The 130,273-nt window shown below is 40.8% G+C and overlaps 1 protein-coding gene across 6 annotated transcripts; it reads left to right on the forward strand.

Annotated features, from left to right (window-relative positions):
- The first annotated feature begins 43,628 nt into the window (after window positions 1-43,628).
- BDNF (brain derived neurotrophic factor) lies at window positions 43,629-100,123 on the forward strand. 6 transcript variants are annotated; one of them, XM_053562001.1, is made up of 3 exons: window positions 66,310-66,372; window positions 73,259-73,262; window positions 96,352-100,123. In XM_053562001.1, exon 3 carries the CDS (start codon window positions 96,373-96,375, stop codon window positions 97,117-97,119), a length of 747 nt encoding a protein of 248 aa, XP_053417976.1. In that variant the 5' UTR covers window positions 66,310-66,372; window positions 73,259-73,262; window positions 96,352-96,372; the 3' UTR covers window positions 97,120-100,123. The 6 variants fall into 6 exon arrangements, with proteins under 6 accessions (XP_053417972.1, XP_053417973.1, XP_053417975.1 ...); XM_053561997.1 differs by lacking the exons at window positions 66,310-66,372; window positions 73,259-73,262 and adding an exon at window positions 43,629-44,273; XM_053561998.1 differs by lacking the exons at window positions 66,310-66,372; window positions 73,259-73,262 and adding an exon at window positions 44,978-45,034.
- The last annotated feature ends 30,150 nt before the right edge of the window (window positions 100,124-130,273 follow it).

Genomic DNA, 130,273 nt, shown 5'->3' on the forward strand with positions numbered 1-130,273 from the left:
AGGTACCTCTATGGGCAAGTCACCATTCCTCTAAGCTGCTGCTTTTTAACCAGTGAGATAATGAGATCCATGTTTCCCAGCTTAGAGTGGATTAAAATCACCTGAGTGGAGGAGTTCACTAAATTTAAATGTACAGGATCTAACATAAACCATCCGAATAAAAATCTCCTAGAATCGGTAGAGGTTTTCCATTTTGTTTCATTTTTCTGTTTTATTTTAAGCTCGCCATGTTTTTCTGGTAATAAGCTAGATTTGTGACCCCTGCACTAAAACATTTCTTGATCTCCTAGCTTGAGATAGCAGTGATGAAGTCACAGTGTCCTGCAGTTAGACATTCCATCTCCAGGGTCAGAAATCACCTGGCTCTGACTATGGCTCTGTCCCTCTCTGTTCCTGACACCACTGAACATCTCTAAGCCTCAGTTTCCTCATTGCAAAAATGGGCATCATAAATGTACCCACCCTGTGTGGGCTTTTGCAAGGATGCAGTGAGATAAAGCATTTGTTGTTCTGAGCCCGTGCTGAGCTGGGGAAGAGCACTCGGTGATTCTGGGTGGATTATTATGAGGACAGAGGGAGGAGAGTTAAGGCATGCGCTGGTGAGCCCGTGTTGGGGGAGGCTCGAGGAAAGCTGGTGGAAACATGACTTTCTTTTTTCTGTTTTTGTACTTGATTTAACTGTATAAAAATATAACTGATGAACTTAAAATGTTCAGGATGTTGGCGTTTTTCCCCCCTTTTTTTGGCTGCAGCTTCTCAGAAGATGCGTTCCTAATGAGGAACATTTCAGCGGCCCTAACCAGTAACTGCTGTGTGGCCTAAATGTGGTCCATAGTAAGCTGCTTTGCCTTAGTGACTCAGCATAGTAGGCCCTTTTTAATTTTTCTCTCTCATTCCTCAGCCAAGAAACGCTCCCACTTCTCTCTGCCGTATGCTACTGAGATTGCATTTTGTATCATCTACTAGGAGATAACACAGTTAAATTGATGCTGGGAACCTTATAAGGGGATAAACACTTCTTTGCAGGATGGACGTCATAATGGCAAATCAGGGGCGAGTGCCAATAATAGATTTCCTCGGGTTTCTTTTTTCCTCCGCACATTCTTCAGGGCTCTTTGAGGGGGACTGAAATGACATGGCAGCCCCGAAATAGTCCAGGGAGTCAGACTGAGGAAGGTGTCTTCTGAACAGGCAGGCAAATCAAATACAGCCCACACCTTCTCGGCCCAAACTTGTCTCCTGGGCCTTTTTTGTGCCCCTTTGTGGCAGCAGCAAAAAGATGGCTTTGGTGCTGGCTAGTTCATCACAACCTTGGGCAAGTTGCCTACACAAGCCTCCCGTTCCTTGTCTTCCTAACGAGCAAGAGTGTAATGATAAAATGGGGGAGCATTACAAGCCTTCTGGGCACTTAGTAGGGGCTCAGAATATGTCAGCTGCTCTTGTGTATCTTCATTCCTAAAATTGGCTCCAAGTTGGCAGAATCAATCCATTTCAAATGCTCATCTTCCACAAAGGTGTGATTCTAGATTGTTCCAACAGGAAAGAATTCACTTTCCCAAAAGAGTTTTGGGACATGCTGTATGAGGTAGTAAAAAAACGACTTGGCTCAGACTCCAACGCTAGTCCTTTGCTTTAACGTACCATCTTTTTGTCCTTGAATGTGTAATGTAGAGTTTCTGCATTTGCTGAAGACTTCCTATGTGCCAAGCCCTGTACTGAATGCCTAATGTGGCTTATTGCACTTAATCTTATAATAATCCTGATAGAGTAGAAATTACTATTCTGGCTTTATAGAAAAGGGGACTGAGAAACAGACAAATTCAATAATGCGGTGAAGGTCACATAGATAATAAATGGCGAAGCTTGGATTTGAACCCAGTTCTCCCTAACCCAGAAGTCCATGTTACTAATCACCATGGGACCGTAGCAACCCTATATTCTGTCACTGAGCTCATTTTCCTCATCTGCAGCAATGAGGGTAATAATCCATGCTTACCTTCCAGGATTTCTAGAGAAACATGTAAAATCATGAATTAAAGGGGCTTTATACACTAAAAGAACAATCTCATGTGAAAAAAATGTACTTATCGTCAGAAAGAGCAAAACAATCTCTTTGGTCCTCTTGAGACAATCCCTGTCTCAAGAGAAAAATCCAAACTGTTAGGCTGACCATTTCCCTCTGCATCAGTAAAGTGAGACTAAGAACAAGGTGGCTTTGCAGATATACAATCGTATATTGAGTAGGGTAGAGTACACACCAAATCTGTATTTATACTCAGGAAACCACGCTGTGCTTAAATTAGCACTTGAAGAATAAAAGCTTCCCTAAGATAGGCTGCCCTTCTAAGCAACACAGACTAACATTTCTATCACTACAGACAACAGTGTTTTGAAAGCAAGATGCCTTGAATTCATGCTAAATCCTTACCCACCCCTCTCCAACTGCACCTCCCAGCCTCACACCCCTGGCAACCAACATCCATCTTAAAGGGACGCTATTTTCTAACATTTGTGGCCCAAACAAATATGAATAATAGGAACCATCAGATTTTTTTTCCAGCATATTTTAGTTTACACAGTGGTGTGTTTCACAGAAGTCACAACATTTGTTCCAGAAGAGACCCAGAGGCATTTAATTAATCAGAGACACCCAAGGCATCATTACACTGGCAAAAGAATCAATTTTCCAAATTCACGAAAACCACAGAAATAGCATCTAAGCTTTACCCTGAGCTTTGTCCTAATTTATTAGGATCACTTCTCCTACAGCCTAGTGACCCCAAAATTCCACCTGGCTGCTTCTTCGGGCTTTGCACAGATCAGCATTTGCCCTGGGGAATTCATCCTTGCCTGCCCCTTTTTTCCCCTGATAGACACTGATGCATACTACACACACACACACACACACACACACACACCCTCCACTCCACCAATTCCCATGGAAACCAAACAAGAGGGAAAAATCGAAAAGCAATTCAGAGTCTACAGAGGAGCTCTCCGACCCTGATCTCTGACTCTTCCCAGACCTACAGCTCCAAGACCCCCCTTAGATTTCTGTAGGTCTGTGAACATCCTATACCATCTAATTGACAGAGAACAGTGATTTCTTTAAGTTGAAAAGAAATAACCAAATAATTGAGCCTCACAGTGAGTAGAGCAATGCTAATTTTAAAGCAACCGTGCAGCCGCCAGAGGGAACAAAGCCACTTCTGACTTTTGATCCCAAAATCACCTTCACCCAATAAAATATTACAGATACAAGAAGCAAGAAAGAGAGAATGAGGGAAAATATGAATATTAAATATTTTTCTAATTTTTGGAATAGCTGTACATAGAAACTGGATAAAGTCCATGTACGCAAGGGAAAATTGTGCAGCCTATAAAAAAATGACAGGGAAAAATGTCTAAGATATATTGTTGGGAAAAAAGAAAATTCAGAGCTTCATGATTGTACAGGTCCACTTAGGTAAAAATAATTGTAAGTACAAAAAATGTGCTTTTACCTTATTAGCATACATGTATAGAAAAAAAATTGAAGAATTATAAACCAAAGACTTCCAGTGGTTGTACCTGTGGAGTATGATTATGGAGAGGCCTTTCATTTCTGTACATTGAGATTTGGGAGACCCTTGCAGAGACATCTACCATACCATGTTTTGGGGGCTTTCATCTCCTTATATAAGAAGATATATCTAGAAACCCATACATGTCACATTCTAGCCACTTCTCTTTTCTCCTATTTTTGAAAAACCAAAAACCAAAGTGACTTATGTTCATCATTTCTGGTCCAGTAGTGGCCAAGTGTGTAGATGGCAGAGTTCCAGGTCCTAATGGATGATAAGACTTCAGTGGCCAAAATGTTAAAGACCTTTCCTCTGTCTTCTCCTTCTGTGGTATTTGTTTTCCCCTTTTGTGCTGGCAAAACACATCTAGAGAGTTGTAATAGTGGGTCATCCATCATCAGTCTGTGATATGGCCAAAGCCCAGTCTTCCTGTCCAGTGCAGACTTCTCAAAAGATAATGACACCTGGAACATACAAAATAGTTCAATTGAGAAGGAACATGAAGGGGAACACTGGGTCTAAGGTTTCCTTTAGCCCAATTTCTTGGCTGAACTTCTGATAAAAGAATGGGAGACAATCCCTCTGCCCTTTGGATAGCCAAGAAGCAATTTAAATGTTTAAAGAAATGATCTAAATCGGTTTACTATGTGACTAAAAACACCACACTGAGTGTTAGATTGCTTTGTTGTGAATGTCTGTTGTTGGATCTACAAAAACACAGAAATTCCCTCTCTCCAAGGCCTCCACGAAACCCCCCACCTCCAGCCACTCTGGCAGCCAAGTTTTTTCTACCTGAACTTCACACAGTCTACCTGTCCCAGTATCACAGGGGATGAGCACTTGACCCACTGAGGCCAATCGGATTTCCCTGGGAACTTGTGATTGGAATTCAGATTCAGCAATAGCTTTTGTGACAAGAGCTGACAGGCAAAAAACCCAGGAGCTGTGGGCACATCATGTATAGCAACCGGCAAAGGAAGCCAATCTTCAGAAAGGATGAGAGCAGAGCAGATGCCCAGAGAAAAGCAGCACGGAGCTATCACAGGGCACCAGACACAAATAGACACACACTGCCTGGCTATATCTTACTGTGGGGTTCTTGAAGACCACCCCCTCATATTCCTAAAATAAATTTTCCATTTTCCCTTCTCCCATTTGAGCTGGCTTCTCTTAGTAGTAACCAAAAGAATCTAAGCTGAGGGAACGTGTGACAAAACTGTGATATCCAAATGAATTCTGTGCATCGAGGTAGATACCTTCAGGGGCTAAACACTCATTCGGGGTCACCAATGATCCAGCTAGTTTGAAATTTCCCTCTGAGGTTAGTTTTCAAAATCAGTATGTGAGCCCATCCCGTCAGTATTGTTATCATGTATTGATATGATATTGATTACTCTGTCAGGCTCTGCAGTGAGAACTTCACCTGCACTATCCTATTAATTCTCACAGTATTCAAAGAGGTGCAGTCAGTTGTTACCTCCACCTTACAGATGAAAAAATTAAGGCTTAGTGATGTTTGGCAATTTACTCAAGGCCACACAATTAGTGCTCTGCATGGCTCAGACCATGAACTTGGAATCTGCCCACCCCTCTTTCATCTCCCCTTTGTCTGAAACCTGTCATCGTAGGCTTGAGGAATTATAAAAGACAAGAACTGACATGACATCTGGCTGGTGTTAAAAAAAATCACATCCATTCTCTAAGGTCTGAGATTTGCTACCACTGGTCCAAGTTAGAAGGAAGTGTCAATGGTGTAGCCACTGTGGAAAATGGGAGGGTGTTTCCTAAAAAAACAAACAACAAACATAGACTTATCATATGACCCAGCAATTCCACTTGTGGGCATGATACAAAAGGACTGAAAGGAGGGATCTGAACACCACAGATATTTGGTATTTGTACACCAAAGTTCACAGCAGCATTACTTTCAATAGTCAAAAGGTGAAAACAACCCAAATAATGCCCATCAGTAGATGAATGGACAAGCAAAATGTGGCATATGCATAAATGGAATAGGACCCTGAAAAAGAAATAAAATTCTGAGACATCTACAATAGCAATGAACCCTGTGGACCCAGTGCCAAGTGAAACAAACTGGAAATTAAAAGACAAATATTACAGCATTCTAGTTTTATGCGTTATGTAACGTAGTCAAGTTCATAGAGATAGAAACTAGAATGGTGGTTTCCAAGGGCTGGGGGGAGGGAATAATGGAGAGTTGTTGCTCAGAATTTCACTTTGGGAAAATTGAAAAGTTCTAGGGATATAAGACAGCAATGTTTGTACAATAATGGGAATGAACTTAATGCACTAAATTGTATACCTAAAAATGGCTAAGATGGTAAATTTTATGCTATGTCTATTTTACCACATTTGAAAAGAATATGCCACAAGCTCTGGCCAATACTGAAGTTTCAAGGCAGCAGCTTTGAACAAAATGCCCTTCGTTCGATTCTACAGCCATTTCTGGGTACCTGTTATGTGCTGGGCCTGCTAGAGGGGTAGTCAGAGAATTTAGGAATTCATAAGACCTGTTTTAACCCTTGAGGAACCCACACTCTAGAGCAGTGTTTTTCCACCTTTTAAAAAATCTCATAGCACATTTGAACCTATAGTTGAATGTCAATGAGACACTTAAATTATGTTGAAGAAAAAGAATATAATTACTGCACTTTGTACTTCCTTTGAAAATAATTTAATTGATTGTCTTTTTAAAATTTTGCAGCACACCTAAGATCCTCTCACGGCACACCAGGTGAAAATCACTGCTCAGGAGAGCTCTCTAGTACACAAATACAAGACACAGTGCGATAAAACTGTAAATAAGGGTTGAAAAGTCAAGGAAGACTTTATGGGAGATTTGGCATTTGAGACGAGCCTTTGGGTATTGGTAGTGTTGCCATAGGGATATTCTAAGCAGAGAGGATATGGGTTAAAGCTGTGAGCCAATTTGAAAAATAGCAAGTGGGGGGAGGGATACAAATTAGGGTGGAGAATATGACATGTATCATTTATATGCCAGAAACCAGGCATGGTATTTTATACATATCTCATTAAATCTTCACAGCAGGCTTATGTAGGGTATGTATTAGGTAATAGCGTGGAAGAACCTCCTGATCACTTACCCAACAGCCTTCCTTTTCTCCTCCCTCCTTGCCAGCAAGTCTTGAATTAGTGTTGTCTATTCCCCCGGACGGACCTGACCTGGTGGAAGAGCCCCTCTCTAGCTCCAGGGACTGAGTCTTCATTGGTGTAAACTGGTGATAGCAATTCTAATCCTGTTGGCACAGACAGAGCCAAGACCAAGATGAAATTTGACCAAAAAAGAAATCCTCCTCTCCCTCCCAGAGGACTTGTGAAAAGACTTTATTCTTTGATTAAAAAGATCAAAAACCTCCCCAGGAGAAAGACCCCTCTTTCTGCCATTAGGGGGTATCTGTTTATGGCTGTGAAGCTTGTGGCCATGGTAGCTTTCTTGGGACCATAATCTTATGAATCTAAAGATAAAACTGACCCTCCTAGATGACAGAGAAAGGGGGGCTGCTGACTTTAAGCCTCTGAGTTAATCAACCCTCCCTACTTCTTATTTAAGATTTTTTTTTTTTTTTTAACATTTAAGCCACTTCAACTTGGGTCTTCTGTTAATGACAGGTGAAATTTTACATGAGTCTCCACGTAGGTAAGAAATATGTTGCCTACAATTAAAAAGATCAAGGTGTCTGATTCCAGGCCAGGAGAATACTGGTGGGGAGAAGGAGAGATTAGAACAGTGGTTTGGAACCTTGAAGGCCAGGGTGAAGAGCATGTAGGGAACTTGCCGGGTGAAAGGGGCCATCCTCCTCTAGCTGCGGGAGCAGCTCAGGAATGCAAAGCATCAGTCACGTTGCTGTAGAGTCACACCTCAGTTGTCTACATCCTGGGGGAGGGAAAGTGATGGTGTTTCCGTGATGACTCAGCCCTTCCCCTCAAAGACCCAAGGAAATGTCAAGTGTGTCCTTGTGGGCAACCTTCTCTCTGCCTCGGCTGTGTTTATATAGGGCAGTGCTTGCGAAGTCTCATCCTTCCTTTACGCTTGACTTGTCCCAATGTCTCCCACCTCCTCAACTCTCACAGTGTGGGGGGCCGAATGTCATTCCACCCCTCTCCCTCTGCCTCCTACACATTGCCAAGCCTTCCAAGCAGCCGCCAAGATGGAGTGACCTCCCTCACCAGTATTTTTACCACCCGTTGAGAGGAGACTAAAATTGTCTTCTATAAAAATACAGCTCACCATGCTAGGAGAGGTTAGAAGAAGGTCTCAACAGGAGGCGGCCACAGAAGTGAAATAAACCTGGATTTGCATTTCTTCTCCTGAGCTACTTGAGCTACATGACCTTGGGCAACTCACTCCCTGAAACTCAGTCTTATTATCTGAAGAATGGGAGTAATATTAGCCTCCCCTGCTTACCTCATTGGGCGGGTCCAGAAAGGGACAATCAGAGCCACTGTGCTGACCAGGGAATCCGGCCTTGAGGAACTAAGACTCAAAGAGGAATTTTCATTTTAGCCAGGAGGAAAAGTCCAGAAGCAAGAACTTAGTGCATTCAAACTGGCTGGGTGGATTCCTAAAAGGAATTGGCTTACTCGACTCTTTCATCAACCTTGTGTGATGGGCATTGTCATCTTCATCTCATTAATGAAAACAGCCACACCAAGAAATCAAAGGTGCTGGCCTTTTATAGATTCTGGCCTCATCGCCACTCAAGTTATGAGATTCGCCCCCCTCAAATTCGCCCCAGGCTTAAATTTGCAGGGGTGTCCAACCTGCACCTCCCCCAGGCTGCATGCTGATTTTGTGAGGACTTTGCTTGTTTGTGGTTCAGATATCACAAAAAGTAATGCATGGATCTTTGTTTTCACTAATCAGCTTTCCTTAATGTTTGTGTATTTGACATGTGACCCCAAACAACTCTTATTCTTCCAATGTGTGGCAGAGAATAGGAAGGTGGGACACCCTTGGTTCTTAAGTTCTTTTCAGATCCTTGAGAGAAACGAGAAGGAAAAAAATCCTTGGAAAGTAATCTTGTAGCATTGTGGGAATTCTCCTGCCTTGTGGTTTTAGCTCTGTGCTGAGCAGAAGGTCCTAGAGTGTGCATAGAGATAGTAGTATTGGATGTGACTGAAATATAGCAGGTGCTCTATAAATTGTGTTGAATAATGAGTAAAACATTTATAGTCTAAGCAACTTTCTAACTAAAACATTAGACAAATTATTAAAAGATAAGGGCTTTATTTGCAAATGGAAAAGGAGAGTTGACTTTTGTCCCTCTTGTGTCTACCCAGTGAGGTCTGGGTTGTAGACATTGGGTGAGAACAATAAGTTTTAAGAGCTTTGACTGGAATAAGTCTGGAGAATGCAGCAGTCACTGGTGTGGGCACCAGGACACCCTCAGTTCTCGGTCTTCTCATTTGTAAAATGGAAGATAGTCAATGGTTTTCATTTTTTGTCGTTATTCTTAGGCAGAAGCTAAAAGGTTTTAGTTCTGAAATCTGACATGGAGAAGGGGTGCAGAGCTCTTCCAGTGGGGTCTACCTCTCACTGCCCTTTTTTCTTTCCTACCAACACCACTTTGTAAGATAAGAGACCCCAAGATCTCTATGGGGTCTCCTAGGCTTGACTTTTGTAAAGGAAAGAAGTTTCCTGGGTGCTTCCGATGAACTGTTTCAAGTGCTTTCTGTACTATAACTTTTTATCTTCACAGCAATCCTATACAATAGGTCCTATTATTCACCTCTTTTTTATAGAAGAAGAAACTGAGGCACGAAGAGCTTAATCAATATGCCCCAGAATTAAAACTTCTAACCGGGAGTGCCTCCTTCCAGAATGAGAAGAGATTTCAGATCCTTAGTGGAATCTGGTCTCTTGATCCAAAGAAAACTAAAACCAAGCAGAGTTGTGTCTTGGTTTTAAGGAAATGCCAGTCGGGGGGAAACATTATTGTTTTTTAGGAAAGCTTTTCCACAAGAGCCCTTTTGGGGAGCTGAACAGAGTTGGTTATGTGGCCTTGGTACCTGGGTAGTGAAAGGAGATGTCTCGAAAAATTCATGATGTCACAGTCCCAGGACACCGAATGTGTCAGAGCCCCACCATGTAGGCTGGCACAGAGGCTCTGTGTGTGCAGACAGAGCCACTCTTTAGGCATTTGGGGGGAAATTACTTTTCTCATGACAGAAGAAAACCAAGCCACTTCTGTACAAATGAACAGCCCAAGTTCCCGTTAAAGCTACAGAATACACAGAGACTGACGTCACAAGATGTGTTTCAAGCATAAGGAGGCTGCTCTAGGAAGTATCCCAGTGTCTGTGCGTTATCCTCTGTGGACAGCGTTTATGTGGCAGGAAATATGACTGACTGTTCCAGTGTTGTTCTTTGACTTCCTACTATGTGTCAAGTATTTGTTCAAACCTTCACTGGACTTTCGTGGAGACTCTTCATCAAGGAATGTTGAAAGCCGATGGTATGACAGATACAGAGGGAGCCCTTCCTTTCTTCCTCCTTCTATCTAACCAAAAAAAAATTTTAAGTTCTTATTCTGTATCCACCACCTAAATAATTACTGCATACAAATTTTTCAGTTGTCTATTATGTCCTAGTTGTTGAGTTAGGGTTTGGGACACACCTGATTCAGACAGGGTCCCTTTTTTCTGATAACTCAAAGCCTATTGGCTTTGCTTTCTCTAGGTCCAGCTGCCTCATGACTGTTTAACCCGTGGAATCTAGGCCATCTGAAAGCAAAACTTCAACAGCAGTATCTTGGATTTTTAGGAAATCCTCCAAGTATAAATGCAAATCTGTAAAGATATCAACTTTAAGCAGAAATTAATGCAACACTGGTTGTGTTTACACTGGAGAGTTAAAAGCATAATCATCCCATGAATGCTTGCCTCCATATTATAAAAGAACTAAAAATAAAAAAGGAGGGGAACGTCTTAATGTTGCTGTAAAAGACAAAATAGAGACAGGACTAAGGAGGAAGTGGAAAAGCCAGTTGATGCAATCTCCCCATCACGATATATGGTTAAATTGACCAGATTGCCTTGGCATAATTTTAGCACTTTGCTGTTTGGGGTTTTGTCTGTATGTGTTCAGAGTGTGCAGTTCCAAGAACAACTGTGACTCGACTTCAGAAGTATATGTATTTATATATTTCCATCATCATCTTCTCCATTACCATCAAATGTCGTTTTTCTTCCATGAAGGCAGTGGGATCCATGTCATTTACTAAGCACACAATTATTCATGCTTCCTGATGCCCAAGCCAGGCTTTTTCCAGCTCACGTTCAAAGTCCATGTAGCTCCAGTTTAGAAGTCCCAGAAGCTCACCAGGGTCAGCGTCAGCCAGTATCTCTGAGATGAAGCCACCAGGCTGAAAGAGCATTTACTTCCATTTTCAAGGATTCCCTTGAGGTCAAGACCCACCATTCATCATTTCCAAATGTGGAAACTTGGCATCTGTTTCAGAAAATGCCAAATGTGTTTTCCTTGTATATCTTCTGCCACATCAGTGATCTGTCCTTAGTTAGATCCTTCAAGAAAAGGAAAAGAAGCAAGCAGATCTTTTTGCCTTTTGCTTGGTAGATGATCTTGGATAAATTACTTAACTTTATGAGCCTCAGTAAATTTACATAAGCAATAGAAGCATTAATGCCTACTGAACAGAATGATTGTAAAGATTATATACAGCCTCTGGAATGTAGTAGGTAACAATACAAGTATTGAGGGCTTACAGAATGATAGATGGCAATAAACATTAGTTTTTTCTTAAGTTATCTGAACTGTGTAACTTTCTAAAATTTAACTTTCATATTGGTACAACAAGCCTAATAACATTTGATGTGTTTGTTTTAAAGCAATAGTTCTCAAACTTGAGCATATATCAGAATACTCTGGAGAGCTTCTTAAAACATTGATTGTGGGGCCCAACTCCTGGTGTTTTTAAGTAGGTCCATCCAAGTCAGAAACCAAGAAATGGAGCTTTGATCAATTTCTCAGTTGCTTCTAATGCTGATGGTCCAGGGTCACACTTTAAGAACCCCTACACTAAGGATTAAATTTATTGAGCACTTATTCAGCAAATATTTATTGAGTGCCACTGTGTACTAGGAGTTTTTGTAAGTATAGAAGAAAAAGCTCTGAACGAGACAAAGCCACTGCCTCCATGAAGCTTACATTTTAGCAGACAATAAGTAAACTCATACAGAAATAAGAACATTTCAGATCATGGTAAGTACTTTGAAGAAAGTAAAACAGGTTAAAGGCTGGTGAGTGAATTTCATTGACAAAGACATTTCGGATAAAGCAGTCAGGGAAGGCATCTCTGAGGAGGTGATATCTGGTCAAAAATGATTTTAAAAAGGAGAAAGACATCTGGTGTAGGGGAAGACCATTTCCAAGGAAGAAACAGATTTGGAGCTTTTTAGGGACAGCCAGGTAGTTAGCTTGGCCAGAGCATAGCGAGCAAAGAGGGAGAATGAGAAGACGGAATCAGAGACACAGGCAGGGGGCTAGATCATGGAGAGCCTTGTAGGCTGTCATAAACAGGTTGCATCTTATCTGAAGGAGGATGGGAAGCCCTCACAGGGTTTTAAGAGAGCAAGTGACATAATCTGACTTATATATTTCAGAGAGCACACTGGCAGCTAGGTAGGTATCAGAATTAGAAGACAGCTGCGATCCTGCAGAAGGGGGAAGACAGGGGTGTGACCTAAGGTGGCAGCAGAGAAGGAGCTCAGCAGTGACCAGATTGACATTATACTTTAAAAGTCAAGCTGAGTAGACTGGCTACCATGCTGGGGGTAAAGTGAGAGAAAGGGGGATCAAGAATAAGTCCTGGGACTTTTGGCCTACTTTAGTAAACTAAGATCGTCTGTAAGGTGGTACAAAAGAGGGGCTCAATTCCCTCTTATGTATTTTGGAATTGGAAGGTTTTCAGTTTGAAAATTTCAAAGCTGCCAAAAATGGTCACACAGCCCATGTACTGCCCAACTCTAAGGGCCGCTATTCCAGGGGCTGTGATAGGAATGGAGTCAGGTAAAGAGGTTCCTTCAGGGAAAGTTCTGACTTTCAGGACTCTCTGACTCTTTGTCAATGTTATCTTCAGATTTTTCCATCCTTCCGCACTCAAATATAACTCCAACAAAAGGTGTGTATAGAAATCCATTCCGATGTCAGGCAAAGAAAAAACAAACAGAAAAACCCGAGTTGAGTGTTTATGGTAGAAGCCACTGTATCAGGGGCTGAGTGTGTGTCACATATTTGGGAATATTCTAGAATGCAAGGCTTGCCTTGAGAGTATGAGCTTACACCCAAAAAGGAGTCACCAGAATCAAAATTATTGTTAGAGCCTTCTTTACTGGCATTGCCCCAAGACTTGAAAATTTGGGGCTGGTTGCACCCCTTGATTCTGGGGGTAGCATTAGAGTGTTTATGATGCTAATCATAACATCAAGTGCGGCTGGCCTGTGTGCCCACCCCCTCCCTGGGTGGAGCTGGCAAGCTTGCCACTCCACCAGCAGAGATAGAGACGCAAGCATTCTGTGGGAGCAATCACGTCTGGACCCTGGATCTCTCCAAATACCATCAAGAAGAAATATGACTCATTGAAATTCAGTTGTATTTTTAAAGAAGTTTATTCTTGTTTATAGCTTGGGAGATTGGGTTTGTGTTGTTCACACACCAAAATTATGAAAAGGGCAAAGTTTGTCACCATCAGCTTCCTGAGCCCACTCTGTGTTCCGTGCCTTCTTATTGAATTTACTCTTGGAGGCCCACGTGGGCGGGCATGTGATCCCGCCCCCTCTCTCCATGCCTGTACTTGCCCAGTTGCCCATGCTCCAGACCTGAGTTTACCAATCCCCACCAGCAGCTATTCATTCAGAAAGTACTATGTGCTTCATCAAGCAGTCACTTTGGGTACTGCTCTGGTTTATAATAGCCAATATTCATGAAGTGGTTATTATTTGAAAGTATTGTACCAAGTACTTTCTGTAAAAAGTACATCATTTAACCTCATAGCTATCCTATTGTTTTAGGATTATTATTATCTCCGTGTATAAATTAGGTACCTGGGGCGAGGTGAAATACTGCCTAAAATCATGCATGAAGTTTCTAGCAGGGTGGGATGCAAACGCAAACCTTTCCTATTCACAGCCCATGCTCTTAAACACTATCATATTGCCTTTCAAGGCAGAAGACAACTAACATTTATGAAGCATCTATCATATGCCATGCCCTTTACAAATGCCGTTGCATTTGATCCTCACAGCATCTCTTCAAAATGGATGTTATCATCACCTATAAGGAAACAAGAGTCTCGGAAAGCGCAAAACCCACTGGGATTTTAATAGTGACTGAGCCAGGATCCAAAACCAGATTTTCTGGATGCCAATGCCCAGACATTGCACAAGACAGCCCAAATGTACAGCTTTATCTAGGAGTTATTGTACCTAAGGGGTTCACTGAAGGTTGGGTAGGATTTCATCAGGTGGAGATGGAAGACCTGCCTCCGAGCATCAAGAACAGTCTGAGTAGACATAGTAGCCAAAACAGCCAGGAGTACACTCAGGAACCACCAGTGGTCTGTTCCTCTGGAGTGCCAATCCAAGCAAAGTACGTCCTTACTTTCTACACTTATGTACTAGGGTCTTTCCCCTGACCCTTCCTTTGAAATCCTTCAATGACTTAATTGTATAATATTTGCATAATCTGTCTCCTGCCTGCTTCACTTTCTCCATGGAATTTGATTATTCATTCTACTCTAGTCATTGATCCCCTTTCTGGCCTTCAAATTTACCAGCTGTCCTGCATGTTAGGGCCTCTTGTATTTGTTCTTTGCATTTCGCCAGTAACTTTCTTTTACCTCATCTTCGCATGACAGGGCTCAGCTCAAACATCATCTCCTCAGAGAAGCCTCTTCTCACCACATGTCATCATGACATGTCACCATGACATTCTGCTAAAGTGTTGCTTGAATAAGTCCATGCATTCTTGCCCATGTTTGCAACTTAAGAGAAAAAAATAAAGCACAGTGTCTGTTATAGGTCCTTTCTCAAAATCGGTTCATCTGCAGATACATCTGTCCTGCCCAAGTACCAAAATCAGTATTCACTTGAATCTTCAGACACTTTCAAAGCAGCTTCTTGACATGTGAAATTCGAAACTGAGAGCAATTTGATGAAAGTCAAAAACCAAGTGACAAACCTCATTAGAGCAAAGTGATTTTAAGAGTTCAGACTATAAAATCTTGTCTTGATGGGTTAGAAAAACAAAAGAACTACTGCCTCTTAACCTAAAACATTCGTCTTACTGGTCCAAAATCAGAGCCAACAATCCCAATGGTTTGGAACATCCTCCAGTAAGCCTGTAAGGACAGGTTCCTTTTTTTTTGTTTTTGTTAAATTTCAGATTAATATGAGGGTACAGATGATTAAGTTACACAGTTTGCATTTGTTAGGTAAGGTCCCTATTGTAGTTGTGGCCCGCACCCAGGAGGTGTGCTGTATGCCCTGACATTGTGCCCATTAGGTGCGAACACACCAATTCCCTTGCCTCCTCTCCTCTCCCCTGTTCTGCCTTCCCCAACCCCCAACTTAAATTAAATTGAAGTTTTCTTTTGTGTGGGCATGTATTAGTTCATCTACTGGCTTCTTATTAATATTGAGTACATTGGATACTTGCTTTTCCATTATTGTGATACTCTACTCAAGAAAATATTCTCCAACTCTATCCAGGTTAATACAAAAGATGTAAAGTATCTTTTTATGGCTGAATAGTATTCCATGGTATACAGATACCATAGTTTATTAATCCATTCTATGGGTTGATGAGCACTTCGTTTTTTTCCGCATCTTGGCAATTGTTTAAATTGAGCTGCAATAAGCAATCTAGTGCAAATGTTCTTTTGATAAAGTGATCTTTTTTCTTCTGGGTAGATGCCCAGTAATGGGATTGCAGGATCAAATGAGAAGTCTATTTTGAGTTCTTTGAGGATTCTCCATACTTCTTTCCAAAGAGGCTGTATTAGTTTGCAGTCCCACCAGCAGTGTAAGGGTATTCCCTTCTCTTCATATCCACTCTGCAGCTTTGGGAAGGACAGGTTTCATACATCCTGTGCCAGGATACAGAAGGGCATTTTTCCTGTATGTAGTTCACACTGCAACACACTCTAATGCTTTCTCGATTCTTTGACTTATTATAAGCCTTTAAAGATAATATTATTTTTCTATGAAATGCAATGCAATATCGAGACTCTTTCATTTAGTAGGGACAGAGACTCAACTAAAAATGACCTCAGCATAAAAAATAGAATTTATTAGTTTATGCAATTCAAAGATGCACAAATATTTTGGCTCCAGAATTCCCTTACATTCCTAAAAATTATGGCCTGACTCCCACAAAGAGCTTTTGCTTATACAGATAATATATATTGATATTTATCATATTACAAATTCATACTGACAATTGTTTAAATATTTATTCATTCATTTATAATAACAATCATAAACCCATGATATAATTTATATAATGACGTTTTTATTTTAAAAATAACTATGCATTCCCAGACAAAACAAAAATAGTCAGAAGAATACTATTATTTTGCATTTTTGTGACTCTTTTTAATGTTTGGTTAGTTGCATTCTTACATTTGCTTCTACATCCAAAAAATCTGCATTATTACAGACAATTGCACCTCTCAAGTTCCACTGTCCACTCCTAAGGGAATGGCAGTGAAAAAGACGAAGAACAGATTATTGTGAAAAGGTTTTAACCTTGCAGACACCTGAAAGGATCTCAGGGATTCCCCAGGGTTTCCAAGACCACAGTTTTTAGTTATGCACAAATGTGAAAGGTTTAGGGGTAGATCTGAATTCAGACAGAGCTGAATGCAAAGGCTCAGGAAATATCACTGAGCTTCTGCCTGTAGCTTTTGGCTCTGCTCTGCTTCGTGTTGGCTTTGTTCTCCGACAGATTCTCTCCCATTAGCAAGGAAAGATGGCTACCAGCAGCTCCAGAATGTACATCTGGGTAAATTAGCAACCTGAGGGCAATATCACCTCTTTTCTAGGAGTGCTAAGAAAAGTCCCAAACCTGACTCTCATTAGACCAACTGGAGTCATGTGCTCCATGCACAATACGACAACAGACAAGGACTAGGATATGCTCAGGGACCACATCTGGATTGCTGCTCACCCTGGAGCTGAGGAAATGGGTTTAGTACCCTCTGAACTATGTGCATGGGGAAAGATGGCTTCCCAAAAGAAAACAGAGGTGTTGTCACCATAAAAAGGGAGATGAAAATATAGTAGTCAAGTGCACTGAAATTTATTTGTAAGATGCTAAACTAACATAATGATATGGAAAGTGTGTATATCTTTTTCATTCATGCAACCCATATTGAATTCTTGCTCTATATTAGCTGCTGTGGACACTGATAATAATCATAAAAATAGTAATAGAGCTAACACTGATGGAGCATTTTCTATGTGCTAGGTCCTCTTTTAGGAACTCTGTAAGTATTTGCTCACTTAATCCCCACAACCACCTCTGAGGTCAGTACTACTTTTATCCCTAGGGACACAGTAATGAATAAGGCAGTGCCTCTCCTCTGGAGGGGCTCACAGCACTTGGGGCAAGTTAACGATTTCCAACATAAAGGAGGAAGTATTATGAGCATAGTAAGAATAAAGGTGCTGTGGGCTCAGCACCTGTAGCATAGTGGTCATATTGCCAGCCACATACACCAAGGGTGGCGGGCTTGAACCCAGCCTAGGCCAGCTAAACAACAATGACAGCTGCAAAGAAAAATAGCTGGGCATTGTGGCAGGCACCTGTAGTCCCAGTACTCGGGAGGCTGAGGCAAGAGAATTGCTCAAGCCCAAGAGTTTAAGGTTGCTGTGAACTGGAATGCCATAGCACGCTACCAAGGGTGACAAAGTGAGACTCTGTCTCAAAAAAATAAAATAAAATAAAACAAAGGGGCTGTGAATACCCAGAGACAAGAGGAAATAACTCTGACAGAGTTTGGGAAGGCTTCATGGTGGAAAGAAGAAGATGTGCAAAAACATGGGGCAGGGGGGTGGGGTGAGGAGATTTGTTTCATAAATTGAGAATTCAGTGTGGCTGAAGGGAAATCAAAACAAACTCTCATCTTTTTCTTCTTGATCTGTGTCAGGAGTCAGGTTGAACATGGGTGGTTGGACAATTAAGCTCAGGAACTCATCCTAGAAATAGTGCTACTTACCTCATTGCTGAATATCACCATAGTCACCTTAAAAGTCCTCCCCTTGGGAAGCTATGCACCAATGCCATTGCCTAGTCCACCCTTCAGAGCAAATTTTGAACTATTTTTCTGGATTGGCCATAGCTGTCACTGTCCAGGTTCTAGAAATTAAGTTTGAGAACTCATCCTAGAAAAAGTGTTTTGAAGGGTGAACGGGGCACTGGCATTGGTGCATACCTTCCCGAAGGGAGTACTTCAAAGGAGACTGTAGTCATACTCAGCAATGAAGTATGTAGCGCTTTGTCTAGGATGAGTTCACAAACTTAATTCTCAGACCTTGTATTTTAAGTGTATAATCCCAGTTAATTTTTCCCATTGCATATAACTAGCCCTTAGAGCAAGACACTAAAAGTTCAAATAACAGAGCTTTTTAAGACAGTGAGCCAAAATTGGATCCAGGTCTTTCTGAAAAGTGGGGTATATGCAAAGAGAATATGAGAACCCAGGATGGGAAGAAAGATTGCAGAAAGGTTGGGGAAACATTGTTCCCTTTATATGACTACTGGAGAAAGATAAAGCTTCTATATATACAGCAACGAAATTTGCCAAACCAGAGAGATTCAGTTAAATATAGTCATATAGCTTAACAAAGGATTATTTGAAAAGTTTGTGAATTTATTTATACCTTTAAGGGTTCTAAAAACGAAATCCCATTTAGGGAAACATTTAACACAAAGCCAATATAGAAAAATTAAAAAATGCATGAAATCCTAACTCTACCAAAAAATTTGAGATCTGTTCAAACACATTGATAAACTAGCTTCCTCCCATTTAAGCCTGTGAAATGTGATTGACTGGGACCTTATGCTTACAAAAGGGTTTTCTCCCCCTTATTCAATTTCATAAAGACATTAGGAAGCACAGCACTCTGAGTAACAGCAAGAGCAATTGTCTTTAGAAATGAAGCTTAGAAGCAGTAAAGAAAGAGAATGTCTTAAAAGTTTTGAACTAGATGCACCTTGAAAATATCCCACCTCTCTACTTTTGCCTATAGACACTAGGAAAGAACAGATGTTTAATTCTGATCACAATATGAATCAGAGATAAAAGGCCGAGATGTGTCAGGTGGATAAAGGCCATTACGGATGGCTAAGAAGTCACCTACAATGAATGGAATCAAAAGACCTCGAGAAAGAGTAGTCCAGGGGATAGAGGAATAAGACTACCAGAGGTGGGCTAATTGATTAAATACTAAGCTCAATTTGGACTTTATCTAAAAGCAATGGCAAGTCACTGAGCAATTTTTAAAAACACAACAATGAGTTATGACCGTGGAAATCAAGGGCATCACAAAAGGTCATGGTTAATAACCCTAAACCAAGACAGGAGATCAGAGAAGGCCTCACAAAAGACATGACATTGAGGCATGGAATCATACTGAGAGAGAGGATAATGGGTGAGTAAGAGCTTGAAAAAGAGCATGGTAAGTGTCCTTGGCAGAGAAAATGTAAGAGATACACATATTCAAGGAAGTGAACAAAGTGCAGAAACAGCGTGAAGCATCACTGTGGCGTGAGAGACGAGAGAAGTGAGTGATGTACGGATCACGCTGCCTGCTGCCTGGGAAGCAAGTTTCAGGGTTTAGACTTAAGTACAAGAACTACAGGAATTCATTGAAGAGGACTGGCATGATCAAATTGATGTTTCAAGAAAAATCATTCCGGCTACAATCTGGGGAAAGGGTTGAAAGCCTCTTGATATGGTTCTTATGACAACAAATACACATGTTTGCAGAATATCTTATTTCTACATAAACCCATGTGACTGGGGGGAGAAAACCTTCCTTTCCCCACTAATTTGGTTTTGTTTGTTTGTTTTTTGAGACAGAGTCTCTCTTTGTCACCCTCAGTAGAGTGCCATGGCAGCATAGCTCACAGCAATCTCAAACTCTTGGACTCAAGCAATTCTCTTATCTCAGCCTCCCAAGTAGCTACAACTACAGGTGCTGGCCATGATGCCTAGCTGTTTTTAGAGACTAGGTCTTGCTCTGGCTCAGGCTGGTCTCGAACCTGTGAGCTCAAGCAATCCACCCGCTTCGGCCCCCCATAGTGCTGGAATTATAGGCGTAAGCCACAGCACCCAGCTCCAAATTTGGATTTTTTGGTTACAAAAGCAGAACACCAGGTTAAAATAAAAGGGTCTTTTAAAACTTGCAGAGAAAAAACAAACAAACAAAAAAACCCCAAGGTGGTGCTTGTCTGGAAGATTTCAGTGTATGATCAGTACAAGATGAACAAGAGGAGGGATGGGCAAAGTTATCCAAAATTGAAAGGACTCTGGTCAAAGCATGCATTTTTCTAGATGCAAAAGCCTGTCTAAAAAGAGAATTGATTGTCCCTGTTACCCCAGACGAATGGAAATAACCAAAACAGATCTTGGTATGATTTAATGACTATTCAGGGCTTGGCTTCTATAGCTCAAGTGGCTAAGGCACCAGCCACATACACTGAGCTGGCGGGTTGGAATCCAGCCTGGGCCCACCAAACAACAATGAGGGCTGCAACCAAGAAATAGCCGGGCGTTGTGGCGGGTACCTGTGGTCCCAGCTACTTGGGAGGCGAAGGCAAGAGAATCGCTTGAGCCCAGGAGTTGGAGGTTGCTGTGAGCTGTGATGCCACGGTATTCTATCCAGGGTGACAGCTTGAGGCTCTGTCTCCAAAAAATAAAATAAAATAAAATAAACAATGATTTAAGGACCATTCAGGAGAGAGGGAATTTAAGTAGTATGGTACCACCACAAAACCATTCCTAGGTGGGAGACAAACTTTTCAGACCAATATTCTCAATCCTGACTTACCAAGATAATCACATATAGAATTTTTAAGGGAAAAAAATACAAATACCAGGCTCTAATTTTAGATCTAAAATGGGTCTCAAGCTTCTAAAATTTTTGTAAACTCCAGTAGTCCCAGAGATAAAGCCACTACATCATGTAATTTTAGACTGACACTAGAAATAATTCAATCCTCTTTCTACAGATTCCATGATCATCAGGCAATCTTTAGTTATAGTTGGGTTCACATGGAAGTCTTTGTACAGAGAAAGAATAATACTGATTTTTACTATACAAGTATTCAGGGGCAAAGGATAATTACATTTCTTTTTATGAATTGATCAACCGACATTAGGCAATTTATATAATAATGTTAATATACCCAGTTAATATAAGTCTGTCTTTGAGAGAATAATGCTTTTCTCTGTGAAATAACAAATCTGGTTTCAGAGGCTATAAGCCTTAAAAGACAGATCTTAAGCTATCTGAGGTCCCCAAGATAATGTCATCATTTGAAGCTTTGTAGAGATTGGCTAGTAGATGTTACTGAGTTTTCGCTAACCTTACACAAATGTTTTATTCCCGCACCTCCAAAATGATCAAATAACAATATTTTTAACTCAAGCACACATACTAGAGGTTTAGAAATGAGAATCCAGGTACTAGTACATTAAATACATTCCTTAAAGGGTCCCCTGGTTACACTTAAACTAAAAGCCCACTTACCTTAAAAATACTGTTTTCATCATCAAGGGAAAGTGTTCCCTGCAGTGTATTAACCTGCTCTGGGGCGAAACGGCAAATATTAGAATTTAAACGTTGAAATGAATGTAAAAGACGATCATACACTTCACAGACCCAGCAGTAGGTATGAAAAGAGGTCTTTATTTTATTAAAATATTAAATGACTATTCAATTGAGTAAGTGGGACTGAAACTGAGCTTCAGAGGGTATTGTTCTGGGTTGGTAACAGCAGTCGCTACTCTTTTTCAAATGTAAATGGGGGATATCTTTTGTCATCAATAAAAGTTACAAGGAACAATGGAGAATGGAAGAAATGTCATAAAAGCAAATGGAAGAAAGCGCAGAGGTGGATCATTCAGCTACAACATCCTTGAAAATGTGCCAAAAAATCTTTATCTACTGAGGGAGTTACAGTGCGGAATGAGAAATCGCTTATCCTAGAAAGGCAGATTTCTTGTTTTCCTGTGGAGATGGCATTGGGCCAGAGTAGCCATCCAGAGGTAAATGGAAGAATAGAGTTTACTAGAAGGAGGCCCAGGTGAAAGCTAAGAGATTTGTGAGTGAAAGAAAGGAAAACAATTGCTTGCTGTTTTCCACAACCTCTTAAGGAGGGACAGGGCAGGATGCAGGCTGGGCGCCTGTGGGTCTCCAGGGCTTCCTGCTGGAGACACCCCTGGTAGATAAAAGAAGAGCTGACACCTCTGCGCTGGCTCAGACAGCAGCAAGAAGCCCCACTCCTTAACATTCCAGCAATTCACGTGTCCTTACCACAAAGCCCAGTTCTAAGGCAAAAGTAATGTTCACCCCATGGTACCAATTTGTGCCCTCCATTTAATTTGGTGTTAGAAATATGGAAATGACACAAGGGAGGGGCTGCAGCAATATTTGCTCAAAATGCCTCTCTGTGGAGTGGCACTAGAGGTAGTGAATGAGAGAGCTTAAGCAAATGGTTTTGGAAATTAGAAAGTCCTGACTTTGTATGAAAGCGCTGTCACCTACCAGTTGTGTGATCTTGTACACATTGCTTAACCTCTCTGGGCTTTTGGGGGCCTCATTAATTAAATCAGAAAATAATACCTTCCCCATGGGGTTGTTATGCAAGTTAAGAAGCTGCCTGAGACAGGGTTCAGTAGGGTTTAGAGTTTGGCACGGTGCATCTTAACCAGCAAATAAAATGGTAATAGGGCAAGAGAACATGTGTGAGAACATTTTGAGCTGTGAGGCACTGTCTTCTTACTCCGCCTGCTCTTCCGTTTCTCATTCCTTCACTCTGGGACCCTTTGCTCAGCTCTGGCAGTTACATAAAAGTCATCCTTTGCCTTAAAGAAGGGAGTCATTGTAAAACTAGGGAGGAAAAGCGAAGATGTGTTTGGCTCTTGAGTTTCAAGCGTGATCTAAGCAAGTGTTATTCAAGAAAGATTTATAAGACTAAATGATTACATCTTATTTTCTTTCTCCAGACCAATAAAGATTGCAATACAGAGAAGAGAGTGAGACTGTTGGAGACAGGGTGAGAACAAAGTAGAGAAAAGTGACTGAACTTGGCCAAAGTACCATCGGTTGTCAGCCCAGAAGAGCCCCAGCAGAGAACCGGCTCAGGACCCACATAGAGTTAGTTCCGTTTTCCTTTCCTGTGATCCCTGAGCATCTCCTGACTTGAGCAGCTATGTTAGCTTTCTTTCCATCACCTAATGAGGATAACCCAATGACAGCCACCCACATGTTGCCCAATGGCCACCCAATGATTGTTTGAAAATCATTCCCATTTTTTCCTAGGACTTTGTTCAGACCCATTCAACCTATTCTGTAATTTCCTTTCAGTGAATAGAACACTCATTGGCTTAGGCAGATTAGATGGGTAATGGCAGTTCAAGTTGAAGTCTTCCATATCTGCCAAAGATGTTTGGTAGAAAAAGGTGGGAAACTCCCCCTGAGTCAGGATAGTGTGGTACACCTGTATTTCTTATGTTATAATACCTATTGTTATTTTAATTAGTACCTGTAAAATCCCCAAATTCTGACCATCCTATACTACTAATGTAATCTCAATAAGCAAAATTAATCTACTCAGTATTCTGTGATTATAGGGAACAACAACTAGCTAAAAAAAAAATGTAGTTCTAAAAAAAAAAAAAAAATGTAGTTCTATCTTCCGACCCCTTGAACCAAACAGCTGAAGTAAAACATGCATTTCTACAGGAGCAAAGTAACCAACTAAGATTCCTAAAATATCAATGAGCCTTAAAGGAATCTTAAATGTTGCCTCTGTCCCTGTATTTAGCAAGGCTCCTACAATGGCCCATCATAGCTCAAAGTGGCTGGGGAACCATCCATAGAGTAAGAAAGGAGACTCCATTATCACTAAATAAACCAGCTTTTAAAAAATTAGGTAGGAAAGGAGCAGAAGAGGGCCCATGGATCTTTCTATAGGGAGAGGAAAAATAATTTCCAAAATTTTCAACTTGCCCCTGAGAATTCAGGTAGCATTGATGTTCCTAAGTTTACTACACATGAAACATTAGAAATAGGGACAAGCAAGAAAAAGGAGGTGGAAACAAAGCAAATAGTAAGGTGTGAGTTTTCCACGTAGAATATGCTCTAAGAAAAATACTGGGTAAAAAAGCATTTGTACCTGCTTGGCAATGAACAGCCTTCTATCTTCCTTCCCTTGAGGGGGTGTTAAATGAGGGACCGTTTTGGAACAGGCTGTATGTGAAGTCCTTCTAATAGAACTCCAGTATTTACAACAGCAGTGTAGCACAATATTGAAACTCTTATAACACAAAAGATATTAAAATCTTTAACCTCCATTTGCTAAGTCATGGAAAAAGCCCAAGTGCCCATCAACTCACGAATGGATTAATAAATTGTGGTATATGTACACCATGGAATATTATACAGCCTTAAAGAAAGATGGAGACTTTACCTCTTTCATGTTTACATGGATGGAGCTGGAACATATTCTTCTTAGTAAAGTATCTCAAGGATGGAAGAAAAAGTATCCAATGTACTCAGCCCTACTATGGAATTAATTTATGGCTTTCATATGAAAGCTATAACCCAATCTCAGCACAAGAAAATGGGGAAAGGGGCAAGGAGTGGGGGAGAGGGGAAGATGGGTGTAGGGAGGATAATTAGTGGGTCCACATCTACGGTGCATCTTAGAAGGGTACAGATGAAACTAACTAAATGTAGAATATAAATGTCTGAACACAATAACTAAGAAAATGCCATGAAGGCTATGTTAACCAGTTTGATGAAAATATTTCAAACTGTATATAAAACCAGCACATTGTACCTCATGATTGCATTATTGTACACAGCTATGATTTAATTAAAAAAAAAAAAATCTTTACCCTCCCCTTTCCCTAACCATTATCATGCTATACCACTGTATCTTTCCCCATTTTTTCCTCATTTTCTGTTTTCAATTGACCATGAAACAATTTGAGCTACATTTTGGAGAAAATAACAATGCCAACAACCAACAGTGTAAACATGATAAAGGGAATAACCAGATTCACTGCCTTTGTTCCCTGCCAAGCTTAGTGTCTGATTCATAGTCAGTCTCCATTCATTCATTCACTCATTCATTCAATCAGTCGGGCCACAAGGCTTTCTGGAGTACCAGCTACATGCAGGACATCACTCCAAGAGGTCAGTATACAGCAGAGAACAAAATAGGACAGGTTTCTGCCCTCACTGAGCTTAAATTCTGACGGGGTGATTCAGACATTCAACAAATAAAGATATAAAATGTCAATCTTAGATAAATACTTTAGAGGAAAATAAAGCAGAATAACATTATAGGAAATGTTAAGGGGTGGGGGGGAGAGAACAGGCATGAGGATAGGGTACACATCATGTGAAGGGGTCAAAGACAACCTCCCTGACAAAGGGAATCTAACCAAGGAACAGAAGGAGTAAGGGAATGAGGTATGTAGTTGTCTGAGGCAAGAGTGTCCAGCAGACAGGGCAACGGCAAGTCCAAAAGTATTGAAATGGGACTGCATCTGAAACGTTTGAAGAACAGTAAGGAGGCCAGTGCAGCTGGAACAAAATGAGTGAGGGTGGAGGGAAAGTGGAAGGAGATACAGTGAGTCAAGTAGTGGGAGGCTTGAGCAGGGAAATGAAGTAGTGTCTCACAGGTCCTATAAGGAGACAGTCATAATAAGTCCTGTAAGATGCTGGCTTTTGTACCAAATGAGGTTGGAAGCCCATGGAGGGCTTTGAACAGAGAACCCACTTGACCTGACTTCTATCTAAAACAATCTCTGTGAGTGCTGTGCTTAGGGATACTGTAGACACACTACTGAAAATGGGCCAGGGTGGGAGCAGGTAGAGCAATTAAGAGGCTGATGAAATAACTCAGGTGAGAGGTAATGATAGTATGAACCAGGGGAATATAGGAGAGTGGCAGAAAGTTGTTGGGTCCTGGTTAGATTTCAAGATAGAGAGCTGACAGAATTTACTGTTGGCTTAGAAATGGAGTACGAGAGACAGAGAGACAGATAGGAGGCAGGGATGACATCAAGGTTTTTGTCCTGAGTAGAAAAATAGAATTGCCATTGACCTGCGTGGAAAGACCATGGCACAAACAAGCTTTGGAGGCAGGGACAGGAATCTGTAGTTCAGGTTGGGGCATGTTAAATTTGAGTTGCTTACTAGACATCTAAGTGTCTATCAAGTGAGCAGTAGCATAAATAAGTCTGTTATTAAAGGGAGGAATTAGGGATAAAAGTATAAATTTTGGGTGCAACATCACACGAATAGTATTTAAAGGCATGAGGCTTAAGAACTCAACTGGAAAATGGTTATAAATAGAGAAAAACACCAACCAAGATCTAAAACTAAGAACCGACCACCATGATTTAGAAGTCTGGGGATGCAGAAACATTCAGCAAGCTGAGGCAAAGAAGGAGTGGTCAATGAGATAAGAAAAACAACAAAGAAGATGCCAACAAATATTTTTTATTGAAAATGAATGAATGGGATATTGTTTCTGGAGCAAAAGTCTTGGTCATCTTTACATTCCTACTAATATATACTCTCAAAAGGATAAATAGAGTGGCAAATACTGTAGTTCTAAAGAGTAATGTTTCAAAGTGGAGCTATCCTAGGAAAACCAGAGTACCTGTTCCGGGCCTCAATTTCCCATCTAAAACTGAAAAATATTATCAGTTAAAAGTGCAGGCACTGGAACCAGACCATGAGAATTCTCATTCCAACACTATTGCTAACTACATGACTTTCACCAAGTTATTTGGCTGTCTCTGCCTCAGTTTCATCATCATTAAAATAAGAATAATAGAAATATCTATTATTAGATCCTAGAAGAATCTAATACAGATTCTAGAAGATTAAATGTTAAGACACATAAACTCTCAGAATAGTTCCTGGCACTCAGAAAAAGTTATTAATTATTATTATTAGGTGGCTCATGATAGATGATCGACAACTAATCCAATTTTTTGGTAAGTCCAAAATGTCCTCAAAACAAAGATTGAGCTAGGAAACCAAGTTATTTTTAAGCATTCCAGTGAGGCTCAAAATTGCCTGCTTAGTGATATGCATGTTTTATTTTTTAGCAAATGCTATACTTAGGGCTCTTTGTTGATGCAGTATTTCCCTTGCCTTGTGTGCATGCCCTTCACCTTTTTAAAATTGTTATGGTTTCTAAGAAAAGTCCTTGTTAAATTGAAATGCCTCACTTTAAAAATATTCTTCTATGATTTGTTAACATATTAAGAATTCGGCATTCTTTTAAAAAGGTGACCTAACAGGTATCAGATAAGTTTTTTTTGTTTTTTTTTTTTTCCCATTAGGGAAGAAGAGGAAAATGAATATTCCTTTTTTTTCTATGTAAAGTGAGACATAGAGGGGAGAAGAGATTCATATACCAATTTTAGTTTCTATATTTTTTTCCCTTTATCCCCAGTGGATGCTTTTTGTTTTTTACTTTGCATTGTTTTTCTTTGAGAAACCACCTTTTTCTACTTGTTTCGCTTCATCTCATACTCGAGTAAAGACATCAATATTGACCTGTTTTCCTTCTTAGGTGTGTGGTACACAAAGAAAATTTAATACACCATTGATTTCATCAAACAGATCAATCAGAGGATGATGATTTGCTTTCAAAAGAATTCTTTGCTTTCCAAAAGGAGGTCCCAATAGGATTTCTTTAAATAGTTTTCATCTGCTGGATATTATTACTACAATATACTGTTGAGACTTTGATTCAGCATATCGTAAATACTCAAGGAATATCTATTTTTGTTGATGATTATGATCTTCCTGATACCATAGGTATTTGCTCATAAACCTGCCCTTTCTTCCCCCAGAACCAAGATGGCAAATAGATTCTCTTGCTCATTCCAACTCAGATTGATTGGAAACTGCTGCCCAGAACATTGAGTTCAAAACGATTTTGAGACTGAATCCAGGTTCAGACAGAAAGGGCACTGTGGTCGATTGGAAATGTCTGATATGGAGAAAAAAGGGAGAGTGCCTACACACATGCTTTCCAATTGAGGTAGCATAAAATAAATGCCTTCAGGAAAAGAGGGTAATCATCTTTGAGTCACTCCGAAAGCATAGCATAATTTATGGTGTGTGTTGACACAGTGAACAATCACTGAATTCAATAAAACAAAACGAAAGTAACTTCTAAAACTATATGTAATAAACCAAGTGGCATATCAGGTACTTTTGTCACCCAACCAACACATTTATTGAACCTCCACCAAATAGAAGTCTCTTTATAAATAAATTGTCAAATTTTCTTTCTCCCTCCTTAAAGGGACTTAAGGGCTCACACACACACACCCCTCATTCATAAATCCATGATAACAGAAATTATGGTTTTGCTTTGGTTTGCCTATGAGAACTATATGCCTCTAAGACTCTGCCTACCATTATCCACTCTAAGTTCATGTTCATCCTTGAGCATGTCTGCTTGTCTCTCTGCTACAGTGATAGCAGCAGGCAAATAATAGGTCAAGTTGGGCCTAGAAGTTGTACGAATATCATGTGACAGTTCTGCCTGCAGTCTCCAAACTAAGGGGTAAGTTTTGAAAGTTTTTACTAAACTGATAAACTAGATCATAAAAAAAGCATATAATCCAAAGCCTTCCTAGCCATCCATAGTGTAGTCCCACAATTAGGAGAATTTTACTAACTATATAGAGACAGTAAACTTAACATCACAAAGACACTTTGGCCTCTTAATAGGAAGCTCATTGTCTTGGGTACAGATTGAGCAATACGTACAACTCCAGAGCAAGGTCAACCATCCCAGGGGAAATCTTACAAGTAGTACAGCACATGCTTTGTATAACTTAAACGCTCTCTCAATTTCACCCAAATACACTATTATGGAGCCGGGTTTCTTGGAGGGGCTCTGTGAGTTTGTTAAGTACTCTAAAATTCTAAGTGAAATTTTGAAAGTGGGCACATTTTTCTGAGAAGGGACTCCAGAAAAAAGCCAAAAATAATTAAAAAGTCCTTCTACATGGCCTTTGCTTTGTAATTCATGACAACCTCACCACCCCTTTTCTTTCTTCCATGCCCCATCATCATGTATCTTAACTTTATTGTTTAGATACAACTTATAAAATGGTTAGTTTTTTTTTCCAGGACAATTTTTCAGACAATTAAGTTCACAAACTCATCCTCAAAAAAGTTCTATGTACATCATTGCTGAATATCACTACGGTTACTTTGGAAGTACTCCTCTCAGGAAGTTATGCACCAACACAAGAGCTTAGTCCATCCTTTAAAGACTTTTTCATGAGTTCATGAACTTAATCATCAGACCACACATATACTATTCATGTCAATTCCTTAGGCAAAGGAATTGGTCAGTAAACATTCGGTGATGGAAAGAATGAACCATCTATTAATATTTAAAACACCAGAGAGTCATTGAGCTCATAAGCCAGATTATTACAGATTCAAGTTTGGGTTTGACTCAGTGTCACTGTGTTCACAACCTGGCTTTTTAAGAGCTACAGATGAAGGAAGGAACTGATTCTAATTCAGAATTTAAATATTATAATAGATAGCAATTAGCACAGACATCAAAGGAGTACAGAAAATTTCATCATTACGAGGATAAGGATGTTATTATTACAACCCCAGAAAGATGATTAGATGCAAACCTATTATAGCAGCTTCTAATAAAATTAAGCCTCGTAAAATGGGTTAAATTACTTCTTTAATATTAAATGATTTTACAGTGCTGTCTTGCTGGAACTGGGTATGAGGGTAAGTCAGGGCACATTAGCACTCTTATCACTGCATTCCATGACAAAGACAGAAAATAAACAGGGTGGAGCCTGTGGCTCAGTGAGTAGGGTGCTGGCCCCATATACCGAGGGTGATGGGTTCGAAGTCGGCCCCGGCCAAACTGCAAAAAAATAGCCGGGCATTGGGGCAGGCGCCTGTAGTCCCGGCTACTTGGGAGGCTGAGCAAGAGAATTGCCTAAGCCCAAGAGCTGGAGGTTGCTGTGAACTGTGACATCACAGCACTCTACTGAGGGCAATAAAGTGAGACTCTGTCTCAAAAAAAAAAAAAAAAAAAAGACAGAAAATAAACAAATAAATGTCACCCTGATCACACCAGTATTTGGACATGTTTGAGTCTCAAATGTACACCCCACGGATATCTATATTTATTTTACTGACTAGGCAACATATTTGGCCCCTGGCAAATTGTAGAGCCAGAACCATGCATCTATAAAGGGAAGTTTGAATTCTCATCTCATTTCATCCCCCTCTCATAAACGCAGGGTGCAATCACTGTGACGAAATTTTCACGTCATTCAAAGTGACTGTCTTTGGCACTGAGGGCAAATTATAAGGTTCTAAAATAGTTCCAAGTTCATATGCAGGAATAGCCTTTCCTCTGTGAGAATTGCCTGAAATCATACATTGTCTTAACTGGTCAAAATTATTATTAAACCTGAGCAAAAGTACAAAGGTCTTTAACAGAAAGAACAAAATGGTGTACAAATGAAGTACATCTCTGTTTAAGGGCTGAGGACAGTGGTGCAAAATAATTTGGACAGGAAGTAAGGCTTACCTTATCCTGCTGAAGAGTTTAGGGAAACTCGAAGTTGTCAGAATGCAATTATCCCTGCTGGAATTTGGTCAGGTCAGCATCTGACACTTCCAAGGAATGCCGTGGGCCTTTTTAATGAACATAAGGCCTCCAGATTGGATTTCACCTCAATTCAAGGTACAAAAACTGCACTGTGAGAGTGCAGAGTGCAGAGATGTTAATTAGTTTGCTACTGTCAGGTTCAGAATTGCCCTCCCAGAGATCAATAGATCTAACACTTTTCATTTCCCAGAAGAAAACTGAGGCCTGCAAAACATCACGCAATTAAAAAAAAATGCATTAGCAACTTAGCTTTTTTGTGCTCCTTTTTAGATTTCTGAGTCCGCAGGTTCCTCAATTCAACTTAATTCAACAACTACTTACTAGCTCTGTTCTGTGCCAAGAAGTTTGCTTGAGTCCTGGGAATGTGCAGGGAAGAGTGATACCTGGTTTCTGCTTTCTAATGGTGGCTACTCTGGGTGGGGGAATGATAGGGACACAAGTAATTCTGTCAGAAGGTAGAATGTGCCGTGGGTTAAAGAAGACACAGGGGTGTGGGAGTGTGTCAGGAGGAAAGAGACCCCTCTCTGGAGGAATCTGAGAGGAATCTACCCTCCTGGTCAGGGTCTCTGCTCTGCCATTTCTCAGATCTAAACTTTCATTTAAAATTTCTCTCAACTTCAAGTTTGTGGACTTTGCTCAATTTTGGCATGGGGACGGGGGTGGATCCAGGCTTATAGCTGGCTAAAGTACATACAATCTGTGGGAACCTCTTAGCTCAGCAGCTAAGGTGCCAGCCACATACACCAGAGCTGGCGGGTTCAAATCCAGCTTGGGCCTGCCAAACAACAATGACAACTACAACCAAAAAATAGCCAGGTGTTATGGCGGGCGCCTGTAGCTCCAGCTACTTGGGAGGCTGAGGCAAGAGAATCACTTCAGCCCAAGAGTTGGAGGTTGCTGTGAACTGTGACGCCACGGCCCTCTACCCAGGGCGACAGCTAGAGACTGTCTCAAAAAAATTAATTAATTAATTAAAAAAATTAAAAAAGAAGAGGATACAGTGTTACAAATACAACCTTAGGTCCCAAAGCAAATATTTATTTAAATAAAAAAAGAAATCACAATAAATTATTGTAGCCTTAGAGGTTGCACCCATTTCTTCTTGGGTTTGTCAATTCCAAGTGGCTTCCCCCTGCAGACCCCACTCCAGCACCCTGCAGCTCCGGGAAACTCCTTACTCCAGGGGTCTGTGCAAGTGAGGCAGTAAATCTACCTTTGCTTGCAGAGATGACTGGCTCGACAGTGAGTAAATAGGCCAACCCAAAACTGGACCCAAAGTTTCTTCAGTGAAATGAGCACAAATTCTGGATCACATAGCCCTGGGTTCAGTCCGGGCCCAGGCATTAACCAGCTGTGTGACTTTATGCAAGTCACTTCTCAGTTTACTTTCCCTTTTGCTTATATAGAGGTAATAATAATAAGTGCATAGGGTATATGTGACACTTGGTAAATGTGGAATGTAAGTGTCTTGGCACAGTAACTGAGAGAATGCCAGGAAGGCTATGTTAACCAGTGTGATGAAAGTGTGTCAAACGGTCTGTGAAGCTAGTGAATGATGGCCCATGATCATATCAATGTACACAGCTATGATTTAATAAAAATAAATAAATAAATAAAAAATAAGTGTATAGGGATAATAACAACAAGTGGATAGGGCTGGCAGACAGTGCAAACACCATGACAGTGCCCAGCACTGTTCCTGACTTGAGAGAGTGCTCAAGAAATTGTAACTCTTACAAAGACAACTTCTTTTCCCCAGTAAGCCTCTCTTCTTCCTCAGTAATGGAATTCTTCAAATTTAGTGAGGCATGGGGGTACCCTGAATCAAGTCCACATTTCGCAGCCTGTGTATCAGCTAGATTTGGCCACTGTGGTATAAGCAAAAGCAGAGTGTCCAACTTCTGGGAAGGGTCCTTAAAGTGAGAGGGTATGCCCTTCTCCAACCATTTCCAAAGCAGCAGCCACCATGTTATCATGATGTGCCATGGAGGATGAGACTACCCAAGGAAGGAGGAAGTCAGGAGCTAGGAAGAGCCTGGGTTCCTGTCACCAGAGAACATCAGATGGCTCAGGACCACCTACTTGTACTTTGACAACACATTCAATATACTGTTATTTTGGATCTTGAGCCCCTTGCAGCCAAAAAAATTCTAAAATTAATTAAATCCTATGCTTTTCAAAAAAATTTCAGATTAAATGAGGGCACAAATGATTTTTGCCCTCATTTTGAGGTTACATTGTTTTGCATTTGTTAGGTAAAGTTCAAGTTATAGTTGAGCCCTTTACCCAGAGGGTATGCTATGTACTCTAACATTGTGCCCATTAGATGAGAACTTATCAATCCTCCTCCCCCTTCTGCTCCCCCTTCCCCCATTTTAATTTAATTTTTTTCTCATGTGGGGTGTAGTTGTTTTTCTATTGGTTTTATATTAGTGTTGGATACTTGCTTTTCCATTCTTGTGATACTTTAGAAAGAAGAATGTTCTTCAACTCCATTCAGGTAAATACAAAGGATATAAAGTCTCCCTCTTTGTTATGGCTGAATAGTACTCCATGGTATCCATATACTACAGCTTATTAATCCATTTGTGAGGTGATAGGCACTTGGGTTGATTGCACATCTTAGGACTGTGAATTGAGCTGCAATGAACATTCTAGTGCAAATGTCCTTATGGTAAAATTATTTTTTTCTTCTGGGTAGACACCTAGTATTGGGATTGCAGGATCAAATGGAAGGTTTACTTTTAGCTCTTTGAGGATTTTCCATACTTCTTTCCATAGAGGCTATGTTCTTTTCACTCTGCTGCCCTGTCTTTGCATACATTAATCTTACCAGGTGCGACTGCAAATGTAAAGGGCATTTAAATCCTTAAATGGAAATATTGGCACTCTGAGGAGCCAATGGTAAGATGTGGGCCCTCTGGCAGACCAGCGAGAGCTGCTTGTCTGGAAGGACCATCTCACTCAAGCCCACTGGCAGCCATAGGCAAGATGACCTGATCTCAGCATCATAACCAGCAGCTGCAGTTGTACTCATTGTGGCTATCATTTATAGGATGTTCATTATCTGCCTACAACATGATAGCTAATTAACACATTAACTACTCACAAAACTCCATACAGCAGGTATGATTATCCCTATTTTACAGATGTGAAAGGTGAGACTCAGAGATGCCAAGTGACTTGTCTTAAGCAAATCAAGTAACTTACAGTGGTAGCACTTGCCAGAATCCAAATCTCAGTCCCAAGCCCAATCCCTTAGTAATAGCACCTTACTTCCTCCCTGGGCACAAAACAAGGTCTGGTAAGAATGGGCCTGTATAGAATTGTTATAACCATAAACATTTAGTAAATCAGTTCAGAAATGTTTGTTACATCATTATAACAAGATACTCTAAAACTTAGTGGCTCATGTCAACAGGCACATTATATCTGATGATTTTGTGGGTTAAAAATTCAAGCAGATCTTAGCTTGACAGTTCTTTCATTCCATGTGGCACTGGCTAACGTCACTTAATGACCTTTGGCTGGTGGCTGGTGCGGTCTGGAGCGTCCAAGACACTTTTGCTTACATACCCAACATCTCAGCAGGGCAAACTGGGAGGCTGGACTCAGCTGGGCCCTTCTTCCTCTTGATGTGGTCTCTTGGCTTCTTCACATTTCCAGCAGGTTAGTTGCACTTTTTAACACGGGGGGCCTGGGCTCCAAGTGTTCCACAAAACAGAAAGAGGAAGTGAAGAGTCTCTTAAGGTTTGGAACCCCAAAACTGACACACTGTCATTTTTGTTGTGTTCTGTTGGTCAAAATAGTCCCAGAGCTTACCCAATGCAGGGGGTCCCATGTTTTTTATTTTTATTTTATAGATTTGAAGATAAAAGAGCAGTTTTGTTACACAGACATATTGCATAGTGATCAAGTCTGGACTTCTAGTACACCCATCATCCAAGTACTGTGCATTTTTAGCAATAGGTAATTTTTCATCAATGGATGTTGGCGGGGATACAGAGAAAAAATAATGCTTGTACAATATTGCTAGGCATATAAATAAGTACAACCTCTATGGAAAACAGTATGGAGATTTCTCAGAGAACTAAAAATGTAACCACCATCCAATCTAGCAATCCCACTCTGGGGTATCTACCAAAAGGAAAATAAATTATTATTTCAAAGAGACACCTGCACTCGTGTTTTTCACTGCATAATTCATTATAGCCAGGTTATAAAATTAACTGGGTGTCCATCAATGGATAATTGGATAAAGAAAATGTGGTGTGTGTGTGTGTGTGTGTGTATGTATATATGGGCATATGTAGACATACACACACATACATACATGCTAGGGAATACTACTCAGGCATAAAAGGAGTGAAATCATCTTTTGCAGCAATGTGGATGGAACTGGAAACCATTATCTTAAATGAAACAACTCAGAAACAGAAAGTTGAACATTGCACGTTGTCACTAATAAGTGGGAATGAAACAATGGGTACACGTGGAAATGCAGAGTGAAATGACAGGCAGTGGAGACTCCAAAATGTGGAAAGATCCTCCTCCTTGTTGGGAGGACTGTCAAAGAATGTTCAGTAACTTCAGTTCATCCCAATACTAAGCCTATTGAAGGAAGTCCCACAGAAATAGGAAGGCAGATAATTTGGCTGTTGGAAACCTGTATTCGTTTTCTAGAGTTGCCAAAAACAAAAGACCACACACTGGGTGGCTTCAATAACGGAAACTTACTTTCTCACAGTTCTGAGGGCTTCAAGTCCAAGATGCAGGGGCTGGCCTCTGGAGGCCCCTCTCCCTGACCTGCAGATAAAGACCCTTTTGCTGCGTCTTCACATGCTCTTTCCTCTGTGCATGTGCATCCCTGGTATCTCTCTCTTCTTAGAAAAAAACAGGCATTTTGGGTTAGGATCCTGCCCTGATGTCCTCATTTTAAATTAACCACATCTTAAAGACCCAGCTGTTAATACGGTTACATTCTGAGGTATTACAGGCGTAGACATAAACATATGGATTTGGGGGGAACACAATTCAGTCCCAAGAAATGTCGAATCTAACATTGTTATATAAGTGGAAAAACTGTGGCCCCGATAGAGAATATGATTTGCTGAGGTCAGACATTCCCACTTGCAGCATAGTCAGACTGAGAGTTCTTTCCATTGCAGCCCCTCCTAACATACCAGATGATTCCAGACATATCCTGTTTTATAGGAATCAGGAAACCAAAGCAGAGAACATCTCGAAAGCCCCAGTGTGAAGGCCAGAGCTTCTCACTTTTCTTTTGAAATTTCAGACTTTTCACAATTGTCTTTACTCCAAATCACTGGGTACATGGGCCTCTCAATAGACCTAGATCTCTGGCCTGCTCATTCCTTTTCCCATTTCTTGGCTGACATTTCTAGTGGTCAGGTCACTATTTAGATTCTGAATCACAGTAATATTGGAGAATATGATGTCCTTGTTTCTACCGTAACATAGATCTGTCGAGACTGTGGGAACAACTCCACAGTGATTTGCAAACTCAGCCCCATTCTGCTATTCTGAGTCATCGTATTAATGCCCCCTGATTTGCAGTGCATACCCCTCCTTTGATTTGCAACTCTTAGATTTCAAGAATAACATGAATATTAAAAAGGGATTGGCTAATGTTCTGTCTAGACCTCTTCTCGGATGCATCTGCTACCTTCTAGGTGGAGACGGAGGAAGGGAAGACTTCAGAAGTGGTTTAATAAGCCTCCCAGAACACAGGAGAATTGGTGTTCATTATTTTTCTTCCAGTCCTTCCTTAGATTCTAATCTGTGTTTCTGATTTGTATGAGGTTAAAAAACAAGTCTTCCTAGAAGTAAAAGGAGAGGTTTAATTTCAAGTCACACAGCAAAATTATATTCAGCTTCTATTATACAGCAGTGACAGTGCTGGGGGGAGGGGAAGCAGTATAGTTAAGCGAAAGTGACTTGTCCCAATACTCTAATACAAAAGAAACAAAAGCAAAGATACGTGTACTAAGGGAAGGAGAAGGCAAGACAGAGTAAATGTAGCCTAGTGCTTAAAAGCATAAACTAGAATCTGAAAATCCTGAATTTCAATTCCTACTTCACCACTTACAAGTTAACCTTTCCACACCTTAATATTAACTGAGAGGATTAAACAGAAGAATGTAGGTAATGTTCTGAACACGGCGCCTGGCATAGAGTTAGTACCCAAGCAATGGTAGCTATCATTTTAACCAGTTTCCCACTATGGCTGTAAGAATTTAATGACCTAGACTCTTGATTTCTCCCACCCTCACCTATTCTGAAATGTGCTCTTCCTCCGATCTTCTCCAAACCTGCAATTGCTCATGCCAGAACCTTCCCTCCCCTTTATTTCCCATGACCCAATCAATAACCAAGTCCTTCTGATTTATCTCTAAAATATATCTCACATTCATTTATTTTTCTAACTATAGGCCTCTGTCATCTCTCATCTGTCACCTGTAGAGACCAAACTCTTACCTGGACTCCAAATCTAGACTGTTCTAACACAGTCAAGTCTTCAGATGATCCCTGGCTAAATCTTGACTATCCTTTCCCCTTCCCAAGCCAGAACTGCCCAGCTAAGCTGATCTAGAATTCCTGGCTCAGAAAATATGAGTATAGTAAATGTGTATTTTTATTTAAGCAACTAAATTTTGGTGTGATTTGTTATACGGCTGCAGCTAACAAAATGCCACCACTGGAGCATCACAGAGGCTATTTTCTCTTCTTGGAACCCTCTTTCCTCCTTTCTTTGTCAAGCTAACCCTTATTCAGAAAGCAAGGCAGGGAAGGACAATATGAAAGTGGGAATGCACAATGCCATGTTGTCTTGCTGGAGTGAGAGGCAGTTAGAGGCAATAACCAGCATCCATGTGGGCATCATCTCCAAGCAGAAACTAGAGAAAACTGCCTCCTTCTCCCACCTGCTTTCTCAAGTTGTCAACCAATCACAGCAGCCTGAGAGCAGCCACCTAAAGCAGTAGACCGAGAACAATTCCCTCCCAGGGGTCGCCGTATTGGAAATAGAGCTGAAAATAAATTTTGACAGAGACCCAGGGTACTGAGTTATCTCACTGTATAATTGATATTTCCCGGATAGCTCATTGGGGAATTTTTTCAGTTTCTGGAAAGCTTATATATTCTCGTATCATATAGACTAGAATGATTATCAACTCTATGAGCTCTATCTTGCCCAGCTGTCAAATGATGGGGTTGCCCAGTCTTTTCATCTCTGAGCTTCAGGGATAACATGAAGAGGGTGGAACCTCGTATGCTAAGCCACGCACAATGCTTTTCTGCCAACTAAACAAGAGAATGTTTTCCAAGATGGAAGCAGAGGAAAAAGTAACTCGGAGGAAGAACCCTGCATATTATAATTGACTATTTACATTTCCTTGCTGAACTGATGAAAAAAAATGCCATTTTGGGATGAAGAGTAAGCAGAAACATGATGTGTTACAGATGCAGAGTCCCTGAGCCTGGAGAATGTTGGTAAAGTTCACCATATGCTGGAAGTGCAGGGCCTCTATAGGATTAATAAGTTAATAATGAAAATGTTGTCAATGAACGGAGAGATAAGTTCTCTCTTACCTCCTCACTTGCTATCTCTCACTTATTTCCTGATCTCAATCCAGTGTTTACCCCTCCTTTTGTGAGCAGTGGAGTTTTGCCAAAAGGAACACTGCTAGCTGAGGGCCTTTAGAAAAGCTGCAGCCATTCTCTGGCCTTCGTTTCTTGCCAGAATCCTTCTCGTCTTGTTTCCATAAGGCGCTCTTGTCGCATCCTGTTACTTCCACCAGTTTCAGAATGATATCACCTCAGTGAGGTACCGTCTTTTCTCTCCTTACAAAAGAAAACAGACCTAGTTTCTTTAACCTTTCAGCAGAAGCAAATTCCCCAAATCCCTCTGTCATTCTGGTTGCCTTCTGCTATGCCTTCTCTAGTTCCAAAATATCCTATTTATAGAAAGAAACCCAGAATGAGCTCAGGACTCATAATATGACCTAACCAATCCTCTTTACATGACTAGAATAATTTTCCCTGACTTCTTTTCCGTTTTGCAGTGTGCCCAATGTATTCCAAACCGATTCTCTTTCCTTTTATTCCAAGACATAGGAAATGACAGATACTCAAATGATAGCCAATGTTATTGATCCTAGGAGGTTGATGTCCCCTGTGCTCAGGAACTCTCTAGAACTAACAGGCTCAGGTGCAGGTTTGAGTTTGTGGTTTGTGTAACACTAGGGTTAAAAGAACAGGACTTTTCCTTGAATTAATGTTTGTTATACGGCATTCACTTCAGTTACTAAAGAGATTAGCTTGTCTTCAGTAAAGCCATAATGTAAATGGAAACTTAGGCTGGAGGAGTGTGCTTTAGCACTTTGCTGTGCAAAATGTAGCACAGCTTCATATCACCTGGGAATTTGTTGAAAATACCAAATCTTGGTGCTCACTTCGGACTCAGAATCTGTTTTCTAACATGTTGCCCAGGGAATTCATGCATACATTAACTTATAGGGAGCTTGGTTTAGAATTTGTGAAAGTTTCCTTCCAGACGTTCTAGGCAGATGAAATCTCGAGCATACCTTTCTAGGACCCACCATGATATAGACCCTCTACTACCTTTACATTTTTTTAGGTGCCTTTCCATAATCTAAGTTTTATGACTCTTTGGGGATTTGATTTCTCATCTTATCCAATTCCTAATATGATCTTATATTAAGTATGCCTTGCAAATCCTGTCCTGTCATGTTCTTGACCTGCCTTACTCTCCCATCAACTTTGCAATAATGTCACTTTCTTTTACTTATCACCCATACTCCCTCTCATTCATCTCTTGTCTGGAAGGTGGTTTAAAAAGAGTCATTCAGTTCTTCCTCAGGATTCCATGTGATCTTGCTTCAGCCTCATTATGAGGTGGTCTGGCTTTCTGAAATTGAGTTAAGTCATGTCCAGATCTTCTGTCTCATGTTCGCTTGTCAGGTTCAGGAATGCACAGAGGTTATTGCAAACTAAATCATGACTTTCCTGAGGATTTTTCTTGCTTGTTTCCTTTTTATGCTCTGATTGTTTCCCTTTTAACTAAACTAAGTTTGGTAGATGGAAGATTCCTTGAGTTCTTTTTGAATATGAGCTCAACACCAGGTTCTTGGCAATCATTGACTATTTCTTATTTTCAGAAAGCTTTCCAAATATGTGCATCGTGATTCTTTGCCTCTCCTATTGCCTGTGGAGAACATTAAAGACCAGGAAGTGACTAAGAGAGCCAGTTTTTCTTCCTACCTGTTAGGAATCACTTCTTATATCACAAGCACAAATCTTTTGCTACTTGTTTTGTTTTTTATTTTTAGAGTCCAAGATAGCAATTGTGCCACCATCTGATGCCTCTCTGTGAACACTCTTCTTCACTAATTGTAACAGATGATACCAAGGTAGTAACTAAGGGAAGAGAAATTGAAGGAGGGGGAGGATGTACTGTTGACATCTTAGCAATAATTAACCAAACATACTTCAACTCTGAAACTCTAAGATGCTTTAAGGTAGGGAATTATTAATAAATGGATTGCCAATCCTTTTCAACCTGCCTGGAATAGAATGAGTACCAATGGGGAAAGAGAAGTGGGAGCAGGAGGGAAGGAAGGAAATGATCTACCCAACACCAGGTGAAATGAAGAACTTGGAAGTTAAATACAACCAGTTAGATTTAGAAAGACTAGTTAGGTGGAGAGAATGGAAGTAATGTCTCATCTGCTTTGATACATAGGTAAGAGCACACAAACCATCTTTTTGAAAGTGACTTGCTGAATTTCCTTTTAGAAATCAATAGAGTAGGCTTGGTCTCAAGAGGTATTTCAAGCATCTCTTAATTCTCTAAGACAAATGAGTTTTCTTTCATTTTTGATTTTATAGATTCTGTTTTTTACATCCTCCCTCTAATTTTGAGATTCTTTGTGAGATTCTTTTTGAGATTCTATTTAATGATGTTATGGCACCTCCTAGTTTTAATAAGCCCCTTCTTATTAATTTTGGAACCCATCTACATAAAGATACGGGCAGAGAATTGTAGCTTTGGCAGAAAACCGTGACCACTGCACAGCTCACCTATAGGAACACAATACTTAGAGTTTGAAAGCAAAAACCTTTCCTCCAATACTTAGAGTTTGAAAGCAAAAACCTTTCCTCCAAAATGTGTTAATACATTTTGCTTTAAATTTGGCTACCTTGTTAAGTAGCAATCTTTAAGGAACAAGATTTGTTTACCATTTAGTTTGAAATGTTCTTACCATTACTAAAAATGAATGAGGCCAGATGAACCCAGAGAAGTGTGATATTCATATCACACTGATTAGAGTTGAATGAAAAAAGTAAGACAACCTCAGGTATAAGTGCTCCTGAGATTAAAATCATGGCAGGTACAGTGCTTGGCATATATCTTAACAAATGAAATGACTATAACCTTTGCTTATACTAGACATGGAATTTCTGCAGATTAGAAAAAAAGAAAATAAAATGTGTGAGTGAGTGGATGGAGATAAAGGGCTGGAGAACTGATAATGTACCAGAAAAAAAGAATTTTCTCTCAGATCACTGAGAAATCAAGAGAGAAAAGAAAAATGTCAAATACCATCTCTTCACCACTCTCCCCAGCTCGCTATAGCAACTCACGTCATATCACAACTCTCACTCCTTGTCTTCGACCATGAGTTGGAAGTTTTCATAATGGCTCCAAAAAATAAGGGTAATGGTCAGAATATTACCTAGGAAATTTCTGAGTACCACTGTGTGTTGTATAAATAATTACAAACTAATCGATCATTCCCATTCTGAATCCTCAGTACCTATGGTCGTCAGAATAACCATCTAGCTGAGGAGTAGCTGACAGTCTCTCTACAGATCACAAACTGTTGATGGAGAAGTCAGACAAATGTCACACATGATGACAATGGAGAATAAGCATGTTCACATAGTGATCACCTCCTTGCAGCATTTCAGAATTGAAGATTTGTAGTAGAATCATGGAATTTGTCCATAGGCAGGGAAGTTATTAACAGTGGATGAATTGCATTCTCAAGAAACCAGTTTTGTCCACAAAGCCTGTACCCCAAGACCTCTAAGGATGGTCTGTGCCAGCTGTCCCTGTCTTAGGGCAGCATCTGCTGGCTACTTCATGGATGGACAAAAAGTGGCAGCTTGAGGGCAATTTGAGCAACCCTTTTACTTGGAGGGGACTGTGGTGTTGGTGACTGTGAGGGTAATTGGCATCCTTTAAAGATGACCATCCTCAGGTCTTCAGGAGCCTGGTTAAGTCTAGAATCGTCCCTAATGAGGTCCAGGAAGCATTTGTATATATGTGCCTTGTCTGGAGACTAGGACAAGCTGGTTTGACTTTGGAAACATCTCTAGAGAGGCATAGATTTACTGCTAATAATAATAACCCAGTACCAATGGGGGATCCAATGAACAGAGGCCCACACACAGAATTAGGAAGTAAAGCTTATTTTCCCTATGGAAGGCTTTCTGGAATGGGAGGGGGAGGACCTTGAAGCAGCCACTGAATGCTAATGTTCTATTGCTACTTATAGTCCTATCGTGCCTGTAACTGAGGATTTTATACATAAGCAAGCACGAATGCCATTCAAACACCACACTTCTGATTGGAATAAAGAAACTGGAAATTGGAAAGGGCTAAATGGTCTGAAACTTCAGAGCTATCCACCATCTGCAGCATCGCTCTGCCTCATCCCTGCAGTCAATAGCGCCACGCCGGGGCCTGGACGCTGCCGGTGGGCTCCCCTTGGTGGGAACTCCGGTTGGAAAGTAGAATCATGATGCCAGTGCCAAAACGACGAAACCTGAAATGCGTCTGGGGACTTCCCATGGCACTAGCGCTCCTCAGAGCGACGGGCATCTCCATAACAACTGGTGTACGTTCATCCTCGGTTCCTCTGCTGGCTGTGCAGGCGTTGGCATGGGGTGGGGGAGAGACAAAGGGCAGCTTCAGTGGAAAGATACCTTGGGTTAGCGCCTCTCTAGGCTGGGGAACGTTGCCAAAGCTCGAGTTATTGCTTATTTCCTGAGATTTCCGGAGTTCTCTCCAGGTCTTCTGCAGAGAGCAGCGCCCCTCCCCCACCTCCACCGCCTTTCCCTTTATTTTACACATGGGGTGGATGGGCGGGGGGGAGGGTTTGTTTCAATGTGCGTTTTTTCTTTTTGCCGAAGTTCATCCTTTACCTTCCAAGTTACTTTCCGCCAACACGTGACCTCCCCACTCCCCAGCCTGCGCAGCCACTGCTGGGGAAGCGCGGGTGCTAACCGCGGGGCTTCTCCGGAGAGCCCCCTCCCGATGTTCGCAGTTCCAGCCCCGGCTCCCCGCGCGCGCGGCTCCGCTTCCCCGCAGCTCTCGCCCCGGCACCCCGGCACCCCGGCGGCGGGGAGCCCCCGGGCGATGCGGAAGCGACTAGGGGATGAGGCACCGAGCGGACGCAGAGCTCCGAGCCGGCCGCGCAGCCTCCCCTCCCTGCTTTTGCTGGCAGCTCAGCTCTCCGCGGCTGGCCACGCCGACCTAGCTGCGCACCGGGGCTGTTAACTCACATGTGAGAAGCCATAACCCATTAGAACACACGCAGTCATAACTTCATTCAACTCAGCCGCTCGAGAGCTCGGCTTACACAGGTTCCTGTGGGCAACTAGTGGCTCGCCCTGGTGCCTCTCGCCTAGTCATCAGTCCCTAAGAGGGAAAGAGAAAGTTGCTGGACTGAGGCGCGCTTCGACGCATGCAGTTGTGCCCAAGGACAAGTCACTTGTCTCCCACCCGCCTCCCTCCGCCGCCGCCCAGCCCCCCAGCTCCCATTTGATCATCACTCACGACCTCATCGGCTGGAGACCCTTAGTCATGATGGGGGAGGGGGAGGGGCGAGAACTTTTCTAAGAAGTTTCCTTTTTAGCAAGGTAGTCACAGCGAGTTGGTCACGTAAACAGCACGGATAGCTGTCTTTGCCGCCCCCCTCACCCCCCTCTACCCCTCCCCGCCGCGCTTTTCTGGTATTATTATTAAAGCGGTAGCCTGCTGGCGCTGATAAGCAACAAGTTCCCCAGCGGTCTTCCCGCCCTAGCCTGACAAGGCGAAGGTTTTCTTACCTGCCGACAAGGAAAATCTCCTGAGCCGAACTCAGCTTTGCCAGAGCCCCAGGTGTGACCTGAGCAGTGGGCAAGGGAGCGGTGTGCAGGCTCGGGTATTTTTATGGGGGTACCCTGAAACTCCTCACTTTCCCTGGGAACTTTCTGTGCCAGGACCCAGTGACGGGCGGTTAGAAGGCAGCCCCAGGAACCACCCGCTATATAGCTGGGCAGTTGGACAGTCATTGGTAACCTCGCTCATTCATTAGAATCACGTAAGAACTCAAAGGGAAACGTGTCTCTAGGAGTGAGGGCGTTTGCGTAAATCTATAGGTTTTTCAACATCGATGCCAGTTGCTTTGTCTTCTGTAGTCGCCAAGGTAGTTGAGAGTTTAAGCTTGCGGATATTGCAAAGGGTTATTAGATTCATAAGTCACACCAAGTGGTGGGCGATCCACTGAGCAAAGCCGAACTTCTCACATGATGACTTCAAACAAGACACATTACCTTCCAGCATCTGTTGGGGAGACGAGATTTTAAGACACTTGAGTCTCCAGGACAGCAAAGGCACAATGGTGAGTAGCAATAAACCCTGCATTATAATTGAAAAATCTTGACATGTTGCTTAACAACCGGCATATCACGGCTCTTCTTAACACTTCACACGCCAAGAACAGCAGCTACTCAGGCCAGAGGAACCGGGTTTTTACACAGTGCAACTTTAATTGGAATCATTTGAGATTTAACACAGAAATGTGGAACTGCGTGGAACAAACTTGGAGCTGGGGGTGTGTGTGTTATATTGGCTGTTCAAGGCTGTGCTTGTCTCTCAGCTGTCTTGCACGCCATTCTTTGCCTTTATGTATATGATGTATGAACATATTCTATGATTTATACTCGGGCAGGTAATTGACATTTGCCAGGGGAATAATTTCCATTTAAAAACAATAATTCTGTTAGAGGTTGGGGTTGGGGGTAGGGTGGGGGTAAGGGTGGGGTAGAGGCTGGGAGTTTAGGTGGGGTGGGGGTGGGGCTGGGGGAGAGATATAAGTCAGAAGTGCATGTCACCGATAATGAAATGGGTAATCCTCTCATAGAAGAAAAGGGTCTCATCAACATGTGATCAACTATTAACAGGATGGCTCTGGCAAAGCCGTCCGCACGTGACAAAACGTAAGGAAGTGGAAGAAACCGTCTACAGCAATATCAAGTATCACTTAATTAGAGAATTTTAGCCGTTTCCTCCTGCTGTGCCGGGTGTGTAATCTGGGCGGTCAGAGTCCATTCAGCACCTTGGACAGAGCCAACTGATTTGTCCGAGGTGGCGGTATCCCAGGTAGCCTCCTTGGCCCAGCGGTAAAGCCAACCCCGTGTCGCCCTTAAAAAGCGTCTTTTCTGAGGTTTGGCTCACACTGAGATCGGGGCTGGAGAGAGAGTCAGATTTTGGAGCGGAGCGTTTGGAAAGCGAGCCCCAGTTTTGCCCCCTCATTGAGCTCGCTGAAGTTGGCTTCCTAGCGGTGTAGGCTGGAATAGACTCTTGGCAAGCTCCGGGTTGGTATACTGGGTTAACTTTGGGAAATGCAAGTGTTTATCTCCAGGATCTAGCCACCAGGGTGGTGTAAGCCGCAAAGAAGGTAAGCACCGGGGCGGCGACCCCCTGCTCCCCAATTCTTGAGCTATATTGATACTCGATCTTCCGGAGAGGACGCGTGGTGGACGGGAGGAGGTAGAGGGAGAGCGTGAGAAGGGGTTGTTTCTTGGTATTTGCCCAGTTTGAATTGCCCTAGGTGAGAACCCTGGGGCAAAGCTACAGGGGGGAAAAAGCCCTCAGACTTCCTGCGGATATGAGTTTAGTTAACTTGGACCTGCTAATGTCTGATTCCAATGTAAGATTTCTCATTTTCTCCCCTTCACCTCCCTCTTTTCCCTTCTCTTGGCTGGTGTGTGTGTGAGTGTGTGTGAGTGTGTGTGGTGTACAGTAGATTCATTACCAATTATGAAGCTTTTGCACAACATTCGATTTCCTATAATTTGACTTTGTACTATTTAGAATCAGGCGGTGGAGGTGGTATGCGTTGGGGAAAGGGGAGGTGGAGGTTGCGGAGAGGGAAGGAGGTACAGCTAAATCTCCAACACAAAATGAACCAAGGTAATTTCAGCTCTTCTAGTGAGAAGGATTCATTCTCTCTGTATTCTTCCCTCCCTCTTCCCCCTCCCTCCCTCCCGCCCCCCCTTCTTCCACCCCGCCCCCTCCTGCCTCCATCCCTCCCTCATTCTGTCTCTTCCTCTTGGTCGCCTTCGCTCCTCTCTGGATGTTTCTTTCTGGGTTTTTCTCTTTCTGACCTCCCTCCCTGTGAGTTTTGGGCGCTGGCTTAGAGGGCCCCCGCTTTCTCAAGGGAAGGGGGAGCTGCCCAGATCGCGCTCCTTCGCTTCCCCGCCGGGCCGGATGCCTCACTGAGCCCAGGTCCGAGTCAGTCGGGGTAACTCAGGGAAAGGGGGGACTCCGCTCGGAAGTAGAAGGTCCTTTCCGGACCTAAGAGGCAGGGAGCGGGCCGAGGGAGGGAGCCTGGGCGGCTGGAGGAGGCGGAGAAGAATACTCGGAGCTCTGTGCGGCGGCTGGACAGAGCCGCCAATCAGCTGGGCGTCCAGACAGCCCGGCCAGGGCGAGGTTGCGTCCGGAGGCGCGAATGGAGGCCGGTTGGCTTGTGGCGGAGTCACCGGCACCGCCACCCGGGTGGGCTGGGGGCTGGCGAAGGGTGGAGGGGGGCTTGGCGGGTGAGACTGAAGAGACTCCGAGCAGCCCAGCCTTTAGTTCCACCTTCCCCGCCCCCGTTGCGCCCCTGGGGACTAGGAACGGCCGGAGCGCGCGGCTGCATTGTCCTCGTGCCTCTCCTTGGGGAGCCCTGGGACTTGCGCGCCCCTGGGCGGGGGCCACCAGCCTCTCCCAACTCCAGAAAATCCTCACCCCCACCCTCTCCCCGGGCCCTTTGTTCAGGCCACTGAGCCGTGCAGGGTGACAATTTTCGCCCAAGGGTTAGGTAGTTCTGGACTCCTCCCCACGTCAGTCCTTTTTAATTAAGAGGCAAGGGCTAGAGGTAGGGGCGAGGGGAGCGCAGGGAAAAACCTATTTCCCAAACTCCGGACGCGACTGTTTTAGCAAACGAAAGGAAGAATCCCAACTCTGCGCAGGTGGAAAGGATGGATTCTTAGGCAACGAGAGGATATTGTGGAAATTTAGAAGGAAAAAAAATAAAACTGGCACTAGGATCAGATGACGGTGATAGGCTGCTCGGCACACAAAGGGAGCGTAGGGCAGGGTTTACGGAGCAAGCCTGCAGCGAATGGGGCACAGATTGTTCTGAGATCCAGTCGTTTGCTCAGTCAGATCTACGCGCAGGGAGGGGAGGGGAGGGGCAGGGAGGGGAGCGTGGCGGGAGGGGCTGGGCTTGGGGGCGGGGGGATTTCTGATCAGTCTGATGCAATTCCAAGCGTGCTGCAAAGGAACTCCAAGGCGCCCGCATCACCATCGCCACCCACCCTTCCCAGATGGTGCTGTTTTAAATACGGATCTGCAGGGCTGAACGCAGAACTGGGAGATTTATTGCAAAATCCCGGGAAGGGAGGGGTTGGGGGGTGACGGGGAATGGAGGGGCAGAATTTAAAGGTGTAACGCTTGCTTTTTCCAATCAGGCGGAAACTGGTCGGAAAAAAATTTTATTTTCCTGTCTGCTTGTCTCTGGATTCAAATTCACCAAGGAAGAGGTGTAAATATTGTGACATTTTGAGGCAGCTTGATGGATGGGAAAAAAATCATCTGTCACTCTAAATTGCAGAGTTCCCTCTCTCCGCCCCATGCCTTGCTAGCGAATACTCGCTGCTGTCTAATACAGTTGCTAGGGCTTCAGATGAACGCATCGTTAAGGGAATATTATCCTTTTAGTCGACTTGCCAATTTATCTGACAGTTGAACCGAGAAAATTGTAGATTTCGTGTCTCTGGAAGGCATGGAGGAAAAATGCTTAACAGTCTAATTCTCGTAACCTCGAGATCTTTAACAACTTAAATAAACCTCAAAAGTGTCACGTCATCCCCCCCCTTTTTCTCTGTCTCTCGTAAGATGAAATGGTTTTGCCTAAAGTGCGTGGAAATGGATGTCACTTTAAGAATAGCGCACCAGATAATCACTGTTTATATGTATTTACACAAGCTCTTCAGCATGAAGGCAAGAAATTTCAATTGTCCTGTTTGGAATCAGTCAAAAGACGATACAGAGGAGAGGGAAAGAAAGAGGGAGGAAAAGAGCATTGTTAATCTTAAAAGATTAACGGTAACATAGCCTACTTTTGTACCCCCCTGGTCTTGCATACTAATATTTCTGTATGTGAGATTTTAGCTTGGTCTAGCTCCCCCAATGGAATATGGCAGTATTGATTCAGATTAAAATATGTGCATCCTGCCTATATCTTTTTCAGTGTCATTGATAGTAAGATCTACAACACAGCAATTTTTGGAGGATGGATGAGAATGTCTGAAAGGGCTTTGCCTGCTCCGGGGAAGCAGGCCTTCCATAAGTGGGAAGTATCATTATGACATTCTCTTTTTCATCTGATTGAACCAGACAGAGTACTAGTTATTTTAAAACATCATTTAATTTGTATGTTCAAGGCTGTAAATGGGATTTTAAACGCAAGCAATTAATTGGCTTACAAAATATTGTCAACTGTCTATCAATGTACATGGGAAAGAGGCTTTAAAAGGTTTCAAATAAACATACATAAGTTTCCTTTTAAATTTGCCAGACTCTTTCCCTATGAAATCTCTGAACTGAATTCTTAATAAAAAGAGAAACTGGTGGATTTAGTTTCTTTCCTTTTCCTGGCCTGTCCTCTAGGGGAAGCTTTAGTAAGAAACAACATTCTACAAAAGGTAGTGAGAGAGAATACCAGGGAGAGGGTAACCACAAAATAAATAATCAGCCACAAAAGCCAAATAAAAATGAGAGAAAACCAGCTTTAAAGCATGACTTACAAAGGATTTTTATTTTTCAATTCTGTGATTTTGGGATCAGACTCCAACTTGCTCAAATAACATTCACTCAATCATATTGCTTACAATCTGTCAGTTAAAATGTCTAACTGAGCATATTTTTTATTAAACATGCTTTCATCAAAGGCCAGTAAAGCTATTTTTTTTGCTTTTAATTGGTATGAACTAATCTAACCATTTAAATAATTCTAATGAATACAAACTGATAGCATCTGATTTTAAAACTCTGCTTAAAACTAAATTTGTTCTGAAAAGCACTGACTTGCCAGAAAAATATCTATTCTTGTAGCTTTCTTTTCACTGTATGGATAATTTAATGAGTTGCCTATTTTAATTTTACAACTGCTACCTCAGAAGTATCTCGAATTATCTTTCTTTTTTGGCTGATGTCTTTCTCTGCTGATCTGTTACTGCTGTGTGTGTGTGTGTGTGTGTGTGTATGGGCGTGTGTGTCTGTGTGTTTTCTAGTGGGAATTTAACAAGCCCTGAGCTCTTAAATTTACATGCCATAATCTATGTCAAGAACAATGCATAGTATTTTATAATAAAAATAAACATTAGTATTTAGTGAAAGCTTACCGTTATTGAGTGCTATGGAAATGAGAGTGATGACTTAAGGGGAGAAAGATGAAATTCTTAGAAAATAAAAACATTTTTTTCTCTCTCCTTTGGCTCAATTGTAATCATAATTTCGAAACTATGAACTGTTTCTTCTACTTTGGGAGTTTAGAGGTGCCACTTTACCAATTGTCTCTTGAGAAAGATACACACATGCCATAAAGATTAATACCCCCGACCACTGTCATGCAGAGTTAGAAATATTGGATCCTTTTATTCTTGCCTCCATTTTCATTTGGTGACTTTGGAGTGCTCATTCCGAGTTTTTTAAAATTCAGGTGAACTTTCTTCCTCACTTTCTTTCCAACAAAAGAGCCCTATAAGGAATTCTTTCTGCTATATTACTTTGCTTTCCCAGTGATAGCACTTTCTATAGTGCTTTGATAGCTCTTTACCCGTGTCTTCACTTGATTTCCTTAGCAATCTATATAGGGTAAAAATCATTAATCACCTTGTGCAGATCAGGAAACTAAGGAACAGAGTTGTCCAAGAACATGCTGCCAGTGTGAAGTAAGGTAAAGACTGACTCAAAATCCATCTCTTCAAACTTCAAGGAAGTTTGTTCCCCTCTAGACCATAATGCCTCAAACCCCATTAAGGCATCTGAGGGATGGAAGCATTATTTCTCTTCTTTTGATTTTTTTAATTAAATAAACAACATGACCTACAAATAGTTTCCAGAATTCTACATGCCTAATAGAAAGTGTTAAGCAGCCTATGACCTCCCCTTCCTAAACCATTCTTTCCCTCTCCCACAGCTGGCGGCTGGAAGAGAGTGAGAAACTTCCTGTAGCTGCTGACACACCATCTAAGTCATAGCTGCTAATTTCCCCAAAAAACAAACACAGAGAATAGGAAGTGCCAAAGCCAAGAAGTACATTACTTTTACTCGTGAGTCATAGAATCTGAGGGCTGGGAAGGTTCTCAGAGGTCAGTGAGTCCAGCCCATATCTGATGCATGAATTCATGCTGGCTTGTTGTCTTTCAACCCTCTAGAATTTCATTCCCATCTTGGACACCTGGGTACTCAATCGTCTTAGCAGATACTCTGACATTTATGTGGATCAGCCATTTCACATTTTGTCCAAAAGTTATACTTTCTATAGTGACACTAACATTCATGATTTTGCTCTATAAATTGACAGCCTATTATGTGTCCCACACTGCCTCGGCATCTGAAAATTCAGAAGGGGGACTAGATGGTCTCTATGTTGGTGGTGTCTGCGTCACAGAGACAAAGATTGGCTCAAAAATTCTGCAGTCCTCATAGAAAGTGTTCTGATCCCTAGAAACGGAGGACTTCTTGATTCTTAACTTTTTTTCAAGAGAACACAGTGAATCAGATTAAAATGCCTGAGTTTAAGCTTTACTCCCCATCAGTTGTCAGTAAAAGTCAAATCAGTCACTCCTGATCTCAATAAAACAAGGAGGATGTTCCCAGGATAAACTCTAAAATTCCATTTCAGCTTCAAGTTTGAGTGATATAAAGGACATAGTTGATACTATTTCCTGATGGGAATGGAGTCTTCAGTTACCCTAAACTTTGATGATTTACAATTCAGGGTGCCACCAATTTTTAACACGTCAAGAAGTACATTACAAAAAAACAAAGCAACTTAATTTGAACCTAGAAGGAATCTAGATGTTAAGCCTATCATTTATGAAGAATGATGACTTGGAAAGTTTTAATTTCAACAATGATCTCAAACTTCTGCAGATTATTTATTTTTTTAAAGGGTGATCTGGGGGAAGACCCGCTATGAAATTTAATGCTTCTTTTCTTTGTGAAAGCAGAACTTCTGATTTTTCCAGTCATTTCCTTTTAAAAGCAAAGATATCACATCCTGAAATTGCCTGGGTCTCATGAAAAATGCATTATATACACATGATACACATGATAGATAATTAGATGGACCAACCGAAAGAAAACATGAAGGATAGTGGGTAGCCCAGGGATTGCAGAAGGTGTGTGGGCATTTTGACATCCAGGAAATGCTATAGATCTGTCCTTAGCTAACTCAGCCTGGTGGAGATAATTAAGAAAAAATGTGGGAGTAGAAAGACTGCAAGCCATTCCCTGGGATTGGCTAAATTGCTGTAGTAGTTCAAAAACAATTGGCACAGCCACCCACACTAGACATGATTGCCCTTTGATGAGGCAGCTATTGACTTTTATAAAGATGCCATATTTAAAATAACTTCTGATGCACTAGGGATGACAGACATCACTCTTGAATTCTATTTTAGGCAAATGACAAAATATATTCTGAAGTATTAATTTTTTAATTAAAAAAATCTTTAAAGTCTCGTTTCTAAAAACCAGAAGCATAACAACATGTGACCTCTGAATTTGACGATTCAATCTAAGCTGGGAGAAATATGTAGATTTTATGAGACATTTTGACCAGTTGTGGGCGTTTTCTGGATCCCTACAGGAAGTAGAAAGTACTTTGCCAATGTTTTTGACCTCTGGGTGAATGTTAAATGCACTCCCAAACCTCCTCACACTAGGAAAGAAGATCCAACAATTGTCCTAAACAGCAGAAGAAAATGCTCTGAGATACTTGTACCCAGAGTATGTGTTCTATTGCTATGGTTTCTAGAAATTCCCTCAGAATATGCTAAAACCCATATTCATCAGTACCAGAGGGAGTTAGAACTGATTTATCTACAGCTTCATGGAAATGTATCAACCGCCTACTATCCCTAAGTAATAAGGCTGCTTGCTGTTGGAATACCCAAATTAGGTGATGGCAGAAGGGCTCCCCAGCCTCCAAAGACTCTGGGATGGGACCGTGCAGGGTTCATGAATGGGGAAGAGGCAGGGAATGTGGAGAACACTGAGTAGAGAAATAAAATGGAAAACCGAGATAGGGTTAAAATTATATAGGGACTCTTAAATTATAGTGTCCATTCTGTGAGTATTCCTCAAGTCCATTTATCCCTTGAGACTGATTTCTACCTTCCAGATCATTACTGTTCTGGTTGCTTTAGTAGGAAACAATGATTTCTTCTCCTTTTACAGTCCTCCTCCACCAAGGGCGTCTTTCTCCCCAACAACTTCCATAATTAGTATCTAAGAATTGTTGTGTTATTATTATCTTTTACAGTATAATATGGGGCTAGTAACCATTTTTGTGCCATGGATTCCACTCTTTTGTAATTGTGATAAACTTAAGTAAATCCTTCTCAAAAAATGTTTCTAAATGAATAGAATAAAAGTCTAAAAGGCTGGGAGCAGTGGCACATGCCTGTAAGCTTAGCACTCTGGGAGGCCGAGGCAGGTGGATTGCCTGAGCTCAGGAGTTGGAGACCAGCCTGAGTCAGAGTGAGACCTCATCTCTAAAAGTAGTTGGGTGTTGTGGCGGGTGCCTGTAGACCCAGCTACTCGGGAGGCAGAGGCAAGAGGATCACTTGAGTCCAAGAGTTTGAGGTTGCTGTGAGCTATGATGCCACAGCACTCTACCGAGAGCAACAAAGTGAGACTCTGTCTCAAAAAAAAAGTGTAAGATTATAAAGGAAGCAAATTATATATGCATACAGCTATAAAAATATTTTAAAACAATATATTGTGTAATACAGTAATGTATGTATTTTTAAATGCATTAAATATGATTTAGCAGCAAGGTAAATACTATAGTTTTGTTTTTTTCTTTGAGACAGAGTCTCACTTTTTTACTCTCCATGGAGTGCTATGGTGTCATAACTCACAGCAACCTCAAACTCTTGGGCTTAAGCAATCCTCTTGCCTCAGCTTCCCAAGTAGCTGGGACTACAGTGTCCCACCGCAATGCCCAGCTATTTTTAGAGATGAGGTCTTACTCTAACTCAGGCTGGTCTCGAACCCATGAGCTCAGGCAGTCCACTCGCCTCGACCTCCCAAAGTGCTAGGATTATAGGCGTGAGCCACTGTGCTCAGCTGAAATACTATAGTTTTGAAGTAGTGATAAACATCAGTGTATTCTGAAATAACTGTAATGACTATTATGGGATATGATGGTGTCCGTGATTTCTATTGGTGATAATGTCAGCAAATCCTGCTGTGTAACATTTCCTGTACATATTTGACAACATAACACTTGGGAAACACTTATTAAAGCCGCATAAATTCAGAAATGTTAATTTAGTCAATGTCAACATTAGCCACTGGGTTTTCCTTCCTGGCAAAAGGAAATTGGTATCAGAAGAAAACGCGTAAAATTTACTTTTGCCATTAGACAAGCTGCCAAGTGGGGAAAAGACCCAATGATGAGATAGCTAGGGTGCGGTAAGCATTTTTATTTTGGCTAACCTTGCTATTATTCTGAAGTCTATCCTTAGGATCACCAGCATAATCTTATTGCCCTAGAAATCCATAACTCCATTGAAAAAGATAAATTAAGTTCAGGCTCTGGTCATTAATTTACTGAGTATCGCCCCCAGACACCCAGTACACATATAACTTCACTAACTCAATAAATTATTAAAACTCTCTTGCTTGTCATTACTACACCATGGAAAGGTATATGCAAGTTACAATGAGGTGGGACAACATATATTTTGCATTTATCCAGTGCCAAGTTACTTGTTTTGTATTTGACATATACTATTTAACCTTCAAGGGAACTCTTGGAGATAGATTAAGAAAACTAGAGCTCAGAGAATTTAAGTAACTTACCCAAACTAGCACAGCAAATCTCAAGTGGAAAAGGTATGCGTTTGGTTCCAATGTCATTATAAAATGACGTCTCCCAAATCTAATAGCAACCACCCAGATGTGATTTGGGCCCCATTTTCAGATGGTTTGTACATGTATTTTCTTAAGAGGTTTTTACCACAACCTCTTGAGATGGTTGAGAGTCTTCAAAATTAGTTGCCACAAGTATTACTTTATAATCATGTTGAGCTTTGCTAACTAATGAGAGGCTTTCAAATCACTAATTGTTACCTATGTAGGTAGCATTCCAGTTTTTGCAGTCATAGAATGGAGAGAGTGTTGAAGTGTTTCTCGAGGATCAAATAAATACATAATAAAATCTAAGTTTATTGAGCTCAAGATGGTGAGCATTCTGCATTTCCATAGGTCACTGAATTCTTACAATAAGCATTCTATGCAGGGACCTTTACTCTTATTTTAAAGATGAGGAAACTGAGTCATCAGTTAATTAATGAACTGTCCTAAATTAGCAGAGCCAGAAAGTGGCAAAGCTGGACTCAAACGTAGATCTGTCCAATGCCAAAGCCCTTTCTTTTAATGACTAACCTAATCTCCAAATTATTATGCCATCTTAGCCACTATTATTATTGTTGTCACACTTAAAACACTGTCAAGATAGAGAATTGTCCAGAAATAAGGACTGTCGTCACTGAAGAGAAAGATTAGAATCTGGAACCATTCATCTGCACATCTCTTCCTTCCACTTACCTTCGTTTATGAACCCAGTGGATAAAGTCTAACTCCTTTCTTAACTTGTTTAGGGCCATTCCAAGTCAGTTGACTTCTGAGAGTTATTGAGTAAGAAACGTTATAAATTGTTTAGATTAGAACTTAGCGTGTTTAGAAGCCATTTCATAGGTTTGCCTTTTCGAACTGTTACTGGACACAGCCCTGCAGATGCTGTGCTGAGGCACGCCCTCACCAAAGACACACAGTGGATGACAAACCTCCCAAGCTAACGTGTTGTTTATAGATATGGAGGAGAAGAGGATGGACAAGCACAGTCTTAAACATAATTACAGGGCTTACAGTCCCTGCTGGGGACTAAAATGTTTATTGGCTTTCCTTGTGTAATTCAATGTTCTTCCTCCAAAGGCTCCACTCCAAACTTGGAACTTCTCTGTGTGTATTAATAGTATCTCATTTGGGAGAATGCCAGAAATTGGTGTCTGGGTCCTTGGTGTCTTTGCACTGACTCAGAATTCAGGGTACCAGTTCTAGAAACTGGAAGCCAGGATATAGTTGGCAGAAGGGAGTCATACATCTACTGAGTATCTTCCTGATATATTCATCCATCTTTCTCCTGGAAAGCAAGTCCTAGAAAGATGTGGTTTTAAATGAGGAATTGGAGGCATCCTGGTATATCTTAGCACAAGTCAGTGGTCTTTGCAGAACTGCCAAAGTCGTGTAAGTAATCAAAGAGGAAGAAGTCCACGGGGAGACTTCATCCCACCTCCACTCTGATTTATTTAGGGAAGGACCCTGTGAACTCATCATGTGTTTGATACATCCCAAAGCTCAGAGACCAGCCCAGCAGAAAGCACGCTCTTAAAGGACATTATGATGTGTGGGAAAAGTCCACCTAAAGTCTTGTCGGAGATAAATAAGAAATACATGTATAATCAAAGAGAAGGAATCCTTACCTTGGCTCAGAGCTCTAACTTTAGAGAAAATAATGACATGAGTTCCAAACTAAGTTTTGCAAATGATATACGGTTCCTGAAAGGAGTCCCCATTTAGATTAAAAAGTTGCCTTAATGATGATCTAGTTCATTTGTTCTCTGAGTACACTGAAATCACTTGAACCATTTATTCTTTCTGAGTTAAGGTCTGAATGTGTTGTTATGTTCGGCAACCACAGCTTATAGGCCACGGCCTTCATTTTACTGACTGGGCAACTAAGGTGCCCAATTGCAGGTCTCTCAATTTATTCAGTAAACATTTGCGTGGCACTATTTATAGTATCTATGTGAACAAGCTTGGGCTAGTGATGTGGCTTGCCCAGAAAGTGACAGAGTTTAAATTAGGAACTATGTTCTCTTGACTACGATCTGAGCCTTAAAATCTTATCACATGACAGTGACATTTATTCTATTTCTCAATAATCAGAACAACAACAACAACAACAACAAAAAAAAACCCAGGAACAACAGTGTGTGCAAGATTTTAATTACCTTGATTTTCAAAATAAAGTGAAAAATGTAGGTTAAGTACTAAAATATAAACATAAATCTTTAGCAGCATGCTAATACGATATTAATATCAAAATGATAGGACATAACTAATTATACTTTAAACTTCTTAAATCTTAAATTATGATTATTGAGACACTAGCTAAAATAAAATGACTTGAACCATTAAGTTTCCACTGATTCCTATATTACTACTTGTGTTTCAGAGTTTCTTCATTTGGTTCTCCTATTTAAGATTTGACAGCGGTTTAATCTAATTTTCAGTGACAAAATGCTTCTCGTTTCCTTCCCCACCCCAGGAAATCAACATCTGATTTGTTTACCTCAGAATAATTAAGAAGTAAGAGGAGACTGCAAAATTAATTGTATCTACTAAGATCCTCAGTTCTAAAAATCTTAGAAAATGTTTACTAATTTAAAACTTTTATTTTTTAACCCATACCATTTTCTAAAGAAATACTCTTTAGACCTTTTTCTTCTTCACTATGACATCCATACATGTAATCCTGTTTTCATGATGAACGTCCATTATTAAATACTGTCCTCAAGGTGTACTCTTACAAACATCAATTAACTGAAGGGTAAATTAGGTATTTTATAAATGATTTCTATAATTAGAGGGCAAGATCATATAAATAAATAACCATATGAGTTTTCAAAAACACAACAACAAAAAGTAATATTGCAAGAAAACAGTTTAGCAAATACTCGTGAATATGTCATACTTCTAAATACTTTTGAGATAAAATGGCACCATATAGATTAGCAAGATTCTTTTTTTATGGGATTCACTTATTTTTACTCACTTTAGTCTAATTGGTTTTTGTGTGCAAAATGGAAGGTAATGGAAATTTGGCTTGCAAAGTAGTTCTAACATGATGTACATCCACAATCTTGTTATAATAGGAATAGGGATATCTTTATCACATGAGAATGCTAGTTCAAGTTAGTATTAAGTGTCAACATAAAGCAATGAGCAATGCAAAGCTAACTTTAGTTGTTTATACTGGGAAGTTTTTTTTTTTATTGTTATAAAGGTCAGTTGGTGATATGTTAGGCTTATTCTTCCCAAGGTCTTCAGGAAAACATTCCAATGAAAAAAAAAGCCTCAATGCTAAATACTCTACTATACTTTCAAGAAGCATGAAATGTGGTAATAAATTAAGTATTGGGTCTTCATTTTTATAAGTCAGCCTGGAGGCTGTCCCAAGGAAGCTGACTGTTATCTAAGTTTGTGTCCCAGAAATATATTTAATTTGAGTCACAGCATCAACATCACACTTGGGCTTCCGAAATTTGGTATCTTACCATATATAACCCACCCTCTACACATTACACACACAGCGCCCCTCCCCCAGGGCATGACTACTGTCTAAGTAGTGAAATTTAAGGAGTTTCTCCCAGTGCATACATAGCAGTGAGTATCATAAGAAAAAAAATCAATTATGGGGTCTTCGAACTTTAAGGCACGTCTCTGCTCTTCCTGGTTCATTCTCTGTGCCACCCCATCTCTCCATCCTCAACTTTGATGAAACATTGTATTTGTTCTACCCATCTGCGTCAGCATCACCCTTTCTTAGTCTTAGACTTACCACTTCTTGGTGCCCTTCACTGGCAGATTAAGGTTTAAGTGCCCACTTATAGCAAATCATTTTATTAGTCCCCCTTTTTGTCACAGAGTCAAAGTGATGCTATGAAGAAGAAGTAAATGTTTTTCTCTCTTACCCATTTTCTTTTTAGAGTGCTCCCTTCATTCTATATTTGGTCTAATTTCTTCTTGAGACAACTGGGTTGTTTTATAGTAACCATTGAATATGCCCTGAACAGACAACTAGGAGTAGTGAGAATGGTATTTCTGCTGATCTCATCCTCTTCAATTGGCCTATAGAAAATTAAAAGGCCCCAAGTATTTGGTCACATTGAATTATGAGGCTATATGGAAGATATATCCAATGAGTGAAATATTTAGGTAAACTTGATTCTAGTTAACATGTAGGTGAGTATGATTTTCTTTTATGGAATTCAATCTGGTTTCATTCACTTTATTCAAATTAGGTTTTGGGTATGTAGACAAAATGAAAAGAAATGGTACAATTTAGGAGAAAAATGGAAGCTTCAAAAGTAGTATAGATTTTCATAGACCTTGCCTTTTGAGAGAAATTATACCAAAATTTAAGCACCTGAGAATATGAAAGCTCTATCCCAACCCAACAGTTAAAGATCTAAAAGTTAGGATATTAAACAGAGTACAAAAAAAAATCACTTTTTCTTAAACAATTTTGTTGAGGGGGAGAAAAGAGAAAGCTAAATGTTCTGCTCAAGATTTGTTTCTTTTGAAAAGAAAATGCTTCATCTAAAAGCTAAGGGTAAAAGATATAGCTTTGTTATGAAGACTCATCTTTTTATTAAACAACCACTTCTGTCTCCAAGTTGCAAGGGGAATATTTGTCAATCTGATTGGACCTTCCCTTTAGTTTTTCCCAACAGCTGTGTTCATATAATTCATGACTCCCATGTTTCCTGAGCCCTGGATAATTTCACACACATGTCTGGTTTGTGGCTCCACATTTTCAGAAGAATATGGAGACCTTGGAGGAGGTCCAGAGTAGACCAAGGAAAATGATTAATGGATTGAAAGTTGGAGTTTATGAAGAAAGGTTGTGAGATCTGATCTTTTGCTATGAGAAAAGTCTGCGTGGTGACTTAATAACAAGGAGGTTAGTAAGCAGCTGTTCTCCGTCTTCACGAAGGTTGGATGAAATGAAATAAGATATAAATTGCAACAAGAACAGAAATGCATTGTAATGGGAACTTCTAAGCACTAGTATTGCTGGATTTGGAAAAGTCCTCAGAAGGATCTGTAGTCTACTTCCCTGGTCTGCACTGATAGGCTTATAAGTGATGAAGAAAATGAGATAATCTCTTAACATCCCTTCTGGATCTATCTTTTCATAAGGCTACCAACTGCATTTAGAACAATTATTTGCTTCAAGCAAAAATGATTTGTCTCATTCCTTCCCTCCCATGCCCTCTACCCTCTATTCTTTATTTACATTTTGTAAAACACTGCTAAGCAAGAATAACTGGAGTACTGACCATCAAGGTGGCCCTCTCCTGCCTCTCAGGACTCCTCCGGCTTTGGGACCTTTTTTGTCTATCACTACTACCTCTGGCCACTAGGGGTATCACCTTTCTATAAACCAAAACTACTGCAAAAGAAAACAAAACATAACATCCCACAGGCAGCAAATTTACAAGCGGCCCAATGGATTAAAATACAACTCAGATCCTAGAATGCAAATATCTAAATGGCTGAAATCCATCTTAATCATCTGCCTGTGTCAGAGATCATAGACTCATCACTTGCACATAGTTTTCAGCAAGTTTCACCAAGTTTTCATCAGCAAGTTTTCATCAATTAAAAGAATATAATTATGCAATGGAGGGAAATTGAAGATGAAAAAGTCAAGAGTTTCAGATGTTTTCAATTGATGTTGTGTGCTAGACAAATCAAAAGCCTAACCCATTCTGCACCTGTGTGTGATTAAGGATTTTATTCCCACCATATCTGTGCTGTCCAGAGGACTAGGAAAAGATAAGCAGTTGGCCATTCTGCCCTGGTTCTTGGTTACAAAGACTACTAAAGCTTTAAGATGCTGTGTAGACTCCTGTATCAAAATCACACAAAAAAGGGCCAAATTTTTAGTGTAGTTTTTAAAGTATAACTTTGGGAAGTTCAGTAATTATTTTTCTCTGAACTTTTTTTTGCATACTTTTCCTTCTCACTATTTTAATGATCTACAATTGACCAGTAGAAAAATCTCCTACTCCAATCATCACACAGCCTAAATACTTGAGTCTTCAAAATAAGGTAATCTGCTCCTTACATCCAAGACCCTTTGGCAAATTTGTTCCTTCTTTTTGTGGCTCTTTTCCCAGCAAAACCCACAAATATGACAGCAATTTATTATTGTCAGCTCTAACTTATGTCCCAAGTCCTCAATCTGACATCCTTTTTTTTTTTATCAAACTTATAGAAATATTAAAACAAGTAAACTAAATTTATTCTTTAGTATTAATTTTTAATTGTTCTCAGGGAAAATCTGGTAACTCAGAGGGTTACGAGCTGATGACTCTCATATGTCTGGAGGTTAGTCTTAGCAGTTTCCTAATGGTTTGCTGTTTTTCTTTGTCCAACTAAATATTATTCCCAGATGGGATCAGATTTTGACCTGCTTGTTTTACTCTCCTAATCTTGGAGAATTTCTAAAGAAATTCTCTTTAATTCCTTTCTTTTGTCTGCTATGAATGGCCATGCCTAGTTACATAACTCTTATAACAGGTGTTGACCAATTTCAACACCTAGGAGTATGGCACAGAACTATTCTCATGGTTCGTAAAAAGCTTATAGAGAAGAAGCACCATCTAATCCAGGCATCCTCAAACTGCGACCCACGGGCCACATGAAGCAGTGTGAATTGTATTTGTTCCCGTTTTGTTTTTTACTTCAAAATAAAATATGTGCAGTGTGTATAGGAATTTGTTCATAGTTTTTTTTTTTAAACTATAGTCCAGCCCTCCAACGGTCTGAGGGACAGTCAATTGGCCCCCTGTTTAAAAAGATTGAGGATGCCTGATCTAATCAGTGGGGAAGTTATTTCTTCTTTAAGATTTTTCTCAGAATGGGCTTTACCCAACAATTCTGAAAATTGTTGAGTTACACAGTTCAGTGCTAGATTGGGCCTTTGAAATCATTCAGTATGAATTTGAAAACATTTTTACCACTCTTCTTAGAGGGAGATTTTTCTGTTTACTTACTATTTTCTTTATGCTAATTACTCCAATTTTCAGCAGTTTTTGAGGTCAAGTCATTTGATACTAGACAACCCTTTTAGTTTTGGCAAGGAAGACTGAAGGTAAGAGTAACTAGGAAACTTAAACAAACATAATTAAACATAAAATGCTTATTGGGATTGTAGAATTGACCTCAGCCAATTAAAATTGTTAATAGAAAAAATATGTCAGGGTCAAATCTGAGCCTACAGCCTCTTCCCCGCTTCAGTAATAAGGATTAGTTTATATTTCCTGACAAGAATAGATGGGAATTCACATTTCTTCCTGACCTTTGTCTTCCTGGAACAGTGAGTTAGGAAAGTATTAGACCATAACCAAAAAGAAATACAAACTTAGACTTATTCAAAATTAAGTTTTAAGTCCCACAAATGCGAAATAGGTAAGATTTGTTTTTCAAGCTGCGAAGATTTTCTTCCTTTTGGAGACAGAGAAAAATGTTCAAATCATAATCTTGGAATCTTTGCTTCTAACATATGAATTATACCAGAAAGCAATCTTTAAGAAGAATCAGAAATGCCTGCTCTGTATCACCCTTGATCACAAAAGGAAAATAATTTTGTAAAAAGGTTAATCTCAGACCTGCAAAACTATCTCTATATGCTACTTGAATTAAACAAAAAATATTCAGAATTCCAGGCAAAGCACTGGTACAGCTTTAGTTAATCTTGGCTGCATTGTTTTTGTACATTAGATGTACCATTGTTTAGTTTTAAGTCTGGTCTCTTACTGTTTTGGAAATGCTATAATCACAAATCATAAAGTTTGGGAATGCTCAGAAGTGGTAAGAGTTGTGATTCATCAGGCTTATTTGAATTGGCATTTGATCTTCTTTTATTTCCAGATTTCCCTGCCATTTCTGACTCCTCTGTCTTTTCTTCGGTAAAACTGCACCACACACTGGAAAGTGAAGATACACACATTTATTTATATAATGTCAAAGGAGAGTAGGATTAAGAAGGCTGGCCATAGACCTACCCAATCAGAGTCTGGGAAATGAGAACACCTTTTCCTTCAGTAGAAATGCTGGCAGGGCAGTGTGAATTTAGCAGGTAGAAGATTTGCCATAACTTCTAACCGAGCACCTTTGAGAATGCTAGCTTAGAGTCCTGAGAATGCTAGCTTAGACTCCTGACATTAGTTTGCCAGGTAGTTTTTGGAAAGGAAGTAAATTACAATTGAGCTTAAAAACCTAGGGATATAGCTCATTTTCAAGCAAATTTAAAGTTGGAAAGTAAGCATCAGTTTGAAATTAACATAAAGCTATAAAAGAAAAAGTTTGTGGTAGGGATGGGATAGTCCCTTATAACATAATACAAGTATTGTTTTTAAATTTATAAAACTACTCTATTAAATTGTATTACAATATTAAGAGAAAATGTGTTTGCATTCAGCCTACACCCCTGGGAACCAATGCAGAGGGTCTTTGGGGAGGCCAAGCCCAGCTTCGTGCCCTCAGAGCTACATTGCTTGTTAATTAGTATGCATATTACATGTAAGTTGAATATTTCACAATAAACTCCACTATCTGTGTTGTAAGGTAGTTTGTATTGGTCATGTGCTCTGTCAAGTTGACAGAGGTGCAAAGCTAAATGTGTGATACTCTAAGAATATGCATATATTTGAATAATTTGACTATTTCGTCCAACAGTTTGCAAAGTAGCTCTGAATGATCACACATCCCATAACACTGCCAAGGAATAGATAAGTTTCCTTTAGTGGGGTGAGGAAAGGGTTGGAAGCAGAGTTATTTCTAGCTAGAGTTCTTAAATTCACTGAAGTCTTGTCTCTGGTACATAACTGTGTGAACTTGGGTAAATTATTTCCTGGCATTGAGTCTCAGATTCTTCTTTTATGAAACAGGAATAATTTCTGTCACTAGTCCTTAGAAGCTCTAAAACAGCCAATGTTAGTGAACTCATTTTGTTAACTGTAAACTCTTAGGTAAATTGAACTAAGTATGTAATAATATTACATATTCAGTTCAACAGAACATTCTTGATAACCACAAGAGGGTCCAGGGAAGGAAACTGTTTATAAATCTTTTCCTTCAGCAAAATTAATGTTGGAGTGTTTAGGAAAGTCTTACAGCAATGAGTTTTAGCAATTATTAGGTCAACTCCCCCCACCCTTTGAGATTACAGAAAAATGCACATACACGTTAAACTTCATGCAGAATTTGGACATGGCGTGGGTGGGAGAGTCCTCCGATACCCATTTTTGCACCCTTTATAAGAGTGTTTTTCAAAGTGTGACCTCAGACATTTTGCATCCGAATGGCTTGGAGTGCTTATTAAAATGCTAACTCCTAGACTATGGCCCACCCTCACCAAATCGCAATTTCTGGAGGGGGGATCTTAATTTTAACATTCAAACCAGGTGACTTTTATGCTTTGAGGAGGTCCTGAGACTCCAAGTTAGGTACGGTATTGCTGTCTTGTTCTTTATGCTAAATCTTTAGGTATTTCATAATGTGTGCAAATTGGTTGAACTAGGAAGAAAAAACAATTAGTTTTAAAGCAGGAATACAGGTAGACAGTTAACGGAGTCCGTCAAATGGCTAATTGAAAATAGTCCTCTGGCCTCCAGCTACCTAAGTTCTCTCGAAAGGTCTGGGCTACAGCCATGTGAGAACCCTAAAGACTATTTGCTCGTCTGCTGCCGGCAGGGGTGGGGTGGGGTGGAGTGGGGGAGAGTGAGGGAGGATTAACAGCCAACTCTCCCCCTCGACCTCCTCCCCCCTGTTCTGGTTAAAGCAGAAGGCTTTTTATTTATCTTTGCTGCCTAGGATCATTATTAAAAAAGGGTTAGCTTATGTGTGTAAGTTTGCTGGGGCTGGAAGTGAAAACATCTGCAAAACCATGCAATGCCCTGGAACGGAACTCTTCTAATAAAAGATGTATCATTTTAAATGCGCTGAATTTTGATTCTGGTAATTCGTGCACTAGAGTGTCTATTTCGAGGCAGCGGAGGTATCATATGACAGCGCACGTCAAGGCACCGTGGAGCCCTCTCGTGGACTCCCACCCACTTTCCCATTCACCGCGCAGAGGGCTGCCGGCGCTGCCGCTCCCCCAGGCGAGCTAGCATGAAATCTCCCTGCCTCTGCCGAGATCAAATGGAGCTCCTCGCTCGAGGGGTGCGAGTATTACCTCCTCCGCCATGCAATTTCCACTATCAATAATTTAACTTCTTTGCTGCGGAACAGAAGGAGTACCTACCGGGCACCAAAGACTCGACCCCCCACCCACCCTTTTCTGAAGCGAAGGGAACAAGAAACAATAATAGAGTCTGGGAGTTTTCGGCCGAAGTCTTCCTCAGAGCAGCTGCCTTGATGTTTACTTTGACAAGTAGTAACTGAAAAGGTGGGTTTCTTTTCTTTCTTTCTCTTTCCGTTTTTCTGTTTGGTCTGCTAGAAAGTATGTGCCTTTAGCGAGGTCTGTCATTGCCTCGGCTTCCTGGCTGGAACAAGTAACTTGGTGTAACGCTATCTGGGGGCGTTCATTAATAAAAAATGCCGTTATTATCTTGATTGAATTCCTATTAGGCAAACTCTGGAGAGGTCAGTGCGCGAACTCTGTTTAAGCTGGCGCGTTGAAGGCAGCGGAGTAAACCAATAGCCCCAGGCTCAGTGCCATTTCATTGTGTGGTAGCGTTTGCGAGCTCCGTGGTGCGGGAAGGTGCGGAGAGGTGTGTCTGTGGCCCGGGAAATGCACGCCCTCTCCCACAGAACTTGGGTGCTGGGATGGGGAAGAAGGGGACCGTTGCGCGCAAGGGGATCAAGACCTCCGAGCGTCCTACTGGCACTCGCTCCCTCTAGCTCCAGCGCACACTGTCCAGGTTTCCGCAGAGAGTGCGGGACGCGGGTTCCCAGTGGCTGGGGCTCGACCACCCCTCGAAACCGCCGGGCGTCCCGCCGAGGCTCCCCTGGCAGGCGAGGGGCTGGCGGGGTGACGTCGCGTGGTCCCCCAAGGGAGCGGGAGCAGGGGACAGGTCCCAGAGGAGAGGGCAGTCCCGGGACCCCAGGGAGCCGAACCGGAGCTAGGAAAAGGCGCGGCGTTCACTTTAAGCGGCCGCCCCGAACGAGTATCGGTAGCGACGGCGAGTCCGGGGAGGAGAGCAGGGGGCGGCGCCGTTTGACCAATCCAAGTTCAACCCAAGAGCTAAATAATGTCTGACCCGAGCGCCAAGCGCAGGCTGGAGCTCCGGGTCCCCGCCGCGCCGCAGCGCCCCGGCGCACCCGCCCGCTCCCGGTCCCGCGCACCCCGTCGCGCCTCGGGCTGCCGGGTCGGACTGAGCGGCCGGCCCGGTGCGCCCTTCACCTCCTCTCCGTGAAGCTTTGATGAGACATTTGAATGCAGCTGCCACCGCTGCTGTGGGGCCGGCGGGGAGCGGCACCGCCACCCGGACCAGGGCTGGGCGCTGGGGCCAGGAGCTGGACAGCCATGTGACTCCGCCGCCCGGGACCCGTGAGCTTTGTGTGGACCCCGAGGTAGGCGAGCGCAAGGCGGGGGGTTTGGCACGGGACCCGCCCGTCCTCGGGGGAAAGTTGATTGAGATCCCCCCTCCAAAGTTGTGGTAAGAGCCCAGACTTCTCCTTGGCTCCCCTCCAGAAGGGGAGGATTTGGAGTTGCCCCGTGGGGACCCTTCTCCCTCTATCCCACAACCCAGAGGGACAGCCGGGGGAGAGGGACCTCGGGAAGCCTCCAAGTAGAGGAGAGAAGGCCAAGAGGAGGCGCAAAGCTTCGCGACAGGAGCAAAGACGGCACCCCCGGGATCCCCCAAATACTTCTCCAGCCAAGGAGGAATAGTGAGAGATTTAGGGCGCCAGCTGTCGGCGGCCCTGATTAGGGGAGGGTGTTGGGGCCAGGGTACGAATCCTTCCCGAGGGCTACTGGGTCCCCGAGCCCATTTCCCGGGAGCGGAGGAGGGGGGAGCTCGCGTTCTCTGTCCGAATCCGGTCCCCGGGGCTTAGGCCAGTCTGCACGTGGGCACGGGCACCTGCTTCCCCGAGTTGAGACCAAAGCAGACTTACAAGTTCAAAGCCACTGTAACTAGGGAAACTTGGGGCATTTCTGCCGCGGAGACCCGCGAGGGTCTGTGGGACTCCAGGGCGGCGGTACCCGTACTACTCTCTATTCTCTGCCCCTTCCTGGAACTCCCTCTAGGGACGTAAAAGTTCTGACTTGGGCGGGGTGGGTGGGATGTACGGAGGGAGGGATTCCTGACTCCGGTTGGTCTCTGGGGATGCAGAACTGGGAAGAGAGGCGAGTGAGCTGAGCCTGGAAAGAAATAGCCGAAGGCTTTATGCCTGACGGGTAAGAAGAAGGGGAAATTGCAGACTGCGGGCACTCCCAAGGAGAAAAAGTCTTGGGCCTCCTTGAACTGGTGAATGCAGTGTTTTTGTGTTGGGGGTGGAACCGAGATGAAGGATCGGGGTGGAAGGGTGGTCAGGAGGAGTTAGAGGATTGGGAAACGGTGCTAGGGAAGGTAGAGGGTGCCCTCTGCCGGCCATGCTGCCAAGAGCAGCTGCTGTGGGCGGGAGGTTGGGGTTGGGGAGTGGTAAGGGATGGTTTTGCCGGAACCCTTAAGAGACCTGGTAGGAGGGACTTGAATGGTGCTTCTGACTGCAGCTTGGTAGGCGTGCGACTAGTCGGATTTTGACTCTTCTTTGACTCCAATGCAAAAAGTTTTCCTTGCGCTGGGGAGCAAGGAAGTTACAGTTGGTGGTCCTAGATCTTATTTTAGATGCCTCTAGGAACCTCCATCTCAGTGGCAACGAGTGAACATTTTCTAACAAAGAATACAAGAACGTTCTTAGCCAGAAGCAGAGAGAAGCATATTTCTGAGTGTTTATTGATCCTTCTGGTACTGTTATTTTTAAAGCGAAGAGATATGTAATTGGTAACGTTAATTTTTTCTGTGTGTAAATAAGGTGCTAGGGTATCGAGACCCCCCCCATCAAATTGGTTCTGGCTCAACTTCTTGGAAAATGTCCTCCCTTTTCCCCTCCTTTGATTGTATCCAAAATCTATTTTTATATGTTTGTTATAAGATCAAAAGCCATCTGGACCTTACAATTTGATATAAGTATTTTTTGCATTTTAATTTATTGTGGTATAATTACAGACTTAATTTGTCTAAATGTGGGAGCCCTCAATCCGTTACCTCCTGCAATATTATCACTATTAGGTCAGAGGTTTCTGAGATCATGGCATGTGGTGCTTCATGACGTTACACATAACAGATCACAGAGCCTGTGGAAATCATACTATAAAGGTTTGATGGGGGAACACCACCCCCTTAAAACAAGTACTAAACTCCTATTCCCTGATTTTGCAAATGCCTTGCTTTTTTCTTTTGTAAGTTTACCTCTGGACTAGCAACAGAGGTAAGAGAAAAAGAAACACTTGTTGAAATGTAACCATAACCTTCGCTGGAATTTAAAACACGTTGGTTACCATTACTGGAATTCCAAGGCCATAAAGTCGGTGTCTTTTTTTTCTTCTATTTTATTTTGTAAAAAGTGATAAATGTTGTAAATATAGACCAGTAGTAAGTACTATGAAATGAAAAGCATTATGTATGTAGAACTATTTTAAGATATTACAAGAACATTTTCTATTTATAAGCAGAAAGAAATAATTTCCAGATAAACAAGACTTACGTACATGTTTTGAAACATCAGAACATTGCGGACACACTCAGACATCACATTTTTTAAAGCAAAATAACAATTTTTCACATACCTTTGGAGACTTTCAACCCATTCAGAGCTGAGTTAGTAAGTGGAAATCTTGTTTAATTTAAGGTGATATCTAAGGTCATTTAAGAGAGTAGGTCAACATTATTTGTGTATTCAGAAAACAAAGCATTTAGTAAATCTGTTTTAGGAGATCTTTTCACTGTGCATAGCTTTTACTGGCAAACCAAAGGAACCCAGAATGTGATCATTTGCCTAAAATGTAGTAATCACTTCAAATGATTCATTTATACCATGTGAGTTAATTGCCTTAATCTTATAATGGCCAAAAATTGGGAGGAGAGATGCTGGGTTATTTCTGGTTCATTGTGACTTCTTCACGAGGGGAAATCCTGTAAATAATGCAAATTTCTAAAATCCTGGCTCAAAGTCCTTGTTTACATGGATACCATTAGAATGTAAGCTATTTTCCCCTTCCTGGAATCCTTAATGAGAGTCCCAGCTTTTTAATTGTTAAAAGGTGGATGATTGATAATCTCATTTCTTTCTAATATAAATAAAACTAGCTTGTAGCTCAGCACACAGAGAGCTCTCAGCACACCCACCTAATAGTATAGCAAAGAGCTTGTTTACATTTTTTGCATTCATCTTTTAAAACCTTCTGTAAATCTCTCTCAGAACTCTACATATGTGAACTGTGATATAACATACATAAATGTAACACAGCCAGTAGCTTTGGATCTCAATCATAGACTTTATCTTTAAAAAACTGAAGATGTACAGAATGGACAGGCCATATGCTATCAGTTTATTAAAATTTTAATGTCTAGGAAACTAGTCCCAGAGTAGAGAGAACGATTTCCAAATTCCTGAATTAAAACAGACAACTCTGAATATCTTTTAAGATGAAAGGCATCCCTATTTCAGATGTCCATCATACCTATTTTATTTTACTGATTAAAACCTTAATGTTCAACTTGGATCTCCCTGAGTTGAAGAGTTCAGTATCTGTGAGGGGGCTCCCTAGTCCAAGGCAAGTGAATATATCCCTGTAATAGGGTAATTGCTAACTTGCCTCAACTTGTTTTCAAACAATTTGTAGAGCACTCAGTTTCCACTAATTGCAAAATTGCTGCTTAATTGAAGGACTCTCAGCCATCTAGGGCAGCCATTCAGCCACTGGCAGGCTCTGTGATCTCAAGCTGTGAACTGCATTTTAAAAAGGAATCCAGGAGAAAATTCTGTGGAATTCTAGGTTTCAAGTGCTGGCTCTTGTTCAATGGAGGAAGAAATCATTTGAACAAGAATCACATTAAGTTGTGTTGTGATAAATTTTCTTTATTAGGATGAATAACATGCACACATGGGCTTCAGAAGTGAATGAGCAAACTTACTGGTTACACTCTGCATCCATTTACTCTGCTTAGTATGGAGCAATGCTAAGCAATAAATGATGTTGGCAAATGAAGTCCTTATGTCATTGCATGTGGGATTTAACCCTAGGAAACCTAGGAAGGTTTTCTTATTTTTAAGCTTACGCATATGTATCCTAAAAGTTCCCTTAAACTTCCACTTAAAATAACAGAAGTATTTAATCCTAAGTAATTTTATACTTAAATGCATCACTGGATTTCTAGAAATGCTCATACTAAAAAGACTTAGAAAGCTCATGGACCCAATTATTGAATATATGGAATCATTATGGATGGCGGATGCAGAACAATAGAGCTCTCTCATGTATTGTCATTGAAAAATTGTTGCTGGGGAGTGTTCTCTGAAAGGAAGAGGAAGGTATTCTCTTTTTTGTAGAAAAACATGAGTAGCTGGTCAGATTTGTATGGAAGCTTTCATTTAAATGTAAGTATTCAAATTCAACTCTGAGACACTTATGCTCTTGGTAAGGCAAATCTGGCTAAATATACTGGCTGCTAAGAAGTGGATCATTACCCTGATATCTCATTTATAAATTCCTTAACGTTTGAGGATAGGTTGCATTAGGTGAATTAGGAAACTGAGTGTGGGATGGGAGAGTGATTGGGAAAAGCAAAGTAAATTTACAAGCTTCGGTGACAGCCATATAAAGCAAAAATTTATTTCCAGAGACCCTCAAGAGTAACAAATGTTCTGTAGTTTTCCCAAAAGGTTCACTTGAAAGAACTTTTCATGGTGGTAGTAACGTCCTGATTTTGAAAGCTCCCAGAACCTAGTAGCTCTTAAATGTGCTTTCATCTTTGTTCCTTTGGTCTGACGGAAACTTTATGATAACCTTCTGTGTTTTTGACATGCCTCTCTGGAGAAAATGCAAAAGAGGATTTCTTAATTCTAAGACAATATAAACAAGGAGATGTACAATTATATGATAAAAAATATCACTGAACTTCAAATTGGCTTATTAAAGTAAAGCCTAGAAGACATTCTGTCATTAAATTTTGTATGAAATTAAGTTATATGATAGAAACCAAAAAAAAAAAAAATGAGCAGTTTGAATAATTTTAGCAACTCATCAAAAATTGAAGTAATAGTGCCACCTAGAGAACAAAACTACCAGCTTTACCAGCCAAATGGCTTATTTCCATGTGAACCATTTTTCCAAGCCTATAGTTACTAGGATTTCTTGCCATCCCATTCAGATTTGGCAGGTGTGGTGGGGTGGGGTGGGAGTGGGGGCTGGGGGAGAGTGTGCATATGGAATTGTAGATGAAATTTTAAAACAAGCAGATCCACAACTTGATATATACACAAAGTCCTTTTAGCATTTTAATGTAGTAACCAAATAAAGAATAGCCTGCCAGAAACCAAGGGCTGGCCTCCTTTTTAACATTTATTATTTTTAGGGACATGTACTAAAACGTTGAGTACAAAGGTTCTGATTTGATTCATTTGCCACAGGCAATTCATTACACTTTCTGAGATACAGTAACACCAAATAAATTGAGTAGAGAGACCTTTAAGAATGTCTTTGATCTATGATTCAATTTTGACATTAGTGATTTAAGAAGACATATGAATAAAATAAAGGGTCATATATGTAGCAGGATTATACACACAAAAAATAAGAAACAAAAAAGAAGGGGAAGGACATTATAAGGATTCCCTTAATCTTAGAATAAAGATATATATGTGAGCCAGCCCCCCCCCCAAAAAAAATAGCAATGAAATCAGGAACCAATAATTTCAAATTGGCTGAAAATTCTTTGATGAAAAAACCCTATATTTAGTTCATTTTTGCGCGCTCCCATAATAGCATCCAGAATAACACTGATCGCAGAGGAGGCAGTTTGATAAAAGTTGTTGAATGAACAAATAGATTAACAGTTGCTTCTCACTAACGGAGATTCTCACTAGTGATGTAGACAATGAAGAAACCTTATAGAAAAATAATTATTTGTTTCGCTGACAGGAAGGCAGAAATGGAAGGAAGGAAGTTGAATGACATTTTTTGCAATATCTGTGATAAAAGTTATTTGGTTAGCTTAGTTCTAAAATTTCTTATGCATAATTTGATTCACTCGGGGAATTATATCTGGAATATATGAAATGATAAAGTTCATTTAAACAGCAACTGTAAACTTATGGATTTTCTTTTAAATGTCTTGAAATTTGTAGATGCCAGTGGAGATGCCAATTTCTGTGCTTCAGGGAATGGAATATAGTGTTTCTTAAATCTGTGCCAGTTTTGGTAAGCAGAGGAAAAATAGCATGCTAACCAAAGAAAGTTGTATTGTCTGTACTTTGTGTCATCCATAGTGGCAATCAGGGGCAGAAAAGTTTCATTTTTAGAAAAAAGAAAATTTTAAAAAGAGTGTACATTTTCCAGAAAAAAAAATTCATTAAAAAAAAGTTTTGAAGGGGGCGCAGGGAGAGAAGGAAGCTCATTGAATAAAATGTTTGCCACATGGGATTCAGTCTAATCAGTCTTGATTTTGGAGCTGCTACCATCAGCAGTTCCATTTTCTGATGCTTGCTTTCTGCTTTCATGTGCCTTTGAAAGCTGAAACTATGCCCAAATTGAAGCAAGTTTCTCTATGCCCAAATTGAAACAAGTTTCTCTATCTTTTCACATGTTCACTTATTTCTTGAATGTGTTTTTAAACACAGACAAATTTCTTTTACATCATGTAGAATCTGAAGGTCGAGAAATCTGCAGTCATGTTGCTGGGGGGAGATGCTTGGCAGAGTCCCAGGCCACATTCCTAGGCCAAACTCTCCAAGGTATTCTCTATCATGCAGCCCTGGGAAAACACATCCAGCACCGACATGCTGGCTGATAATGTGTCTGAAGGCACAGACGATATGCTTATCCTGTTGAAACATAAACCCAGCAGATACTGCAGACCTTCTGTTGAATGACAGAATCTGGATCATTTACATTTATTATGATCAAGTTCAAAATATCAATTGTGTAAACACAGGACAGAATAGGTCGTTAAGGGTGCAGTCTGGAGGGGAGGGGGCAGTGTGACTGATCAGCACATTGTGGAAAGGAAACCTGAGTGTTTTAAATTAACTGCAAGTTCAGTGTGAGCCAGTGGTGTGACAAGGGGCTGTTAACAAATCCAACTGAAATTCTGCGCCATGCCATTAGAAGCATAATACTCAAAGTCAAAAGTTAATAACTCTGCTTTCTAAAAAGACTGACTCTAGAATATTACCTTTGGTTCAAGAACTAAAATGGGTTGTTTGGGGTACCTCATTGATAAATTAGTGATGTTCCTATTATTGTGACCAGACGTATAAGGAATTTGAAAGCATTGCATGTGAGGAATTGTTAAGGGAACTTGAAATGGGTGGCTTGGGGACAAGAAGACTTAGACTGGAATGGTGAATGGTTTTTGTTTCCCTTAGCAACCTTAATCACATGATAGTGGCTACATGGAATGCCAGGTTGGAAGAATTCTGAAATTGTCCAGGCTCAATGAGAAAGAATGTTCTGGATTGTTGATGCCTGCTATGGCTGGGGGATTAGAGTGGCAGCATGCATCATGATGTATTTTTGTCATCCATATTGTGAGGACAGTCTTTAAAACTTAGAAGAACTATCATAGAGAAGAGGGAGTAGGTGTATTCTGTGTTGCCTTAGAGAGTAGACCCAGGACTGCTGATGTAAAATTAAGTACTATGATAGCTAGAAGACCTTTCAGTTCAATTTAATTAAGCATTTAATATTGAATGCTTACTGCATACAAAGGACTTTATTAGGGCAATTTATAATCTAATAAAGAAAAAAGAGGCTTCTTTGGAATCTGGTCATTTTCTTATAAATGTCTAAGCAGAGGTTGAAACCCTTTTAGAAATGACACTAAAGTGGGTGGTTGGAGTTAGGGTTCTCTGAAGTAAGTACATTTGCACTCAAGTTTTTCTAATATACTGATCATAATAGTGCTCTTTATTTTTAGTTCAGAAATAATCCAAATGAAGACAATGATATATTTCTGTCTTTGAATCTTCTTCTAGATGGGTATAGTATCATGAACTGAGTGTCAGAAATTCTGTTTCTTTGCAGAGTGTTGTAATTTACTTTTTCCACATTTATACGGATTCTCACAAGTTATTTTTCCTTTGGGTCAGGCAGAAAAGAATGAAGAGTCCTTAGCAGATGGGCAAATGGTTTAAGAAATTAACTTTTGGCTAGGTGTGGTGGCTCACACCTGTAATCTAGCAGTTTGGGAAGCCAAGGTAGGTGGATTGGTGAGCTCAGGAGTTCAAGAACAGCCTAAGCAAGAGTGAGACCCTCATCTCTAAAAAAATAGCCAGCATTGTGGTGGGCACCTGTAGTCCCAGCTAGTGTGGAAGCTGAGGCAAGAGGAGCCCAGGAATTTAAGGTTGCTGTGAGCTATGCTGTGAGGGTACTCTACTTGGGGTGGCAGAGTGAGACTCTATCTCAAAAAAAAAAGAAAAGAAAAAAGAAATTAACTTCTAACATTAGATTTGTCAGAGAGCTTAGCAGCTGAACTAAGCAAACTTTCTACCATTTACTTCACTTCCTGGGTACCACAGATATTAGCTTCCCAAAGAGTTTTTCTTTTTAAATGTAAACTCTCAGAGAAATCGACCTCTTTCCCAACACCATCAGGCTTCAATATTAATATATCTTGTTTTACTCTTTGGTGGAACAGTTGGAGATTAACCAACAGAGGGATGTCATAAAATGCAAGCTTAGACCATGAGATGAGCAGGCCACTCCAAGGATCAATGAGTATTTATTCTTTATGATCTTTCATACTGCTTTCAAGTATTAGTATTGTCAGTCAGCAGAACACTTTACTGTCCATATCCCTTTACAATATCACATACTTTGTATATATTTCCTTCTGTTTCAAGGCTTAAAAAAAAATTAAAGCATTATCTACAGCGAATGATTCCTTCACTCATTAATTCACCAAGCATTAATTGAGTGCCCAGTGGGTGCCAGGCACTGGGCACTGGGCTAGTTGGGTTTCTTTTTCCTATATTGATCCATTCATTTTTAGGTCTACTTGATAAGGAACTCCATTGATTTTCTCATATAAGGCTTTTATTACCTATTCATATATTCTGTCCCATAGAGGTCTGCTCTAAAAAAAATAAAAATAAAAATCTTGAGCAAATTCTCTTATTTTTAGAACCTCCTGCCATACTGTATTGTCATTTATTGACCGTATCATTTGGAAAGAACCTATTTCTCTGTGTTAGCGGTTGAACTTTTTTATTCCCTGATTTTCAGGTATCATTTTGTGTTCAAAGTAAGACAACAAAAATACTTGTTAGACATTATCTTAAAAGACATATTGCTATTTAAAAGCATTTCGTAAGGAACTGTTTGCAGCAGTGCCTCTACAACAGAAGCCACAGTAGAAGGAAATTTCTGGACCAAAGATGCTATTTGCTTCCACTGATTTTATGATGGACTTTTTTTTTCCTCACATGTATGGGATTCAGCAATGTGTCTTTAATTTGACAGTATTTATACATGCTGTGTGTTTCTCTTCTAAAAAAAAAACTTAAATTATGAGAATGTTTCCATTTACTAAAACTTGGTTTCATGATTATGTTGAATGAGGGAAAAGACAAAAGATCAGTTTCGTGAGTGCTATTTTGCCTTTAAGCCTTAGTTAATAACTTATTTAACTTTAGCAATTACGTAACGGCATCTTGTATGAGTTTACTAAAAACACACTCGCTCATTAGGTGACCCTTCACTGTGAAGTCAGGTGGTGATTTTGCTCTGCTGTGTAGGGGTAAGAGTCTGTGTGTGGTATTCATGGATCTTGTAAATATGCTAACTGGGGCATAAGTTAGTGTCATCAATTGAGAAATGTTTAAGCTCTTGATATGGAAGCGAGGAAGCCACAAGGAAGCAAACATTTGCATAGTTCTTTTGGGAATCTCAAAAAAAAAAAAAAATCATAAGTTGAGGAAGTGGGAATAGGTTCCACTTCCCTTCTAATACCAAACCTACATCCATGTGCCTAGCCTTCTCTCCCACACTTGAGCAGGGCAGTCAGGCAGAGGACAGTCACGCTGTCCATTTCGGTGACCATTCACTTGCACTGAGAGCTGTATTCACCTGCTTATTGAGAGCATTCAACAAAGAGTAACCTGATAAAGCAGATACTGCTTTTTAAGTGTGAATTCTTTTTTGCATTGCATAATTTTTTAAAATAATTATGTGCAATGGTTGAGAAGCAATACAAGATGACCTTATCCTAAATGTTTTGTTAATCATGAAAATGTCTTATCATTAATAAAATCTCTTTTAAATTGCTTTTCCTAAATTATCAGATATTTTCCCCCCCTGGGTTTCACATCCCTAACAATGACTTTCTTAAACTTGGTAGCATCTATTGTCCCAGAGCCTCTCATGGCTCCTCAGAGTCAATCATCTAAAAACCTAGGAGAACCTTCACCACAGCTGTTCCAAGCAGCATGTGGGGGTTATAAAAACTTGTCCTCATGCAATGCCCTAGTTAATTGTTGGTTCTAGAACCAAAATTTGGTTGGTTTGTCATCACTAAGAGTCCTACATGATTTCACCGGCTAAAGTCATGTGGACAAGATTGCATACTTTGATAATAACCTTGTTCAAATGTGTAGTAGTCCATACATTAAAACATGCACTCACACATCTCATTTCATTTGATCTCATAAATAACCATAAGAAAAAGGTTGGGTAGATATTATTTGTACGTAACCAAGGGAGAAACTGAAACTTAGAGAAGCTAAATAATGATCAGAAATATATAGCTGTAGAACCAGAAGCAAGGGTTATAGACCAGTAACTTTATCTACCCAGTCCTCTTACTACCACTCAGGTTGTCTCTAGCTGTGATCTGCAGTATTCAGGTAAGACACTGCATTTCACCCTTGCTGCTCTAATGTAGAGGGCCTAGAGCAGGTGCAAGCTGATATTGTCACCCTAGCCTAGTATCCACTTTTTTCTCTATGGCAGAATCTGACACCCTTCTGTGTGCCAAGGAAGAACATAGTAATGGAAAGATTAAAAATGTTTATCCTAACAAGTTTTTGAATTTAGTTTTTTTAAGGGAAAAACTCTTGAAAGGAGAGAAAATGAATATATGATTTTGATGTTTTGTTCCTCAAGATTTGTAGTTTTAATTTTGCTTAAAGCTAAGGAACTTAGTAAGTGAGCTATTGCAGATGCTAGTAAAATAGAACACAATATACACAGGGTTCTCAAACATGATGATCAGGCTGGGTGCATGGTTCATGCCTGTAATCTTAGCACTTTGGGAGGCCAAGTCTGGAGGATCACTTGAGGCCAGAAGTTCAAGACTAGTCTGAACAAGAGTGATACCCTATTGCTATAAAAAATAAAAACAAAAATTAGCCAGATATGGTGGTGCTTGCCTGTAGTCCCAGCTACTGAAGAGGCTGAAGCAGGAAGATCACTTGAGCCTGGGAGTTTGAGGTTGCAGTGAGCTGTGATGATGCCACTGCACTGTACCCTGGGAGATAGAGCAAGACTCTCTCTCAAAAACACAAACAGACAAACAAACAACAAATTAGTGATCCTCAGAATTACTAAAATTAAGAAATTATAGATACATATATGAGGGCCTATTATCTGAGATTTATGGGTTTGAGATAGGACCCCTAAGCCTATATTATGTTCAGAAATTTCTACACATGGTTCAGATGTATAGGAAAGTTTGGGAATTGCTGAATTAGAAGCAAGGTAAATTGAATATCCTGTGATTTAAAGAAACCTACCATTGACTTCATCATCCAAATACTTGGGTTAAAGTATGGTTAGAAGGGATTTGTGGCATTGTAAATCATCAGAAATCCAGGGGCTTTGAGATAGGAGGCCTGCTGAGGCTTTTCCTCTGACTTGAAAGAAATTTTCTGGTATGAAACTTCCACATAAGACCTGGGACAATATTTCTGAATCCCAGGAATGAGTCTGATCCCATGCCTAACACTTACGAGGTCTTTGATCTTGGGCAAGTTTACTTAAATTCTGTGTACCTTGACCACTGAACAGAGTATTGGCAGGGATTAAATGTGCTAATACACGTGAAGTTCTTAGATCAGTGTTTGGCATAGTAGATACTTAATGAATTTCAACCACTGTTTTTAGTTTGAATACTTTTCAGCTCCAAAAAACCCCCCACCAAAACCATATTTTAAATGACTTATTGTCAAGATAATCAAAAGTTTCACCAGTAGGCTTCATAACTAAAACTTTGAGTTGACAAAACTCAAACTCTGTTTTGTTGTAATTCTCTGGGTCTAATTTGTTTACTCATGACTTTTTCTGCTTTTTTTAGCCATCTAAATCCTATTCATTCTTCAAAACCCAGCTGGAATTCTACCTTCTCTAGAAAGATTCCTGTCCATAATAAACCTGCCCTATCTAGAGTTCCTGGGCTCAAGCAATCCACCTGTCTCAGCCTTCCATAGTGCTAGGATTATAGGCATGAACCACCACACCCCACCATAAATAGAAATTTCTTGAGGTAGCCCAGGCCTGGCACCCACATTCCTGGGCTTGAAGATTGAGTTTGATTTTAGGTCCACCACTTACTAGCTCTGTGATCTTGGGCAAACTACTTAAATTCTCTGCACTTAAAACAATGTTGAGGGAAATTCTTTCCCCCCATCTTTGTGTTTCCAGGAGGGTACTTGCTTCCTAAAAAGAATACTAGCAAAGAAATATTCTGGACTCTTATCTTGTCCCTATTACCTACTCGTTTCTATGAAAAGACAAGATATCTGGTATCTTCTGGAACATGTGAACCAAAGCAATGGACCCCTGCACTGATGCTGCACCTGACCCTTCAGTTTGATTCTTGTTGGCAATTTGTTTCTATGCTATTCTCAATTCAAAATCCCAAAGGGAAGAGGTATATGATTACCAGAAACGTGTAATGGCAGAAAGTTGAATACATGGCTAATTTTTTCAAAGTTGCATGAAATGTGGTCCTTCTTCTCAAGAACTAAGTTTGCCTTTTTCTCACACCTATTTTAGTATTAACTCTACAATCAGATTGTAAATCCTTTGAAAGCAAGAACGTGTCTTAGCCCCCATAGCACATAGCTGAGTGCTGGGCACATACATAGTAGGCGGCCCTGTAGGTACTTGCTAAGTGGTTCAACATGTTTTTCCCACATGGAAAAGAAGTATTTCCACATTGTTATTATCAACAAGGAAGACATTTTTAATGGAAAATCAATTCTGGCTAAGACTCTCTAAATGAGTTATGGTTTCCAGCTTATGCACCCCAGAAGCTCACCAACATTGAACTCTTCCTGGATTCTTTGTCTTGCTTTTATGGGTTATACATGCTAAGAGGATAGCAGATCAGACATCATAATCTTCTTTTCTGTAAAATATGATCTATATTGAATAAGAGCTGCTCTCCACTCCATTCCCTCTCTTGGGAATGGCCTCTGTGCTTATGTCAGTTACAGCATGTACTGCCTTGTTGATACAAGTTTCTAACCCGGGCCCCATAGTCTCTTTAACAGAAGTCCCAAAGGCAGAGATTCTGTCTCATTCATTTTGGTGTCCCCAGTATGTATGCACAGAAAATGTCTGTTAAATGAACACTTAGTTAAAAAGTAAATTTTAGAAAAAGGCTAAAATCGCTGTTGTCCTGAGCTGCCAGTCTGACATGTTGAAATCTAAAAGAAAGGCTTTCACAGATACGCTAAATACAGAAATTTGGGTGACCTTTGCAACTCTGAAGGGAGAAGAGGCAGAAATGAAGATTAAAAAATATTTGTTTTTTTTCCCCATCATGGAATAAACATGTTCTATAGTTGACTTCTCTTCAAATGAGGGGATTACAGAAACATAGCTAGTTCTGACCTTCATCTTCAGCTGACCAACCAGAACTCTGCTGATGAAACAGGAGCTAGTATCTATGCCCTTGACATAGAATTTGGAGGTAACAGCTCCTCATCTCTGTGTTCACAGGCACCTTGCATAGAGGCCTTGTCTAATCAAAATAGGAATCTCTTACTTGCTTTTTCTGAGTTCCAAGTAGCTGGTTTTCTAACCCAATGTCTGGATAGCAGCACCAAGTTGGAGTACCTTCTTTGAACTTTCTTATGTGGTTATTTCTAGCCTTTTGGAATGTTTCACTTTAGGAAGGTAGGAAAGCAGCCCTTGAATTTTGTGATTAGTTTAACATTGTGGTTCAGCTTTGACAATCCATTTAATGGGAGATCTGTTTTCCAGATGACTGTACATATGGAGATGAGAAACTGTTTGGGTTTTACTTTTTGCCATTTTTAAAGAGTGGTTTTTCATTCAATCTCTAAATTGGGTGTAAAAGGTCCTCTGGGAGCATTTTCAGAAGTGTTTGAAGTTTGCATTTGATTTTGGAGGTAATTTAGAGGCCTACCTGTATGTGACAGGTACAATTCTCCAACAACTATACCCGTTGCAGGAGTAAGGGCTATCTTGTTGGGTTATTCATTCAACATTGATCTCACATTCATGTTCAAGTCAGTATCCTGACAGTTTACTCCCAGATATGTCTCCCTGACTTCCCTAGCAGGCTTTACAGAATTTTGAGCATGTTCAACTGCAGATGGCCACATATGGACTCATTTAACCACATTTTCCTCTTCAGGTGAGCCTGCTCTTGTTTTTTTGTTTATAGTTAGAGTCTATACTTTGGAAGTTCTCTCTCCTCTCCGCTATTTCGGTATCTCAGGCACTTTGGGACTGAGTCCCAATCCCCTCTTGTATTTGCCCCTGGTCACCCCTCAGACTTGTGTCATGTTTTACAAAAGTTGTTTGTAGAGTTGTCCTTTACAGTTTACAAAGTCCTTTTTCATCTACTCACAATCCCTGGTGTGATGTTGAGAATTAGGCAGGGTAAGTATACTTATCCTCATTGTATCACAGAGGTGAGGCAGCATGTTCACCCATGAATATGTCTAATTTGTTGGTAAAAAGTGGTCAAATGCCAGTTGTTTCATAGGGTCAACTTACCAGAGAAGTTAGGCAGGACTAGGACTTGAGTCTTCAGCCCACAGTCCCATAGACTGTCTTCTGTGCCCACTTGTCCCACCTCAAATTAGTTTTTTCAAGGACAGTGTGTCCCAAACTGAGATGGCACCCACCAGACTTATTAAGTGTTGTCACTAGTAGAACATACACAAGCAAAGGAAAATTCTGGAATATCTGTTGCATCAGAGCATTGTGGGAGTTGGTTTGGGGCCAAAAATGAAGCCACTAGACTAAACATTTATATTTAAATTGATTATTTTTTATTTAATTTTTTTATAATTTGTAACATTCACAAATCAAAATAGTATAAAAAAGAAATTGAGGGGTCTCACTCCACTCATGCCTGAGTCACCTGTTTCCCCAACACCCACCATCAATAGATGATCATTTGTGTTATTTTCTTGGGAATCCTTTATAGTGTGTTTATGTAAATACAGATGAATGGGAATGTATTATCATTTTCCTCCATTCTTTTTTTTGTTTATTTGTTTGCAGTTTTTGGCCAGGGCTGGGCTTGACCCTGCCACCTCTGGCACCTGGGGCTGGCGCCCCACTCTTTTGAGCCACAGGCACCACCTATTTTCCTCCATTTTTTAAACAAAAGATATTATTCCATATATACAATGTTTTGCCCCTTCTTTTTGTCACTTATGCTTCTGAGAGCTTTCCAGTTTAGTATATGGGGAGATAACTCATTCTTCTTCATAGTTGCATAGTTTGTAAGTGTGTGCTATCATTTATCTACTTTCCGATAGCTGGAAAGTGGGCTATGTTTTGTATTTTTGCTAATATATATCTTGCTGCAATTAATAGTGTTGTATATACATCATTTTGTACACCTGTATCTGTACATCTGTTCTCACAAGTGGAATTGCTGGGACCGCAGGAGAATTCATTTCTATTTTGATAGATACTGCCTAATTGTCCTGCAAAGGGCTTGGACTGTTTTTATTTCCCCTGGTAGTGGATGAGAATACCTGCTTCTCCATAGCTTCACCTAACAGTGTGTGAGATGAGATGAAAAATGGGAGGCGAACTTCTAAGTGAAGGCTCAGTCTTTTGCCTCAGCTCAAGTTTGCAGTGGGAATACTAGACTGTTCCAAGAGCTGGCTGAGGCATCAGTTCCAGTGGAAATAATGCCTGACCATACCACAGCCATGAGTTTGTGCCAGTTCTAGTGATACACATGGAAGGGACCCATGTCGCCACTTGCAGAATTTCCTGTCATGGAAAGTTGGTGCATTCATTATTCACCTAACTAGCAATGATGGATCTAAAGAGCACTGTGGTGTTTATTAGAACAGAAGGGAGAATTGTTCCGTCACGGTGCACTGTGTATGGCCTTTTCTCAGCTGTTACCATTTTTTCCAGGAACTGAGTTCAAGAGCTGTATCTTCAATATGAGGAAATCTCGTTAAGCTTGGAACTTTCATACCAAGGGATTCATTTTTGAGGAATGATTTTATACTTCCCCCAAGATTTGTAATTAACTAGTACTTTATAAGAGAAATTACAAATGCCCAAATGTGATACAAACATTGAACTCTGATGTAATATTGCTGCATTTCTTCCTTAAAGCTGCCAGGCAGTTTCCTGCATTAGACAGGAATCGTATAAAAACACCGTGATCTGTGGCCTAGATAACAGCTTCACATTTTGAAAGGCATATATTCTAGGTCATCCTCACGTAACTCTTTACCGTTAAAGATTGATTCTCAGTCTTACTTTTTTCTGAGGATGGAAAAAAAAATCTCCCTTCAGTTCTGTTGCATTAAAAGTGTGGTAAATGGAGCCAGGCAGAGTGATTACTGCTTCCAAATAGACGTTCTTTTTTTTTCTTTTTTTCCATAGACTTGTTGATGGGACCACTTTTCGGGGGCAGGCCACTTTTACTCTTTATGGAGCAGTTGCAGTTGGATAATTGCGTTGATATTTGGCACACACAAGAGATCGTTCTGGGGCACACGGGTAGATAGCCAAAGGCTAGCTGACACACCACTGACAAATACACATTTTCTTTTGTAAATAACACCAGTGAAGGCTTTCACAACAGGCATTTCCAGTTTTGTTCTCAGGCTCCTTGCAGCTGCTTCTCTACAGGTCTGCTCTCTTCCCAGGGCCAGTTGTGGCCAGGCACAGGGTGTTGTGTTTTGTGCCATCATCAGGTAACCCAGTGTCAGCCCGGGTATGTTTTGTATCAACTCCGTGTGGCTCCGGGGTCCAATGGCCTTGTCATTCACACCAAGAGCCTCTAGGTGCTAGTTTGGTGGGAGAGAACCCATTTCACGACCCTCGTTCCTTTGGCTATTTTGACTCAATTGGTCTTGTCGGCACAATCTGTGAGTGTCTGATGCTCCATCCATGCTGGACCATCTGCTGTCTTTGTGGTCTTAACCAATGGTCCAAATTACTCCTTGAGAATAAAATTGAGATTGTCTTGCTGTACCTCAGCCCCTCAGCTGTATTCCTGAAGAATAGGACAAATGGATGGGTCTCAAATGCAGTGGCATAAGGTGTCAGACCACAGGATTTTGAGGGGTGCTTTAGGTGCTATAAAGAAAGATTTTAGGTCACAATTATGTTTTCAAAAGGCACAATGACACTTGAGCCTTGATTGAAAACTCTTAAATAGACTTGACAGAGGGAGTATTTGGTAGTTATGCGACTGGAATGAAAAATACATGGGTCTATTCTAATATCTGAAGAGATCTTCTCAGGGAAAGAAGCATTCTGACGTCTCATCAAGTTACTTTCATGCATAGTTTGTCAGTATTATTCTTGTGAGAATAATTCAAGATTTAGCAAAAGGTAATATTAGGGTGATGTTAAACCTCTGTCAAATGAGCACAAACAAACTGCTTATCAGAAATGACCACATGGAACTTTGCTTAATAAGTAAGAAACCAGTGCATGGGGTCTGCAGGATATCTCTGCCAAGTGGGCCTCCCTCAAAAAAGAAGACACTCCATCCATATCTGACTCAATATGGAGAGAGACACTGCCAGCCAGCCCTGGTTCCTGTTCCATCTTCACCACAGACTAGGTGTATGGTCTTAGGAAATTTACTAAATCTCCTCAAGCCTCAGTTTCCTCAGCTGTAAACTATGGATAATTAATTTACTGACCTCATAGTTAATAAACGTTAACTATTATTTTTTACCCCCATAAGCTAGAGTACTGTGGGTGTCATTATAGCTCACACAACCTCAAACTACTGGGCTCAAGTGATCCTCCTGCCTCAACCCGCTGAGTAGCTGGGATTATAGGCATGTACCACCATGCCTGGCTACTTTCTCTATTTTTTTGTAGAAATGGACTCTTGCTCCTTCTTAGGCTAGTCTGGAAGTTCAAGCCCTAAGCAATTCTCCCAACTCAGCCTTCCAGAGTGCTAGGATTACAGGCATGAGCCACTGTGCCTGGCTAGCTATTATATTTCAAATCATGTTTAATACAAAGAGCAGCTTAATATTATTTTTCATTTATATAGCTACTCAAAGCATCTTCCAACGATATCACCCATATACCACCCCCACAAAAAAATATAGTGCTGTGTTTATTTATAGTTACCTTATAAAAATACAGTCCTCACCCTGCGCTTACATTAAATATATTGATATTTGAGTTTGCATGTCACCTGCAGGAATCAGTGCTTAATGAAAAGGGGTGGAGACCAACAGATGTTTTCCCAGGCCTGTTTTTCACAGAAGTGAATGTTTCCATATAGGAACATTCTGATGGCTTCACTGATGTGGACATTTTCATGGATCTTTGGTCATCTGAGATGTTAATATTTTCCCTTATATTTTATCATACCTCTGGAGCACAGCCAGTTTCTTGAATAGGGTCCACATGGCTCATTATCTTGAATAGGGCCTGGAAACTGCCATACTTGTGCTGTTCAGATGAACAGTGACAACTCAGAAGAGTTGGGAGCTAGAGTAGAGTAGTGGACAGGAGAAAATATTCAATTATTTTTCCTCCTGTATTAAGCTATACGTAATGAGCCCTTTCCTGTGCTTTACAGTAAGTAAGTAAAGGAAATTGTAGAGTTGGATGTAAAAATAACCCCAAGGACAACTGGATGTGTGGAACCACCTGTTTTCTCCACGTGTATGCAAGGTTAATCCTTGTTGCCATGCAGAACATTGAGTTTCTCCAGAAAGAGTTTCATGTCCTCACATGTTTTGGCATCTGCCCACATGCTTCTGAGTGGTGTGACTATGCGTCCCAGGAGAAAGGCTGTGGTATGTGCCTCTGCGCTTCAGTGGAATTTAACAAACTGATTCCTGAAAATGGTCTCAGAAAGGTGAGCAACAGAGAGCTAATAGCCTTCTCTTGCTAATTTTATCTTTTTTTGCAGGATTTCTGGAGAGTAGTTTGGAAAGGAATGTTATTCTTTTGTCTCTAGAGGCAACTTGCCTTTCTAGTTTCTTTCCCTACCTGTTTTTGCCTCTCTTGCTTTTTATAGTTTAAATGTTCCACATACTTCAGAGTTTAGGGTGTAATCTAGTGAGGTCCATTCATTAGGTGAGAATTATCCATCCCATGTTCATTTGAGCCCTTCTGGGTTAATGACGTTGAAGCTTGCCAGCTTGGTCCTAGATGGGTCTAATTATGTACAGATATTCTTTCTATAATGGAAATTGCTCAGGTAACTAATTAACCACAAGAATATACTAGCTATGGAAAATTTCAAGAGCACCATCTGTGTAATAACTGGGAGGGGCATGCCTTTAGCGCAGCCCTGGGGTCCATTAAAAGTGTGGTTGTGGAGTGACAGCGTGTGCTGGGTTGTTGGGTCTCAGCTGTCAGAATCACCATAGCATCTGATGGCAGGAACCTGGGGTGTCCAGCAATACTTGAAAAGCATCCTGTTGATTACAGGTTGCCAATTCTGAAGCAAGAGACTGAAATAAGATAGACTGGTTTTAACTTTTACTCTCTCTAAAAAAAAATTATGATTGTTCTGGCATGTTCCCAATCTTTACATAAAGGCAAACTTCTTTTCACTTTATCTGTCCGTGGGTCTGAGAGTTACTATATGCTCTCCCCTTTGGGACAAAGAATGCAGCTGTGTCACCCTTGCCTTATTTATTTATGTACATTTAGGGTACATGCTGATTCTTGGATGCAGCAGCTTAAAAGACAGTGCTCTGCTTAGCTCTCACGACATCCCCTGCTAATAGGTGTGTGTTGTGTGTCACTGGGAGGAGGCAGTCCCTTAGCTGTGTTGACATCTGTACTTTTCAATGTAAGTCTGAAGGTAGAACCCAACATACTTGAGATACCACCTGGAAAATTGGGCTATGTATCATCTCAGCCCCACCCATTTGCAAATGATTTAACAACAGCACTATCAAGGTTCCACTGTGAGTCATTAGAATTTGGACTGGTGAACTTGGTGACTTCCTCATGTTTTGAAACCAGCAATCTCTGTTGTCCTTTATAAAAAGCCTACACAGTGGACCAGTCTCCAGGCGAAACTGCCCCCATCGACTCCCTTAAAATGTTCAACTCAAATCATTTTACACTTTTCTCTGGGTTCGACTTTATTTAAACCATTTTGGGTATTTTAGTCTTGAAACAAATGATCCCAAATATTGGACACCAACTGAAAAATTGGGTTAGCTGCTGGAACGCTTATTGAAGTGGAGTTGGGTTGGAGAGCGGCTTTTGATGCTTGACACTACACTAATATATTTTAAGATTTTGTTGTTGCTGTTGCTGCTATTTTGTGAGTTGTTTTGTTTAAATTCACTGGTACTTGGTAGGAGAGAGATGGATCTGTTGGTTTTAGGACGAATCTAGAAATAAGAAATCTGCCAGTTATCCTTGCCTCTGTCTCTGTTTCACCATTTCAGGACAGAAAGGTCTCAAAAGGACCGGTGACATCCGTCTGAAAATAATATCATTATGCCTAGAAATCTGCTACATGCTATAGCTGCTTACACGTATCATTTCTAATATGATTCTGATTGTGTGAGAGATATTAGGTTCTGTTAAGTGATCAGGGAGGCCAATTATGCTTGCACTTGCCTTGCAGCAATTAGGTAAAAATTCATGATTGAACAGAAGTCCAGATTTAGGTCAATAGCACTGTCTAAAATTCTTACTCATCCAATCACGTTTATAGGTATCCTGCACTTTATGACATAACCACAATAGTGGAAAAGCCAGTTGACATAAAGGGAATTCATATTTTACTTAATGCTGTTACAAAAGCAAAGGTGTTTTCCCACGTAAATGTTCCCATAAAACAAGTTGAACCGAAGGTGGAAGATGACAGGTAACCCTATGGCATGCTGAGAAAGTACCATAATACTTGTTGACTTAAACCCTTTCATTCCCTTATCTGGAACAGCTTCCTTTCTCTTTATCATTTAGTCTGTTCCTTCTCAACTTTAATAAGCATATGAGTCACCTGAACTATACTATCTTGTTGAAGTGCAGGTTCTGATTAAGTGGGTGCACTGGGGGAGGGGAAGCTGAGCTTCTGCATTTCTTATAAACCCCTACAATCCCCTAGAATAGCTGATCCACCTTACAATTTGAAAAATAAGATTTTATTTTATTTCAGCTCATGGAAGTTTATCTTCTACCTTAGTCACCTAAGCCCAGGCCCCCCTAAATTTCTTCTTTTGTTGGAATATTTTTTAAGTAACAAATTTGAATTGCATTAGTACACTTTACTTATAAATGTAGCGCTCAAAAAACTCTCTCAAGTTTCAGACTTTAGGTTGCATAAAATTAAATTCATACTTGAAAATTTTCCATAAATTCCAAAGTCTTTATGGGTATGGAAGTACAGTGCAAATGCCTGTGTTACAATGACATTTGTTTTTCTAGCTCTATATTCACTGGTTTCCAAAGTTATGATCTTCTAGGAAATTGTTCCCGGCATTATTTCGCAGAAGTTGTGATCAGGGAGGCCAATTATGCTTGCACTTGCATAGGATACCTGTCATTAAATGTGATGCTTATTTTATAATTTTTCCAGGTTCTTCATAGGGAGAGGGTCATTGAAAAATTCTTGGAAACACTTGTAATTAATTATCTACTTAATTAATGTCATCATTTACCACATATGGGAATTTGATAAATAATACCTTGCTTTTGATAACTCAATAGTTAGAACATTGTTAAATCTAAATTTTAGTGAATTTTGTAACACATCTGACCTGAAATTCTAAAGAAAACTGAATCCTAATTAAAGAGGTTTAACTTTTTAATTCAATGTCAACTGCCATTTGGGTCCTATAAAATAAAAAATAGTAGATTTAAAGTATATTATAAAGCATTTTCAGATAATCTCACTTGATATGCGAGTGGCTTGAGTATGCTTAATGCTAAGGCTTCTGAATTATAGACTAGAGGTGTGTGCCATTGACACAGGGTCTCTGTGACAGGCAGAGGAGGAGGGCAAGGTCCAGGTGAGACTGGCAGTTTGGGATGACTCTAGCTTTCGGGGAGATGCCATCAATTATAGGAGAACAAGTAGTTTAGGAAATAATGGCGGAAGCACTTAGAACACGTTGGATGGTGGCAGCAGGCCCTGGGGTCAGTATGCCAGGTAGGATATTTTCTGCCCAGGTCTGGTCCTTGTGCTGGACATTATTTATCCCTTATTCCAAATTCATGACATTTCAGCTCACTTTAAGACATCCTGCTCATATTTTAATTGCACCTTCCCAAATAGTGGGCAGATATTACCAGCACAGAGTGGTGCTGGTAATATTCAGTGTGTTGGGGGAGCCTAGTTTATGCAGGGTACTATATAAATTCCTCTAGGTCAGTGGTTCTCAACCTTCCTAATGCCACGAACCTTTAATATAGTCCAAAAGAGTCATGATCCACAGGTTGAGAAATGCTGCTCTAGGTGGTAATTTAAGGGAGAATACTTAGTGCCTATCCTTAGAGAGCATGGGGTCTAGTTTTTCTCTTGCAGAAGGCTAGACCTCCTGCCACTAGCAAAAGTCTTATTTTTTCAGTGATAGATTGGGGAATACTGGGAGATGCTTTCTATCAAAGATGCATGTAAATATATCCATCAAATTAATGATTCAGGATAATATACAGTTTTTTTTTTTTTCCTCATGGAAGTTACAAGTGCGCATTACTCTGGATGTGAATTAAGAATCAGCAATCTCTCTGGCATTCTTAGTGACTTTAAATAATGTCTGCAAGTTTCATGTAACACCATGGGTGTACCAGGGAAGCAGAGGATCCTCTGCTATGAAAGATTGCATTTTGTAGGTAATGATTTGAGATATTCTCATCTAAGATATAGACCACATTATGGTTAGAAACTACATTTTTAAAGGTCCTTCTTGGCTGAGTGCCAGTAGAGTGCTGGCCCTGTGTACCAAGGGTGGCAGGTTTGAACCTGGCCTGGGCCTACTTAACAAAAAAAAAAAAAGAAGATACTTCCTTCAGAGCTTTTTATTATCTGCATTATTAATTATACCAGATATTATTTACTAAAATATTTATTTTTTTTTTCTTTTTTTTTTTTTTATTGTTGGGGATTCATTGAGGGTACAATAAGCCAGTTACACTGACTGCAATTGTTAGGTAAAGTCCCTCTTGCAATCATGTTAAAATATTTATTTTTAATTGAATGGCCATCCAGATAAGTAGGTGAGTATCTGTAATGTTCATTACATTTTTTTTTTCATTTTATTTATGGATTTCAACTATTATTTTCTTTGAGGAATTTGTATAGGGATTTTTGTGGTAGTGGTTTTTTATTTGTTTGCTTTGTCTTCTTATCTAAGCAATATATATGTAATGGGAAAATAATGTAGAGAAATAGAACAAACCAGTCCCTGTGGTTTAAGACCCGGTTTTCTTGGGAACCTAGAATTCTGACCTTATTCTATCAGGGGAACCACAGTGAGTGGAGGAGTTGATTAAAAACTCAGGTCCTCTTTCCTTCTGTATGAAATGGGGATAATTATAGTTACCTGCACCTCTAGGGTCCTATGAGTCTTAATTACTTAATATTTGCAAAGTGTTTGGAGATCTTTGAATTAAAAGTGCTGAACATAGAATCAAAGTTCAGTGTAATTAGAACTGGAATGAAAGTTTGTCATCTCACCTCCCCTCTACCTCTGTCCCGTTCTTCTGCCAACCTAGATGTCACTGACGGTCACAGCTACTCAACTCTGCACACTTCTCTCTAACTACTTTCCTTTTTGCACCTCACTTCAGCTTCTAAACTTATAATTGATTCATTGATGATTAATTTAAAAGATATATTCAGGCCTTTAACTCCACTCTTATATGAGGTTGGACAATTAAATTCATGAACTAGTCCTAGAAAAAGCACTACATACATAAACTGCTAAATATCACTATGGTCAACTTTGAAGTACTCCCCTTAGGAAGCTTTACACCAACACCAGCACCTAGTTCATCCTTCAAAGCAATTTTGGAACTCTTTCACTAGAATAGTCATCAGAGCTGTTGTTGTATGAGGTCTGAAAATTAGTTTTGAACTCATCCTAGAAAAAGGCCATGCCCTGGTGTGAGTGCGTAGCTTCTCGAGGGGAGTACTGCAAAGGTGACCATAGCGATATTCAGCAAGGAGGTATAGAGCACTTTTTCTAGGATGAGTTTGTGAACTTAACTGTCTGACCTCATATGACTACTATTTGTTTTTAAAGTTCAGTAGTCACTAAGACTAAAATCAGTCAATTAGTTTTTTCCAGTCTATCATTCTTTCAAACCCTGCTCATGGTGGTAAACTGGTCTTCTTGCAACATTCCCCTGCACAGAAACTCTCATTGGTTCTTCAGGAGCCATACGCTGACATCCAGACTCTTTAGCGTACCTTCAGAGCCTTCCCAAATCTGGCAATCGTTTGATCTTAATTCTCACTATTACTATTCCAAGTCTTCTCCCCAGACAGCACTCCATGCCTTCCCATTTCTGTGATGTTAATCAAGCTGCCATTCACTCACTTGGACCTTTTCTGGTTATGCGCAAACTCTTCCAATCTTCACAAAACATCCCTTCGTACTCTAACTTTTTTCTCTTTACAAAATGTTGTTCATGCCTTTCCTGGACTGTTTCTACCTTTATATTCTGTTTAAATAAATGCTCTGCCTCCCTCCTAGACTATAAGACTGGAAAGGTAAACTTCAGTTCTTATGGTGAATAAATAAAAGGAGGGCTAATGTATGGATGCAGTGAACTGGATGCAAATTAAAGATTTTTACTGATTTGTAAAATTTCTTTAAGGTGGTCGCTTAATAGGTTACATCATTTATGTTAGAAATTAAATATTAGTTAATAATTTCTTCAACATTACCATTATTACTGTTGCTTACAGAACTGTCTAAAATGAGCTGTCATATCTTTAAATTGTATTTAAACCCAAAGGGGTGGCGAACAAACAAAACTTTGCATTTTTTTCCCTGTATGTCTGAATTTTCTATACTATTGTTTAGTTCCCCCTTCTCAGCTTTGGCCACAGAAACTTCATCCTAATAAGCCAAAATTTTTGCAGTTTTCTCTTAGAAGAAGACTATATTATCTGAAATTCCACACACCAAAGTAGTCAAACTTTGAACTTGAAGGGTTGTGGAGGTCATGATTAATTCAGTCCTATGAAGTAGTATCTTAATGGTGCTGCCTTCAGAAAGCTGGGCTTCAGGATACACATAACTTCAGGAAACTGTGCCCACATTTTATTAGCTCCCTCATTGTCATAGCTTCTGTCCTCTCTGCAGTTAATGTTCTAAAAATGGCAGCATGTACTGATGGTAAAAGCTTGGATCAGGAGACAGGTGACCTACTAGCTTCATGACATTTGACAGGTTACTCAACCTGTCTGAAGTGTAATTGCCTCATCTGTGTAATAGAGATAATGATACCCATCCTGTCTCCTTGTAAAAATGAAATTAATTGATGCTTGTGAATGTTCTGTAGTTTCTTAGACAAATGTAAAGAGACCATGTTGTCATGGACATTATTCCGATTGAATGTTTAAGACTTTTGAGTGATGCTTAGAACTAAACTTTATATCAACTTCATTAATTTTTTTTAGTCATATGTACTTTATTGAATTTTCTGAGAGTGGAGCTGAGAAAACCTTCCTACCATTTTATACATGTGGTTGAGTTGATTGTTTTAAGCCTTGGAACAGAATTAGCACCAATGGGTACATGAAGGATAAATAGACATATAGACTAATGATCTACTTAGCATATTGCACAGACTCTTTATCTTTTGTGTAATAAACCCTCATCTGAAGGTTGAAGATGAAGAATTATCATGGAAGCTTTCATTTAATCTTTTATGATTTTCTAATATAGTATATGCAAATTACTAATCGATGAACTTAGCAGAATAAAAAAGGAAGTTAACAGACTGAAAACTCTAAATTTTAATATTATTATTGTTATTATTACTACCACCGCCTATTTTCCGAGTCTTCTATTGATCTGTTAGAAATGCAGTAGGAAGGAGTAGGACAGTTAGTATATTGAAGTGTAATTTGCTTTTTAATTATTCAAGTAAAGTTTTACCCTATTCAGGGTACTCAAGAAGGCACTCTTGCTCCTGGCTGACAGTTGCTGTCACATTCCTTCCAGCTTATAATTTGGGGTCAATATAGCCTAACCTATAGAATTTCACCGAGTTCATGAATGCTTTCCAGATGAAAAGACTTCCCATAAAAATTATGTCAGAACTGTATTTTTTCGTAGTTTAATAAATCTGTTAGTTTTCTACCTATTATTACGATTACATTTCCCTGTGTTAAGCATTACAGGGGATCAGACATGATTCATTCCCTCAAAGAGCTTCCAACTGATCCCTCTTCCAACTGACAACTGACTATAATTCATGAATACAGTTAATTAATAAGTAGGGAATACAGTACTAAATAAGATATAATGTGGAATTGCAGAGAAGGAAGGTCATATGTGTTGGGATAATTAGAGAAGGTGGCTTGATGCTTGAACTGGGTCATGAAGGATGAGCAAGATTTACCCAGGAAAGAGAGACAGAGAAGAGTTTGCTAGAAGAACGGGACAAGTCACTTCCAGGCATTAGAGTGTATAGGGCTCTGGCCTGATTAGAGCAGAAATGATAAAGCGTTGAGTAATATGAGAAAATGAAGCATTGAGTAAGAAGAGAAAGTTAGCTAAGAAGGGTGAGGCCATATTTTGGAGGGTGTTTAATACCAGATAGAAGAGGTTAGATTTGATCCAATGGAACAAAAAAAAGCCATCTCAAGTTTTTGTGTGAGAGAATAAATAATATGAGAGGGGTTGATTAGTTAGGAGGCAATGGTCAGAGTGAAATGGAGCAGAAGGGGTGTCCAGTACAGCAGGGGGATGTTGTAGTTACAAAATGAGATTGTGAGGGCTTAAGCCCAGCTGGTGGCAATGAGTTGGAGGGAAAAAGATGGACAAGGAGAAGTGTTTTGAAGGAAGAATTAGCAGGACATCTTGACTGATTAGATTTGAAGGTTATGCAAGAAATATGTTATTAAACTTGATTCCAAATTTTCTGGTTTATGCCTGGCTTGTTTGGAACAGAAAAAGTAGTAGGCACCATTGTTCTGACAAAAGATATTGAGTTTGATGTTGGATCTACTTGATTTCAAGGCCTTATAAGTGAGTAGCAGTTATATCTGCAGAAGTGCTGCTAAGAGAGCAGAGCTGGAGATGTTGGATTGGACTTTATCACTATTTAGTTAATTCATAATTCCATACACATGCTCAGTTCTAATTCCCACGTTTGGACTTTAGAATGAAAGCTCATGTTTGGACTCAGATCTTAATTGTTCCTCTGAAATATTTGCTTGTGGATCTAATGAGAAAATGTTATATAAAGTATTAATTGCCTTTCTAATCAAAAAGTTATTAATAAAGAGATAAACAAGACCAGGGAAAGGTAAACTTCTTGAAGCCAAGTATTGGTATCATTAAAAGACCCTTACTGAGTCAGAGAACATTCTACTTAGTAAAGTATCACAAGAATGGAAAAGCAAGTATCCAGTGTACTCAATACTAACATGAAACAAGTAGACAAATAAATACACGCCCATGTAAGAGAAAAAAAACAATTAAACTCAAGCAGGGCTTGGGGAGAAGAAGAAGGGAAAGGGAAAAGAAAGAGAAATGGGTGTGCTCTCACCTAGTTGGCACAATGTAAGGGTATGTGGCACACCTCCTGCGTGGGGGGCACAACTACAACTTGGATTTTAACTAACAAACACAAACAGTGTAACCTAATTGTCTGCATCCTCATATTAATCTGAAATTTAAAAAAAAGACTCCTTACTATAGTAGTAACAACAGAACAATTTTCCAGCTCTGTAGCTTAAGATGCCTTATTGACTTGGGCTCGGCGCCTGTAGCTGAGTGAGTCGGGTGCCAGCCACATACATCAACGGTGGCAAGTTCGAACCCTGCCCATGCCTGCTAAACAACGATGAGAACTGCAACCAAAAAATGGCCAGGTATTGTGGTGGACACCTGTCATCCCAGCTACTCGGGAGGCTGAGGAAAGGGAATCACTTAAGCCCAAGAGTTTGAGATTGCTGTGAGCTGTAATGCCATTGGCACTCTGCTGACCGCGACATAGTGAGACTCTGTCTCAAAAAAAAAAAAAAAGCCTCATTGATTTGGACCATTTTAAGCAGTTAGCATGGGCACTTAGTAAATGCTTTAATATATTTCATTGATTCTGAGTGTACCTTTTTTCATATGTTAATATCGCCCAAGTTGGCTATATCTTACAGTGAATGTCATCTTGTTTTTCTTTAGCTATTATATGTTCATCACTACATAGTTGTCATTGCGTAATTTACTTCACTTATTTTTCTGTTTTACGTATGCACAAAAGTCGCATATGATGTGTCCAAATAAGTATAAAAGAATTATTTTGGTAAGTATACAATACAACTTCTAAGTGATAAAGCAATAGTTTGGCTGCATTTTTTTCTTTCATAGGAGTACATAAAATACTGTGTTTTACAATGTTGGTATCCTAGATTTGATGAAATATGTTGTTAAAAGATAGCTAATCACAGAAAATGTCCAGCAGTCTGACATGATGGCTATGGTATTCCAAATGTATATCCTGTCCTTGACCTAAGTGGGATGTGCCCCCTTGAATTGTTTTAAATCGGACTGGGAAGGTTAGGAGAAAGATTTTACATTCAATGATCTATCTTCCAGGAATAGAATTTTCCTTGGAGGATCCTTGTCTTTGATAGTGCAAAATCCAGAACATTCACAAAGGTTTAAATATTAGCAGAATGGACATCTGTATTTTATTCAAACCAATTTGCCCTTCCTATTCTCAGACCACGGTGCAATCTGAGCCATTCTGAGCACTCTTGCTATTCATGCAAAGCTAGAGTGAATCTGAAGGACATTAGTTTGCATTTAGGGATGGCAGTAAAGTCTCTGAGTGGTAGAAAATGTAATCTCTTACAAAAGGAGAAAACAGAAATATTGATTTTCCATATCAGAGTTTTCTGTCATTTGTACATTCTGACCTATTGACTGGAGGTAGGTTGCCTTTGCATTCAGTGATACTTCATGGGCAGAGACACAGTCCAGTTTCCTGCTTACTAGCACAGCATAATCACTGTGGCATGCATGTATCTTTTAGTAAGTCCATGCCCCAGAACTGAGAAGCAGGAATAAAGTAAGCATGTTAGGGCTGAAGATACTAGTCTTTACTACTAAGGGACCCGGTGCTTCAGGTAAGTGACTCTGAAGTCCTTCACCACCTGACGGCAACCTTGGCTTGGTCCATAGGTATGTTTTCTTTTTGCTTGTTCATCCATTCTAATTGGCTTCCTAGAGCATGCCTGTAGATGTAGAGCCAAATTTATAGTAGAGCAACCCTCTGGCAAACAGGAAGAGATTAATTTTGTGGTATGCTGTTAAGGGACTTCCCAGGAAACTTCAAAAGCACAAAAAGAAGCCCTAGCTGCTTCTTCCAAAATGTGTTAAATTCCACTCAGCATTTTAAAGGTCTGATAAACTCAGAGCTCTCTCACACACACACGCGTGTACACAGACACACACATACACAAGGACCAATAAAAAAAGAAGTTGAGTTTTCTTAGCTAGGTCTGTGTCTTAGTCAGCAAAAGCCAAGGGCTGAAGGGTTTTGGAGGATTGACGGAGATAAACATGGAAGCTGCGTGTGGGAGGCATTTGAAATTGACCTAAATTGGCTTTTTAATGCTGACTTTGTCAGTTTTCTCTTAAACAGACACATCAGTTTCATGTGTCCGCCCCAGGCATGGGCACATAATTAAAATTAACATGTAGAAAATTATTTCTGTTTGGAAATAAGCAAAACATTTTCAGTTATGACCACCCAGGTATAGTAGAAAGCACAGTGGAGCTAGGAGCCCCAAGTTCTGATATAAACTTTCTGCACAACATGAGGCAAGTCCTCCATGGCCTTTGGTGTCCTTACCTGGAAACCAGGATGGCTCATGAAATTATCTTTCTTCTTTTGCTATAACAGATCTCTGTGGGAGAGGGAAAAAGTCACTGGAAGGGTTCCTTACAGCTCCCCTGCTGTTTTATTGTGCTAATCATGCCTAGACTTCACATAGCTAGAATGGCCCATCAGACCCCTCAGGCCACGGCTGTGCCTGTCACACATTCCTGCAAAGGACCATGTTGCTAACTTGAAAAAAATTACTATTACACTTGGAGTTGTTGCTTAGTAACATTTCTGATTTTGTGTTTCTTGTGACAGTATAAGCAGAGATCATTAAAAATTAAACTTACAAAGCTGCTAAAGTGGGAGGAAGGAAGAGAACTTGAAACCACAATTTTTTCACTTGCTCAGAAGCCATCTCATCTCAGGTTTACAGGCTAAATCTTGGAGTGGGGGCAACACTGCGTGGTCTCTGCTTTATTTGAAATCACATATAGCACACTCCTGACATTGATTAGTGTCAGGAACAGCTGGACTTTATCCCCAAGACGTAGAAATCCTTGACCCTGCAGAATGGCCTGAATTACAGTCAGATGGGCCACACTGTCTTCCTGCCTAACCAGTTTTGTGTCTTGTTTCTGTTTTCTCCTGACAGTTCCACCAGGTGAGAAGAGTGATGACCATCCTTTTCCTTACTATGGTTATTTCATACTTCGGTTGCATGAAGGCTGCCCCCATGAAGGAAGTGAATGTCCGAGGACAAGGCGGCTTGGCCTACCCAGGTGTGCGGACCCATGGGACTCTGGAGAGCATGAATGGGCCCAAGGCAGGTTCCAGAGGCCTGACGTCGTCGTTGGCTGACACTTTTGAACACGTGATAGAAGAGCTGTTGGATGAGGACCAGAAAGTTCGGCCTCACGAAGAAAACACTAAGGACGCGGACTTGTACTCTTCCAGGGTGATGCTTAGTAGCCAAGTGCCTTTGGAGCCTCCTCTTCTCTTTCTGCTTGAGGAATACAAAAATTACCTGGATGCTGCAAACATGTCTATGAGGGTCCGGCGCCACTCTGACCCTGCCCGCCGTGGGGAGCTGAGCGTGTGTGACAGTATTAGTGAGTGGGTCACGGCAGCGGACAAAAAGACTGCAGTGGACATGTCGGGCGGGACGGTCACAGTCCTGGAAAAAGTCCCTGTTTCGAAAGGCCAACTGAAGCAGTACTTCTACGAGACCAAGTGCAATCCCATGGGTTACACGAAGGAAGGATGCAGGGGCATAGACAAGAGGCATTGGAATTCCCAGTGCCGAACTACCCAGTCGTACGTGAGGGCCCTTACCATGGATAGCAAAAAGAGAATTGGCTGGCGATTCATAAGGATAGACACTTCCTGTGTATGTACATTGACCATTAAAAGGGGAAGATAGTGGATTTATGTTGTATAGATTATATTGAGACAAAAATTATCTATTTGTATATATACATAACAGGGTAAATTATTCAGTTAAGAAAAAAATAATTTTATGAACTGCATGTATAAATGAAGTTTATACAGTACAGTGGTTCTACAATCTATTTATTGGACATATCCATGACCAGAAGGGAAACAGTCATTTGCGCACAACTTTGAAAAAAAAAGTTTGCATTACATTCCTCGATAATGTTGTGGTTTGTTGCCGTTGCCAAGAATTGAAACATAAAAAGTTAAAAAAAAAATAAGAATAAATTGCATGCTGCTTTAATTGTGAATTGATAATAAACTGTCCTCTTTCAGAAAACAGACAAAAAAAACAAAACAAAACAAAACACACACACAACAAAAATTTGAACCAAAACATTCCGTTTACATTTTAGACAGTAAGTATCTTCGTTCTTGTTAGTACTATATCTGTTTTACTGCTTTTAACTTCTGATAGCGTTGGAATTAAAACAATGTCAAGGTGCTGTTGTCATTGCTTTACTGGCTTTAGGGGCTGGGGGATGGGGGGGTATATTTTTGTTTGTTTTGTGTTTCTTTTTTTGTTTGTTTTGTTTTGTTTAAGTTCCCACAGGGAGTAGGGATGGGGAAAGAATTCTTTCAGTATATATTCTGGTTGATAAAAGATATATTTATAAGTTGTAAAGATGTTTGCAATATCAATCAGATGACTGGAAAGTGAATAAAAATTAAGGCAACTGAACAAAAAAAACACTCTCACGCCACGTCCCATATACACCTCCAGGCCCCTGGCTCACCCTTCAGGGTGTTGATCAGGGGAAGCTTCTTTTGTTAGAAAAACCTATGTTTGCTTAGAGCACATTCTTTCCCCCCCTCCCCCTTTGGTCCCCTCTTTGTTTTGTTTTTATCTTAAGAAAGAAAAATTAGTTGCGCGCTCTGGAATATTTTACCACTGCTGTGAATACGTGGACAAATTGTGTCACATCATGGCACTCATATAAGCATGGAGAACAGTGATTTATTTATCTTTTTTAGGAGAGAAAAAGAAAAGCAAAGAAAAAAACCAAAAAATAATAAAGATCTTTTATTATGAAGGGTGTAAACATTTGAATAAATCATGGTAAGGCTTAAAAAATTCATGGTAAGGCTTCAAAATGTCTTGCAAGCAAAAGGTAGAGTTCTGTATGAACCTAGAAATACCTAGGTTGGCGCAGGAATCTACATTGCCAGTGAAATAGATACTAAGCAGCTATGTGGAGGCTCTGTGGAGCTGATGAGTCATTTTCTGGTAGTGCAGGAAGAATTTCTGAGTGGCCCTCCCAATGTCTAGGTGGAGGTGAGGAATGGTACTTGAGACATTCCAAAGAAAGACCTCTGAAGGACCCTTCAGATGGCCCTGGAAGGACATGTGTCAAGTTGGTTGGACCTCCCGCTTTAAGTGCCTACATTATCTAACTGCTCAAGAGGTTCTCAACTGTAGGACCACACTTAAGCCAACTTATGCCCTCCATCCCAACTCTGGATAATTTTGCATGAAGTTGGATTAGCCTGGAGCAGTTTTGGAGCCAAAATGTGGCATTTGTGATCATGAGATTATGCAATGAGAGAGAAGCTGTTTGCTACATGAACACTTATTGCTTTGAAATTAGACTTGAGGAAACCAGGGTTTTATCTTTTGAGAACTTTTGGTAAGGGGAAAGGGAACAGGAACACAAACAAACAAAAAACTCAGGCCAAATGATCAGGGGACCAATAGAAAAATCATGAAAATCTTGTCCAGAGACAAGATATTGGGAAGGTGGGTGTCTGGACATCTTAGACCCCAGGGCTTGAAGTTGCCTTGCTCAGTGGAGGCAGCCAGGACAGAGCTGACAAAATTTGCTCCCCAGTGAAGGCCACAGCAACCTCCTGCCCATCCTGTCTATTCATGAATATTGTCCCTGCCTCACGTCTGCCATTTGGGCTAGGAGCAGTCAAGTTGGGAGCCTGGAATACTAGTTCTGGGAAAAATGGATTCCAGTGAAAACCAGTTAAACCCATTCACCCATTCAGCCCATTTCAAGCCTGGAAATGTTAGTGGTCACCACCTGGAATGGTGTCCTTGAGTATCAGAAAGCTTTGAGCAATTGCTGCATCTTAACAGGGTGAGGGATAAGCAGAACAGTATGTCCACTGTGACCCAGGGAACAAAGATAACATCAGCAAATAACGCCTATTTGTTCAGTCTTTCATTTGGAGCTAGCCCATCTTTTACAACATCATCCCAATACCTGTCTTTCAAAGAAAGAAGACTTTTTGTAGCATAGGTTTGGTTTTGTGCTATTTGAAAATATTATCTCTGTAATCATTTTCAACATGTAAGAATGCTTGAAAGAAAGATCTGCTGTATGTTAACTTTTTGCAGCTTCCTTTTGAGGGACAAAATTAAAAAACAGAAAGTCCCCATCACAATCTCGAAGGATTGCCAGGACCTAATTTGTTAAGCGGTTTCAGAAGGGACATTCAGCAATTGTGTGGTCAGTGGCTGTCTCTTACCCAGTAAGATACATCATAGTCACATGCTTGGTGGTTTATGTTGACCTAAGATTTATTTTGTTAAAATCTCTCTCTTTTGATGTTCGTTTGTGTTCGGTTTTGTTTTGTTTTTTAAAGTTTTGCTGTGGTCTCTTTGTGGCAGAAGTGTTTCATGCATGGCAGCAGGCCTGTTGCTTTTTTATGGTGATTCCCATTGAAAATGTAAGTAAATGTCTGTGGCCTTGTTCTCTTTATGGTAAAGATATTATTCACCATGTAAAACAACAACAAAAAAACTATTTATTGTATTTTAGTATATTTATATAATTATGTTATTGAAAAAATTGGCATTAAAACTTAACCGCATCAGAAGCCTATTGTAAATACAAGTTCTATTTAAGTGTACTAATTAACATATAATATATGTTTTAAATATAGAATTTTTAATGTTTTTAAATATATTTTCAAAGTACATAAAATCTGGGGGTTCTGGGTTTTTTTCTCTTCACTGTAAAACAAACATGAAAACATGTTTTATTATAAATACGTGTGTTCCTTGCTTTAAGACTAACCTGACTAGCTTTAGCAATTGAACAGCCCACCAGAAAGGATGATTTCAAAGCTTGGGGAGGCCAATCCTGCAGTCTGTGAGCTTCTGAGAAGCTCTAGGATTGGATCTGTCTTCCCTGGTGGAAGATGGGAGTGTCATTTTCTAGGACACTTTGAAAGTCTTCCCCTTTGAAGTGATATACTTTCATCGAATACCAAACTGTGTATCCTAGCAACATCAGAATCCATGAATCAGGGCTGGCTGGCTCTATTTGATTATAAAATAACTGTTAAAGAATCAAAGTAGGCTTACTTAGGGATAATGAAAATAAGTTGGTCCAAATGTGGAAAACCAACTTCTGAATAAAAATGTAGAAATTCAATATTCAGAGATAGGTCATGTACCCTTGGTTTGAAAATGGTGCCATTTGCAGTACATATTTGTATCCATTGCACTGATTTAATTTTTGTACATGGAGCACACAGATTTGATATCATAGTACCCATGATCTAACAGATTGCTAGGATTTCTAAAAGGATTTGCCTCCGTGATGGCTGCCAAGCCGCTGGGTAATTTAGTTAAAGTGTTTAAAATTATCACTAAATCTTAGGGAAATAAATGGAAGGGCTTTAAATTAGAGAAAGGGCCATTAAGGAAAAAAAAGCATCTGTTCTTACTCTCCAGACTCCCTATTTGAACACTGACAACCCATCCCAGAACGTGGTGAACTATATCTGTGCAGTGTATCATCTCTATTTCTAAACATACGCACATGGTTTCCTCTTGTATTGTCTTATAAATAAGGATCAAGAAAGTCATAACAAACATTGACTTGTGTGTGTATACGGAAGAGATCGAATGAGACGAATTGCTCTATTCTAATCTGTCTAGTAAACTTGCAAAGTACTCTCAACTCTAACTAACAGAAGCCCTTGACTGCCAGTCATGACAGCCCAGCCGTGGAATTAAAACTCTCATACACAAAAGGCTTAACCAATAGTCATAGTTGAGGCAGACTAAAATATTTATGAAATGGTTGAGTAAAAGAAGTGAAAATTAAACATGACATCCAAGTTACTCAAAGTGAAAGCAGTTTGGTAAATATGACTGAAAGTTTTCATTAGAAGATGAGGTCAGAGAAACAACCAAAAATGAAGGCACCTACTGAATGATCCAACGTGGCGTTAATAGGAATAACCCATCTGTACTGTATTCGTTGAGTAGGCAGTTAAAACTATTTAATCATTAAGATGCCAGGAAATAGATCATTACTCTGATCTGTTGTTTTTCTCCACATTATTGATCAGCCTATGGAGTCATTATTTGTGTCTATGAAGTCCTTATTGGCTCTGTTAATTCCGTGAATTATATGACAGCTCTGAGTGAGAATCTGAACCAAATCCTAGCATGGATCAGTGTTAAGTTGTTCTCGTTCCTGTAAGTGCTTACTGGACTCTAGATAGAATGCCAAATGCCCTTTGAACTGCAACAAAAGGCTTCAGCCAGCACTACTGGCAGCGTTAGTGTTCAAGCTTAATGGAAAACATACACGTGTCCATCATGTTCTAACATCTGGCCTGTTCTATAAAAGACATGGCTCCATCTTTTGGTAAGCCACTGTTAAGCATAGAATGCTAATGATTGGAATAAGAAATAATACACACGTAGGTGGAGGAAGCATTTAGCCTGGAAAGAACCATCCATGGATTTGAGCCAATCTCAAAATGTTGACCAGTAAAATTAGTGTTTGATGGAACTCGGGTCATTCTTTTAGCTATGAGTTGTTTTAACTGTTATTTAATGGTTGGTTGGTTTGGGGATAAGAGGGACAGTGGCTGGGAATCTGACTCTTATTGTTTACATTTAATTAACTGGTATTTGGTGAACCCAATGAGAGCCAAACTCATCAACAAGAGTGAGTGCAGCCACCCCAAACCAGCCAGTGTTTATGGGCTTTCCCACTAAAAAAGCACCCTGCCCACAACCTTACCCCAGTCATTGAGTACCTTCATCTATTCTCTCATTCTGGCCACAATTTTAATTCTCTGTAGACCAAAAAAAAACAAAAAAAAATACCACCTCCATGCTTTTTTTTTTTTTTTTTTTGCAGTTTTTGGCCAGGACTGGGTTTGAACCTGCCACCTCCAGTATATGGGGCTGGTGCCCTACTTGTTTGAGCCACAGACATCGCCCCTTCTTTCTTTTTTCTTTCTTTCTTTTTTTTTTTTGAGACACAGTCTCACTCTATTTTCCCAGGCTAGAGTGCCTTGGCCTCATAGATCACAGCAACCTCAAACTCCCAGGCACAAGCAGTCCTCTTGCCTCGGCCTCCCAAATAGCTAGACTACAGGCATGCACTGTGATGCATGGCTAAGTTTTTCTATTTTTTTTTTTTTTTATAGAGATGGGATCTCACTCTTGCTAGGCTGGTCTCAAAGTCCTGAGCTCAAGTGATCACACCCCTGGGCTTCCCAGAGTGCTGCGATTACAGGCATGAACCACTATGTCCTCCCTGTGCCTCCTTGCTTTTTGATACAAGATTAGATGCCATAAATTGCCTGAAGAATGTTTAATATATTAAAAGAAAAAAATGTTTTGTCACACATTATATTCCTCATTAAAAAAAGACTCATTATTTGGCACTCAGTAAGATTTTCACAGGCCTTCACCTCAACCCCTCTAATTATTTGCAAGGCACAGACCATCAGATCAGGAAATCTCAACTTGACATTTGCTTTTCTGACTAACAGCAATCCTGTATGCTTGGTAATATCCATAGCAAGGTAAAAGTTGGCCTTCCAATTAAATTTCACCACTCACATACACATACTCCAAGATCTTTGCTTTATTTATTTATTTATTTCCTGTGTACTTGATAATATCCATAGCAAGGAATGCAAGTTGGGCTTCCAATTAAATCTCACCACTCACACACACACACCCAAGATCTTTGCTTTATTTATTTATTTATTTATTTATTTCCTGTGTACTTGATAATATCCATAGCAAGGAATTATGCAAGTTGGGCTTCCAATTAAATCTCACCACTCACACACACACACCCAAGATCTTTGCTTTATTTATTTATTTATTTATTTCCTGTGTACTTGATAATATCCATAGCAAGGAATTATGCAAGTTGGGCTTCCAATTAAATCTCACCACTCACACACACACACCCAAGATCTTTGCTTGCTTTATTTATTTATTTATTTATTTCCCGTGTACTTGGTAATATCCATAGCAAGGAACTGTAAAAGTTAGGCTTCCAATTAAATCTCACCACTCACACACACCCCCCAAAATCTTTGCTTTATTTATTTATTTCCTGTGTACTTGATAATATCCATAACAAGGAATTGTCAAAGTTCGCCTTCCAATTAAATCTCACCACACACACACACAAACACACACACCCCAAGATCTTTGTTTTATTTATTTATTTGTTTAGAGACAGAGTCTCACTCTGTTGCCCAGGCTAAAATGCTGTGGCATCAGCCTAGTTCACGGCAACCTCAAACTCCTGGGTTCAAGTAATCCTCCTGCCTCAGCTTTCTAAGTAGCTAGGGCTAAAGAACAGTTGTCTGCCATGAGACCCAGCTAATTTTTTGAATTTTTATTAAAGATGAGGTCTCACACTTGCTCAGGTTGGTCTCAAACTCCTGAGCTCAAGTGATTCACCCCACCTCATACTGCCACCTCAGTGTCACAGAGTGCTAGGATTACAGGCGTGATCTACCATGCCCTGCCTCATTTAATGTTTAAGTGTAAGCGGCTAATTTATGTCTGGCAAAACAAAAGTATTTCCCTTTAGAAAAACAAGCCCTTCTGCCTTGAAGAAAATATCATACAAAGTGTTGAAGTTAATGACAGGAATTGTCTTAAGCCTGTAAATGACCAAAAAGCGGCCGACATATTTGAGCTCTCGGTGTATGTTTTACATTTAGACAGAACATAAGGATGCTTCTGCAGGCTTGCACCTCCCTAGTGTATTCTGTTTCAAATGACTCCTTAGAAACCAGGAGCTGGTCTGCATAGAACGACTGAACTCAGGGGAAATATTTTTGCCTAGTTTAAGAGCTCACATTTTGGAAAAATCCATATCAAATGCCGTAGTACACGCTCTAATTTATTTAGGTAGCTACATTCTCCATTGAGCACCAACATGTAAAAAGTAGGTTCCAAACGGGGATTTGGTACATATCAGGAAGCAAAGGGGAAATAGACATAATGTAGAAACCCTTAGACAGCAGAGGCCTTCTCCAAGGTACTAAGCTGGGTTCACTTGAGCTGGTGGCACACATACCGTCCTCCAAATCGTCTCATGCAGTGATTCTCAAAGTGCAATCTTGGATCTGTGGCCACAGCAACACCAGTGTCTCTGGGAACTGCTTAGAAATGCACATTCTCCGGCCACCCTGGACTTACTGAATCAGAGGCTGTGGGGTAGGACCCAGCAATCTGTGCTTTAACAAGCCTTTCATGTGATTCTGTGCCCACTCAAATTTGAGAAGCATCGGACTGAGGGAATTAAAAAACAAGCCTTCCACATGCTTGTGTACTTTCAAGGGTGCCCCCCCTTTTTTTCTCTGCTGCACATTGTAAGAAGAATTGTATTGGGCCACCCATTAAATAAACACTAACAAAAGCTCATTAGCAAAAAAAAAAGTCCATGTATATTTTTGTGATATCTGGCACCACAGATAAGCACAAAATGTTCTCACAGAATCAGGATGCAGCTCAAGGGCCACAGGTTGGACACCCCTGTATCTAGATAATAAGAAGATAACACAGCTCCAGAATTTAGAACCAAGAGCTCTTACACCAGCCACATCACTACCTCTTTCCTTAATCCTGAAAACATCACTCAAACCATCTAAGTTTCTATTTCCTAAAAAACACAAGAGTGATGGGTGTTTGCAGGCAGAGCAATGCCCAGCATGGCAGGAGTTGGAAGAACGCACTGATGACTTGAAAGCCAGTATGTAAATGTGAGCCAGGAAAGCTCACTGCCATTTATAGTCAAGAATTTTTTTTTCTTTCCTTTCAAAGCGACAGCAGTAGTGAATTTGGGACCCAGAGCATGTAGTCGTTTGTAACACATTTGGAATGACTGTGAGAATTGAGATGCAACATGCAGCAAATTAATAAGGAAAAGATCACTCCATCTGGGGAGCTGGGCTCTGCACACGCTAACGCAGCCCTCCCTGTGAAATAGAGGTTCATTGGTCCACAAATTAAATCAATGTCCTGAATTAATCAGCTATTGACTTCCTGCAAGGGAATCTAGGTTCACACCTCCCAGAATGACCAGACTGTAAATACAAAGGGCTTCCCCAGACTTTGTGGCAAATCATTTCCTGATGGCCAGAACTGGTTTCTGGAAATGAAGGCCTGAGCATAAGCTGCTCCCCACCCGATCTCTCTGTGTGTGTATGTCTGTGTGTGTACACACTCCTGCACGCTTTAGTCTACAAACTTCATTTGAAGATTTCCTGTTCATGGCATGGAGGGGAGTATGTTCAAATATATCACCCAGCTATGAAACAGTATGGAAACGTGAATTCTAACAAGCCTACCTTAGGAGCCAGGACTCCCGGTAATTCAGACATGAGGCTAGCAAACCATTTCTACTTTCTGAACCTCCAGGCCCTCATCTGTCAGTGGAAGAAACTGAACTGGGTGGGCTTACGGATAAATTACAGCTTTGACTTTATGGTTCCATTCTTCCCACTTCATTGTTTGCAGCACAAAGAGATTAAAGAGGTTTCTGAAGCACTGAAAGGCTGGGGAATATTCTGAGATAACCCCCATCTATGTCCTACCTGTCTCCACGGTTGGTTTTCTTATTACTGGGCACTTGCCATGAGACTGAAACCAGGAGGAGCCTTGGGTCAGCATGGGGATTGGGCAGGAGAGATGGGCCTGGAGGAAGGTTTCTTCACTTCATATGCAACTATAAAAATGTTGCCAACTCTTTGAAGATGTCTTGGGGATGGTGCCCAAATATTCTTCAACGAGCAAACTTTTTCTGCCTGGCTCTAACCTTTCTTTCAAAGCCAGGCAATGTCATTTACTGTGTTTTACATCAATCACGCATGCCATATTGCCTGGTGCCTGACAAAGAGAGAGCCAGTGTGTTTTGCTGAGTTTCACAGTCAGGACGTTACATTAAACCACTGAATGTGCGTCCTGTAGAGACACTATAGAGTTCTCTGTAACACAATGGACTTGCATCTTAGTTCCTTTGGGCTTTTACAGTTCACCAAGGATGGGCAACTCTCAATCTACTTCACCACCACCCTTTGGATAGATCCTTTTCTTGAGAGAATGGCCCAGAGGATCAGAGTGTCTCATGACAAATCATGGCAGGTCCACACAAGCAGATTTCTTCCCAGCAATAAAATCTACTTCATTAGCATGGGGAGGTCATTCTGAGTGGAGATTTGACTAGCTTAGTAGGTAGATCTCCCTGGCATACCAGGCTCTAGAATTCCTCACTCCAGTCGCCCAACTTTGGCTCACTCCTGGCCTGGTCCTTTGGGCCTGGATCTCTGATAAACCTCCATTTTCTTTCTAGTTCTGTCTGCTCCCTGTTTTTCCTCCTAGTGAGCTCAGGGCACTGTTTCCTCTGAGATTCAACTTCTCACCTCTCAGAGAGCATAATAGCATGGCAGTTAAAGATATAGATTTTGAAGCCTGACCATTGGGGTCTGAATCCCAGATCTGCCACAAGAGCTGTGTGACTGTGGGAGAGTCAGTTAACCTCTCTGTGCTTCAGTTTCTTCACCTATAAAGGACAGGTAAAAATACTACTGTCTACCTCATAGGATTTTGTAGGAATCTCATGAGGTAATACATATAGAGCACTTAGACATACAATGGGCCCATAATAAAAGCCTCAGAAATTATTTACAAACTTGGTAAATAACTCACTCTGCTGACTGGTGATAAGCAGTTCTTACCTAGAGCAGACCTTAGAGATATTCTTCTAATATTCTGACTCCTGGAAAGGATCCCATAGTGTCTGTGACATTAGTGTCTAGGCCCGCTTTGTCTTTTCTTCTTAAGTCACTCACAATACTGCTTAGCAGTTAAGCTGTGGCCACTATACACACTTAGGCAAATGGAGGAGATGGGCTACAATAAAAGGTATTTTTCAGCAGTACCTTGTAAATGAAGCCCATTATTCCTGAGTGTCTGTCTTGGCTGCATGACAATCATTGAAGCCAGGGTAAAATGGATGAATTACCTAGTCTGAAAGAAAAGCAAGGGGCCACAGACACGTTTATAAAAATAGCCCTGCTCAGAGGGGGGTGGGGCTTTGGTGTGTGTCACACTTTATGGGGGCAAGACATGATTGCAAGAGGGACTTTACCTAACAATTGCAATCAGTGTAACCTGGCTTATTGTACCCTCAATGAATCCCCAACAATAAAAAAAAAAAAAAAAAAGCCCTGCTCACCAGGTAATCCTGTCTCAGCCTTCTGCCCTGTGTTGTTGACATGCGTGCAGGTCACCGCACACCTGTGAGGACTAGAGCTTGCCATCCGCAGCCAGTGTTCCCAGCATCGCATGTAGATTACTCACTGCACAATAATCCACAAACTAGGTGACAACATTAGCACTCCTGTGTTAGAGGTGAGGAAACAGGCTCAGAGAATCCAATTAAGTGGCCAAAGATCCCACTGCTAGTGAGCAGCAGTGCAGACACCGGACTCCATGCAGCCTGGATCCGGTTAATCACTGCAAAATTGAAAGGATGAGAATGGTGTTAAGAAAATAGAGAAGGAAAGAGTGGGGCATTGCTAGGTAAATGTCTAAGAGGACTTGGGCTTCTATCAGTACAATTCTTATGGAAAACAGTATGGAAATTCCGCAAAGAAACTAAAAGTAGACCTACCATTCGATCCAATAATTGCACTATTGGGTACTACCCAAAGGAAAAGAAGACTTTCAAAAAGACACCTGCACTCAAATGTTTATTGCAGCACAATTCACAATTGCAAAGACGGGAAATCAACTCAAGTGCCCATCAATTCATGAGTGGATTAATAAAATGTAGCACGTGTACACCATGAAGGACTACCTAGCCGTAAAAAAGATGAATTAGTACCTTTTGCAACAATTTGGAAGGAACTAGAGATTGCTCCCCTAAGTATCTCCAGAATGGAAAGACAAACCCTACAAATACTCACTATTAAATCAGAACTAACCCATGAGCACACACGTGCACAGAGGGAGGTAAAACACAGTGCAAATCAACCAGGGGGGAGGCAGGGGAGGGAAGGAACAAAAACCTAACTAACAGGTACAATGAACACTATTTGGGCGATAGGCCAGGACTCAAGTATTACAAAAGTGATCCATCTAACTGAAAACATTTGTACCCCCCTTAATATTTTGAAATTTAAAAAGAAGAAAGGGAGAACATTCATGATGCTTATAGTTTTTAGCTTTTAAGAAAGCACTGGCTTGCCCTTTTAAGGATTAACATGCTAACAGGCTCACATTGCATGGAAGCCCTTTCAAAAGTGGACATAACGGGCAGTGCCTGTGGCTCAAGAAGTAGGGCACCGGCCCCATATGCCAGAGGTGGCAGGTTCAAACCCAGCCCCGGCCAAAAACTGCAACAAAAAGAGAAAAAAAAAAAAAAAGAAGAAGAAGAACAAAAGTGGACATGTGGACATAACACAGCTCCATGCTGAACAATCGCGACCCACAGGAATTGTATTAAAGGGCCGCAGCATTAGGAAGGTTGAGAACCACTGTTCTAGTGCTGTTTCCATAGCACCTGTTTCCAATGCCTGGAAATGAGGCAGCTGTTATCCCTTCAAACTCATGGCAGATCTGAAAAGCTTCCTGTGAGTTACCAGGATTGGACAGATGGGCAGAGGGTTCTGGAACAACTTGCTAGACTCAGGAATTCTCAATCTTTCCTAGGTGAATATGTTACAGTTATTTTGTGTTTGAGATTCGTGCAGAAGGGAAGAGACAATAACCCAGGCCTGCTGAGTCTTCAATGGTCTTAGACACCAGTTACTTGTAAGTTCTAGCTGAGCTCAGCCTCAGGTTCAGAATCCTTCTCAAGGTCATGCTCCACATAGTAACTTTCAGTTGACTAGAACTGGCCCAAAAGATGAACTCAGTTTGCTATGGTGGTTTCCCCAATTTCTCAGAAACTGGTCCCGTGGGTGGTGAGGTAGATCAGGCAGCAAAGTCAAGGTGCTAAGGACTGGATAAGCCCCTTTAGTTAAGCAGAAGTTAGGCACGAAAGGGTAAAGAATGTTCTATCATGACCACAAAGAGCAGTATTCAATGACCACAAAGAGCAGACAGAGGCCCTGTAGGGGAGAAGCCTGGTAAAGGGTGAGCACCCTAGGAATGGGCTGGACACAAGGACAAGTGGTTGGCCATGGGCAATGCCACTGCACTGTCTCCCTATTCTGTACTAGATGCCATGCTGGATGCTTTGCATGCTATCTAAAATACTCACCAACCACAAGACAGGTGTAATTTTACAGACAAGGAAACTGACAACCTAGGAGCCTAAATAATTTGCCCAAGGTCAGATAAGAAATGATATGGCCAGATTTGAAGCCACATCTACATACAATGTCAAGACCACAGTCTTAATGACTAGAAGAGTGGCTTTCCATCCTGACCTGTACATTTGAATCACATAGGGAACTTTTTAGAAAAACTAAGTCAAAATCTGAGAGTTTAGTTCAAGCATCTGTACTTTAAAAAAAATTTCCCAGGGAGTTCTGTTGACCAGCCAGGGTAGAGCTGCTGTCTTTGATCTCTCTTCCTCCAGGTAAACAGGGCTCAGAGATAGCAGAGAATTCTGTCTACAGGAAGCAGGGCCCTAACTTAATGGCTAGGATTTGGATGTGGGATTCTAATGACCTAGGATTAAGTAAGCAGTAACCTAGTAATAAGGGAAATTGAGTACAAGTATGAGGCTAACCACAGAAACAAATTAAAAAACCAACAACGTTAGACAGTAAAATCGACATTCAGAGTCAGAATGGGCTCATGAGAAAGCTCAATCTGAGCTCCTGAAGTGGGGTCCTTAAATCCCTTCTGATTACCTGTGATTAGAAACAGGAGAGGTGCTCAAGGCTGCAGGAAGCTGAGTCAACAGAGAAGGGTCAACTGGCCCAGAGGTGGGGAGAATAGGGCTGCCCGGGCTTCTTACAAGCAGGTCTTCACCTGTCCCACCTCCAAGCAACCTGCTCTGAGCCGGCAGCAGGTCTCCACCCGTCATTTCATGAGTCTTTGGCTTATTATGCTGGACTCCAAAGGACTTTATAAAGTTCAAGTAAAGAGATGAAAAATAATCTATGTCAACTGTTTGGAGTTTTCTCTGTTTCAGAAGTGACTGTTAGATTAATATTGGCTCTGTCTTCTGCTCCTTGTAATATTTTGTCTCTTCCTCATCCCTACCTCAAAGTGTAAGCAGTCAGTCCCGACTGACACTTAGAAAGAGAACAACAACAACAAAAACATCTCTTGAGTCTCACGGCCCCTTCCTAGAGAGCTTCTTTTTGCAGCAATGCAGGACGTGCCTGGCTTACCCAGGCCTTGGAGCTAATCGAATTTGGCAGATGCTCTGTGTCAGCAGGCACCGGTGTGCTAATGCCCCGGGTCAGCTGGTGGGAGGGTAAGTGGGCAAATGCTTGGCTTCTTCCCCTGTTTTCAGAACAAGGAATCTGAGTCCCAGTAATCACTAGCCTGTGGGACCAGAGGCTATTTTGGGCTCTCCCTTATCCAATGGAAAGTTAGGGGTGGTGACATCTGAAACAGCCAAGGAGCATCCGGTTTCACCCTTATCCAGGACATGTCCCTAGAGGAAATGGAAGCAACGTCAAGGAGACCAAAACGTGGGTGTCAGAACGTCCCTTCATTTTTGTTTCTATGTCATTTCTTTCCATCCGTTTCCTCCCACTGCTCGGGCTCAGGTCTTCACTGCATCTCACCTGGACTATCACAGCAGCCTTTCCGTGGTCTCTCCATTTCCAATCCACTACCCTACCTCCTCCCAGTCTATCCTCCCCTGATAGCAGAATGATTGCCATCGAATGTGAAAACACTTTGGGACACCTTGTACAGATAGCAACACCCACCTATACACAAATGCACCCAAACGGTTTAATTCAGACGGAGAGACAAGGAGGAAGCTCTCACTCACTGTTGACTACACAGGGGGAAAGTCCAGTGCTTTTGCAAAGAGATGACACAGGCAGACTGAGAGGAAAACTTTCAGGTAACAAATTGGTGCTCCCAATATTGGAACTTTCAAAGGAGTCTTCAAAAACGTATTCCAAGTGGCCTTGTCTGCTTGGTAATTATATGTCAGTATGATAACCCTTATAAGAGGTATAGGCTGTAGGTCTAATTATGCCATTCCTTGGGGACCCGAGGCTGAGAGTGGCTGTGGATTTGTGGAGCACCACTCAGAGAACACAGAGCAGAACCAGAATATAAATTCAGAGGACGTATGTATGTTTCCCAGTGTGCCATGTTGATACAGACACACCGGTGTAGACGGATGAATGGAGCATGACTTCCCTCCATTAACATGTCAAAGCACTCTGAATTGCTGACGGAGCACAAATCAGTGAGACTGGCATTCACGACCTTCTAGGATGTGCCTGTAGGATATTTTCCTACTTTAATGCCCAGACAACTCTCAGCCCACTTTGCATTGCACTCCCACCCTACTTCTCCCTACTCCCTAGATACACCTTACACTCTCCCTCCTCTGTGCCTTGATTCATTCCCTGTCTTCCCCTTTGATTGTAAAAACCCCACCCAACCATAGTCCATAGTAGGGTTGGCAGATAAAACACAGATGCCCAGTAAACCTTGAATTTCAGATGAACAATGAATAATTGTTTAACTATGTGTGAATACTCCATGGAACATATTTATATACATAGTAAACAATTATATTTTCATTTAAATTTCGCTGAGGGTCCTGTAATTTTAATTGCAAAGCCTGGCAATGCCACCCATGGGTGTTCTGCATGCACCCTCTGGTTCTCTTTTGCCCATCTCAAAAGGGAATTTAACACTTCTTTGTATTTTTCAGACAGAATCTACTCTTATCAAATCATTAATGAGCAATGTGTATTTTACAGAAGATGTATTAATAAATTATATGAAAAATGAGGTTTACATTTTAGAAAACCTACATTTTGTTTTTAAGAGTTTTTTTTTTTAAATAGCCTCCTGAATGTCTGTTGTTGGAAAAAAAAAAAAAAGTCACTAAATATCCTTTTGACCACTTCCTGCATAGCAGGTAGCCCTGATTCCCTGCTCCCACTTGATTATGCAGAGAAGCTTCTATTTCCCAACCCCAGGCACTAGCCCAAGGCTCATTTGCATACCATAGTGGACTTATCAAAGCAAATTTTCAATTAAGCAGGCCTCTCTTTTTTTGTTTATTTCAGATTAATATGAGGGTATACACAATTACGTTACATTATTTGCCTTTGTAAGGTAAAGTACAGAGATGAAGTTGGGTCCTTCACCCAAAGCAGGTCACTTTTTACAAAGTAATTTTTTCTTATGACAGTAAAAAATGTTTCCACATGTTATAGAACAGTGATCCCCAACCTTCTGGGCACCAGTGACTGGTTTCATGGAGACAATTTTTCCACAGACCAGAAGTAAGGGGGATGGTTTTGATATGTGTCTACAAGCAATTGATCTATTATGGTCTCTATACAGTTAAACCTTTCTGCTAATGATAATCTGTTTTTCCAGCCACTCCCAGAGCTGACATCACTGCTGAGCTTCATCTCAGATCATAGGCATTAGATTCTCATAAAGGCATGCAACCTAGATCCTTTGTGTCTGTAGTTTACAGTAGAGTTTATGCTTCCGTGAGAATTTACTGCTGCACTAATCTGATAGGAGGGGGAGCTCAGGGGTGGTGCCAGCAATGGGGAGTGTGGCTGTAAATATAGATGAAGTGTCACTTGATTGCCACCGCTCACCCCTTTCTGTACAGGTACCTAACAGATGCCAGTCTATGCCCCAGAGATTGGGAACCACAGTTACAGAATCCTCCAGGTTCAATTCCACAAGGACGTTTGCATTTTCTCAGGATAAAAGAAGTGCTCCCTTACTAGGCAGTAGTTATTTGTATAGATATCTTGACCTCTTATTTTACCCTAAGCTCTTCTAGGGTAGTGGACATTTTCATTCACCTGTTCACTGACTGTAGTCCATCTAGCCATGTGCCAAGAGGTGCTCAACAAGGGTCTATCTGATCAAATGGATGTGCCATAAGACCACATTATAGGTATATTAAGCCCTAAGTGGCTCCGAAATTGTTATTAGCAGCACAAGGAGTGGAACCCAGCAGTCAGGGAAAGCTACTACCTATTGTCAAATTGAGTCATTCTCCATTCTTGTTACACATTAAACATTTGGGGAGTTTTAAAAAAGCATAATATCTAGATCCCATACCAGATAAAGTGAATCAGATTCTCTGCGGGTAGAGCTGAGGTCTTAGTATTATTTTGAGAGTTCCCAGATGATTTTACCAAGCAGGGAAATTTGAAAACTATGAGAGGTTGCTAGAGATTTGGATCAATATTCTTCTCTGGTTCTAATCCATGACAGAGGAGAGAGAATAAGATAATGTGTGTAAGAGTTACGGATTTCTTGCTTTTCCTTTTGTATGTATTTTATAATTTACACATGCATACACACTTTTGCCCACCCCACATCCACTACAGAATCTGGGCACTAAACCTGGGGCTATGTGTTCACTTCGTGAGTGTGAAAACTATATGGCTACAGAAGTGCTATGTGGCTATGCAGTCTAGGTTTGGGCTGGATGGAGCATTGCTTCGCTGGGTTCTCAATTCCCCTTTCACTGCATTGGGTTCTGGTTTCATTGAGAACCAAATGACTGTGGTACCTTCTGGGTATGAAAGAATACAAAACTTGTTAAAGTAGAACTGGCCAGCTCCCCAGACCCCTAGTCCCACCATACACTAACCTGAACTGACCATCCAGAGGAAAACCAAGGGAAAGGTTTCTTCCTGGTGTGGATACATTCCTCTTGAAGCTCCTTTAGGCATTGTGAGGTGGAATTTCTTCTAGTACATGTGACTATAAAGAATGAATTCTTGAAACAGAGACTTGGAATAATAAGCATGAGCATGTACAGACTGAAAACATGGACCTGGGAGTCAGCAGGTTGGAAGGAATCCCTGGCCTTGCTTTGTCCATCTCCAGGCACATGAGCTGGGCAAGTACCCCTGCTTTGGTCAGGCTCAACTTTCTCCTCTGTAAAAGGAACATCTTGGTCTGTTTGTGCTGCTATAATAAAATACCTGAGGCTGGATAATTTATAAAGAACAGAAATTTATTTCTCAAGGTTCTGGAGGCTGGAAAGTCCAAGGTCAAGGCACTGTGGGTTCAGCTTTCTGATGAGGGCTTCTCTCTGCTTCTAAGATGGCACCTCGATGCACATCCTCCAAAGAAGAGGAATGCTGGGCCCTCACAAGGCAGAAGGGACAGGGGTGAAAAGTGGCCACATTCCCTCAGTCAAGTTCTTTTGTAATGACATTAATCTGTCCATGAGGGCAGAGCCCTCCTGACTCAAACACTTCCCCAAAAGCCCTACCTCCCAACACTGTTGCATTGGGAATTAAATTTACAACATATGAATTTTGAGGGACACATTCAGACTATAGCAAGGAGAATGCTGATTGGATGATTTTAAGGTTCCTGACAGCTCTAAATATCTATAGATTCTAAGTTTTGTTTTAAAGCAATACTGAGAAATCTATTGAGACTCTGAACCATTTCTAAGGAGCTAAATTCTCCAGAATCCTGCTTATGCATGTGCTCAGACAGTATACTGAAATGAGTGCTAGGTGGGAAACAACAAGTCCAGGTCCCAGTCCTGCCTTGAGCAGACTCTATGTGCTTAAAATAGTCACATCTCCCCTCTGTGCCTTAGTCTTCTGAGCTGTAATGTGAATATTAGAATATTTCAACCCTGATATTCCAGGGTTGTTAGGTGTCCTAAATGGATGAGAATTCATGTCACGATGAATGTTGAGACACAATCTGACTCTAACGTACGACAGCATGTAGAACATGAAGGAGAGATCAGAATTAAAGAACAGCAACAACAACAACAACAACAATACCTACTGTCTAGGAGAGAAGAAGGAAGAAAGGGAGGGAAGAAGGGAGGGAATAAGAGAGAAGGAAGGAGGATAGGGAAGGAGGAAGGAAGGAGGCTAGAGAGGGAGGAAGGGAGGAGGAAGAGAAAAAGGGAGGAGAAAAGGGGGAGGAAGGGAGGGAGGGAGGAGGGAAAGAATTCACAAATAAAATTTAAATTCTAGACGTATTTTATCCAATTAAGAAAACATTCCTATAATTGCATTTTAATTTAAATGCAGAAGTTATATCACATTTCAGAAAGAACATTTTAAACTCTTCAAATGAACAAATGTGTTGTTTAAAAAATCAATTTCTTTTGTGGTTAAAAGAAACAAAAAGGCCTTTTTTCCTGTGAACCAATGTAGCTTTTTCAGCACTAACCATATTTATATAAATAAGAACATATTTTGCCAAATCTTATTATGAATAATCACTATGTCTCAGATTCTTAGATCTTAGTTTTTCTTTTAATTCTTTTTCCATTTGGTCTTTTTTAGGAGCCCTTTAAGGCTGTGCACTCTTTTGCTCAGTACTTGAGGGCCCTGTGGTTGAACTTCAGGGTTTCAGCCTCACCCCTCCCTGATCTCCTGCACATACCCCAGGGACCACTTGTATTGAACCAACTACTGCCTGTTTCCCATCTGTACTTCACCCTTCCCACCCCAGGTCCTGGATTTGTCCTTTCTCACTCCAGCTTCTGCATAAATAAATCCTTCCAGACTCAAAATTCTACTTCCTCCTTGAAGCATCTTCTGATTTCCTGAGCTAGAAACCATCCTGTCCTGAAATCCCCATCCCACATTTTTTCTATCTCTCTAGTGGCACTTAGTGTTTCCAACCCTGCAATAAACCTTCTATAATACAACCTTCTTGAACGCAAGATTTGTGTCTGAGGGCAACACACAGCCCAGGACTTATGAGGCCAGGCCTGGCTATTGAACAGACATGAGTTTGAATCTTGGCTCTGCTGCTGGTTGTGGGTGACCTTAAGCAATTTACTTGACCTCCTAGCTTCAGTTTACTCCTGTATAAAAGGTGGGAAATACATACTACATAGAGTTAGGGTGAGACCCAGTGAGGTAATATATGTAAAATAACTGTTCATATAGCACTTAATATCTGGCAGATACTTATAAGCACCTAATGTTTATTAAATCTGTGACCTTCACAGCAACTGTTAATCAGTGGCTAGATTGATTCCATAGTCCCTGTTCTTGGCTACTGTGCAATATTGCTTCTGTTCTATAAATATTTCTTATTTGTATCTATAATTTGAATTTTCTTTTTGAGACAGGGTCTCCCTCCATTGCTGGGGCTAGAGTGCAGTGGTGTGATCTTGCAACCTCAAGCCCCTGGCCTCAGCCTCCCAGGAAGCTGGGACTACAAGTGCCCATCACCATGCCTGGCTAGTTTTTCTATTTTTTGTAGAGACAGGTCTCCCTTTTGCTCAATCTCAAACTCCAGACTTGGCCTCCCAAAATGCTATGGATTACAGACATGAGCCACTGCACCCAGCCTGTAATTTGAATTTATTTTCTTATAGAACTTAAGATACTGTTGGCATGAAGTAAATGCTGAAGAAATAATTATTTGAATGGAGCGACTCAATATTTAACTTGAAGAAACTCACCTGTTTGGATGCATTTTTGCTGTTGTATGATGACACTTTTGTAGTGGGCCAACAAACAACTGGTGTGCCTGAAGAGCTTTTTTGGTCTCCCTACCACCCTCCCAAGTGAGCCCAAGACACATTGCACTGGTCCTTGGAAGAAAATATTTCATTTAAAAAATTGCGTGGCTTGGTGGCTCACATCTGAAATCCTAGCTCAAGACCAGCCTGAGCAAGAGCAAGATCCTATCTCTACTAAAAATAGAAAAACTAGCTGGGTGTTTTGGTGGGTGCCTGTAGTCCCAGGGACTTGAGAGGCTGAGGCAAGAGGTTGGCTTGAGCCCAAGAGTTTGAGGTTGCTATAAGCTATGATGCCACTGCCCTCTACCTAGGGCAACCAAATCAGACTCTGTCTCAGAAAAAAAAAAAAATTATATTATTTCCCAAAAGAGTCAACAATACTGAAAATATCAAAATAGTCCAAAGGGAGAATAACGACAGAAAAAGATTACTATGTTTTTGTGTGACCTTAGCAAGTCTCTTAATCACAGCCTTAGATGTCATGTCTCCTAGATTTAGTTTCCTCATCTGTACAATGACAGAGCCGAACATCATGATCTTTAAGCTCCAATAGTTTGTGATTCCATGTTGTTATAGGTTGCTTTCTTCTTCTGACATCTCTGGATGTGCCTTAGGGCACACAGGATGCAGAAATGTAGAAAATTGACTTATAGAGGCTGTATTTGCCAAATGCGAAGAAAAAAACAGACTTTTGCTTAGAGTTATTATCCCCATTACTACTCATAAATTTTCACTGTATTAGTAGTACTAGCACTTCCTGTAAATTTAATAATACTTTCGTATTTATACAAGACTTTTCAAGATTTTTCAAAGGCTTTCACCCTGGTTGTTCAGAGGTCTCCAGACTGCTAAGAAATATTGCAACAAAAATATGAAAGACAGATACATCGAAAGCCTGAGTTTTATCTACACATCTAGCATGTATTAGACATCCATCATTTCTAAGTTCTGTAAAGAAACTTGAAAGACACACCTTAGATTCAAAATTCTTGCCACTTAAAAAGTAAGACATGCAAACATAAGCAGCCACAAATTAAGACTACGTAAGTACTGTGCAAACAACAGCCTTCCTAAAACCTCTTGGGAATCGGGCAATAGGACAGAAGGTTATTCTAGGACATTTTCTGCCTTAATAATAATCTCTTCCAACTGTGTGGTACCTTGGAGTTTCTAGAACATTTCGCATGCTTTTTAAAATTTTAATCCTTAGACACACACATCACCAACAACAACCCTATGTCTTATTTTTCACATGAGGAAACTGTGATTTCAGAACTATAAAAAGACTTATCTTAAGTCAAACAATGAGTATAAGGCTTATGAAGATTCAAATTCAGGTCTTCTGACTTCAAATCTTGCTTCCTTGTCACTTTTTAAACCATTTTATCAGAGGTCGGTGTTGCATGGCAGTGGGAGGGTAAGTAGAGGACGGTGGAGGTTTGGGTTACAGTCAGGAGGAGTTAAAAGAACAGGTGTGCTTGGATGAGGCAGGAAATCCCAGATACAAGAAGGAACAGAATGATTGGCTTTAGTTGTCTGGTTGAAAAGCATTTTTTTACAGTAGCCTTTTATTTTTTTTTACTCCTATTAAGCCATGAATTCATAGGGAACAGGTTCCAGCAGCTCAGACTCCTTTCCGTTGGTTCTCACAAAATATGCTTCTCTGGGTGGAGCAGGCTGGCACTTCATTTGAACCCAGGCACCTGTCTCTTTGGCTTCCTTCTTTTTCTGATCATTTTCCTTCACAAATTTCAGGACGCTATCTTGGCTCTGACAGTGTTTAATATGTTCTATACATACTTTAATCCTCTTGGCAAGAATCTTGCCCTTAACTTGTTTGTTTACAATAATGCCAACAGCATTCTAGGTAATATTGTAGACTCTTCCAGTTTTCCCATAAGGTAATCTTTGTGTGGCCTTTTTGAACAGTACCTATTCCCTTGAGGTCTACAATATCACCTTTCTTGTAGATTTGCATTCATGTGGCCAAAGGAACAACTCCATGTTTTCTAAAAGGCCTAGAGACAATGTATCGGGTGCCTCTCTTCCTTCCTGTGTCTTCATCATTTTGGTTAATTACTGGAAGATGGTGTCTCTGGCCAAGAGGCCCAAAAGCATTTTGAATTGGAAAGGTATTCTCATTTCCATTTACAGATGAGGAAACTAAGGCTTTGACTGATTAGCCCCAACACGTAGCTAGTGGCTCAAGGTTTGAAGCCAAGTGTGTCTGACTCGAAACATAGTGACTGAATGCATGCATCTGGTGTAAGCTCTGCTCTCCACATTCATCCTGGTCCAGTCAGCTCCCTAAATTTGGTGCTGTTGTTTAAAATGAGGCCAGTAATAGTAACCACTGGGAAGAAGTTCTTACATGTGATAGGTGAGATAATTCCTGTGATGCGCTCAATAGAGGGTCTGGTACATAGTGCTAGCAAGTATTAAAACTACTAAGATTGTTTGCTAGACCTCACTGCTTCTCTGAGTATCACTCTTCTGCTCCTCAGTGGCTTTCCAGAAAGGTGCAAGTAAACGTGAGAAATTGGGAGGAAAATTCTGATCAGGTAGAACAGATGCTGTCCAGCCCACAGTGAACTTCTCCACAGATTGTCTTTGATCCACAGACGCAGATTTCGTGGGCGGAGCAGAGATGAGGCAAACTCTGATCTAAACAAAAACAATCAAATTCTTCCTCCTGGGAATTTAAAATTGGGATCAGGATAGATAGGACAAGTCTTACATATTCCTGGAACTATTACACATAAAGCTGAGAGTGATAAGATGGCCATATTCCACCCCAAAAACAGGGGGCAAAGGTAGAAAGAGAATGAAACCAGTCTAAGAAGAAGGCAGCAAACAGCTAGTTCACTGCCTCACTCCTTTCCTTAGACCCAGCCATGACCTCTCCTCGAGTTCCACTTTCCATTTCCTCCTTGTTGCTCAACTGGCTCAAGAAGTCCTACTGACTGCAGCAGGGTCTGTGACCCTGTAGCTCACACTGCTTTGGAGGCTGTGCAATAAACCTATTTCAGATGATCTGGGCTTTAAGAATTTAAGTACTTTTTTGTAAAAATACTCCCACCTAAGATTTCAGGGGTTCCAACGTGACTCTGAGCAGCAGCCATCCTTGACATTCAGCCAGGCCCCATGCGGGCAAGATAGCAAGGATTCATACAGGGGAGTAAAGAGCCACCTTGGAGGAAACTCAGTCTAAGGGAACAGGGTATTAGGTGGACAGATGCAAAAATAAAGCCTTAGTCACTAAAGGGGAGAAGCAAACCCTAGTTCAGTGTTGTATCTACCAGCCCAGTTCCTGATACCATCTCTTCTGAATCCTTTGGGGCTCTGTAAGAGTATGTGTGGAGGCAGAGGGGCCTTATGAAAAACAACCTACTAAGTCTCTCTAAGACATTGGGCTACCAGCAGAACATGAGACAGAAGCATTCATCTACCCCCAGTACATGGAACCTCATCTGGGCTTAATACATCTTGGCAGTGGTGTCAGGCAAAAGACTATGGTCATAGCAATGATGGCTCTCTAGGGACCTGAGGCAGAGCAAGCTGGATGCCCTGTAGAAACCCAAAGCGCAAAGTATCTGATATACATGCAGCAACCTCTGTCGCTCTCAAAAATAATTGGGACAGGAAGACGTTTAAAACAATACCTGAAGTACTGTAAGAGCAATTAAGGGTAGTGGGAGGTTGAAACAGTAAAGCACAGGTTAGAAATGGCAATAACTCATGGGACACAAAAATGCACTCCACAACCACAGAGATTGGTACCAGATGACCTGAAAGAATTTAATGAGGCTGAAAATTCAGGCCAGTGATGTGAAGTGCAGGTGGCTGCTGAATTGCTGGACTGAGAGTCATCCAATCTCTTTCCCCTTAATGCAAATGGTAACCTCAGTGATATACAAAGAAGTCTCTCCTATCCGATTTGAATATCTCTGCACGCATTCTCATTAGATGTGGAGAGCAGATAGGATGCAAGCCCAGGTAGAAGAAAATCAAGACCCCACTTGGATTTTTCTTATATCAAGAATGGTTCCTGGTATAGTATTAACTCTGAAGTACCTAACAGGGCATCGAGGGCCCTAGGCATGCAGAAATGTGCAGGCCTCCTATCCATAAAGGGAAACAGGTCCTAGGTGAAGCTGTTGTGGCAGATTGGGATTTTGTAGTCACACAACTTGGAGCCAGAAAGACCCAACCTTGAATTTACCACTTACCAGTCATGTGACTTTGAGCATGTCAATTAACTTCTCTGGTTTCCAGTTTCTCTTTTTTTTTTTTTTGGCTGGGGCTGGGTTTGAACCCACCACCTCCAGCATATGGGGCCAGTGCCCTACCCCGTTGAGCCACAGGCGCTGCCCAACATGGTTTCCAGTTTCTCTTTCTGCAAAACTAGGATAATGATACATAAATAAAATAGTTACATAAAGTACCTTTCAGTTTTCCTGTGATAAACTGTGTTATAAGTCTTTTTAATCCCGTTATTATTTTTCTTCCCATTCCTTCTTTTAAAACTCAAATATCCAGGGGACCAGACAGGTAACCTAACTGAGCATGGGACCAAGTGGTAACCGGGGCACATAGAGTAAGCACCTGTCCCATCTGAAGAAGTTTCTTTAGGTTCATTCTATTCTCGCCCATGGAAATATCAACCCAGGACTATCAGATGTAATTTTTTGAGAAGTCAGAAATTTGGAATTTCTTGTGATGTCTTTTATTTAAAATGTGGCAACCAATTCAAATTTTGTATTAACTAACTCATGATAAGGCAAATCCACAACAGGCTGTAATCAGCCCATGGTTTATATCCTCTGGCTTTGTTTTGAGGGAGGAGATAACCATGAGATTCCAGCCTTAACCTCTCTTCAGAAACCAGTTCAAACCTTCTAAGGCATCATTGCCTCCCCCAGCACAGAAGGTCATACCAAGGGAGAAGGGAAGAAGATACTCAGGAATTGTTTCTGTGGCTCTCGAAAGGGTTCCCAGGTCCATTTGCAGCTCCCAGCAGTCTCAGGGATGAGACTTCATCAGGTCCCATCTTCCCACCCTGGGGATCAGGTGCTATGAGGCTGAAGTACCCCCATGCATGAGATTTCATGTTCCAGGATGTGTCCCAACCTCCTGGTTCTCTTCTGGGTGGTCCCACTGTTCCCATGAGATTGAGCAGTAGAAAGATCCTTTATGCAAAGGCAAGGGATTGTATTTATGAAGCTTGTTGAGGGATTGATTGATTGTGACATTATCTCTCAGGCTGCTCAAGCTCAAATGAGAAATAAATTATCTTGGGAATCAGGTAAACAAGTAAATGTCACTGACAGAGATAGCCACAGACAAATGCAGAGGGAGGTCCCTCAAGAAACACTGGTGGCAGAGAAAGTCAACATGTTACAATAAGATCATAGCCTCAGTGGATTAAAAGACTATCAAATTCACAAAGAACATGAAGACAGTTTAAGAAATTCTAGTCCAGCCGAGAGGGTGCCCTCTTCCAAGGTTGTATCTTCGATAATTAGACAATATTAAAATTGTCTATGGCTAGCATTGCAGGCAGAGTGAAAGGAGAGAACTCACATGTGTTAAACATCTACTGTATTCCATGCATGATGTTTCATATATATACGTATCTGTATTTTTAGCAATGAGACATGGTACAAGTCACTTAATCACACTGAGACTGGATTTGCATCTGCAGAATAAGAACCTATAGAACCTCTCTTGCAGGTTGATTACAGAAAATAAAAGTATGGGAAAATCTTTGATGCTGTGCCAGGTACATATTAAGTATCCAATAGATCATTGCCATCTTTATCTTATTATCTCAATGGTTCCTCACAACCACCCAGAGGTATTATCTGTATTTCATGATGATGAAAACTTAAGTGCAGGGAAGTTACTTGTCAAAATTGCCAACTCAAAGAGATAGCTAGTATGTCAAGGAATTTGGATGCAAATCTGGATTTGCTCTTAATTCTTTATTTTTATTTATTTATTTATTTTTTGAGACAGAGTCCCACCCTATACCCTGAACAGAGAGTAATTGCACTATAGCTCACTGCAACCTCAGACTTGGGCTGTGGGCATCCTGCTGTCTCAGCCTCCAGAAGCCACTGGGATCACACATGCTTGCCGCGGCGCCCAGCTGGGTTTTTCATTTTTTTATGAGTTGGGGTCTCACTCTTGCTCAGGCAAGTCTCCAACTCCTGAGCTCAAGCAATTCTCCTGCCTCAGCCTCCCACAGTGCTGGGATTACAGGCGTGAGCCACCACACCTGGCTCTTAGTTCTTTTTGACAAAATTTTTTATCTGGGTTTAGTAATACTGGGAAGCTAATGCTCTAACCAGGGTTATTTTTGTGTTCTAGCAAAATTGAATGAGTTGATGTTTAATACCTGACCAAATCCTCCCAACGTGTGGTTCATTGTCAATGCCTTCTCCTGCACCACCTCCTACAGTTTCAATCACTGGGTACCCACAGCTGGCCCTCCACTATCAGTGACCCCTCTGTCCTTGGTCTTGCTTTTGGGATGTCCACTCCAGGCCAGTTCACCATGCAGCTGTCATCTAATGCAGGGTAACTTCCTGGCTAGGACTGCACCTGTGCATGGGGAGCTTATTTCAACTTTCTTTCTACTCTCACTCCATTATGGAACTTTGTCCCCTGGCGCCCATTTCTGTCTGCTCCCTCAGCCTCACTTCTGGTTTGGCATCTCGGCCTTGACCTTCACATGGCTTCCATTCCACAGAGCAATTCTGCTTTCCACTCTTGGGACTCCACCAGCCTGCCCTGCCCATCCTTGATCAGGATGAGACTGATACTCCATGAGATGCTGTAGTATCAGCTCCAGGGACTGTGTTGAGAGCATGCAAGGAGGATAAGATACACTGGGGTTGGGGGTGTGTGGATCCTCCAGGAACCTGCTTTCTTCTTGAAGTGGAACAAAGAACTGTTTCTAAGTTATCCTTCACTTTGAAGGCTAAACCATACATTGTCAATTTTAATGATGGGTCCACTATTTCTTAAATAGCAGCTCACTTTGTAGAAGAAAGGAATATGAAGTGGAAAAAAGATTTCAGTGTTAAGATTGACTCGACTTGATTTCAAAATGTTAAAAAGAGGGGTGTGTGTGTGTTTATATTTCAAGAGGGGCAGTGGTGACAGTGTGTATGTAAGAATAAAGGAAGTGTTTACTGTTTGGTGAAATGTACATTTTACTCAGAGCAACTCTTGAAGCAAAAGGTTTATCTATGAGTGAGTGAAATCTAAATCTCTGAGCATTACCTGTTAACAGAATAGCAGCCTAGGCCCTGCACTAAGGGCCGAGGATGCAGAACTGAGTAAGCCACAGTGATGCCTTTCTGGAGAATTCCTGTCCATAGAAGAAGGCAAACTTGCATCAGGGAACTATCACTTGAAGTGGCTATTGGAGGACAGTAAATATGATACCTGACATTTATGAAAACTTATTAAGTGGTAGGCACTGCCGTAAGAGCTTTCCAGCATCACCACATAATCCCCACAACCATTTAATGAGACAAGACTTATCATTATGCCTATTTAAAAATGAGGAAACTGAGGCACAGAGAGCTTGAGTAACATGCCCACGTTTGCACAGCTAGTAAGTGGAAGAGGCAGGACACCAACCCTGGAAGGCTGAGGATTACAAACTAATCAGAAAAAGAAAGAGGGAAACATGAGTAAAGACACAAAAGAGTAAAACAATCTGGATGCAAATGGGAACTCTGAGAGTTACCTGGCAGACGTTGTGGGTGCTGTGACCACAGCTCTTAGCCATGTCCCAGAGAACTCTTTTTGCACTCTTGACTTGAAGACTTTTCTCTTAGTCACATGAGGCAGCTCTGCCTTTGCACGGCAGCCTATGCATGCTGTAATAAGCACATTAGCACCTTAGCACGTTAAGGTGTGCTGATAGGATTTGGTGTATAAACACCCCAGCTTCCTTGCTCTTCAAGTCAGGTAACTCTGGAGCCTGGGTTTACACTTTCTCAGCCTTGCTTTTTGGAAGTAAGCTTTTGACAGCTGGCTCGATAGCACACCTCACATCAGCCACCTCTCTTTCCAACATCCCTTCCCTATTCCTTACTGTTTATTCTTGCACTTTCCAAATATAAACATTTTAAACTTGACTCCTTCTCCTGGAGTCTGCTTTTGGGGGAACATAAGCTTAACACAAAAATTTAGTATTGCTAAAATAGAAAGTCAGAGACTAAAGAGGCATGGCAAGGTCAATAAATGGATACTAGGTATCAGCCTGGGGAAGTCTATGTTCATGGATTCAGAGAACACATAATATATGCATGATACATGGGTCACCACTGAGAGTCCCCAGGGGATGGTGTGTCCCATCTTCATGCGACAAATGGGCCTTTTGAGACCTTGAGTGGGAGAGAATTTGTCCAGAGTCCCTTAGCTATTATGATTAGTTGTGAAGCCAAGGTTTTTATTGCTTAAACTTCCATAGTGAGAGTTCTACTCACCAAGGCCAGCTAAGGAGACTGTTTGGAATACTCTTTGCCACATCTGCCATCTTTATCAAGCTTATGGAGAAATGAGAAGTTTCTTTAGAAATTTGTTTTCTGGCTCTGCCTTTCTCAAAGACCAGCATGTGCCAATCAACCTACCAAAGCTGTCCAAGGCCCACAATGCAATAAAAAAAAAAAAAAAAAAAAAAAATGGAGAACTGTACTATAATTTGCAAATAAACCTGAATTTCAACATTCATTAGCCATTTGATTAAACATCAACCTAGTCAGTTCACTTCTAGGAAATTGTGATGAAAAAAAAGTCACACAAGGACTCTGCGTGTATATGTGTGTGTCCAATACCACATCGTATGAAAGAACAAAACAATAGAAACCACCTGGGTTATTCATTAGTGGAGCAATACTCAATGTCATTGAATAAAATGAGGATAATCTAGAAAGAGTTCTACACTACACTAAGTGAAAATAAGCAAGGTGCAATTGCATGTACACTCTTTTTGATCTTCTTTTTCTTTTTTCTTTTTGAAAAAGCATATATGTAGGCACAGGTTTTACTTTGTAAACACAAGAATATTCTGGAAAGATAATCACCAAATTGTCAACGGTTTGTGGTGGTATAATTTTTGGAATATTAACTTGCATTTGTCCTCCCTGTGTTTCTTCCCTTCCTCCATCGTAAGCAGATGGTCAGGCCTTTTTATGGCCTCTTGCCGCAAGGGAAATGTTTGTCATAGGGCCAGAAGCCAAAGTTGTCTGCAAGATACTTCCGATCCTGGTCCTGAATTTTATAAAACCTAACCCCATTGAGGAGATTACAGTTGGTGTCTGGGAGGAGCTGGGAGAGAAGAGAAGGCATTTGTAATGGAAATGGGGTAGAAGTCTGTTGAGTCCTAGAACACTTTGAAGAGGAAGGGGAGGAAGACCTTAGAGAGACAGGGCTAGGGAGCTGGGAACGCCAAAGCCTCACTAGAAATGTTCTGAGCTTTAAAGGAGGCAGCAGAGGAGCCCGAACTGGAAGAGATTGTGTACTGTGAGACCAGGGACACCTCAGCAGTTAATGTTGTAGATTAAGTCCAGCGGCCCAAGAGCTCTCACTAGGGTTTGGAGCTACGTGGAAAACAAAACAAAACAAAACCAAACCTGAGACCTGTGCCCCATTCCTGGGGGTGACAATAATGGCTGAAAGTGAATTCCAAATCACCTGATAGGATGAAGAGAATGGCTGTAGGCTCAGATTTAATTTTACATAAAACGTGCTATTTTTTGCACATCTGAGCTTGTGGAATAGGATACATATAATTTACTACCTGCAGTGGGACTGGAAAATCAGAGGGGAGACTGTTACTTCTTACATGCGGCAATTTTCTGTAAGCTTATAGATAGTTCTGATTCCCCCCCCTTTTTGCCACTCCCTCTCCCCCAAGTATTTTTCTAATAAAGTTGTTGTTGTTTTTTTTAATTTCAAAATATCGAGAGGGTACAAATGTTTTGTACCTTGTATAAGGGTTAAGTCAGGGCTTTTCGTGTCATTTTGATGATTATTAAATCATCCCACCATCTCAGTCTGGTGGCAGTCTCTTAAGAGGGACAGAGTTAAGAGCAAAAGCACCATTTCTGGCCCTGAGACAGAGCCAGTATCAGAGCCTGATACTGTTTATTTATTTAAATATCACTTGAGAGATCCATTCACTCACATGGTTGGTGATGCTCGCACAAATAGGAATGCTCGCCTTCCTGGGCCCTGAGTTTCTGGTTCTCCTGGGCTCTCTGAAATTCTCTAGTCTCTCAGAAAGGAACCCTCCTTCTATTCCTGTCAATGTTGAAACTTCACATACATTCATCCTCCAGGTTTCCTTGATGAGGTTTTATTTTTTAATTTCTTTGGTGAGCATTCTTCCTAAGAAGAGAAAATGCTTCTGGGATGGATAGGAAGGATGGAGGATATGCGGAGGGCAGGGGACAGCTGCAGACAGTCTGAAGTGGACTCTGCTATCATAAGGCTGGAGAAAAGATAGTGCAGTTCTGAAAAACACAATAATTATCTCTAAACCACCTGCATGGAAGAAAAAGGAAGAGGCTCTTTTCTACATATCAGTTCTTGGGTCCCACTAGTCCATTGTGGCTTATTGTCCACTGCTCTCCAACACATGACCTCCCAACTGTCAGGCTGGGACTCTCCATTGCCCCCTCAAAGGCATAGGCCCCACCTCTCAGTCTTTGATCACCTCTGTGGTACTTTCCAGAGCCTAATCCTGTTATCTCAGCATGATCTCACTTCCTCTGGGCCATTCACCTTCTCTGAATCCAGATGTCACATATACATATGTATATAAGTCAGGGCTTTCCAGGGAAACAGAACTCTATCTACCTCCTTTTCTGTCATCTATCTATCTATCTATCTATCTATCTATCTATCTATCTAGAATGAGATGGGGGAAGATTTGAAGAAATGGGTTTATTAAATCATGGGAGCATACAAGCCCAAAATCTGTATGAAATTCATACAAGAGTTGATGTTGTGATGAGTATCAAGTCCAGAACCCCCAAGGCAAGCCAAACTGGAAACTGATATAGGATTTCTACGTTGCAGTTTTGAAACCAAATTCCCTCTCCTTTGTGAAACCTTAGTGTTTGCATTCAAATGACTGAATGAAGCTCACCTATAATATGGAAGACTATCTGCTCAAAGACCACCGATTTAAATATTAATCACATCTAAAAAATACCTTTACAGTAACATCTACAATGATGCTTAACCAAACAACTTGGCATCATAGCCTAGTCAAACTGACACATAAAATTAACCATCACCCCACCTATATATTCTATTATTTTGTGTATTTGAATCTTATCTCCTTATAGGATTTTACACTCTTGAGGACAGGGCAACAGAAGTACATCAAAAGCTCCAGCGGACTTTCAACTTACCTATTGAAAGTTTTTACATTTTAACCAGAATCTCAAATACTTTACAGTTTTTCTGTGACTGAGAATTTAAACATCCAGGGATAGAAAATGTGGGCTTCTTATACTGTCTGCCACCACCTCCTGGATGCTGGGTGTAAAAGTGGGGTTTCCTTTGAATTTAGTTCAACAAGGACACAGGAAGCAGTTCTCTGCAAAGCTCTGGGTTATCAACTGTCAGATGGGTCAGTGGGGCAGATTGTTGGAAGTTGTGATTGAAATGAAATTCATGATTATCTCTGGACTTCTTTAAGCTATGTGAACTGTGATAGACGGTTGGTCAAAAATTAATTGGGCCATCCTTTTCCTTCTCTGCTCCCCTGCCTCCCAAGACAGACTCCCAAGACATACACATTGAAGTGAGTGGGCCTTTGCCTCAATAACTGAACATTGATGAATTAATTCAAACTTAAGTAGAAAGTATAAATATCAGAATCTGTCTGTGTGGAAGCTCTGGGAACCTGATTAGAGAAAAGAAAAACACCTAAAGGAGAAGCTGAAAGAATAAACTTGTCTGCCTCACAGATTTGCTTCAGCTCATTTCTAGAGTTAAACCCAGTAAAGAGCACTTGAAAAGGGTTCCCACTGCACTTGACAATGACCATAAGACACAACCCCACTGACAGAATGTTTTTTGTATGGTGGGATTGAAACATCTCTTGGCTGTTGTTGTTGTTGTTGGTTTTTGTCTGAAACCTGTCACCTCTGAGACAGATGGTATATATAATATTTTAATATTTAATATAAAACACATACAAGTAGTACTTCATCTGCCTGTATCATGTTCCTAGAAGTATATTTAGAATGTTAAGCTGTTCCAACGATTACACATTTTGCCAATTTTTAGTCATGGAGGGAGTGGTGTTTAAACATCTGTTGACTGCAGATGTTAAGCAGTGTGAAACATTCTTTTAAGATGCCAAAATGCAATTAAAATCATAATATTTTTGCCAGTAACACATCATGCTACATCAGTGGAAATTCGAAAAGGTAAAACTCGATGAACAATGAATGGCAATAAGTCTCTAAATAATCACCTGGGCCTCGCGGCAGGGAAGGATTAACTTTTAACTAAATTATGATAAATCATCAGTGCCAATTTTCCCAGCTTTTGAAGAGAACGATTTATATTTTTCAAGATGGGTGATAGGTGGAGTAAAATACAAGGAAGGACATCTTTTTGGCTCAAAAGACAAAGATATTTGGGTAATTCTTGTTTCTTATTTTTGGCTAGGCCATTGAACCAGAAAATGTCGATGTTTAAGACACTGAAATGTCAGCTCTTCCTTTAAATGCCAGCATGGGGGAGTTTGATTTTTATTTGGGCTCAGGAGTCAGAAGAAAGTGTATGAAACACACCCTAGATGTGTCTCAACCTGGCTTGTGAGTTTCATCCCAAATAGTGAAAGAAACATACCTGCAACACGAGATGGACTATTTTCCTTCTGTGCATCCTAGGACTTGAAGCTGCCTTGTTTTGGTCGCGGGGTGGAGGGAAAGAGAAGCAACAGTGAATTGCTCTGTGCAGAACTAAGCAGTACCAAGAGGCCTCAAAATAGCTCTCTGCTGCCCGAAATCCTTCAGTTAGAGTTTTTCTTTAGATTTAAAACCTTGAAAGCTCCATAATGTTCCTGAGCAGAACAATACAGCCATTAGTAGTCAATGACTCTCTTTAATTTTTTTTCCATTTCAATTTTAGGTCTAATTTTATCTG

This window comes from Nycticebus coucang, chromosome 14 (assembly GCF_027406575.1).
Source record: "Nycticebus coucang isolate mNycCou1 chromosome 14, mNycCou1.pri, whole genome shotgun sequence".
Classification (NCBI taxonomy): domain Eukaryota; kingdom Metazoa; phylum Chordata; class Mammalia; order Primates; family Lorisidae; genus Nycticebus; species Nycticebus coucang.

Excerpts from the sequence above, each read along its gene's own strand:
- BDNF (XM_053562002.1), top strand. The coding sequence starts at position 84,352 with ATGTGTGGAACCACCTGTTTTCTCCACGTGTATGCAAGGTTAATCCTT. Across the intron at positions 84,577-96,351 it reads CTGAAAATGGTCTCAGAAAG|TTCCACCAGGTGAGAAGAGT; the intron begins GTGAGCAACAGA and ends TTCTCCTGACAG.